General features: G+C 42.1%; 7 protein-coding genes, 2 long non-coding RNA genes and 2 pseudogenes across 16 annotated transcripts; 3 read left to right on the top strand and 8 right to left on the bottom strand.

Annotated features, from left to right (window-relative positions):
* The window catches only part of LOC120800442, a 5,965-nt pseudogene extending 1,021 nt beyond the window's left edge, over positions 1–4,944 (bottom strand).
* Positions 4,945–6,727: 1,783 nt separating this feature from the next.
* Positions 6,728–12,672, top strand: LOC120800436 (annotated as a pseudogene).
* A 10,360-nt stretch (positions 12,673–23,032) lies between these two features.
* On the bottom strand, positions 23,033–47,979 carry LOC120800349 (noelin-2-like). Of its 4 annotated transcripts, none has more exons than XM_040146400.1 (8): positions 47,836–47,979; positions 42,078–42,233; positions 38,691–38,840; positions 33,475–33,694; positions 31,423–31,529; positions 24,678–24,854; positions 24,413–24,586; positions 23,033–23,473 (listed from the first exon to the last, which is right to left on the bottom strand). In XM_040146400.1, the coding sequence occupies exons 1-8, from the start codon at positions 47,977–47,979 to the stop codon at positions 23,153–23,155; spliced, it is 1,449 nt and encodes a 482-aa protein (XP_040002334.1). In that variant the 3' UTR covers positions 23,033–23,152. The 4 variants fall into 4 exon arrangements, with proteins under 4 accessions (XP_040002334.1, XP_040002333.1, XP_040002336.1 ...); XM_040146399.1 differs by having other exon boundaries at positions 38,691–38,846; positions 42,084–42,233; XM_040146402.1 differs by having other exon boundaries at positions 38,691–38,846; positions 42,084–42,214; positions 47,838–47,979.
* Positions 47,980–54,654: 6,675 nt separating this feature from the next.
* LOC120800434 (collagen alpha-1(XI) chain-like) lies at positions 54,655–84,726 on the bottom strand. Its single transcript, XM_040146538.1, has 66 exons — positions 84,705–84,726; positions 81,135–81,302; positions 80,852–80,943; positions 80,177–80,298; positions 79,675–79,837; positions 78,527–78,649; positions 77,147–77,266; positions 76,899–77,027; positions 76,708–76,755; positions 75,761–75,802; positions 75,510–75,572; positions 75,341–75,415; positions 74,539–74,622; positions 74,360–74,416; positions 73,603–73,656; positions 73,431–73,484; positions 73,238–73,291; positions 73,093–73,146; positions 72,953–73,006; positions 72,824–72,868; positions 72,076–72,129; positions 71,069–71,113; positions 70,937–70,990; positions 70,806–70,850; positions 70,670–70,723; positions 70,492–70,536; positions 70,308–70,361; positions 69,644–69,688; positions 69,282–69,443; positions 69,123–69,176; positions 68,958–69,011; positions 68,825–68,869; positions 68,607–68,660; positions 68,447–68,491; positions 68,312–68,365; positions 67,297–67,350; positions 67,129–67,182; positions 66,915–67,022; positions 66,725–66,814; positions 66,589–66,642; positions 66,311–66,418; positions 64,787–64,894; positions 64,621–64,674; positions 64,477–64,530; positions 63,541–63,648; positions 63,375–63,428; positions 63,212–63,265; positions 63,067–63,120; positions 62,915–62,968; positions 62,638–62,745; positions 61,498–61,551; positions 60,628–60,681; positions 60,441–60,494; positions 60,199–60,252; positions 60,013–60,120; positions 59,864–59,917; positions 59,362–59,415; positions 59,169–59,276; positions 58,471–58,524; positions 58,302–58,337; positions 58,123–58,176; positions 57,564–57,885; positions 57,213–57,325; positions 56,877–56,945; positions 55,550–55,783; positions 54,655–55,464 (listed from the first exon to the last, which is right to left on the bottom strand). The coding sequence occupies exons 1-66, from the start codon at positions 84,724–84,726 to the stop codon at positions 55,318–55,320; spliced, it is 5,172 nt and encodes a 1,723-aa protein (XP_040002472.1). The 3' UTR covers positions 54,655–55,317.
* A 12,212-nt stretch (positions 84,727–96,938) lies between these two features.
* LOC120799967 (retinol dehydrogenase 8-like) lies at positions 96,939–103,140 on the top strand. Its single transcript, XM_040145610.1, has 6 exons — positions 96,939–97,247; positions 101,051–101,212; positions 101,326–101,505; positions 101,737–101,830; positions 102,074–102,257; positions 102,385–103,140. Exons 1-6 carry the CDS (start codon positions 97,142–97,144, stop codon positions 102,610–102,612), a joined length of 954 nt encoding a protein of 317 aa, XP_040001544.1. The 5' UTR covers positions 96,939–97,141; the 3' UTR covers positions 102,613–103,140.
* Positions 100,824–105,169, bottom strand: LOC120799968. The gene is made up of 2 exons (XR_005708918.1): positions 104,913–105,169; positions 100,824–101,442 (listed from the first exon to the last, which is right to left on the bottom strand). It is a non-coding gene; the product is annotated as an uncharacterized LOC120799968 (long non-coding RNA).
* On the bottom strand, positions 101,917–104,344 carry LOC120799969. The gene is made up of 2 exons (XR_005708919.1): positions 103,764–104,344; positions 101,917–102,582 (listed from the first exon to the last, which is right to left on the bottom strand). It is a non-coding gene; the product is annotated as an uncharacterized LOC120799969 (long non-coding RNA).
* Positions 104,464–115,022, top strand: palb2 (partner and localizer of BRCA2). Of its 4 annotated transcripts, none has more exons than XM_040145607.1 (13): positions 104,464–104,676; positions 105,363–105,437; positions 106,097–106,156; positions 106,240–106,420; positions 106,860–108,392; positions 109,806–111,328; positions 111,484–111,636; positions 111,962–112,044; positions 112,198–112,347; positions 112,431–112,547; positions 113,675–113,762; positions 113,882–114,099; positions 114,189–115,022. In XM_040145607.1, the coding sequence occupies exons 2-13, from the start codon at positions 105,378–105,380 to the stop codon at positions 114,418–114,420; spliced, it is 4,398 nt and encodes a 1,465-aa protein (XP_040001541.1). In that variant the 5' UTR covers positions 104,464–104,676; positions 105,363–105,377; the 3' UTR covers positions 114,421–115,022. The 4 variants fall into 4 exon arrangements, with proteins under 4 accessions (XP_040001541.1, XP_040001540.1, XP_040001543.1 ...); XM_040145606.1 differs by having other exon boundaries at positions 104,464–105,052; XM_040145609.1 differs by lacking the exon at positions 104,464–104,676 and adding an exon at positions 105,064–105,216.
* A 1,665-nt stretch (positions 115,023–116,687) lies between these two features.
* On the bottom strand, positions 116,688–121,989 carry plk1 (polo-like kinase 1 (Drosophila)). 2 transcript variants are annotated; one of them, XM_040147344.1, is made up of 12 exons: positions 121,861–121,989; positions 121,250–121,637; positions 120,597–120,765; positions 120,097–120,241; positions 119,909–120,002; positions 119,567–119,792; positions 119,326–119,368; positions 118,990–119,087; positions 118,789–118,866; positions 118,148–118,302; positions 117,775–117,957; positions 116,689–117,654 (listed from the first exon to the last, which is right to left on the bottom strand). In XM_040147344.1, exons 2-12 carry the CDS (start codon positions 121,610–121,612, stop codon positions 117,460–117,462), a joined length of 1,749 nt encoding a protein of 582 aa, XP_040003278.1. In that variant the 5' UTR covers positions 121,613–121,637; positions 121,861–121,989; the 3' UTR covers positions 116,689–117,459. The 2 variants fall into 2 exon arrangements, with proteins under 2 accessions (XP_040003279.1, XP_040003278.1); XM_040147345.1 differs by lacking the exon at positions 121,861–121,989 and having other exon boundaries at positions 116,688–117,654; positions 119,326–119,365; positions 121,250–121,631.
* Positions 121,990–126,413: 4,424 nt separating this feature from the next.
* rasd3 (RASD family member 3) lies at positions 126,414–127,430 on the bottom strand. The gene has a single exon (XM_040146503.1). The coding sequence runs from the start codon at positions 127,309–127,311 to the stop codon at positions 126,676–126,678; it is 636 nt and encodes a 211-aa protein (XP_040002437.1). The 5' UTR covers positions 127,312–127,430; the 3' UTR covers positions 126,414–126,675.
* Positions 127,431–132,530: 5,100 nt separating this feature from the next.
* On the bottom strand, positions 132,531–139,625 carry LOC120800815 (fascin-like). Its single transcript, XM_040147179.1, has 5 exons — positions 138,564–139,625; positions 135,856–136,012; positions 135,640–135,761; positions 135,070–135,240; positions 132,531–133,716 (listed from the first exon to the last, which is right to left on the bottom strand). Exons 1-5 carry the CDS (start codon positions 139,393–139,395, stop codon positions 133,511–133,513), a joined length of 1,488 nt encoding a protein of 495 aa, XP_040003113.1. The 5' UTR covers positions 139,396–139,625; the 3' UTR covers positions 132,531–133,510.
* Between the last annotated feature and the right edge of the window lie 3,728 nt (positions 139,626–143,353).

The following is a 143,353-nucleotide window of genomic DNA, read 5'->3' as shown; positions in this document are numbered from 1 at the left end:
CTGTTAGTCCACACCACTACATTCAGCCTTAACCTGGCTCACCCTGTATGTATGACAGAAGACTTTCCCCTTTGCCTTGACATTCAAACCCAAACTTTCCAAATTAAGATCCACACAGTGACCCTCACATGCCCCATCCACCAGTGAAGCTGATATCTGATGTTCTCAGAATCGATTGAGAGAGAGGAGTACTGGGTGGAGGCCCGCCCCCCTTCTCAGTCCTCCCTCACAATCCTCCCTCCCAGTCCTCTGTGTCCACCTGCAGCTCATTTTTCTTCCTCATGACTGCAGGAAGATATTGTCCAGACCTGAAGAGACACACAAAGCTGTTTCATGTCACCTCCTGCACCAGAGCACTATATTATTTCTTGACTTTCAGTTTCACCGCCAAATGCTCCTCTATGTTCACCAGCTTGTTGCTAAATGTGTGTGCCATGAGGTGCTGGGCAGGTAGCGTATACTGAATTTTTAGAGCTTTTGCGCCAAAAACGGCTGCCTGCTGTGACTGGACAGTTCAATGAGAGTATATTCGATCGGGCACTGTAATATATTTTTCCATCAGAACTCACTGAGCCAATATTCTCTAGCTACATTACCAAATCCAGTTTTATATTGCTTCCAGGGCCTGTAGAAGCTTTCAGCCCTGTCCACCCTCCTCTGAAATACCTGAAAGGGAGAATGAGAACATTTTACTAAAATATAATAAAATACATTTCATTAGCAAGACTGCTGATGACAAAAAAAAAAAAAAAAAAATTAAAAACAATTCAGGAATTCTTTTAGACTCAACCAGGTGAGCACTACTTTGATAACTGTCTGTTAACTGGTTACATCTACAAAAAATTAAATAAAGTATTTTCATCAATGGCAGGTCTTAATTACATCCCCTACACACATATATACTGTATTAATTCAATTCAGTAGAGGCAGCAGAGCAAGCTCAAAGTACAACATCTGAAATATTATCTATCGCCTTACAGTATGACGTTTTCAAACAGCTGCTTATTAGCATTCATTCTGAGTCATGTTTCTGATCACCTGAATGGATATTCGCTCCTTTTAGCTCTCTCTTTGGTCTCCACCAGCTCCTGTTGGAAAATATATGGCTCTTTAGCTGCTAAATGCTCCAACATGTTCACCTGGTGGCTGCTAACTTTGTCTGTTGTTTGGTGCTGAACATGTAGCATACATTGGCTTTATTAGAGCTTTTTGGCTGAAACAGGTGCTTGCTGCTGCTGGAGATGAGGTTGGTGAGATTTTGAAAGTCAGAAAACCAAAACAATGAGCTAAAAGGGACTAAAATACTTCCCAGAGCTGAGGGGAACTGAAGAGTCAGGTGATATTTCTCAGTGGGTTGGAGACTTGAATGTTTTTGGCGTCTCAAATCAAACCTTTAAGGAGCCAAGTGTCAAATAAGTCAAGTCTCACAACATCCACATCCAGTTTCAACTCCTCACTTTGTAACTTGACGGTACCCTGTCGAGTTTCTGAACACATGTAGCGGTATGGAACAACATTTTTAGGAATGGGTATCTGTTTTGTTTGTATCAAACATGTTCCAACCGCCAGTTTCAGGCTATTTTGCTGAAAGATGGAGGCAGTAATGCAAAAAGAAACATTTTAATATCCCAAGAAATGCAAAGAAGACTGCAAAGTGGAAAACTTGGATGTAAACAACATGATCGAAAAATAATTATAAAAATGGCTTTTACAATACAAGGCGATCGGTCATTGTTTACATTTTAAAATCTGATAAAATATGAGGTGTTCTGACAGTCCATCTGCCTCCGTCTGTGTCCATGTCACAGTAGACATGCAGGGTTGCGGCGGGACCTCCTGGGTAGATGGTGTGCACCCCACTGGAGCTGGTGTTGTCATGGTGATAAAAGTCATCACAGTCGATGGGCGGGTAAAACTGGGAGTCGGAGTGTGGTGAGAGCAAACCACCAGAGCCAAGGATACTGTTACCTAGATAAAAACCGAAGGAGATTAATCATATCAAATGTATGTTTTGTTGAGGCTTTTCTGGCACTCTGGTGAAATGGAAGTGGCTGAGTCATTAGAGGACAACAGCTCTTCAAGACTGAACAGACCTCTCATCTGCAGCACTCAGATCCTGGTCCTGTGTTTTATATTTTTAGTCCTATTTCTAAGAAATAATTGATGTGTCTTTAATTTCAAAAAAGGGCTTGAATGTACTTTCTTGCTTTCTTTTTCTTTCTGTCTGTTCACTCATAAAGCTGAAAAGTCTTCCTTTCCAACATGGAATTGTGAAATCTGCTCTCATTTTGCTGCCATTTGTGTTTACAATTATGTTTGCTGTAGTTCTGGTTTTCTAAATAATGACTACATAGCTGCATAGACAGCACTGCTTCTAGAACTACTATTACTACTAATAATAAGATCACTAACATTAATACTAATCATTGATATATAATACATTCTTAATTACATCATAAAAATAAATTATTAGATCATACAACTATTCTATTTTTTTTTTTTTTACAGTTGTCACACAGATAACTTCAATTAAAAAATTATGAAGGGCACTCGTATTATTTTGTCTTTGTGAAAAAAATTATTATCCTTATTATAAAAATTATTTAAATGTCAGAGTGTTTTGTGTCAGTGTCAAACCTCCAGGTTGAGCATTGAGTCTGGTTGAGCTCTTACCTGCATCATCATCATCATCATCATCATCATGTAGAGGAGGGCTCACAGCTGAGTTGGCGTCAGTCTGTAAGGTCAGTCTGTTCAAATAAACCGTGGTGGGAAACAGGGCAGTTTTAAACAGCTCGCGCAGGGCGCGTGCAGGCTTTGCTTACACAGACCCACAGTGTCATAAACAGTGGTGGAATGTAACACAGTACATTTACTCAACCACTGTAATTAAGAGCAAATTTGAGGTACTTGTACTTTATTGAGTATTGCCATTGTGTACAAATTTATACTTGTACTACACTACATAAAATCAAGGAGTAAGTGTTACTTTATGGGTTGAGAAAATTCTCCTACTTAAGCTAAATAAACTATTTAAAAAACCCTTTTGGCTGGAAAATGCATTGTCACTAAGCTGGAAACAGGGCTTTTTTTCTGAGCTCATGAAAAGTTGGCTTTTTAGAGATGCGTGGTTCTCCGAGGACAGCGACGCTACAAACATATGATGATCTTACAGAATATGATGCATTGCTGTAGATTAAACTACCCAACAGTATATAAAGTAGTTAAAAATAGCTCAACTTTAAACATGTACAGCAGTAAAATGCAACATGCACAGTAATGCAGCAGTAATATTTATCAAAAACATCATATATAATAGTAAAAGATTGACAGGTACCATTTTACGGTACAATAAGTATTTTTACTTTCATAATTTCAGTACGTTTTGTTGATAATACATACATACTTTTATTTAAGTAAGGTTTTGAATGGAGGACTTTTAACAGTAGTTGAGTATTTTCACAGTGGGTTAGTAGTACTTTTACCCAGGTAGAGGATCTGAATAAGTCTTCCACCGCTGGTCATACAGTTTATTAGCCTATTATTATTCGGGGCTTTAGTGAAGCAGAACTTATATTGTCACTTCATTACAGAATTGCACAATTCTGTAAAACAAATTGTGAAAAAACTTGCAATTACACACAGCGTAGGCATAGCGTGTTTTTATAATGCCGATTGCACTGGTGGAACTGGCGGACCCAAGATCTTTAAATCCTTTGAATTCCTAATCTAGTTATTCAGTACAGCATGTAACTCTTTTTACGGCGCAATTTCAAAGAAAAAAACAAGGATGAAAAATGTTTAGCAAGCATCCAAGTTAAAGTTAAAGTTAAAGTTCCATGCGGCAGATCCCAGCCTGTGTGGGATATAATAAAGATGCCACAACTTCAGTGTCCAGGCAGACAGAGGCACAGAAATATGTCATAACCCTGGTGCACTTGCTTACTTTCCTAAATGCACGTATTAGCTGAAAGCTACCTAGCAAAAGATGCAACATCTGTGTCAACAGTGGGAGACCTCCTGCAAGTTTGTGTTCAGCTCAGCCTCTGACTGAACTCAGAACTAACCAAAAGCTCCAAATCTTTTTGTCATTTTCCTTCAGTGTCTCTCCTTTTTTTTTTTTTTTTTTTTTTTGCTTAAATCCCCGGGATAAATGGAAATATTTTTGCTCGGGCTGAAACATTTTCAGCTCACATGAACACATCGGTTCGCAGTGCTCTGAGGGAATTTACGTATAATCGCATCCTCACATTGACTTTGTACGTAAGGGCCGGAAGGTGGTTATAAGCTGGCTGTAATGAAATGGTTTAAAAACGGAGATAATGACGCACATTTTCAGACTGTCTCGCCAAGGATACATTCTTGATGTTGCAATTGGTTGTTGACTGACTGTTGGATCGTCGGTTTTGGAAATTTACAGAAACAGAATCAGACACAGATCCCCCCTAATCCGATGTTGGAAAGGTGTACGAGGAGGGGGTTTCTGAAGCTATCTGACTATCTGACAAGCAGTTCAGAGGGAGTATAAATGCCACTTAATTATGCCACCAGTAAAATTTGCTTCGTGTTCTGTCCGGACACTCACTCAGTCACTTTCACTGTGGAATGACAGTGGCCACATCCGAGTGACTCAAAGTCAGATAAGTACATTTTAAGCTTCTGAAGGAGATACTGTACATCCTTACAATGAATTCCAAAGTGTTTTGATATGGACTGTTGCTACAAGGCATTCGGTCCTCGTATAACTGGAGTCTGAGAGGTGTGGCCACATTCTTGGTTGAGAAAGTCAAGCAATTTCTCAGAGGCTATTGGGCTCAACCGAGTTTGTACCTCGTCACTGATTCTATTTGTGATTTATTACCTGAAGGCACAGCCGAGATGTAGAGTGTTCGCTGTGGTGGCCTCAGGACTGAATCTCTGCTTTTTGCAGATGATGTTGTTCATGACATCGGGAGCGCATCTTTATGCCTGAGGCCATGGTTCTCTGCTGGAAAACAGTGAAGTGCTCACTCTGGGTTGGAAGTGAGTCACTGCCCTGAGTAAAGGAGTTCATGTATCTTGGGGTCTTTTTAATGAGTTAAGATAAAGTTGAATGCCGGATCGACCAGACTGATGCCACGTCAGCAGTAATGTTGGGACCGAGCTCTCAGTTTAGTGGTTCAATGTTCTTTCCAACCCTCACCTATAATCATGAGCTTTGGGTATTGACCGAAGGAATTAGATTGTGGATACAGTGGCAGAAATTAGTTTCCTTTGCAGAAAGGCAGGGTTTAGAGTTCGAAGAAGAATTGGTGCTCCAAAAGGGGAAAAGTGAGCTGGTTCAGGCAGCTGATAATGATGCCTCCTGGACACCTCCCTTTCCCATAACTTAGGTAAGTCAAACTGGTGGGGACCCTGAGGATAATACTGCACATCCCATCAGGCCTAATGGCTCAGAGAGGATGTGGTTGGAGAGGTGCTTGGGCTACCTTCAGACCTGGACCTGGATAAGCAGCGAAAAATGGATGGATAGATTGGCAGAAAAAAAGCACAGACACCATCACAAGAATGGGATCACCAAAATCATAAGAACGTATGCGCTAGGGACCTTTAATATCTGTAGCAAATTTCACCCAATAACTTTCTAGAAATTTCCCTCAAAACCAAAGGTGTCAGACTCATTGTGGCACAAGAGAAGAAGTTAGAGGATCACCAAAATCATTATTTTTCATCCTTTGAGGACCAAGAACATCTGTACCAAATTTGTTGCGATATTTCAGTTTGGACCAAAGTAGTTGACTCGCCAACAGACTGACCTCGCCGTCCCTTCAGCTACTAGCATGGCTAAAATGTGTCTTCAGTTATAATTGTGGCCTCATCACACGTAGACAGAAAGATAAAGTAGCATCTAGACAGCAGTGTGTGTGTGTGTGTTTCTTTCTGTAGCTCTTCTTCCCATTTGAAACGTTTGTAGAAGGTAAGCAGTAAAGTGAAAAGTCTATTTTCCACACTGACAGGCACAGACAGGTAAATGCTGATACAATTTTAAATCTGTGGACTGAAATTCTGACCATATACACTACAAATATAATCATAATCATACTGGGAATTCAGCAGGATGTATGATAGAGAGTTGATTGTACAATAAAGACCAATCATTTCCTACATTGATTTAAACATATTCGGATATTTGATTTGAAACCATCCATTGGTTCCATAAACTAATATATTTTGACCTTTTGGTCACAGTCACAGTCTTGTCTTCTTTTGCTGGCTTTGGCTACCAGTTGTGTTTTGCAGGGATTTAGACTGCTGTTTTTTGTTTGTGTTTTTGTTTATATGTTGCTCTGTAATTTGGGTTGACCTCTGTTAGATCAACCAGTCCACAGTTACAAACTAGGCGGAACTCTATAGTTTGACTCATTGTCTTCAGGCTGACACCTCAGCCTACGCTCTCTTGATAACAGTCTGCAGTCTGGTGTTTCCGGTGAGTTTCAAAAATTTACATCACAGTCCCTTTCATAATGTATTAACATGATGTCCTGAAGAAAAGATACCAGTCACGGTCCCACTTGTTAAACCAAACTGGTTTTCATACCCTATTTGATATCAATAGTTTACAGTGCATGTAGCCAGACTTCTGCAGAGGATCTCAATAATAACCCAAGACAGCAAAGCCTTTGAAGATTCTGCGGCAGCCATCTCTTTGGCTATGAGTTAGAAGACACTTGCCCCCAGAAATAGTACCATGGTTGTTTTATGGGTTGGTTATATACTGTACATGTTTTAAGTGTAAAACTAACTGTATCTTTGCTTTTTTTCTAACTGTTAAACATCTAAACTATTATACAAAAACAGTTACTTTTTGGAATTTAATTCATAGGAAATAAATTAGGTAGAAAATGATTATATTTTGCCAATCAAGTCAGCTCAGTTTCTGACTGTAAATGTTATAAATTGTTGTCAATCTGCATCTTCACCTTGTTTCTTCTCCTGGTGGGTTTTTTCTCCTCATTGTGGAGTTTCACTGCTGCCGAGCTCAGCAGCAGGTGTCCGGCAGCAATACGGTCTACCTGAAGGACTTGGCAACCGCTGACTTCCTGCTCTGCCTCTGTCTCCCGAAATACTGCAACTCTGGAGCCTCCACCTTCTCCCTCAATATGTATGCCAGCATAGTGTTCATGGGCTACATCAAACACACAAATTCCAAAGTTCCATTTGAGGGCAGCAGTACTTGAACGCTGAACTCCAAACTGTGACTGTTATTAATTAAAGTGATCAACTGACGCCTGCCGCTCCTCCCCCCAGGTATCTGAAGATTGTTCATCCTTTAGGAACTCACATCCTGCAGACGTTGCAGGCCTCCCACATCATCTCAAAGGTGACCTGGGTTTTTTCCCTGGTCATGACGAGCACCTACGTCGACCTGTCCTTCCACACCCAGGGACCTGTCCCTGACACAGCGAGCTGTGAAGTCTTGCACAAAACTGCTCAACCACCACCTTCCTGTTCACCTAGCCTCCCTGGTCTTTTTTCTACTACAGGACCTTCTGCAGGGTTGCAGAGGCAGCCGTCGTCCGCCAGGTCCAAGAAGCTTGGAAAGTCCCGCAGGAACAGGTTGGTGCTGCACAGTGTCCTGTTATTTTGCTTTGTCCCCTATCACCTGCTTTCCCACAGCTTTCCTGTGGAAGAATTACTCATGGAGCAAGGCTTTCTACTACCTGATGTAGCCGACCATCATAGTGTCAGTTGTCAGTTGTCAACATCTGCCTGGACCCTGGTGGTTGCTGGCTTCAAGGCCCAGCTTAGGCTGAGAGTGCTGTGTAGAAACTGATTATAACATTATAACTGCCAATAATATGGGGGGGGAAAATGAATCAATAACTAATAATGTTATAATTGCGTATAAAATAATAACTGCAAATTATGGAATAAGAAATTGAATAGAAATTGATCATGTAAAATATAACTGACCATTACATACTTAACAGATGTAATAACAAAAACGATAATGTATTAACTGTGAAGTAGTGTTATAACTGTGAATAATGTAATAAAAACTAATGTAATAACTACATATTGTTATGAATAATATAATGAAGATTAATAATTTAAAAGAAGCTGATAATGTAAAACAAATTGACGTCTCATTATGTAACGAATATAATAAAAAATTATAATTTAATAATTTCAAATAATGTAATGAAAAATTTCATTAAAAAAATCAATATAAATTGATAATGTAAAAAATGACTGCCCATTATGTAATTAACAGATATTAATATTATTTAATAATATTAATATTTAAAAAAATACAATGTAATAATTATAATAATGTAATAACTGATAAAAAAAAGAACTAAAAACAAAACAAAAAACTAGTGAGGTAGCATTGTAGCTGGTAATAATATAATAATATAATAAAATCAAAGGCGCATATAACATAACTTTGAATAGTGTTACTAAGATTTAATTAAAAATAATGTAAAATAAATTAACGGGTCAGTATGTCATAAACAAATTTAATAATTTATGTGATTAAAAAAGTAATGTAAGATTTACTGCACATATGACCATCAACATCAACAGGAAGACGATGCTCAGAACAACAATGAGGCAAACCAGTGCTTCTCACAATGACAATGTTATGTATGCAGCAGTCAAGTCACATCTATTTAGAGAGCAGATTTAAAAACAAAGCAAGTTGACCAAATTGCTGTACAGAGTAAAATCAATAAACACTCAGGCAATAAAATCAAAATAAAAGACTCACAACAAAACATAACACACCGCACAAATCAACAAACATAGTCAAAGGCATTGAAAAACCAAATCAAGTGGATCCAAACGCTTAACAATAAAAATGCACTTTCAGCCTAGACTTGAAGTAAACAATGGAGGGGGTAGATCTAATAGAGAGGGGGATGCTGTTCCACAGTCTAGGGACTGCAATAGCAAAGACACGGGACAGCCAGGAGCCCCAGGTCAGACGACTTGAGGGTCCTGGAGGTGGAATAAGGGTTTAAAAGGTCAAAGATATAGCAGGGGGGCCTGTCCATTTAGGGCTTCAAAAAACGAACAATAGGACCTTGAAATCAATCCTGAACTGCACTGGAAGACAGAGGAGAGATGCTAGACTGGCACTAATTTGGTCTCTCTTCCGGATACCCCTTAGGAGTCTGGCAGCGGCGTTCTGGGCCAATTGCAGGCGCGATAGGGACAACTGACTAATCCCAGTGTACAGGGAATTGCAATAGTCTAGGAAATTAAGGCATGGATGACTTTGTCAAGGTGTTTGAATGAGAGAAAAGACTTGATTTTGGGAATAGTACAAGGCTGGAAAAAGGTAGTTCTCACTACTGCATTGACCTGCTTGTCTACTATAGGGCAGAGTTAAGTATCACACCTTGGTTTTTAACATATGGTTTAACATGAGTTGACAGTTTGCCTAGGCTGTCGGGAATCGACTTGATAGAGTCGGAGGAGGCAAATAGGGCAACTTCAATCTTGCTTTCAATCAATTGCAGGAAATTTTGTGCCCTCCATCACTTGACTGAATAGTCTGCACTGGTCGTTTGGTTTCAGGGGGAGATACAGCTGTGTGTCATCTGCATAGCAGTGGGAGGAAATGTTGTACTTTTGAAGGGCCTGACCAAGGGGAAGCATGTAAACAGAGAACAGAATTGGTGGCAGGTAGTGGCATCTGATGATTCCACTAGAGAGAAAAATTAAGAGATCACCAAAGATATCGCAATTAATCCTGTAGGGAAAATGAATGTCTGTACTAAATGTCATGACAATCCATCCAATACTTTTTGAGACATTTCACTTAAAACCACAGACGTCAGCCTCATACTGGCACCAGAGGAATACTCTCACAGAGGTCACTGAAGTGCGTCGTATGAGAACCGGGACTGTCTGAGCAAAAATGTTGCGGCAAGAGCTATTTCACCGTGTAAGGGAAAACTCTGACCTGCTGGTGGCACTGCAGGAAAAGCCAAGGGATCACAAGAGTCATAGGATTCATCCTCACGAGTGTGTGTACAAAACTTCACGGCAACCCGTCTAATAGATGATGAGATATTTCAGTCTGGATTAAAAGCGGCGGACCACCTGACCAACAGTGCCATCCCGATAACCATGCCACGAGCATGGCTAATAAAGGAAACAATATTATCTAATTATTTACTTATTACATTTACCTATTACAGTTTTCTGCAAGTGGTTTGTTTTAATTTGGTGTCCTGAGGGACTGGATGTGCGTATTTAATTTTGGGGAAATTGGTTGTCGACAGGGACAGAGTTACACCGTTAACGCAGAGTTACTTATCCTCTCCTTTTCCCCTTCCCAGAGCCAGAGCACAGTCAGTAGCTGCTTGACACTAACGGCACGATTATTGATGGCTCATCTCGAACACAAAGGGGAAATCAAACCCCGGGCTGCTTCTGAATGATAAACAAAGAAAAGGTCAATGAAAAAGTAGATTCTTTTTTCCGTTCTCGTATATCTCTCAGTCTTTCCTCTCTCACCCTGTCTTTCTTTCCTTTTATCTCAATCTCTGTCACGCTTCTGTTGGTGTGATATTTCAGAGGAAGAGAGGGAGAGAGAGAGAGAGACACAGAGAGAGAGAGTTGTAACTGCTGGTTTTCTTCCAGGTTTTGGCCCTGTCGACATTTAATCCATGTCAATAAATGACTCTTAAGGTCATCACCATGTAGCCAGAGGGAAAGAAGGAGAAAAAAGAGAAGGAAGGCAGAAAATGGGCTCCTGTCTGAGTGTGTGAGAGACCTATGAAGAGGGTGTATGCATGGTCAGAAATATGTGGACACAAGAAGAAAGAAAACATTACAAGAAAGAAAACGAGAAAAAACGTTAAATGTGTTGTAAGTGCATGTTTTGCTGATACATTCAGAATATTTAGCAAGAAGTTAATTAAAATTGTAGCTGTTGCGAAATTAGCTGTATATAAATGTAGACAGGGCACTGCTGATGCCGGTCGAAGGCCCAAAACGCTGCCCAACGCATGGAACCTCTTTGTAGTATCTCAGTTCGCTTCAATGCTCACATTGTGATCCTTTATTTTTCTACAATCTTTTTTTTTCCCTACAGTGTTTGTCTGGTAATCAGTATTGGAAATCAAGTTTGATACAGGTGCAGTAGTAAAATGGTGGTTACTGTTTTTCGTTGTAGTTGTCCCTGTTGTGATGCGACGACACATCTGCTTGAGCGACATTAACACCAACTCCTGAAATTACCCGGAACTTGCATTTAGTCTCTCCTCCTGCGCGGTGCTGCAGTGCTTATGTTGTATTTTGTTAAACCTGAGTGAGTGATTTTTTTTTTCTGGCCACTTGGGGGCAGCAGAAACAAGCAGCAAGCAACATTATCATTCATTTGGAGACGTGTTTCTAGTGTCCAATATAAGTCCAATATCTAATCTTCTTTAAGGCGTTTTTGGTCTTTCCCAACTTCTGAAAAAAACCTCTGCCTCTTTAGCTGCTGAATGTTTGAGTGCCCGCAAGTCGCTAGTCGCTAACTTTGTCTCGTCTGCTGTTCGGTGCTGAGCGGGTCGCAAACAGCTGGCTACTGCATCAGAGAACAATGCTAGGAGAGCGGTGACAGTGAACCAGAACAATAACGTTAAACCAAAACAATGAGCTAAAAGACAATAAACAATCCATAAAGCTGAGGGCAACTGTACAGACGGGTGATAATTCTCTATGGGTTCGTTACTACAGGACCTTTCACATACACAGTCCTGCGATCTATTGTTAAGATAAAAATATTGATTATAGCAAGTTCAAATTACAGGGGCTTTTTTTTTTGTGTGAATGTGTATAAATGTGTATTTACATGTGCTACACTCCCAAAACACCACACTCAAGGTCAGACTGTGTCACGGGGACCATATGTCCACTGCTTTTAGCTCTGCTTCTTCTGTGCCAAAGTCCCCGGGCTGAAAGGAGCTGACCTCTTGTGTTTTTTAGTTGTGTGGTTATGAATGAGCAGCTATCTTTGTTAACACATAAACCAACACATAGAGATAAGCCCACGTGAACAGATGCTTATCAATGGAATAATAGGTCGCAGCAATTCTCTGTGCCACTGGATGGCACTGCTCCTCCTCTCTTTGCATCCCATCCTCCACTTCCTCCATCCATGTACTCCTTTTCTCCCTTGCCCTTTCCCCGTGTCTCCTCATCTTGTGTAGGAGGAAGATTAGAATCACCAGAGCGCACAATGAGGATTACCAGATCAATATCGGAGACAATTTCTTTCTTCCGTCTCTTATACATGGTCTGTCCCTCCATTTCCCTCTCCTCTCTGCCTCTGTCACTCGCGTGCTCTCTGTGGTTAATTTGTGTTTTCATCCTCTGCCCTTCAAGCCACTCATTGCTCCTGGGTATAAAAGGAAAAAGGGGACAGAGATGGGTGGGGTAGGGGGACAGATAAACAGATAGACATGCACAAATAATTAAAGGAAATAAACATATATAGCTGTGAGACGGTGGCCGAGATGAGAGATTTTATTTCCTTCCACTCCACAGATACTATTGATTCACCATGACCCGCTTGTACACATCATAATATGCAGTGTTGTTAATTCATTACACAACGCCAAACAGGCTGAGCCAAAGCTCGGGGAGAGACTGCATGACCCATTTCATACACGGGCACGGATTCGTAGCTGAGTGCTGATGATAAAAACACCTAGAGGTATTTTTCGGTCCTCTCAGACACACTGAGGCCTGAGGAGAGGAGAAGAGAGGATGGGCGGAGAGGAGAGGAAGAGGAAAGGAGAAGTGGAAAAGACAGAAATAAACATAGGTGCACAGATCCATACGTTTAAAAAAACAAGTGGAATCGAGGAGCCTTGTTTGTCCAGTTCCTAGGAACACAGAGAGCTGGTAAACGTAATCCTACAAGAAGATGATTTGTCAATAAACTCAGGTAAACACTTATAGATATAGTGGTGTGTGTGTGTTTAGTGTTTTTGTGTGTGTGTGTGGTGGGGGTCGGAGGGGGGGGTGACGACTCATCTTTTATGTATGAGTGTTTGTTTAGCTGCACTTGCAGCTGTGCCTGGGTTACTTCCCATCTCAGTCACATACAACTGACTAATAAACCCTCACAATGTTAAACACATCATTTGACACACTCACTGTGTTGATGCCACTATATTTACTATATAGCATTTTCAAAAAAATACCTTCAGAAACATTAAGAAAAAATTACATTTGGTCATTGTATGTGTGTGTATGTGTCTAAAAACATGAGAAAATCTCATCAGGTTTAGTGTGGCTCAGAATTATTCCACAGGAATGGACTTGCACTTGTTTGTTTGAGCGTGTTTTGGTTTGTGTGTGAACAGTGTGTGGGTTTGTGTGTGTGTGTGTGTGTGTGTGTGTGTGTGCAATGGGCACCTCCTGGTAGAGAGTTCTGCTTGGGACAATGTGCCTCGCAATCATCTGTTCCCAATCAAACACCCATTTCCTGTGTCCAACTGAGATACAAGCTGGCCACAAACACACACACACACACACACACACACACACACATTTACACACACACGCACACACAAGCAAGCAGGCACACACACGAACGCACACACACATCCTTGTTTTGCTATATTCTCAGGGACCCGTCATTGATATAACGCATTTCCTTGCCCCTTATCCTAACCTTAACCATAACAACCAAATGCCTAACCCCAACCCTTACCCTAACCCTAACCTAAACCTGATTCTAACATGTACCCAAAAACCAAGTCTTAACCCTCATACAGCCAAAGAAACTTGCTGGTTCCAGCATTTTGGTCCCCACAAGGCTGTCAGACCCCACACCTATGGTGGGCTCCCTGGTTTTGGACCCCACAAATATAGTTAAACAGCCCCCCCCAACACACACACACACACACACACACACACACACACACACACACACACTCACACACACACGCGCCCACACTTCCTTTCTCTCTTGCATAATCAACCAAAGTAAAGTCTGCCAAAACTCAGGGCCGCATCAGCAAATCCAAATATCAAAAAGACTAATACGAGCAACACACACGCTCGCACACGCATACACACAATTCAAAAATGACTTTACAGATGTGTGTGTGAATCTCATTGATATGCGTGAGCGAAGGCGTGTTATTGGTTCCTACGGGCTCGTTTGGGGCTAATTAGAGAGAGTAATGAGATAAGAGGAGTGGGAGAGGGAGGCGATGCTCTGATGGATGTGGGGAAGGGGACGGCATCTCAATGAAGAGAGACTCCGAGGGAAGGAGAGAGATCAAATTAGAGGATGAAAGGGAACAAGAGGGAAGGTAGCGAGGATGGGGTAACACCGAGAATCGATAATGTGGGCTGAAAGGGAACCTCGCCGTACGGGGGCAAACGCTGACAAAGTAGATCATCTCAACTCCGCTGCGGACATGTTTCTGCCAGCTTGAACTTCTTCATTTTTGGGAACTTTTATGGTACCATGTGAAAATCTATGCACTGCAGTCTGGTGCAGCGTTATATTAATTTTGGTGTCCTTTCAACCGATGCGGGCTGAAGATATTTGCATGCAAGACAAAACAATAAAACCCTGAAAGGATAATACTGTTGTCTACGTTTATGTTTCCCCAGTAGTTCTGCAGTGCAAGCTGTGTGTAGTTTATTTTATGTATGCATACTGTTTACATTGTCATTTGGGTTTTATTGGTTTTAAAAATGTAAGCTTTGCTGATACAACAGTTAATGTTGGAGATAACTTTCATCAAAGCTAACCGATGCCCCAAGTGACGCTTCACATATTCAAGGGAGTGTTTTGTTTTTTTTTGATTGATTGTTTGAGTCGTTGTCATTGTAAAGGTGCAACAAAATCCAACTGAGAAAACTTCGATGCACTCAAACAAAGGGTTTATGTGTTTACTATAATATTTCATGTAACCCAGGCAGCTTTTACATTCATATATGTGCGGTTTTGCTCCCCTGTATACTGAGTATTTTATGTGGAGGATATTGCAATAAATTCTACCTTGACCTTGGTTAACAAGTTTCCTCGCTCAGATGTCTGATCTTAATACAAAATTGGAAGGAGGTCCAGATATTGAACCTGTCTAACAACTATAGAATATGAATAACCTGAATAAATGAGGTGTGAGACATAACAACAAATGCCTCACCATTCAGAGGGGCTTGTTGAAGGGTGAATAATACGCTATTGCTGGGTCCACCTGAGTCCATTCAGACCGTCATCATGAGCCGCGAGTCAGGGAAACTGTTCACGTCAACCTCTGCATCGCAATTCTGACTCCAAGACATCATGAATATCTGACAGTGAGAGAAAAGGGCTACAGAAGTGTCGGCAAAGTGCTGGCAGCAAAGCCTCCTCTGCTTTCTGTTACATATAAATGAAATCCATTATCAGCCGCTTAAACAATCGAGTCAGCTGTGCACTGTTTATTTATTTCAGGTTTCACTTATTATTGAAGCACTCCAAATTCAAAAACTGTTGGCCGCATTTGCCAGCAGTGGGGTTACCATCTTGCAATAAAGTGTGAATGCTCCGGTGCCGGACTAACTGGTTTTTTTTTCTCTTCTGTTGTTAATGCATGAATGCGCCATATGACCTTCACAGACACCATATCTCATTCCAGTTGAACACCTTACGGGAGATTTTGGACTGACGTGTTAGACAGCGCTCTCCAACACCATCATTTAAACATCAAATGAGGGGATATCTTTTGGAAGAATGCTGTTCATACCTCAGGAGAGTTCAGTGACTTGGAAGATCTATAAAAACAGAGCATCTGCACATCTTGAAAAGTCTTAAAAAGCACTGAACTCAGTTCCCTCAAGGTCTAGAATATTTTTTCTTGCCTCCGGTTGTTGTGGGCACCTGGGAGACATAATATATAATACTGGTGGGCATGCAAGAGGCTTTTCCATCCTTTTTTCACACACTCTTACCACTGCTAGCTACAGTAGCAAGGAAGCTCATCGACTCATAACTGACAAGTGTCAATTTTAGCAAACCTTAAATTTTATTATTAATTTTAATTGGTTAATCCATTCATTTCCTTTGCTTATCTTTTATCTGGGTTAGGGTTATGTCACCAGGTGACCTTTACTGATCAATACAGCTGGGAAAGCAACTGTACTTAATTGAAGGCCTTATATCCCCCCACTCATTTGCTGTCATTCTTTTACTGGTAGGACTGTATTGAAATCTGTCCTATTTGGTATTAAAAAGGTCTTAAAAAGTCTTACATTTAATTTGGTGAACACTGCAGAACCCCTTGAAGTTGTACTGGAGGCTCGTGGTGAGGCCTGTGGCCTAACACATTATTAAGACATTTAATTTCGATCTTTACTTTAATAATTCACCATTATGAAGCTCAGTGAATGTTCAGTCAGGAGGACAATCCTCATGCTTACTCTGTTTATTTTGGGATTTTTTATCCTTCCCCACCTTCAACTCGGACAGCTGACTGCGGGCAGTCGCACTTATCCCTTCGACCGATCCAACTTTTCCGCCATCACCACGTTACTGTCACTTTTTAAAAACCGCTCCTTTCTCCGCTGCCGTCCGATGTCATTTCAGCATCAACCCACCTCCATCATCACCTCCATCATCACCTCCAGTTGCATCTCATCGGAAATTCTGCTCAACATCAGATCCATCTAGATCATCAGCTAGCCCTTTCTTTACTCTTTCACCAGCGTCTAGACTCCATTAGGGAGATATTCCTATATGGCTTCTGGTGCTACCCCTGTAATTGCCAAACACTGTTTTGCTTTGTACACACTAAATGGTAAATGGACTGCATTTACATAGTGCTTTTATCCAAAGCGCTTCACAGTTTGCCTCTAATTTACACCCACACTCACACGCCGGTGTAAGTGCAAGTAACCATGCAAGGTGCTGGCCTAACCATCGAGAGCAATTTGGGATCAATGTGCCTTGTGCAAGAACCACTGGTACGGACAGATCCGTTCTTATGGGGCCGGCAAGGTTGACTGTCTTTTTTCAATTTTCTTCAGATCTCTTACGACTTCCGACTTATGACTACTGACATTGCTAAACTAATCTTTTTGTCTGCTGATGTCTGACTTAAAGCTCCACAGCATGAAATGCATCTTTTAAAACAATTTTAAAGAAAATTTTATGCAATAGGCCCAATGTTTTTGCTCAAAGACACAGACAGAAGGAGGCAAGGGATCAAACCATTGATCCTGTGATTAGTGCACAACCTGGTCTTCCTATTTCAAATAAATTAAGGTATTTATTTGCTTTAAGTCCTTCTTTTAACTAGTCTCTCTTTATTGAACTGTATATCACTATAATGTCCCGAACTCATAGGCGAGAAACAAGCGCTATTTGCAACACACTACATCCATCGTTGAGTGTTTTCCTCTGCACTGCAAAAGTGGCTACAAAGGGAGCATTTAAAGCAGATTCAAACCTTGTGTACTAAATTGTTACTTAGCTGCTGCAAGACTGCTGATTTACATCACCCCTGCCGCAAAAAATTCCCAAGTGCATCGCAGCCCCTCGGGCTCAGATGAGTGAATTTCAACTTTCACAGGAACGTTCCTGTACACAACATGGCCTACGAAACATCGGCGAGGGTTGTCGTTAGCGGTCTGGGTTGGATAATTTTCCCCCGGAGGTCCCTGAGGAGAAGATCCAGGTGACAATAAGTGAGAAAGACAACAAGTCTGACAGCTCTGTAAATGTATGTGTGATCAGTGTGTGTATGACTGATGAGGGTTTACCATTGGTAGCGCAGCTTGATTCTAATTGGTTGGTTTCCTGTCCCCGATGTGTTCTGACTTCTATTTATAGAACAGCAGACGAGCCCGGGTGGAATCTGACGCCTCTCTTTTCTCCCTCAGACGCCCACATCCTCTCTGTTCCTCATTTACACCCCCCTTTTCTATTTCTGTGTTCAACGAGGGAGACTATCTGCCACCTCCCTGACCTCCTCCTCCTGCCACCCGCCCAAGCTTCCCTCCCAGGCTAGTCTTTGAGTCTGTGTCCTTGTTTAATAAGCTGATCTCTCCGTCATTAATTAAACATGATCACAGGCCATGTGTCTCAGCTCCGCATCGAGTTTAGGTTGTGCATCCTTCTCCTCCTTTGCCCCTTTCTGCCATAAAAGGATTTTATTTCTCTCTTTTCTTCTTATCTGTCTTTCCTCACTTTACCACGTCACCACTCCTTATTCTGTTTCCTTCTCTCCCTCCTATGTCCCCCTCAGGTGGTCTCTTTTAACATTAGTAAATTATTCATCAGGCTGATACCCACTCAGGAGACAAAAGCCAATGGATAGATGGACAGATAGAGATGAATAAATAAAAAGGCAAGAATGATATATCCGGCGTCTATTCCACGGCAAGCAGCATTTTGTCCAAGGCTGTGTGTTTGCGTGCGTTCGTGACTGTGTATCCCTGTGTGGAATTCCAGCGGGTCTTCCGGAGAACCACCACCACGACGCAGAAAATTGGAGCCAATGATGGTGATAGATGGAGAGAAGGGAATCTTGCAGCGGGAACAATGCCAAACTGACTGGGACCTCGCCAAAGACAGCAGGGAGCTGGGCAAATAAAGAAGACGGAGCGACGGAGAGATGGGGGGAAAAAAGGCAGAGAAGCTCAAAGGGATGGAAGGAAATCAAAGTCAATTCTCAGGGGGTCGATATACAATCTGTCACTGCAATGTGAATCCAACAATATGCTTACTTGTGTCAGAAAGCAGAGTGAAAATGTGTGCCAACTTGTTATATAACATGTCTGTAGGGATAACATCACAGACTGCAATACTAGTCAAGGACTTGTGGTTTGCTGTGTGCAATAGGCTGCAATGAGACAATAATGAAAGAAAAATGAATTGCCATTTTGGGCTAATTTGTTGGACATGACATAAAATGACAAGTAATTTCCTTTTAATTTCGTGGAAAGAGCTATATAATTTGGTAAACATGCAATTCAACATATCTGAAGTTTACAATGATACACAATTAATAAAACATTTACTTGGATTTGAACTGAGCAGTTATTAAAAAGAAATTGCTCTAAGTGTCCTCTGAGGTTAACTACATGGCACACAAATACTATGTTAGATCACATTTTAGGTGTCTACATGTTTCACAATAACCCAAACCCCACAAAAAACTGTGTTAGTTTGATGGAAAAGTGGTAGACTCAAGGACTTAGGGGTTTAATACAACAATGGCGGAACATTGTTGTTTATTATTTTTCCCATTGATGGTTAATTGCAGTTTGGAAACTTGAAAGTTGTTTCAATGGTGCACCAAAAAACGCATTCGCCATGCTTCTCATGACACTGATTTTTCAAGATAACTGAATTCCCGAAAGGTATTAGACTATGCTGAAAATATTACAGTAGCTGGAGCCAATCCCAATGAACATTGGGCAAGAGGCGGAGTACGACCCGGACAGGTGGCCAGCCTTTCACAGGGCTGACATATAGAGACAAACAACCAGTCACGCCTACGGGCAATTGAGAGTTGCCAATAAACCTAACCTGCATGCCTTTGGAGGAAGCCGGAATACCCAGAGGCCAAATCGGAGTTTGAACCCAGAACCTTCTTGCTGTGTGACAGGGCTAACCACTGCACCACCATGCCGGCAGCCACTGTTTTTCAGCAGAAAGCACTAAAAACCCGCTCTACACTACCTGCTCACCACCAAACAGCAGACAGAGACAGTTAACGACTAGCTGGTAACCATAGTGGAGCATTTAGCAGCTAAAGAGCTAGACGTTTCTCTCAGAAGTTGGCGGAGACCAAAACATAGCTAAAAGAAGACTTAATCACGAACATGACTCAAGCATGACTCCAAGTGTTTGGTCAAAAGTGATAATGCATCAGTGTTATGTTTACAGCTTGTTTCTGCAGATGCAAAGTTGCCAAAAAAATCAGTTGGTGCAGGTTTAGGGTACAGTCACATTACACTTCCATCCTGTGAAAAGTCACTCTTTCTCCCATTCACTTCAACTGAAACCCGTACAACTGACAAAAACAAGCATGGGTTTCCAGTTTCTCTACGATCTAACCAGCTGCGGGGGACTAGTCACTAGTCACTAGTCAGCTTTGTTCAACTTTGAACTGCAAATTTACACGGTGGGCCAGGGAAAACAGAGAACGCTATGTTTGAAATTGGTAAGTCCTTCTTGTAGCAGCGTGTCATTACCTTGTTTGTATACAATTGTGCTGCACCAGACCACAAACTGCAGCATTGCTCTCATAAACTTTTATAGCCTGTGACCACTCTGCTCAGTATTGATTTACTGATCACATCTTTTTTGGGGGAGCTGAGCATGGAGCTGGTTTGTTTAATAGCAGGCTAATGTGACTGTACCTTGATGTCAAAGTTCGTTGAATAACTCAGTGCGTCATTTAACCGTTGTAATCATCAGCACATTCCCTTGTTCTGGTTATAATCAATTAATTGTTGTTGGAAAGGAAATGAACAGGTGCATCAAGGTCACATCCCTTCTCTCTGGAGGCTGTTGCTTGAAATTCTTGAAAGTATTAACTGAAAAAGCCAATGATGCAGACTGAGCAAAGCCGGGACTCTAAAAAAATAAAATATTGTGAACTTCACAGTTTATTGATACATGAGATTGGATTTTTCCCTTAGGTATTGGGATTACTAACGTGTCTGTATAAAGACGTTTTGATTTGTTTTCAGGTTTGGTTAAAGTAAGATGTATATAGTCAATTGTTGTGTTAAATGTCTCAAATTAAAAAATTAGGTCAGATCACATAAGTGGAGGAGGTGGAGTCATATTTAGTTTTTGAAACACTGACCCGTACTCGAGGCAGTTAGGCACATAATCACAGTCACCACGGCAACAGAGTGGCCATTTGTGATGTTTCCACAACTGGATCAACATATAGCCGAGCATATTTATTGTTCCCCTTTGCTTTCTATCGATCCAAGGTTTTGCTCATCTGATCATCCATGACATCGCCGTCTCTTAAACCCGACTCCTCTTCTTTGTCTCTCTACTTCTTTCATGTTAATGTACAGCATAGTACTGTATGTTTTGTGTTTATCTGGGACCTTACATGTTAGCAAATGATGAAGTATGCGTGTGTTTTTGTGAGTTTGTTGATCTCAACAAACAGTCGACTAAACCCTAGGGACGTTACTCTGCCTTTTCGGCTCATAGTAGCCACTTGAATAATAATGAGCAGGTTAAACTCTGCAACGACACTCTCCCCTGACCTCACGTCATCTATAACACTGCAATTCAATTCAATTAGAACCAATGAAAAACATCACCACAAAAGGAAAACTCACCATTAACACTGAATATGGCTTCTAAGAGAGCAATAACCAAAGACGTCAAATTTATCTTTTGTGCACTGGTTTGTTTGACAAAATTAGATCCAGTGAACAGTTATTGGAAGGAGCCATTAACTCCGCGTGTGAAAAGGATCTCTGCCTTTGTAAGTCCACTTTTCAGCGTTTGGTCAACAATGTTTTGTACTGTCCACAGTACTTGGATGACATAGTTGTTTATTAAGCTCTTAATGACGCATTAAATTTGGCAAAGCGTGAGTTTGGACACTGTCACCTGTTCAGGCAAGGTTGCTGGTCGGTCCATGGTCGGGGGCAATTGAAGCCTTCAGTCCTCTCACTTCCTGCTCCTACAGCCAGGTGCAAGCTGTAGTGTTGTTTTTTTTTGGAATGGGAGGGTACTACAGAAGTTTCTTTAAAAACGTTTCTGCTATTGCTGCCCAGTGCACCAACTTGTTGAGTTCAAAAGTAAAGTTTCAGTGGTCTCCTGCATGCCGGCGCATGGGTGGAGACACTACTAACTATTGTGTTTGCAACACCCGTGTTTGCCCATCCACTTGAATTGGTTGTTGACAGTAGCGAGGCGGGGGCAGGTCCCGTTCTCCTGCACCCAGTGTCATATCGCTCACAAAATGCCATCAGCGAGTGTATGCCTCGATTGAAAAGGAGGCCCTTCCTTTCGTTTCCATTATTCAAATATGAAACACCTATCTGAGAATAAGATGTACACTATACCTCTAGTGTTGGTGTTTCCTCACTCTTTGTTTTTTTTTTTTTTTTCCCCCCCTTCCTCTGATAACATCTATCTCTCTCCTCTTCAGACTCCGAAAGGCAATGGAGAGCGCCTGAGCTGATTGAGGCTGCATGCCATTAAAGCGCAGAGGCAGAGTGGAGAGAAAGAGACCATCCTCCTGGCAGATGGAAGACATTTTGTTATTTTCTTGTCATATCGCTCAGCTTGGTATGAATATCAGTGGTAGTCCTGTTTCTCGTGTGACAGAAGCTTTGTGTATTCCTCTGGTAGGCCTTATGTATGGCCGGGCCTTGGCATTTACCTTCCTTATTTTGAGTTTGGTTAGGGGTCTCCCAAGTTACTCTGGTTTATATAGATATTTTGTGTATTTATTGTTATTTAAAAGGTTGTAACACAAACCAAAAAGAGAATCAAACCCAAATTCTGTCCATTTTCAAGACGCAAACATGTAGACAGACATGCAGGTTTGTATTAAAAACTCATTTCACCACTTTTCCCGCTCAAAAACAGAGGAAACAACAGTCTTGGCCAACTTTGACAGTAAGGTTTATTGAACAACCATGCTGACTGAATACGTCCACAATCACATCACAAACCCAGAATATCTCCATCAGAGCCATCGTCGTAGGTCGAGGTTTGAAGCAACTTGAAATTGTGTTCACGAGCTGCGTGGTTTTTTTTTTTCGACAAATCGACTTCAACTTCGAAAATCACTTCTTGAGACACGAGTGGAATGAAAAGCAACAGAATATGGATGAGCTCAAACTGTGTGACTTCCCTCTTTCAATCAGCATCCCTGTAGCAGAGGCAGTTAATTTTCGTCTTTGCCATGATGAATACTCTTGTCTGTGACCTTTAGACTGGTGTTCAACCACCGTGTATTGTGTCTAGTTTGTAGCTCAGTGAGCTTTCGCATTGTAGAGGTCATTCAAATTCAAACACAGATAGCATTCATTTTCCTTTTGACATCGATGGTGGTTGTGTGTGTATGCATGTGTATGTATGTGTGTTGGAAGTTGCGGTACCCTCCAGCAAACCATCTCCACATCTCTACTATATTTCTATTTTTTTTACCATCTCCTACATGTCGATCTATCCGTCGCTCCGGATGACGTGAAACAGTGTAACATTGTAGAGGACCTGGTGTCCGTTGTTCCAGGTGTACAGCGCTCTCTCTCTGGGGTTGTAGTCCATCATGCTGATGTGGGAGTACTGGTTATGGAAGGGGATGTCAGTGTACTCATATGTGGAGGAGTTGGTGTGGTAGGCGAAGTGGACCTTGGCCCCGGCCAGGTGGGAATTGGTGACGTACAGGGTGCCGCAGATCATGAAGGCCTCTCCTGCGCTGCGCTTAGGGAACCCCGTGTCCCAGCTCTGGAGCACTTCTAGCGAGCGAGGGTCCAGTCTACTCACCTGGAGACAGAGGGAGAGCCAGTCAGAGACATCACAAGATCGTCTATCAGTTTACACAGTTTTAACAAAATCTATCAAAAACTGATTGCAGGGGTGAGCTGCTGTCACATAAGACAATTACGTTGATATTTTTTTTAAATCCCACGTGTGTTGAATTGAATGAGAAGAAGCCTTTTGTGTGTGTGCAGCTATTTGTTGTCTCCAGTGATGGACAGCAACCAAGCGCACTTAATAACATACTATGCACAAGTACTGTTTTTTTTCAATTAGGCTAATGGTTGGGCTAATTTTACCTTAGTGTAGTTACATCTGTATTGGCATATATGCTTATAAACAACAGGCAACTGCAGAACAGAAATTTCAAAGATATGTTTAAAACAGTTTGTCCACCAGAGTGCAAGAACAAACTGCTAAATGTCCTACGCAGTATATAACTGTCATGATTCTTTAAAAAACAAATTTCAGTATCAAAAATGTTTGTTTATGTCATGTGTTTATGTGTTTAATTATTTTCCTTTAGGGTGTAATTTAATTTTTTGAGATGGAAGAATTGTGTTTTCTATTGAAACCCGTCCATCAATCTTTACATTTATGTTACACACACACACACACACAGCCTTTTTTGTCCCCTAGTTATATACAGGGGCTGTAACGAGAGCACAGTAATGGAGAAAGTGAGCTCTATACCGTATATTATATGCACTACACATGCTGTCCATTATGTTAGATTACATTATTCAGTTCGGCAATGTCTCCATCAGCTTTTTTAATGGATTTTTACAAAACATGGGCATTTATGACTCCTGGAAGGTCAAGCAAACCTGCTGACAGCAGTAACTTCAATTTTAAAAATGCAGTAAGAAAACTTCATGTTCTTTGCCTTTTATTTTGTTTGGTTATCACAAAAAGTGGAGGTAGACACACAGGGGCGGACTGTACCATTATGTTTCCAGCATTTGGGATGGTGGTGTAGATGGCCCAGAGTCCTGTCTCATCAGCCATGAGGTCGATGTCAGAGGATCCTCCCCAGCTGTAGGGGAAGGTGTTGTTGTATCCGGCTCCACTCAGGCTGCGCTGGAGCAACACGCTGCGAGAGCGGAAATGGTACTGAACCTGGAAAGACAGACGCATCCATCCCTCACTCTGGTCATCTGAGTATCAAACTGTTAACGCTCCCGCTCTCATATCGCAGCCACTCCCTTACCAAGATGTTGCTCTGGTGCTTGTTGTAGTAGAGCGACCCGTTGTAGACCACGTGGCCGGTTCCTGCCCAGGGGTGCGGCAACAGATGCTGCACAAAGTTCTGGCCCTTGGTGAAATCCCCCATGGTCCTGTACTCCAACACTCGCCTGCCCTTATAATAGCCGTCCATCGACCACACCTGATGGAGGAAGAAAAGAAACCAGAGGGGTTTAACTCTGATCTTGCCACCCTATTCATGATGCAAAATTAACTCCCACCAGTCATTAAATAACATTAAATTTACAGAGAGATCCATTACCTGCTACGCTCACCAGAAACTTGATTAGATAATGGTGTTTGGCTTTGGGCTGGCACTCAAACTATGTCCCCGTCGGCCAACGCACAAATTAAGCCAATCAAATCAAGACAAATCAGTGACGGTGAACCGAAGATGTTCAACTGACTGCCCACTAAACCCCACACCTGATCAGCAGCTGTCCAATCGCAGCTTTGGAACCATAAGTGGGCACGGCAGGCCTGTCAAGCTTGGGATTTCTCAACAGGCCCAAGTGGTGTAAATGGGGCTGCAGTATGAGAGATACTCGATATCCGAGGAGTTTTGAGAGCCGTGCTTTTTTTAAAATTTCCAAAACCAAAAGCACATGAGCAAATGTGTAAGTAATGGGTTGAACTGCGTGATGTCTGTTCTAACGTAAGCTGCACACGTTGCCTTGTAAGGTAGCGTTACGGCTGTCAGACTAATGTATAGATCGTCATCTTCAAAGATTTTCCTCTTGTAAAAGTGAAACATGCAGTTTGAAAATATTACCACTAAAGCATAAATCTAACCCCTGTGTTGCTTCTCCGAGTATGTTTTTTATATAATAAGCAAATGAACAGGGTTATATCACAGCAATATGACTGATCTTACATTTTTTCCTTATCTTTACTACACTACAAGAGTTAACTAGCTCTACGCTGCAACACAATAACGGTGCTTTTTCTCTTCATTGTCGTGTCTTCTACATGAATCATCAACTGGTGAGGATGTTGGGGTTTTTTTTTGTGTGGGATATGAAGCTTTAGCCTCCGTCTTTTTGCACTACATCATGGACGTGCAGTATGTAGCCATGAAGTGCACACTTAAGACCTTTTACAGGGTTCAGCCAGAGACGTTAACGTTAATTAGCTGACACTGGCTAGCTACAGCTATTAATATTTGCTGGTGACAGTTGTCATTTTAGACATTAAAATTAATGGTTGCCAGATAGAAGCGAGAAGCTGCCTTTAACTTGCCCATGGCTGCAAGCAAGGACTGAAAAAACATGACTGAGAAAGTGGTAAATCTGCCTCCATTATCAGTGTGAACTGCATATGTTGCTGTGTGAGAACAGAAAGCTTGACTTGGCATATATATATATATATATATATTTATATACACACACACACACACACACACACACACACACACACACACACACATATATATATATACACATATATATATATATATATATATATATACACATATACATATATATACATATATACATACATATATATTCCCCCCCAATATGAGAGAACATTCTATCTTAAAAATAACAGTTGTTATCTCTCTTATGATCATAATACTAATGATGGGAACGGTGGAAGAGTTTTTGCTATGTAAATTTCTGCAGTTTATAAAATTCTTACAGATAATTAGAGGTGATAAATTCTAATTTATCCGAGGTGGGAGGATTGATGTCCAACCTCCCCCACCTCCTCAATCAAATGAAAATGAAATGTAAAAACCAGATAATCTGAGAGTAATGAGAAGAGGTGTAAATATAGCACAGAAGAAGGGGGTGGGGTGATCATCCGAGATCACTGGCGAAACAAACGGACGGAGACCGAGAGAAAATGAGGGGGTAGAAGAAAAAGAGATGGGAAGAAAATTGAGCGTCGACAGCATGGAGGATTAATTACCCAAAGAGGGACGAGAGGTGAAATAGATGAAAGAAAAGAGCAGAGAGAGCTGGGAAGAGAGAGCATTGTTGTTGAAATAGATGCTCGTTATTCCCTCTGCAAACAGAGAAAAGCACAGAGGGCAGAAAAGAGAGAGAGCAGATGAAAAGAATCTTTTTTTTCATGGGCCAAAGAAACGAAAATTTCTCCAGCACCACTTCTTAAAAAAACAGTTAATCTGTGGTCACAATATTTAAAATTCACTTTGAAATTAGAGAGTTTCAGACAAAGGTAACTGATTGCAGTGATTTTGAGGGCCTTCAGTGACACAGTGTTTAATTGAGACTCAGCTTCTGGTTTGCAAAGACAATGAAACAGACTGATTGCGCCCTCTCTATCACCACCACTCTCTTCGCTTTCTCTCCTCTCCTCTGAATACCTCCCATCCCTCCCTACTTTTCTCCCTGCTTCACCAGCTCATCTGATGAAAACTTCTGTTTTAATTCCTCATGAAACAGTGATTCAGAGGAACACGAGTCCCTTCATTTTTCCACCAGTAGCGTATCCCTTCAGTATCACTGTGAGATCGCTGTCATTCACTATGTCGTGCTAAAATACCCAGAGTAGGACAGAAGCTCAAGACACATCTGGTTTAAGCCTTTTCCCGCACTAATGCGTTGACGCGTGCGTGTTATTATGGTTACGAGATGATTGTTGCATAATTCATGTTAAAATCATATACTGTATCTACTACCGCAAAAAAGTTGAACCAGGCTAAATTTTTTCTGCAGCACAATGCCACGGCCTCCCAATCCCTTGGCTTATCAAATGCAAATCCAGAATTCTCGTTGATTAATTTGTAAAGCTGAAATTATTTTTCTGTGTAGTCTGCAGAGGCTCACAGAGGAGCCAAAGCACACACAGCATCGAGATCTCAACATTTCAATTCTGCACACCTGTGTGTCAAGCAAGCTGACTGGATGATCCAATTCATGTTAGGAGCCGGGTTTGAAATGGGAGTGACAAAAAATTTTTTAACTAAAGACTCTAATTAAACTAAACTAAACTAAAAATCCATATAAGTATAATTTATAATGCACTTTGCATCCTGCATTGTACATGCAGGTCTTCACTGCGTAGGAATATTTTGATCGTTGTTTATTGTGTAATATGCCTGCCAATACGCTGTGCTGCTGACACTGCGTACCGAACGTTTTTTTTCCCCCCTGCCGTACCAAAAACACATCCCACTGACTCTGGTCGCATGGCCATTAAAGTGAAATGAAATGAAGTATTAAAGAAGCAGCCGCGGGAATGTCCCCAAACGACCTTGTGTACATTCTCCTACGTGCAGCCTGGAGGGGCTTGTTCAAGTATTATGCAAACACAGTGATTACCCTGCTGATTACCTGGTGATCACTGAGATGGACAATAAAGTGATTGTGGTTGTGATAAATTTTCAGATTAGTAAAATCCTTCTTAATAGTATTATAATCCATTCTGCAGTGTTTAGGCATCCGATAAGCCTTCGAACACACAGATCTATTTGCTCAAGCTGGAATTCTGTATCATATTTCCTCATCTCACTGGTAATTAAAACAACAGGTCCCCACCAAACCAGCATTTAACGCAGTGCTGTGGTCTTAACGCCTAGTAACGGCAGATCGTTTAACGATTAATCATAACCTAATCTACGAGATAACTCCAACCACAGTGTGCAATGCTACACTAAACGCTATTTGAGGAACGAACAGAAAAGAGGGGATTTTGTACTGAAAAGACGGACTTGAAACTCAGACAGCTGGAGCCTCATATTATCTGCAGCTGAAATTTGGTAGGCATTTCTACATAGAAGGAGGATTTCGTGGTTTAGTCACACTAAAAAGGGGTCAGTTCACGGCTAGTATGGAGAAGAGGTGTGATTACAGTGACCAATAATCCATTAAATTTCAAACCTGTCTTTAATGTCTACTGCAACCTGTCTTGCCTTCCTTCTTTCCTGTTGTTTTTCCATTTTCATCACCCCCCTTGCTTCTTTCCTGCCACGTGCCACGTCTGTCCTGACTGTTGTACTTTGATCAACCTTCTCCAGCTCTGTATTTCTTCCACTTTCTGTCCACCCCCTCGTTTTCCTGTCTCACTCCCTGCTTCACACCTCTTCACCAACCATCGTCGTTCTCTCTCTCTCTCACTCGGTCTCTCTCCCCCCTTATTTTCTGTTTTTCTCATCCTCGCTCTCCCTCTCACACTATCAGCGGAGACATCTTGACGGATCATGGGAAAACCTCAGCAGCTGTTCTCAAGCACAGCGACAGGTGTGTGCAGGCATGTGTATGTGCTTGAATGTGTAAAATGTAATGCATGCACACACATTCACATACTGATCAGCTAATGAAGAATTCATAAATGCCAAACTGGTCCCCTTAGCAGACACTGTAGTCATGGATACCAAAGGATGTATGAGAATGACTTTTGTCAGTTTGACTCGCTGTGTGTGTATGTGCGTGTGTGTGTGTGTGTGTGTGCGTGCACTTGTATGTATCTACTACAGTCTACTTCTGGGGAAAAATTTTTGACTCAAGACCAGTTAATTGGAAAGGCTTGTCGAATTGGGGACAAAAGTGGTATACGTAACTGGAAAATAGCACATTTTTGGGTCAGTGGTTAAGGTCAGGGTAAGGGTTTGAATGCAAGTCTATGTAATTGTCCCTAAAAGTGATCAAGGTCAACGTGTGTGTGTGTGTGTGTGTGTGTGTGTGTGTGTGTGTGTGTGTGTGTGTGTGTGTGTGTGTGTGTGTGTGTGTGTGTGTGTGTTCAGCAGGTTTGTTCTTGTATGTGTGGCAACCCTTCCATGCAGCTGTAGCTAATAAGATACAGGTCCAGCCTGGAAATTAACGGACGGTTTTATATGACTCAATAATTACAAAATAAAAGAATTAAAAACACGTCATTATGTTTGCCAGCTGGTGGGTGATGTGTCTGATGCTCAGTATCAGCAAACCTTAAAATAAATGGTAAATGGACTGCACTTATATCGCGCTTTTCTAGTCTTATTGACCATTCAAAGCGCTTTTACACTACAGGCCACATTCACCCATTCACATTCATACAGCGCTTTTCTATACATACATACACACTCACACACTCACACACCAATGATACATTGGGGGGGTCAATTTTGGGTTGAGTATCTTGCCCAAGGACTCTTCGACATGCGGACTGGACGACCCGCTCTACCTCCTGAGCCACAGCTGCCCAATAATGACCTTATGAAATATCAAAGGCCGCCCAGGTCGTCTCCACGTAAAGTACATGCCAGGAGTGTTCACATACATCACTAATTGGATTATGAGAGAGTTCAACAAACGCTATTGTGCGCTTTGAAAATTAGTAGCAGTAAAGCAAAGAAATGGTAATTTAGACCATGTTTGTGGCCACAGTGCAGGTAAAATATGGAACAACAGCAGGTAGTTTTTTAGACCTGCAAAAGGTTTTTCATCAGGGGGCTAAAAATATGACTCATGGGCCCAAAAAGGTGTAAGTGTTTGCAAATGGAGGCTTTTTCATTGTATATGCCCGGTAAAAAGCTTTCATAGGACTGAACAGGGCACCATCTTTGAACGCAGTATCTAATTCACCTTCATACGTCCATGCTTTAAACAATGGTAAATGGCCGCATTTATGTAACGGTTTTATCCTGAGTGCTTTACAATTTGCTGCTCATTTTGTCACTAACAAACACACTTACACACAGATGGCAGCAAGCTACCACGCAAGGTGTTGGCTGGACCGCTGGGAGCGATTTTGGGCTCCACGTCTTGCTCACAGACACTTCGACATGTGGACTACAGGAGCTGTATGGGGATCAAACCGCCTACCCTGTGATTAGAGCACGACCCGCTCTGCCTCTCAAGCCACAGTGCTGGCTTGAAAAAAATAAAAAAAATTCAGCTCCGCAAATGTTTTATGAGGAAGGAAATGCATCCAACATGTTTGTCGAGCCTAAAGGATACACACTGCATTTTGGTCAGAAACGTTAAATGTAAACATAACTGCGTTTGTTTACGAGAAAATGGCACAGGATTCCTTTAAGCTTCAAAAAAGCAAGATGAAAGTAACTTTAGTACATATTTTTATAATTCAACTGGCTTGTTTATAATAGAAATCCAGAAGGAGCATACAGTATACTGTATTTGTGTAACCTGAACCTCTTGTGCATTGCTGAATGTCATACAAAGAACCATTAAAAGACAGAGACAGAAAAAGGTTTGTTTTCTTGGGACAGAGATGCAAACAGACGCAAGAACCAGGCATGAGCCCCCACTCGTAACCCTGTAACCGTAACAACAGTCAACCTGGTTACTGGGGAACAAGAGGCATCTGGGATACTTCTGCTGTGTATAGCACCTTCTGATCACCAGGGAGGAGCCCTAATAGGGAACAGGCAAGGGTCACCATGGCGTTATAAATCACACCTGGCAACTGGGAGACAGTCGCCTTGACAACTAGCTTAATATGCGCTCCCTGAACAGAGTATGTGTGTTTGTAGGAAACGGGTGAGGCTTGTAGTAAGTGGAGGGGCTGCACACAGGACTCATGTTAAAAGCAAGGCAGAAAGAGACAGAAAAATAAATTAAGAAAAATATAGCGTTCGGCTACCTTGTGTCTATGTTTACAACACCGGCTTCACTTGTCATGCACACACAGACACAGACACAGACACAGACACAGACACACACACACACACACACACACACACACACACACACACACACACACACGCACACGCACACGCACACACGCGCACACTGTACACCTACCCTGCTGTCGGAGCTGGGAATCATGGCGTCAGTCATCCAGGAGCCAAAGCGAGACCCCGAGGCTCTTACGGTGATGGGGCCGCTAACTGCAGTCAGACGACCACAGCCTGTAACAAATAATGAATGTGCCATATTAAATCGGCAATGAAGATCCAAAAAATAGTGGGTTTTATGTACAGTATACAGCACGCAAATGGAGAAGATGAACAGTGTGTCTTCATATCTTCTGGTTTGGAGTGAGTGGCGTTGCGTGTCAAGGTCACCTGGCCAGCTTGTTTTTCATATTTATGGTATCACCTGCCACCTCAACTCAATTTACCAGCATTTCATAAAATCTATTAATATAAAAATATGTTTGTGCGCCAAGCTTGAGCAGCAAAAGAAATATGTTTCCTCAACAGAAAAAAAAAAAAAAACACAGAAGAGACTATAAAGACGAGGATGTTTGAGATGAAATTGTGTGTCAGAACAGTGGCGTATGTATGTATGTAAGTTTGTTTCACTCTGACTACTTATAACCATCTTCCGCTAAATCAGTTGTGACTATAGGTGAAGTTTTAATTTTGGGTAAAAGCCTCTTTCTTTTGCCTTAGTTGACCCAAGATTTAGTTTACTGAATGCAACTGAGACCTCAAAGTGATACACCGCCCAAAATCTTTTAATCTTTTAAGTATAGAACAACCCAAGAATTTGACTAAAGACTTGGATTCACAGCAGTTCTAATGGATTTTAATAGTGACCATTTTTCACTGCAAAACATCCACAGAAAGATCTCAAACCACTTCGGGGGCATAATTCACTTATACACTTGCTATACGCTCAATATGTCCCAGCTATTCATTTTTCACTAAAATATCCCCAAATATCATTTCTACTGTCTCAATCTTTATTTATGTTCTTATCAAACTCATGTTAGAGCACCTGTCTACTGCTCTTAAAGCAACGGGTTTACATTTCAGGGAAATACACTAATCCGCTGTCTGGTGGAGAGTTGGGTGGAAAAAAAATTCCACTCTCATATCTGCAACTATCAGCACGACTGGAAACAGGGCACAACCGTTTGACAGAGCCAGGCCAGGCAGTTGTTTATCCCTGTGTCTAGTCTTTATGGAAGGCCTAACTAACCGGCTGCAGGCTGTACCATTATATTTACTGTACAGACATGACAATGGTATCAATCTTCCCATCTAACTCTCATTATTTCCCAACATGTTTACTGAAAACTCACTATTTCATAACAGGAGATGAAAGCTCAGATTTCACAAGTTGTAACATACTGCATGCTGAAGTTTTTCAAAATGTCTGATGGAAGTTACTTTTATGTTATTTTAGTAACTACTATTTTCGTTTTCCACCCCTTCCTTGTTCCTAATATGGTACTTAAAGCCAGGGATGACAAAATCATTAACCATTTTTAATGACTGTATAAGTCATTGTCCAGTTTTTATTGTCAGTTATGGAGCATCAGTGTTCTAACAACTTAAGGGGGCACTCCGGCGGTTCAGCATTGCAGTTCCATAAAAGTCGGTGACTTGCAAGAAACCCATTTAAAAGAGAATAGTCAAAATCAGAAAAGCAGATGCTGAGATATCCTGACTTTTAATCTTTAGTATGAGCTTCTATCGCCAAAAAGACTAGATCAGTACCTCGACAGTACCTTCAGTTAGACCCTCCCTGACTGGAAAATTTGCCAATTTCTCTGGTTTTCACGGCCCTAGTTTGTTACGCTGGTTTTTCTGTTCAAAATTTCAAGGCGGAGGAGATAACATCGGTCACGTCATCAGGGTTGTTTTCTCGGATTGGAAAAAGCTCCTCCAGAGCCACAGAGGACATTATACAACTATTTTAAGACTGAATAGTACTTGTGATGAGTGAACTCATCTTCATGAATATAACCATTGGAGGGATGACTTTTAAACCCCTCCAATGTCAGATATTTTATGTACTTGACTTCTGCGTGTTGAAAATACAACGTCAGGGGTTCCATTTGAAAGCATCATGAGTAATACTTCACTGTGTATTACTCAGTATTACTTCCCCTTTGGTACATACCCAGTTTGTTCATGCAGCTGTGTAGCCTGGTTTCCAGCAGTAAAACCCTCTGCTGAAGCTCCTCGTAGTCGTACGCTCCGATCTCTTCCTGAATGGCTGTCAGGATGATTGACAGGTTGAGGAGCTCCAATCGCAGGGTGGCCAGCGTGTGCAGGTCCAATCTGTACTGCTCCACCACTGACAGAAGGGGGCGTAACTGAGACATCTGGCCCTTTAACTCCTGTGGGTGCGCGAAAAAGCCGGGAGAAAAATAAGTTACAGTAGACGGGGTGCACTCTAATGTTGTTAAATCTCATACAGCATCTTTAATTCTCTCTCATTTGGGTGAAGCAGCTTGGAGCACGGCCACTGCTCCTTCACAGCCAACTGAGGTAGTTTATGCATCTGGTCAGTACGTCCTCCGAGTGTGACTACCTCCCTGTCGATGAAGTCTGGGCTCGTCTAACTAAGAGGAGACCCCACAGTACACTCGCGCAGCTTTTCATTGAGCTAATTATGCTTCCTCCAGTCCTCGCTCCTCCATCCCTGCAGCCTGCGACCTGGGAATTGATCGAGCGAGAAAAGAGGAGGCTTCCAAAGGAGCTTTGAGCGAGTGTTCTATAAAGACGTTTTTGCCGGAAAGCAACACCTCTTCAATGTGAATGTGTATTCAAAGTATTCAATGCGCTTATTAATTTGATTGCACGATTGCAATAATGTAGATTAGAATCAAACTAGCCATGGAAACCAGAATAACAGTTCCAACAGTAGATCTAATGTTATACATTATTCATAAAATAAAAAATAGTTAGATGTGTGTATAATATGATTAATTTTATGATGAATGAATCACAAAAATTCTATATAAAAACTTTCTCCTTTTTCTTCTCTTAGTTTCAGTGCATCGTGGCTTAGTGGAAAAAAATATACAGCTGCACGGTCGCTGTTATTAATGTCCTATAGTAAGCCAGAGCCTGAAATGTATCAGAATTATCGTACCTGTCGTTCACAGACAAATACAATAAAAACTATAGAATTAACACTGTACTGGTTTTATTTCTTTCACTCCCATTTTATCATCACCAAGTCAATTAGATCAATCAATCAGTTGTCAATGTCAAAATTTAACACTGGAAGAAATGCAAATGTCTGTATGATTTCTTCGGTGGGCTTCGGTGAGGCAGGTCTGAGAACACCTCTGCAGGTACCCGCATGGTGCACCTGTTGGTAATCAATTGGTGGGCACTCATCGTTGGAGAAAAGTTGAAACGACTCAGTCACGGAACTGAAAGACTATTGCACAGTGGAGGAGGCACAGCCAGAACATCTGTGAATTTCCCCTGTTTCAAGTTTCACTTTAAAAACTGAACATTCCAATTGATTTCGGTGTTAAGACGCGGCGGTGTCATGAGTAGTTGCCATCTCCATCCTCGCGTCTCCTCCCTAACTTCTCTCAAAGGAGCTACGACGCAAGGAAGAGAAGCCTGTGAGGGGAGCAACGAGCCACGTTAGCCCCCCCCCCCGAGGGACTACATATCCCATCTGGCCTGGAAGATGTGGCTGGACGAAAGTATATCTGGGCTACTCTGCACAGTTTGCTCCCACAGCACCCAGATAAGCAGTATCAAATGAATAGATGAATCTTTTTTTTTTTTTTGATTTTTGCCTCCAGCGTTAAAGACAGCTTTTCCAATGACTGAAAACCGATCTTTTTAAAATGCTCTCACACTGGATATATTCGAGCCAGTGTGGATGGAGAAGACAGGACTTTTTCTGCAATCAGCTTAAAGGAAGATCAATATTTAGTGTATCAGTTATACTGTATATGTGACACAGCTTTGTGTTGCAGCAGGGAATAAAGGATTTTCCTTATATATACCTAATGTCTCTGTTTAAGCCTCAACACTTAGATGTCTTTTGACCTTTAAATCCCCCTAAAAACTCTTTGCTGTGTGGAGAGAGGAGTTGGATTTGATATGAAAAAAAAAAGAAGAGGATTTAAAAAGTGTCAAAAGCAAAGACAGAACCCTTATCATCTCCTCAGAACATCTCACACCCCCGCATACAAACACAAAAATACATTCAGGAAAGAGGCTGGTCAGTCTAACACTTTGTGTGTTTAATCCCTACCCTGCCTGAAACCAGGACCTGAATACTTTTCTGACATGACTCCAAAAGCACCAATTTTTAGGTGTCATATGATCATAGCATGACAACTCTGTGACAACTTGGGTTGATCTTAAATTTGGCCACGTCATCCTCACTGATTGCCACCGGCATCATTATTTGCATATAATTGAAAGTTCATTAGATATGTATTAAAATCATTCCTGACAATATGATGAAAATGTCGTTGGCCTGTTAGATAGTAAACACTTTACCTGGCTAATCCCTCCCCTGCCCTGTGTCTCCCCCTTCATCTTCACCCCCCCCCATCACTATTTTCTCTCTCCCCCTCTCTCTGCCTGACCTTTACCTCCCCTCTTACTTGACTTTGCTCATTCCTCTCATCCCTCCCTCCACGAGGAAAAAATGGTAATGTGCATAAAACAATTATTCCTCTCCATTCCCCCTTTTCTCCCTCATCTCTCAAGCCCTCTATCAATCCATCTTTTAGTCTGCCTTAATTTCTCTGTTGGACATCCCCTTCTCCACTCCCTTGTTCCCTTCCTCCAATAGGATAAAAATACTCCTTAGTTATTGATAAACTTACTGTAGTTGCACACAAATATTCACTGCTTCTGCCTCTCAGTGCAAAGGCATAAGCTCATGACTGTGAAAACCCCAAAGGAGCAACAAGCACGCGCGTGCGCACACACACGCACACACGCACACACACACACACACACACACACACACATAATCTAACTGTATAAAAATTTAAAAACAGACCCCAGAGTCCCGTGATGTTGGTATGAAGATGCTCTGCACTAGATGAAAAGCAGAATGGATTTATGGGGAGGCGGTTATGCTGTCTATTTGGGGTAGTAAGGGGTGGTGTGTGTCTGTGTGCATGTGCAAGTGTATGTGTGTGAGCATGTTGCCTCTTGCATGTGTCTATGTTTGTGGACCTCCTACAGAGCCTCTTCTCAGGTTCATATAGCATTTCATGCTTTTAAACGTTAATCTGTGTTATATTTGCTCTTTGCAATTTTAAAGCAATAATTCGACATTTCGGGAAATGCGCTAAATAGGCAATGCGTAAATGTGCAGCTAGTTAGCTTAGCTAGTGAGATTCAGGAGAGTTACCGCGCCTGGCCAAGAAGTAGTCCGGCACATAACAATTCATAGAACAGCGAATTGTTGTTTTTGCACTCCGGTTTTGTCAATGGATTAAACAAACAAAATATATTAGTCTGTGAGCTTTAGAGGTGTTTATAGGTGGATTTTGATACGTTTGAAAAAAGCCAGAATAGTTGTTTTCCTCTTTTCAGTGTTTACGCTGAGCTAAGATAACCAGCTGTTGGCTGCACTGTAGCCTCATATTTACTGTACAGGCTTGAGAGTGGCATCGGTATTCTCACCTGACTCTCTGCAAGAAAGTGAATAGGCGTGTTTCCCAAAATGTTTAACTATTCTGTTAACACTATATCGGCTGTCCTATTTTTTATTGCCAGTGGAGTTTGAAATATTATTTTTTTAAATGCATAATCTGACCTAGACTGAAGCTAGGGTAGCTGCTAATGCTGCTGTCAGACCAGTACTGGTCAGGTGAAATTTGCTTGCAAGCTGTTGCAAAAACGGGCAGGACAATAAATAGCGTGGGTGCTGCAGGAGCTAGCATAGCCACCTAAAAGCACAAACCAAGGTGTGAAGTGTGCAGTGTCTCGTCAAAATTTTTATTTTCATTGCCTTCTATCATTGTCCCTGCACTGAAGGATATGAACAATCGATACGTCCTGAAGGCTCTATCCCGGCCTCTATCTGAAATTGGTTTGATACTGGAGAGCTGTGCGATTTAGCAGGAAAAACTTCAGTTGCACTGAACGCTATGCAAGGTCCTCAGGCAGGATCAATTCAAGTCCGTGACATAATATGTTTGCCTCGTTTCTCACTGAAGGGAATAGGGCGTCCAATTTGGTCTGACTGCATCATAAAGCTATGTACCTTCAAAATAAGGTGCTGTTACTGGTCCTTACTCATTACCAACAATTCTGGTCTGTTATGGGCTGTTTTTCCCTGATGAGAAACAAAAATATTTTCATAAACCAGTAAGCACTGGTTTGGTGATTTGCACATCAAAAGACAGACATCCTGGTTAAAACTGGGCTCATTTTGGTTGAACATGACCAGACTTAAATGTGAGGCATGTCCTAATGACAGACTGGAATATAGCAATTGATGCTGTTGAAACAACCGTTACATGTGACCTAGATATCTACAAAAACTTTCACTTTTCAGAAACTTTTAGCCACGTTTTCATCTATTTTCGCACCAAAACACAAATACCCAGATCAACGTCTACAGGGACAGTCACATGCAGATGCAAACAATGTTTGGGGTTTTACGACCTTTTATTTTAGTGTCCGTTGGAGTCCTGAGCTGCCAGTTGCACACATTAAACCAGCAGTTTCACATCTTATTTAAACTGTTTAGATCATTCACCCTTCGTTCCTCAGATCCATAGCCTCTCATTCTCTACCACTGTTATCTACCACTAACCTGCTGCTTTGTTATTGCTACAGATGCTTGCCAGCAGCATCATGGCAGAAAACTCCAAGCCTGGCGAGATTAATACTCCTAATTTAAGAGATGAAATACATTCAGAAGGCAATATTTATCCAGCAAGGTAATCTTATCTTCTCTCCTGCAAATTTAAAGCACTGACAACTAACTGAAAAGAAAATGGCTGCTGTAGATAATCTCCCTCTGCAATATTATGTAAATTTTGTCATTACTATTAAAATTTCAGACTCAATCCAGACAGATTAGTTGTTGTTTTTTTTTTTTTTTGGACAACTTGAAGTCTTAAAGTGTGCAGTGATGCTGCAATTTTGCTGGTACCTTCTGTATGAGAGTTTTACACAGCAGACTTGGAGCCAGCAAACTGACAGCTTCAAGACAAATTTTGTCCCCTACATGAAAGATGCTCGCGTGTCTGAGTGCAGGCAGGAAACTTCTGTGTGGCATGCGTGAAATCAATGTTTTCACACCAAAGGTTACGTGTTCCCTACAGCGACCGTCTTACGCTATGTGTTTGTGTGTCTGGGTGTCTGACTCTGTGCACGTGCGTGTACCTGCAGGCCCTTGGTCGTCAGAGTGCGGGGGTTGGCCACATAAGTGTGCAAACGTCCGTCCACTCCTCTCAGCAGCGGCTCAGAGTCTCGGACGTACTGCAGGTCTCTGGATGTCCGCAGGTCCACCACCTCCATGGACTGACTCACGTTCTGAACCTGACAAACACACACGCACACACACACAAACACACAGACACGGTTGATATTGTGAGTGATTATTGATAACAACTCCTGTTGCCAGAATTGCTTTATGATTGGTTTTGGCTGTTGTCTGCATGACTGCCACCTGTTATTTGTTTCCAAACACCTGTTGTTTGCCTACCAATATCGCTGTGTGGCGATGTGATGGAGTAATTAAAGGGTTAGTTCTGAATTGACCAAAAAATGAGATTTTTTGCCTCCATCCCATCACAATTACGATATAAATGGAATTCAATTTGTGCTACTTACAATACTTACACCATTGAAAAATGACTTTTTGAAACTTTGTGTGTATCAGCAAGCATTGCCCCGGTTTTTCTTGCTAATCCACCAAATACAAAGGCAGTATTTATTCTTTGTAGTCTAGACATAGATGAATGAAATAGAGATGTAATGAAATGTATCACCTAAGTGAGTTTGATTACTGTGTCACTCTGTCAATACTGACCTAATTATTTGAAGAAACTGTATCAGGCATCCTATAAATCAACAAGTCTTCAGCCGACCAAGCAGCTCTGTGAGGCTGCTCTTTGGCACAGTGGTGCCTTGAGCTCAGTGCTAACATCAGCATGCTAACATGCTCCAAACGGAAATGCTAACATGCTTATGTTTAGCGGGTATAAAGTGCACCATCTTCACCATCTTAGTTTTGCCTGTTAGCCTGCTAACATTTGCTAATCAGCAATAAACGCAAACTATAACTGAGGCTGATTGGAATGTCATCAGCTGTGCAGGTATTAGGTCACGAATTGGACAAACAATAAAATCTGACCTGATGGTGGAGCTAGATTAAAAGTGAAGTGATCACCAAAGTTATTATAATTTATCCCCTGGGGACCTTGAATATCCGTAGCAACGGTTTTCCAGATATTTCACTATGAACTAAAATTGTCAACCATGTGAGGAAAGAGGAAAAGCCACAGCAGAAAGCGGTTCCAGTTTAAACCGTTTATAGTATGGACTGTGGATTATCCAAAATAAGGGAGAAACTGGCTCTGGAAAGACATATTGCTACTGAATTTTTTTTTTAAATGTAATTTTGTAAAGCTCCGAGCACCACGGACAAAATTCGTTTCACCTCAGTTTTAAAGGGGAGGTGGCAGAAATCTAAGGGACAGATGACAAATGCCTTGGCTCAATGACACGATGCAAAGACACACAAATCATATTTCTCTTTGAAGTAGCATCTTATTAGATCCATTTAAACATGAGATTCTCAATTTCAGTATTGGTGTTCTAAAAAAACAAACACTCCCATGCTTCTTCTCATTAACCATCCTGAAATGCTACTAGATACTGCAAATCTCTTTCGATATTGAATGGAAAAACAGGCATGGAAAAAAAAAAACGCTATAAAAATGACATATGAGATATCCAGAAGTGACATGTAAACAGACAAACAAACAAACAAAACAAACGCTCAGGCAAAAACCCAGCCACACATTTCTTGCCGTAACACATGCTGGGGAGGCCAGAGACGAGTGGAAAGAGCAAAAACACATGCAAACACATGCAAACACACGCACACACACACACACACACTAACACTCACAGCAGGATCTACGTGTCACTTCCAGAGACACGCCAAGCTAATTAATATTCAGAAATACTAAACCTCCCAACAGGAACAGAGTGTGGGGAGAGACAGGAAGAAGTTATTTCTGATAGTGCTCATGTGCCTCTCTGAGAGCTCACACTTTCTGTGTGAATAGAGTACAGGATGTAACATCATTAGTGAATGAAAAAAAGAGTTATAATCATCATGTTGTTGATGTTGTGCTGTGGCTGATGTATATATCCTGAAGTGTGGTGCATTTGCTTTGAGAAACGTTTGCTGGCCTGTTGTTGTTCAATAATCAACTTCTGTCGCAAATCGCTCTAACTACTCTCTCGGGACGTACATATACATATATAGAAATGTGCTTACGCAGTCACATCCATGTCCTAACATAAACACGCACATACTGTATATGAACACATAAACGTTCAAGCATGCAAATACTCATACACATAGTTCCACCATGCAATGTAGAACAAAGTGTGTCTTTTGCGACCATCTGTCAGTCTTTCCCTTGACTTTAAACTCTTTTTGGCATGTTGAATGACTGGGAATCTGTAGAGGACACGGCTACTGATGTATCAAGGATACATCTGTCAGTGAAACCTGAGTGTATGTTGGTCTGTTCATGTGTGTTTCTGTGAGTGTCAAAACAAGGAGACAGTCCAGTGAATATTTCATTCCAGTATGCTGCCTTTCCCCTGTGCTGCATCGCAATGCTGACCAGGGATGCGCTCAGTCAGACAAGCGCGCGCACACACGCGCACACACGCACACACACACACACACACACTAACACTCACAGCAGGATCTACGTGTCACTTCCAGAGACACGCCAAGCTAATTAATATTCAGAAATACTAAACCTCCCAACAGGAACAGAGTGTGGGGAGAGACAGGAAGAAGTTATTTCTGATAGTGCTCATGTGCCTCTCTGAGAGCTCACACTTTCTGTGTGAATAGAGTACAGGATGTAACATCAGCAGTGAATGAAAAAAAGAGTTATAATCATCATGTTGTTGATGTTGTGCTGTGGCTGATGTATATATCCTGAAGTGTGGTGCATTTGCTTTGAGAAACGTTTGCTGGCCTGTTGTTGTTCAATAATCAACTCCTGTCGCAAATCGCTCTAACTACTCTCTCGGGACGTACATATACATATATAGAAATGTGCTTACGCAGTCACATCCATGTCCTCACATAAACACGCACATACTGTATATGAACACATAAACGTTCAAGCATGCAAATACTCATACACATAGTTCCACCATGCAATGTAGAACAAAGTGTGTCTTTTGCGACCATCTGTCAGTCTTTCCCTTGACTTTAAACTCTTTTTGGTATGTTGAATGACTGGGAATCTGTAGAGGACACGGCTACTGATGTATCAAGGATACATCTGTCAGTGAAACCTGAGTGTATGTTGGTCTGTTCATGTGTGTTTCTGTGAGTGTCAAAACAAGGAGACAGTCCAGTGAATATTTCATTCCAGTATGCTGCCTTTCCCCTGTGCTGCATCGCAATGCTGACCAGGGATGCGCTCAGTCAGACAAGCGCGCGTGTGCACACACACACACACACACACACACACACACACACACACACACACACACACACACACACACACACACCTGTTCAGTCAACAGGCGCAGTTGTTGACTCCGAGGGTCTCGTTTGCAGAGGTTTCGTGCCGGAGCGACCACCGTGCACACACACCTGCCGTCAGGATCTGAGGCCGTGCTGTACACCTGCCAGCCCTCCTCTAAACCCGGGTACAAACCCTGCAAACAAACAGCCTTTGTTAATGACGACAATGCAGGGAAATCGTGTCAGCTGCGCATTCAGCAGACAAGGTCAACAAAGTGAAACACAAAGTAAATCATGTGTTTTGATTGTTTTATTTTTTAATAGCTCACATTTTTTGAGGATATCAGTGTGATTATTACTCAATTTGAAATAACCCTTCTTAAATGCATTTGAGTGTGAAGACAGTTTTACTGAAACTCCTCCAGTAACCACTTATGGCCTTTAGGTGATAATGGCTCCACACATTGGCCCTTTCACCTCTTTAAAGTCATTTTAAATGAAATATCTTTGGCTGTTTGACTGTCGCCATGGAGTCTAGCAAAGTGTGACGGGAATTTTTCATATTTTATAGACTAAGCTATTATTTGATTAACCGAAGATATATTAAAATCTAAAATGTGTCCCCTTCCATCCAGTCATCGTGACCGAGATGAGACAATGCACTCTGGTATCATCCGTTCATCGTATGTGCCGCTATCACGTGCAGCAACATAGACTCCCATGAACACTGGCAGGTGTGTTATGGAATATTTTAGCCTGAATCACATCGCTCAGGAGCTGCTTCCCTTCAGGCTGCACACAAATGTCTGCCATACAGAGTAAGTGCTCAAGCGAGACGTACAGTATGGTATGGGGTACCGTATGTAAGAAGCATGTGCAGTAATGACTGTAAAAATGTCCATATTTTGATATGGTGTTACTATAAAAAGACATAACAATTTAATAATTCTAAGGCAGTATAGCATGCTGTGCTTCTTTGATACAAAAATGAAGCCACACCTAAAACTCAATTTTATAGCCTTTTAAAGTGTTTGTTGTAGTTTTTATTTTTCTTATGTTAGCTGTATTTTTGTCATTGTGTGTTTATCCGTTTTTCTGTAAAAACATGTTTCAAAAGGACCCAATGAGTCATGCCACTGAAGCACTTTCTTTTGGGCATTTTCTAACACAACACACATTTGCTCAGCATGTGATTCAGGCCAGGCTGTAATCAAAAGGGATTCACAAATATTTTCCTTCAAAACTGTTTCTGTCTAATTTTATCTTGCTGGTAAGTCACAGCAGGGTTTCAGGAGCGCTTGACTAGGCACGTATTGTTATTGAAATGTCCATTTATGTTGGCTAAAAGGAGAGTGCATACTCTTTGCACTTTACTGCATTTGACTGCGCCCTAGACATGCGTGTGTAAATTGGATATTTCTCATTTGCAACTATAATCAGCTGTGACATCTTCTACATGCACATGTCCAGGAAAGCTAGCAACATAACTGGAGCGTTTCCACCGTCTGCCTCCAAAGCCAGAGCTGCTGTTCTCTCTGGCAAAAAGTCACAGGCTCCCCAGAGCTCCCAGAAATCTGCACAAAAAAGTATTTCTAACCTAATCACACTCCATACTGATGCACATCTTTGCTTATACCTTCGCTGCTACTATTTCATTCACGTATTAAATACATATTTCATCCACAAATGTTTTATGTGACAACTTTTTTACCCATATGATTCAACTAAATTGTGTAATTTTGTTACCTGATTATACTTTTAGTTCAGTTTCATTTCTCTCCTGTTTTTCAGACAGAAAAGATCCTGAATGATACGGAAGCAAATTACAGAGGTACTCATTTAAGTAGCAACTGAATAACTTATTGTTTTGTTACATTATTATTATAATGTTGAAATTCAAATACACCTGAATTTATAGCATTGACATCGTTTACTTTTAGAAGCATTTATCTGAACTTATGTGGTGTGATTTATGCAGCAAGTAATGACATTTGAAAAACTTGACTCCAATTAGTTTTTTGAGGATTCACAAATTCAGACAGAAAACTGAAGTGTTCAATATTTAAAAAAAAAAAAATGTTTTCAAGTTGCTGAAATTCATGAGGAACTGAATATCACAGCTACCAAGGATACTTCTTCTTCTTGAATTTTTAGGTAAATTAGACCATTAGATCCCATGACTGGTAGCGCGTATAATAAAGTTTTAATTTTGGTGTCTTAATGTAACTAATCCAGTTTAAGCAACTTGTGTTTTTTGGACTTGATATGAATTACTAGATCAGAAATTGACGGAGTTTGAGCAACTTAAGAAAATAAATATATACTGGAAACTTTACTCTGAATTTATGAACCTAAAAAAATACAAACAAAAAAAGTGGCTATAATTAATATATTTGTTTAAACTTTCGATCATGTGACTACTACAGTTCATCTCAGTTCTATGAAGCTTTATAACATTTCAGGGCAACTGTTTTGGTTTTACGGCCCGAAACCTTACTACTGTTGAGGTTCACTCTGACCACTGTCACAGCTTTGTTTTCGGCCACAGCAGATACAAAAAGGCACTGAAAACCAACAGTACGCTACAGCGGCTCTAAACGGCTAGTGACTGGTCGACAAAGTGGAGCAATTAGCAGATATCTCCCTCAGGAGTTGGTGGAGACCAAAAAAAGAGCTAAAAGGAGAGCGAATGTTTGCCTTACATTCATCCAGTGGCAACTGATGACTCCAAATGAATGTTACAGTTGCTGTATCTCTGGATGTGTTAACAGACAACTCTTTGCTAAAGGGTTCGCTTTATCAATACCACATGAATTGAGATATTTCACTGATATAAATTCACAGATATTTTTATGTCAACACAGATATAAAAATACTAGTGAGTCTCAGCAGGCTGCAGTACACAGCAAGACACGTACCTTTATTAATAGTACTAAAATATTACCTCAGTTGTTATATAATGATACGTTTCTTTCTTTTTTTATTATTTGGGACCTCATTAGGTAGTTCTGAGGTGACAGCAATTGTTCCCTGGGGTCTCGACGATTGGACCCAAGTCACCACTCATTAAATTAGATAACACGTGAAAGAATTAGCTCATTTTGATGAGATTTAACCAGGTCTTCAGTTTGACCAACTTAGTGTTAACATTTTTAGAAAAATGTAAAGGCACAGCTGAGCTCGATCTGACACAAACCTGCCTATCACAGTAATCTGGCTGAGAAGCTGCCCTACAAACCCTGAAAAAGAATAACGACAGATGAGGAACCTGGGAGGATGGATGAGAGGAGGTACGGGGAGAGGAGGTGGAGGCCTGGGGGGGAACATCTGATAAATCAATCAGCAGGGTTTGGTGCGGTAACCTTGGAGTCCAGTTTACAACAAAGCTGACGGGGGCAGGGGGGGTTTAAAAGACGAGGACGTGGATGGGATGAGAATATATCGGTTGTGCCTACTGCTCGATGTAATTAAGCAGAGGAGGACATACGGCACCTAAGGGTTCATTTCACACAGGGGAAAAATGATAAAAATCTACTCAGGCAGCTCAACTGATTGTGATCAGTACAAATAGAGAGAGAGTACGGAGCTAATAGAGCTGAATTCCTGCAAGAAGTCAACAGAGGCGGTGGAAGTAGGCAGGAAGGTAACATACAGTAGTCAAAGAAATGTATATAACATCTTATTTTACAGACACAGATTTAAATGTCTAATTTTATTATGTAGCTCAGTGATTCCAAACCAGAAGTACTTGTACCCCAGGGGTACTTCCGCAGTTGCCAGGGGTTATGTGGAAAGATTGTCGCTCAGCTCTTTTGAAAAACAATTTGATTTAAAATACTGTATATACTGTAGCTACATGCTGAGACAGCTGTAACACCTGAGCACGATGTGTTGCGACTGCGAATGCATGAAAACTATTTAGCAATCGAGCAGAGAAATTGCAGGAGTAAGCTGCAAGTAATGAATAATAAGTTCAAACAGTTACCTTAAAGTAATACATAAAACAGTTGAAACAGTTGGCTAAAAGCAATGGATAATGGTTAAAAAGATTGCCTAAAATAATGGATAAATGGTTGAAACGGTCAGCTAAAATAATGGATAAATGGTTGAAACGGTCAGCTAAAATAATGGATAAATGGTTTGAATAGTTACCTAAACTTATTGGATATACTGTTGAAATGGTTAGCTAAAAGTAACTGATAAATGGTTGAAATATTTAGCTAAAAGTAAAGGGTAAGCAGTTAGTGTACATGGCTAAAATTAATGGATAAAAATAGTTAGCTAAAACTAAAACTAATGGATAAACGGTTGAATTATTTTGCTAAAAGTAATGGATAATGGTTAAAATGGATGGCTAAAAGCATTGGATAAATTGTTAAAATAGATAAAAGCTATGGATATACAGTTGAAATGGTTAGCTAAAAGTAATGGATATGTGGCTAAAGCTAATCACTAAAAGTAATGAATAAACGTTTTACATTTTCCAGCTTCTGCCACTGCAAATGGACGGTTGACAGCTCCACTGTGTGAAAGAAATATTTTACAATATCCATTTTTACACAACCAATCATTTTGAATGACGTCCAGTTCAAAATCAAATCAAACGAACCCGTTTGGAAAATGACGGGTTGGTGTGTGTGAAGGGGAACTTGGGCTCATTGGACAGGGCTGTGGGGGCACATCGGAAACATAACGTTTTGGAAATCCCTGATCTTGTTACACATCATCGAACGGATTTAGAGCCAGAGAACAGCTTAAGATTTCGGGGGCTTTCTCTCTATTGTCTCCCGGAGTGGCACTGAAGTAGCAACACTGCACCCCCTAACACCGGCCATCTGTTCTCGGGCTTGTCTGTAGCTGCGTGTAGGCGTCTGCTTGCGTGAGACCGCGTGCACTTTTGCTGAACTTGCAGAGTCGCGCCGCACAGCAGCTGCGAGGTGCCCTCTCGAGCCGGAGAGCTAAATCGCACAAACGCGCACACGTCCTCGGTGTATCTAGAGAGTTACGAGACTTGCACATGCAGTGGTTCAGCACCTCCATGTCCGGGGTTTGCCAGGGTGTTGCTAGGGGCAACAAATTGGTGGCTGTCCCACGGGTGAGTCAGCCTTCCCCAGGAGTAATAGTCAGGGAAGGAGCACACCTATTACCCCGCTGTGTGTGTGTGTGTGTGTGTGTGTGTGTGTGTGTGTGTCTAGCAGTGGCTGCATACTGTATATGTGTTCTTTATGACTCACATTAAAAGGGAAAGGTAATGCATTTATCAGTGCTATTTATTCTTCACTTTTAAAACTAGCTGCCTTTTTTTTTTTTTTTTTCCACATTTTGTTCTAAATCTGTGCTTCTGAACATCCTCTCTTCTCTGTGTCCTCTTCATTTTCTGCACCAATTAACAGATCAAATACGGGCTTGCGTGCAGGCTGAATGTCCCCTAATGGTGCTGATCACTAAATTTGACTCCCCCCCCCCCTTATTTTAGATGCACTTGATATTTATGCTGCAGTTAAAAACGCAGCAGTTTATCTCATCGAATACAAAGCATGTCACGTTTATAGGATGGTAATATGTACGGAACAGTTGTCACTGAAGCACGCGAGGGCACGTTTAGTGAACGCAGGACAACTTTAGTTGCAGATTGACTAAAAAAAAATCTTCAGTGCTGTTTATCCACAGATTTTAAAGAGCGTGAAATATTCATTTCTGGTGACAAAAAAAAGGGCATTTTTGTTGTGATTAAAATAACTTCATACAGTGTGTTTATGTGTGTGCATAAAGTGTGTATATATGCAGTATACATACACTGACGATCCGCTCGTGCGTGCCCTCAGAGGAGATGATGGTTCCATTGAGTCCAACCAGCGACGGCAGCGTCTGGGACATCCAGTTGGTTACCATGGCCATGGTGCTGAGCACGGCACCAATCTTCAACATGGGAACGCTCATCCTGACGAACGCACATCCACGCACCACCGCACGCGCGCGAACGAACGGGAGCTCTGGCCGGCTCTCACACGCTGTCCAAACTGTTGACCGCAGTCATGCTAAAAGCGGCGGGTGCACAGCACGATGCCACAGGTAAAACGACGGGTACACGCTCAACAGTTCTCAGCCAAAGAATCCGAATTCAGCGTTTTTGTTTTCCTTTTTTCTGGTAAAACCGCAGCCGGGATTGTCCCACTGCCGGGGTCCCCGCTTCTACGCTGCCACAGGTTAGAGAACAAGTCCTGGAGCACAAGCCGCTCCAGACGCCTCCGCGTGAGGACGCATCAAGTCTGGACATCCGAGCATCCAGCTCAAGCTGCAGGAGATGGCCCCCTGGGAACGGCTGGTTTGTCCTACTAAGCAGTGTTTGTGTTTCCTGGACCCCGTCCTTCGCCTGGCAGTCAGATGCTGTGGCTGAGCCAGCGCCGCGTCTCTCATTTATCCACCAACTCTCTGCGTCTCCCCTCCTTACACCCTCCCTCTCTCCCTCCCTCCCTCTCGCTCTCAGACACACTCCTCCATATCTCACACATACTCACACCCATTCTCTCAACTTCTTCATCAAACGAGCACATTCTCCTCTTGAACAATATCTGCTTAAATGAACAAGCAGATTAACATATAATATGAAGTAAAGTAACAAAAGGCCATTCAACATTTATCCTCTTTTCTTGCTTTTTTTCTTTCTTTTCCTACCCACGCTCCTTTTTATTTCCCTCCCCTAATTTTCCATTTTCATCTCCACTGCAGTCAAAACATCACTTTTCTCTTCCTCTCCAATCATTGCCCCCCCCCTCCCTCTTTTCCATCTTACTGACTGAATGCAAACACCTCCATGAAAGCTCAGTGTTCTGGATGGACACGTCCCTGGTCTGTGTGCGTTCGAGAGGGTGTGTTCGTGCCTCCTGTGCAATGCAAACCCATGCAAACACTGCCACCGCGTGGCCCGCGGTGCCTCCCAGCATCGAACTCGCTACGCGAGCTGCTTCACACCAGACCGGATCAGAATTTGAGAGGAAGTACAACATGTTTAGAGGAGGCTTAATTTGATCTGTGTCTGCCGCGTTGCCATGGAAGCAACAAGCTCCCCAAAACAAAAACCAGCCAGTGAGACACTTTCTTTATTTTGCGTCGCTTGTGTCTACCTGCACAGGGAGTGCAGATCAAATGGGGCTACTTAGTACATTTGGTACAGAGCAGAAGATTGCCCCAGTTCCAAACTACATACTAATTATATACAGTGTTGTTTTACACTTAACAGGAAATTCTACAATTTTATTTTTTCCAGCTGGGAGTAACTCCTCTTTTTCCTTTGTGCATGACATTGTCGGTGAATAATTTTCATCTACATTTAAACACCAAAAATCAAGCATTTTTTTAGACCGCAGACTGACTGTTATAGTAGCATGTAGTATACTTTAATTTGTCACTTTTCGAGTGTAAGCAAACTATATACTTAAAGCTGCTCTGAGCTGGTATATAGTATGGAATCGGGACACTGTCACTGTCCTGTCCTTTTTCGCAAGAAATGTTTCTTCGTACATGGTCTAGGGCTGAAACAATTATTCCATTCATCGATTAGTTGATCGACTGAAAAATAATCAGCAACTATTTTGAATAGTAACCATTCTCCGGTTGCAGCTACTCAATTGTGACAATTTTTCTGTTTTTCTTTGTGTTATGTGATAATAAATATATTAAACTTTGAGTTTTGGATTGGTTGGACAAAACAAAACATTTGAAGATCACCTTGGGCTTTTTTATGATGGGAATTTTTCGCATTTCTATAAACAAAATGATTAACTGATTAACTGATGAAATAACTCGTAAATTAATTTATAATGAAAATAAATACTAGTTGGAGCCCTAAAAAAAAAAAATTAAGCAAAGAAAAAGACCATTTGTAAAACTAAAAGGTATCTGGTGTCTTCAGTGAAATGTTAGATTTACCCTTGCGTTTTATGGACACTGGGTACATCTCACTTCCCTTAACTGCATCCACATTTTCCTCACGTCCTAGTCCCTCCCACGGAAGACGTGTGGAGAGATGCAGGGAAAAGATGCGAATAATTGTAAAATCAATCTTTCTCTTCTCCTCTTTGAACGCCTTTGAATATATTTTTTCTTTTGTTCTGACCTCCTTAAAACCCGGCATGTATAGAATTGTAAAATGGTAACCCTTCCCTTTGCAACAAACCGAGCTTGTGCATTTGATGAAGGCGACAAACAAAGAACTGTTATTACACCAATAAAGAAAATATTTCATGTTTTATATGTGATATAGGCTGTGTATACATATTCATTTTCTTTACAGTCTTTACTCCTACATAGTGGCCTCACTTTTTAGGGGGCAAAGTAGAGACCTATCGTATGAACAAATGTGTTATAAAACTCAATAATAACAATAAAGGAAATCCAAAAAGACTTATTTAGGATTTGGGAGCGTAGTACTGTGTAAAAGTATTGTCAACACCAATCACCCACATTTTATATCTATATATATCTATTGTATTTAACCTTGTTTTACAGCTGGGGCCTCTGAGTCCACAAAGTCATGTGTCATTTTCTGTTGTGACCCTTTGCAACATGTCATCAGTTCAATAAATAAGCAATTCTCATAAAACTGGGCGATGTCATGAAGTGTGAAGCTGACGAAATACTGTTTTTTGAGCTGCTGAAGAGGACCTGGGTTGTCCAAGACCCCCTGCAGAGCATTGGCGTTAATCACTGATGTGCGAGAGAGGTTATCGCGGTGCTCTAGCGATACACAACTACAAAAGAACATGGCCGCTCCGTGGGTCACGCCTGCAGCGATTTCGTGTCGACAGTTTAACTATCCAACACTAAGTATTTTATCATGCCTTTGTTCTCGTCAGCGGCTACATGATCATCCCTTCCGATCTGTGTAAAGAGCCCCAGGACACACATGGATTATACATGAAACACCCCTGAGCGAATACGCTGGACCAAACATGAATATTTCAGTAAGCAGCACTTAGGGGTAACACATTTGTCGGGAGATGGAGGAGCACAATAGAGCTGAAATGACAACTGCGTGGTGTGAAACACCCTCGGGGTATTCATGGTCACTGGCTCAGGTGGCTCCCTCCATGCACTTCTAGGAAATATAATAATGATATGTTTTATCATATAACGAGAGCAAAGCGAAGTTGCAAAATACACAGAACAACAGATAAGGAAGAGACTAAACACCTAAATGATCAGCCAAAGCGACGAGCCAGAAGAAGGCTCAAGTCAAATTCAGCCGTCTTCAGATAGAGATTTCTGATGCTGGCCTAAGTCCCCTGCCAGCAAATATTATATTTATCTACTCCTTTTTATGCCGTGGTTCCATGAAGCATTGCATTTCTTTGGACACGGCGTAAAAAAGACTCAGGTTGAAAGCAAATGGAAATTTTCAACATGACATGTTTTTTGGGAGATATAAATACATTTCCTGTGCATGTTTCAGGTTTGAGAATTGAAAAAGCAAAAAGGGGGAGGCGCTGCACACTATTTGCCCAAGTGTGCAATACTACCCAAAAGTTCACTTTTCCTCCGCTTTGAAGTCAAGCACGAATAATTCAGTTAAAAATTGTCATCTGACAAAAAAAAAAAGGACAGAACTTTATCTGTCCATACGAAAAAAGTATAAATTAGACGCCATCAACTTTCTGCCTTAACATCTGACGCGAAGCTGGACAACTGGAATAATTTTGGCTTGTCTGAAAAACTTCATGTTCAAACACAGAGACAGAGAGTCACAGGAGGGGGCACGGTGTCTTCTTACCTTACATGAGTACACCGTTAACAGCAGCCGCAGCACCCAAAGGACCTCAGGCTGACCGATCACCATCCTTTTCGCTCTTTCAGGTCTCCCTCGTCCTGACCCAGGTTTGGCTCGCACCAGGCATGGAAAAAAATAAATAAATGAATAAAAACAGAGCACTTAGGAAACTCTGACATACACTTCAGGTACCACTGGGGACTGTACACCTCCCTCGCTTAGCCTCGGGTTTATGGACTACTGTGGTGGCTGGGCTGGAGGGACAGGCTCCCCTCTGGCCGCGGGGGAAGAACCCGGTCCTGGTGTCGGCTGCATGCTTTGGGGAGCCACGCAGCCAGCAAGCGGAGAGGACAACTGTCTTGGAGAAGGTGAAAGAGGGGGCGTAGGGCAGGAGGAGCCGGAGACAAGGATCCTTTATCAAATATGCACAGGCAGTAGACACACAGTTAGTACATGCGTTTGTGGGTGTACTTGTGAGTGACAGACTGGAGGTGAGACAGCACTGCTAGTTTTTGGCCTCGTTATGCTATGCTGTAGAACTAGTGAAGCAGTAACGCGTTTGAAAAGCTCCAGTTTTTCAGTTTTGTTTAGAGTTCAATGTTGAACCCTGAAGTTGTGGCTGGGAAGCTAACTTCCGTATATTACATTCTTCTATTCTTTAGCATGCGGCTAATGTTCAACACCTTAGCATGGAAATTTGACCTACCGTTGGACAGTGGCCAAAGTTATTCCTTCATTCTCTAAGAACCATAAATGTCTTCACCATGGTTTTTTTTTATTTTTTTAATCTACTAGTGGTTGAGATATTTCACCGAAATTTTGGACCAACGGCTGGGACAGACTGACCTACATTGCTTTCACAAAAGTCACATCTCAAGTGACTTGAGGTTAGACAAATGAAGAGATTTAACTTCTCTCTTTTACCTTTTTCCTTTTCTCTGTGTACACTGACATCTATTTTCAGCACACAAACTGAAAAGGAATTAAATATTTAAAGCGTTGGACTTGTACTTTCCTCGTGAAAAGGCTGGGTTGCACTTTAAGAGTACAAATAAGTTTCTTCCCCGAGCTAGGTCCCACTCTGAGTGTAGTTAAACACGGCGTGACTGACTCTCATGTCATGTCATCCACATTTCATCACTGGAAATTAGCGGCTAAACACTGCTGGATGAGCTGTGTTCCTCTGCCTCCTCTCATTAAAGTTTCAGGATCGTTGCAAATGTCCCTGTTTGATGTACAGCAGATGTCAGTGCACAGAAGAGTAGATGAGGGTCAGCATGAAGGATGAATGAAGGAAGACTGAGGCAGGGAGAGAGAAATATGAATGATATATGCTCAGGCTGCAGCGCACAGCGAATGCGAAAATACTAGCACACTGTGCACACACAAGCAATATTTTACTTGACAGTGGAAATGAATGAAAAACCCGGCTTCATGTCAACCAAAAGTGGGGCAGCTGCCAGAAATGTAGGGATGGTCTCCAACTTAATTTGATGCTAAAAGCAAGTACAAGGAGTTTTTAATTTTAAAACCAAATTAGTACTGTTGACCTAAAGAAAGTTATTCATGCCTTTATTTCAACTCAACCTGACAATTTATACTCACTATATTCTAAGCTTACAAAAGCCCTTTTGAGTTGGTTTAAAATGTAGTTATGGGCAAATTAACTGGAATTCAGAGCACATTATACACATTTTATCATCCCTCCACTGGCCTAAAGGCGCTTTAAGAATGCAATTTAAGATTTTACCGATCAGTTAACAAGGCATTAAATGGATTGGCCCCAGCCTATTTTTCTAGGCTTTCTAAGTGGCCATTTGGTGGGTTGTCATATCACTATTTGAATGTACTTCTTGTAAATGCATTATACTGCATGTAAGTCATCAAGCATCCCATAACCATCTTTAAAATGTTATATGAATAGTAGGAACAATCTCAAGATCAAATGCAGATCTACTAGGTCAAGTCTAAAGCCATGCTAGTGGCTCTGTGACTTCGTACTTGGGCAAAGCTGTGCTTTGACCTAAGTGCTAACATGCTCATAATATTAAAATAAAAAAAATTAAGGGATCTTCAAAATTATTACAATTCATTCTGAGAGGGACATGAATGTCTGCACCAAAGGTCATGTCAATCCACTCAATAGTTGTCGAGACATTTTTCTTAAAACCATAAAAATCAGCCTGTTGGAGGTGCTTGATGAAAAGTCATTGGATCACCAAAGTCAATAGGATTAATTGTCTGGGAACCATGAATGTCTGTGCTGAATTTAGTGCCAATCTGGTATATGCTGAGGTTTTTCACTGGGTAGGTGAAAACTTTGACCTGCGGGTGGCGCTAGAGGAAAAGTCAGGGTATCACCAATACCAGTCGGTTTCATCATCGGGGACCATGAACGTCTCTGTACAAAATTTCATGGTAAAATCTGAAGAATAGTTGTTGAAATATTTCAGTCTGGACCAAAGTGGGGGATCGGCTGACCAGCTGACCAACCAACACTGGCATGCATTGTGTGTGTGTTCATCAAGCAACCTGGATTAGCACCTCAAAGTGCAGACCTAAACCGCATACCTATGAGGGGCTTTCCAAGTTGGAAAGCAGCAGCAGCAGGTCCGGCTTTGCTCAACACATTCAATCAATAAAACTACATCCCATCATATTAACTTAAATTTACATTATGTACTTTAATTAAAATATGTTACTCAGTCTCTTCCCCACACAACTATGCATAAAGACCTTGAGGCAATCATCTACCACAGTTTGGTTTGTTATGTTGCAAAAATATAAAACATGGCTTCACAACATCATTAAAAAAAAAAAAAAAAAAAAAAAAAAATGCACTGCCCCAGTTCCCTTTTACAAAGAAATGTACTCCGCAGGGAGCCACATAATAGCACCGTGATGACTTACACTCCAATATACATCACATAACAGATCATTATAACAACAAAATTACAACAACAAACAAAAACAACACAAAAAAAATTGAGGTCTGATGATGACATAGAACAACATGGTGGGTGAATGTGGGTAAAATATGATATTTTGGTATTTTTGAAGATGATTCACTGATCATAATTTTTGGAGACTTGTGTATAATTATGTACAGGCGGGAATTGAATGCATAGATCAATAATTGTATGAGCAGACATGGATCAATCTGTGAGAGTATCACGCACTCTTAGGAAGAGGAAAGAAGAAAAAAAAAATCCGTGTAACAGGATATTTAGGGGTTGTGAGTCAATAAATGTAAGCACTGCTCTTGAAAACACAGTATGTGAGTCAGCTGTGAGACTGTATGTGATGAATATATGAATTAAAATGAGTCTGAGTGAATGACTGCATGTATGAAAGCATTAATGTTAAGATGAAGGAATACTGTTGAAGGTAAATCAACTTATAAATATGTGGCACCGGTTAAGTCTTGAATATAGATTTCTCCCTGCATGTAAAAAGTGTCCATGGCTCTTTTTCCTATTAAATTACTCTTGCTGTAAGCTCCCCCGGCTCACTTAACCGTTGTAGCAGACCGGGCCAACTTGGAAACCAAATTTCTGGTTCCCATTTCCAAAATCGGACACAGCCACGTCAATGATGGGTAGCGTGTTGGACAGTGGAGCGTCAAATTCCAACACAGTCCTCTCCTGCCCCGAGCGCGTCTGCAGGAGAGAAACGTAATCACACCGTCAGAAACCATGTGTAGGTGTACGGGTTCACGCTCAAATGTCTGTCTGCATTACTCACCTGACACCCGTCGTACAGTGCGCTGATGTAATGCGTGTTCTCATGCGTCAGCTCCTCCCCGTTGCTGCCTCTGAAGCGCAGTGCGTGTTCGTGGCCGTAGGTGGCGGTGTGCAGCCACGCGGCGGAGTTGAGGCAGTGGTATGTGAAGGTCTGCTTGGCTGTCGCACTCAGCAGCTTCAGGAAGTTCAACTGGACAATGTGAACTGGAACACCGTCCGACGCAGAGTAGGAAAACTGGGGGAGAACACCAGAATCACACACACATCGGTATAATGTCAAGGGCAAATAAAGTAGAAAAAATGGAAGTTCACAAAAAGGTTGTGCGTGCATTCAGTCTTATGTTGAGGACTTAGCACTGGCAAATTTCATTTCACTAAACAGGCAATGTTTTGATTCTACCAGGACTTCATCAAATCAAGATGAAAAAAGGGAAAGGCATATATGGGCACAAAACTGATAACATCGGTTAACCAAGAAAGCAACACAATTTTAGATAAACGCCCGTCCAATATTTGTTGAGATAATTCAGTCTGGACCAAAGTGGTGGACCGACTGACAATTGATGGGCAGAAATATGAATATATATTTAAACATCATTTTAAAAAGGGAGTTGCAGCATAAAAGCAAACTGCACAAGATTCAAATCAACCTCACTCATTAGAAAACAACTGTAAAGAGGAAAAGTCCTGAACAATTGGAGGAATTGGAACTATAACAGTCACAAGATGATCAGATAAAATGTTACCTGCTTAATGTAGTAAAGACTGGGAGCTATAATCCTGTTCCAAAATAGTCCAACACTGCTACAAAAGGTTACTCATAAAAGACTCTTTGCCAAACAGCAGTTTTGTCAACCCTTTATTACAACAATACTGAACATGTTCATCATGTCATTGTTGGTTAGAGTTTACTGATGACATTTACTGCTCCTGCTGCATCTCACCAAAGTACCAGAACACTTGAAATTCTGTTTATTTGGCAGTGGACCAACAAGCTTGTTAGTAAATCAGAAAACTAAAGTCTGTGTAGGACCTTCAAATGTCTAACCTTCAGTTGTTGCGATGGTTTTGTCTTAATCATAAAAACTGAGTAGCTTTTTTAGACACTGGATAACAGTGTCTGCCACATGCTGCTTTGAAATCTCCCTTAATAAAATGAAGTGACTTTTAAGAGCTGACAAATGTTTCTGTCTGGCATTCAGCCAAATATGTCACGCATCTGCAGAGTTTATAATTATGATTTAACTTTTGAAGTTCTTTTCATTTAAGTGTTGTATGGAAACACACACTAGCATACATTGATAGCATGCAAAATGATCACACTATACCTGTTTTCCTTTTCTGAATTTGCTGTACCATGTACCATGCTTTTCCCCTTTCCAGGCAGCTAACTTCACCTGATGGCAGACAAACAAAAACATCGGTTTCGAGTTCACTGAATCAACACACACATGTCGACTAAATAATGTTTAATGTCTCTCTAAGTCATTCAGCTTTTGGCAGAGGCCCCTGTTGTCTTTGAACAGTTTATCAAAAGGTCAAACACAAACAAACAAACACAATTTCGTGTGTGTGTGTGTGTGTGTGTGTGTGTGTGTGTGTGTGTGTGTGTGTGTGTGTGTGTGTGCGTGCGTGCGTGTCTGTGTTTCTGCCTGTGAACTAACCGACTGGAACTTCTTGTCAGGGTACAGACATGTCTCTCCCAGCGCAGTGAAGTTACAAAACACTTTGAAGGAGTCTCTATGGCAACCCTGGTTGGGATCTATCCAATACTCACCTGGAGCGAGAGACAGAGGAAGGGAGGGCAGAGGGTTCAGAAAAGTCAAGACTCATACCACTGTCAACAACAGCAACAGCAAAGAGTGACAAATCCTGCAGATAGATGTGACATTAGATGGAGAAGAAAACAGACAGAGAGCTAGATAGAGAAAGATGAGGGGAGAGAATGAGTCTAGACATTCAGGCAGACTAAGGTCTGATAAACAGATGGTCAGAAACAAAAACTGATAAAGTACCATTGGGGAGCTCTGGGTGGAGGAGCCAGAGCTCCTTGCAGGTGCGAGCTGGGCTGTGGTATGTCCCTTGTGGGTTACGCAGACCCTCCACCTCCACTTTCATAGAAGACAGAGACGCAAACACTTCCTCCATGCCTTGGCCCTCCTGCTCCTTCATCCAACCGTCCTGGTCCCCTGCCTGATCCCCCTGCATCCATTCCTCCTCTCCTCCATCTATTGCCTCCTCCTCCTCCTGTTCAAGTGCAGCTCCGTCCACCAAGGTGTGGGTTCTCCTTCTCCTTCCTCGCTCTGGGAAAGGGGCCATTCCAGCTGCTGGCCGTCCCTGAGGAGGGGAGAGGAGAGGAGAGGAAAGAGGAGATGAGAGGTAACAGAAGGGCAAAGAATGGGAAAAAAAGTGAAGGGAAAGAAACAGTTGGGGAGGAGAATTTATTGACGCAGATGGATACAAGTGAAAAAGGTGAGAAAAGGAGAGTAGGGGTGAAGTCACACGTACATAATTATAAGTAAATTAGATTTGTAAAGTTGCCGAATGTACTAAATTTCTGTAAGCAGAACTCACTGGTGGTCCAGGTGGTCCTGCAGGCCCAGTGTCTCCTCTGGGGCCAATCGGACCCTAAGTGTACACACATACACACACACACAGACAGAGCAAAATGATCAGCTTTGAGTAGTAGTGTAGTGTAATAGTACGTAATAGTAATAGTTCAATCCAATAAAAACAATGAGCATCACAGTTACCTGGTTTCCTTTAGAGCCCTTTAGACCAATAGCACCCTGTGGGAGAGAAAAGGAGTTTGGAGAGGAGAGAGACAGAGGTAGGATTAATGATATTCCAGCAAACTCTATGGTACCAATGGAATTGTATATTTGTAGGTCATGTACTGTCAAGATAATCCTGTGTACTCACAGACAGGCCCGTGGGGCCAGGGGGACCGGAGGAACCTGGTGGGCCGATTGGACCCTGATATTAAACACGAGAAACAAAACCGTCAGATGAAGAGAACAAGTAAATACGCTCGCGGTAACTACTACAAGGCAGTACTTCCTAGAATGAGATTGTGAAAATAAGGTTGGCATTTTGCTTCATTTTTCTTATTGTTGACAAAGCCCTTGAAAAGACCAAAACCAACAGTGCATTAATCTCTCTCAAAGCTTTCTGACTTTCCTACCCTGTCTGTTGCACTCAGGCCCAAGATCTAAGAAAATATTTGTTAGAAAAATGTGGTGTTTGATCTTTTCAAGTGATTTGATGTCAATTTGATTGATAACAAGGGTTGCCCCAGACAACATTCAGTAGCCTTATGGTGAACAGTATAGTGGATGTAATTATTTAAGTATTTAAGTAATCATTTATATTTTATGTTTCTGCCTATACCAAAAGCGGAACCATGAGTAAAAAACTGTGGTATGTAGTGAACTGAATTTTGCATACAGTTACACACCTAACATGATGTCAGGGCTGTCTTAGAGGCATGAACTCAAACGACCCAAAAACCAACTAACACGAGGCAAACCTGCAGACAGGTTGCCTACATTGCCTGTTTGGTAATCCAGGCTTGTGTGTGTGTGTGTGTGTGTGTGTGTGTGTGTATATGTTTGCAGCACCTCATCTCCTTTTGGACCAGGTAGTCCTTGGTTTCCTTGCAGTCCTCGGTCGCCCTTCTCTCCAATGTCTCCTGGTGGCCCTATCAGACCTATTAGACCACCATGACCCTGCACAGATATCAAAAATGAGACCAAGGTCAAAGTCACAGCTATGGGCAGAGAAAAAATTTTGGTGTGTACAGTACGCACGAACCTTGTCTCCCTTCCTGCCAGGGTCGCCCTTTAGTCCTGGTAATCCTGGTGGACCCTGTGAAGATGAAGTTATGACGAGGTCAAACACTACTTGTGCATATAAAAACCCATAGATTTACTACTCTGCCAGAGATAAAACTGATGGTAAAGGGTTGTTCATCCTCTATTTTTACTGCAAAGGAAATCAGCTGAGGATTTTTGTCATACTGTCAATGAACTCCTTCTTTTTCTTTTCTCTTAAAGGAGTAATTCAACATTTTGAGAAAAATGCTTATTTGCTTTCTTGCTAAGATAACTGGATGCTGGCTGTAGCTTTACATGCACATTTACCGTACAGACACGAGAGTTGTATTGATCTTCTAATCAAACTCAACAAAAAAGCAACTAAGTATATTTCCCAAAATTTCAAACTGTTCTTTTAATGTAATTTGGAATTGTGATTATTCTCTCCATTACGTCATTGAAATAACATTCAAACATTGATATTTGACGTGCCATCTTACCATGGGACCTGGTAGTCCTGCCTGGCCAGGTGGTCCATTTAAACCCTGCTCACCCTGAGAGAAAGACATTAACACAGAAATGATTTCTTAACCTTCATCTTTTTTTGTGCTTCCCAGATTCATTCTGTGCTTTCATGAAACCAACTTACTGCAGGGCCGGGAATCCCTCTTAGACCCTGGGGGCCAGGCTTGCCATGATTCCCCTGGGCACCTACAGGCCCTGTTTTCCCCAGGGGACCCTCCAAACCGGGAGCACCCTGAAACAAAGAACATGGTGAGCTTCAGGAACTGTTGGGATTCAGAAGTTATTATTCAAAGAGTTGTCTCTAACTTACCTTTACTCCTTTCTGGCCTGCCTTTCCTTCCTTCCCTGGTTTCCCTAAGTGGCCCTGAAGAATAACAAAACATTTGAAACATTTTAACCTGAATCTGGCATAAAGAATGGATTGAGAAAAATACCCGCAACCTCATCCAACCAGGGTTTAATTTTTTACTTAATCTAACAGGAAATAGAAACTGCAGATACTCAGTGCATCAGAGGTGCATGCAGACACCGACACAAACACAAAAAACACACCCTTCGCCCAGGAGGTCCAGGTGGTCCAGGTTCCCCTGATGCTCCTGGTGGTCCCTGAGAAATTTAAAGAAACCGGTTATTTGGCCAGTCATTATGTTGTTTGCTGACAGCATATTTAATGCTTATGAATTAAAAATATAATGGATGTCATAGTGTATGGTGTATGATGTAGAGGAGAGGAGCTCACAGATTTTCCAGGATCTCCTGTGTCTCCTTTAGACCCGGGCAGACCGTCCACACCCTAATGAGAAAAGAAATGGTGGACAGAGGAAAGCAACACGAGCTGCTTGATTGATTGATGAATTTTCAGTGTCCACCACAACATGATGCTCAGCCTGTATGGGCTTCAATACACTAGGAAACACCAACAACCAGGATATGTAAGTCAAGATGTACAGCTCACTACACGGTACTGTGTCTAAGCCACCGTGATTTTTGTAGAAATCTTGCCAAATCAAAAATCTAATTTTTAAAAAGTCGACTCAACAAATTATCACATTCAGAGACAGATCAAACCAAATCGTGATTCTTTAACTTAACACTTACAAATACTGACTCTTTAGGCTGCTGTATATGTGCCAATGAAATGCAAAATTGAATTTCTACCTCAGTTGCCAGAGGTAAATGTACCAGGTCTTAAATGAGCAGACAAGGTGTGCACATGACTATCTTCTCTCCAAATCATGTTAAATATATGGTAGTTCTTTGTATCAATCTTTGATTTTTGTCATTTCAAAGTCTGGCTTATTCCTCATTTTCTCCTACCGGTGTTCCTTATAAATCTTTAGTAATTGTATATTACACAGCAAACTTCCTACAAATACAACGCAAATCGGAAAGATAAAATAATGCCGTGACATCCTTAGATGAAGGAAAATCTGGTGTTCTAGTCCAGTAAAAGATCTTTTGGTCGGCCTTTGCTCTGGCAATTGGACAAGACAGTTCCATAACTTCTAAAGAAATTTTAATCAGAAGAAAAGGATGTTGATGAAGAAGAAGAAGAAGAAGAAGAAGAAGAAAGGAAAAAGGAGGACGAACAGAAAGAGCAGGCACTCACATTCGGTCCAGCCTCTCCCTGCTGTCCGAGGTCCCCAGTGAGGCCTATAGGACCCTGAGGGAGAGAGAGAGCTTGAGTTAGTAATGTTGTATATGATAGAATAGGCTATAAATGTGTTTTGAATCATGTACTACAGAGAGCAGTAACTACAAAAGGAGTAAAGTGGAGACAGTTTGTTTGACAAACTGTAACAAATATAAAGGTTGTAATTTCCTCATTTTATCCCTTTTTTGCTGATTATTTTCTCAGGATAATCATCGTGGATTGCAAGAGGAAAAGCATCTACTAAGAACATGTGCTCTTTCAACTTAAATAAAAATAAATATAATTTTGATTACTTACTCTACAGTCCTTAGCTTATAGAGATTAAATGTGTATCTGTTTTGCTCTGCGTCTGTATGACTGTCGACTAGTAATATTTATACTGAAATCAGTATTTAAAAAAAGCAATGTACAATTGAATATGTTTAAATAATATTTGATTTAAAGGTAACTTTACCTCACTACATCGTGAATTTCACAGGAATCGAACACTGAGATGTCAGTTACTGATATCTGCTAAGTGAGTAAGCTTTAGCAGGACTTTAGTTTTTTTGTTTTTTTTTTTTAAAAAGGATTTTTCTTCTCTGTCGTTGTTGGATTGTCATTGTTATCTACTGCCTCATTTTGTCAAATTATGTGCCAAGAAGTCAGTTCTACAAAACTGATATTTTTAATTTACAGATAACAGCTAGGAAATAAAAATCGACAAGTACAATTAGTTTTAGCGTTAGCTAAGACTAGCCATATTCATCTCACCAGCTAGCTTTCACTTGATATAGCGCTCTTGCTTTAGCTGATTACAGTGTAGTTGGTTGTTCACCATTCGTCTCCGGCAGTGAAGTTGCTGTGTTTTGACTTATTTTTTTGGCTCAGATTTCAGTCTTCACTCAGTTTTGATCAAATATTTATTTACTGCGCTTTACTTTTCTAGGGCAGTGCACAGTAAAGAATGTTATGGTACCAAAAACTATTGAAGTTCACTGAACAATATTATATAGGTTCATACTACATATTGCAGTGCTGTGTGTTGCACTGTATTTTAATACACATGACAGAGTATTTAAGACTGTCATGGTTTCTGATGTGAATGTTTCTCACAGCATTGCCCTTGGCTCCATCCTCCCCTGTGGGGCCCCTGGCTCCTGGAGGACCTGCTGCTCCGGGAGGGCCCGTATCTCCCTTCTCCCCCTGGTCTCCTTTTTCTCCCTTAAGTAATAAAGGAGCAGAGTGAGCCATTATAAGAAAAGAAAAGAAAAAAAAAAAAAGAGCATGGGGCGGAGGAGAACAATGAAAGAACTCCTGAAGCAGGAGGGAGCAAGGTTGAGGATGTCTTTGGTCAATAAGTGGCCCAAAACAAAAAAGCAATCAAACTCACTAGCCTTCCTGGAACACCAACTGCTCCTGGGTCACCTGCCTCACCATCCTCCCCCTATTATAAAAACAAATTTAGTGCAAGAAATGCAGAAATTAATAATTTGGGAAGGATAATGTAATATGCATCTTAAAGGTGTTATCAGTTTTATTTACCTTCTCTCCAATAACGCCCGGCTGTCCTACCATTCCTAGTCGACCGCTGGGACCCTGCGCGGCACAGAGATCGGAGTATTTTATTCTACATTCAAAACAAGTGCTTGACTAAATAATGATGCATAAATATGTCTCTGAGACTTACCTGCCCACCAACAGGGCCTTGAGGGCCAGTGGGGCCTTGTTGCCCAGGTGGACCCTAAAACCAGGTATGTGATGTAGAAGAAATTATTATTCATTCATTTTTATAAATAAAGGAAAATATTATGTAAATAATGGATTGATTTTTAAATAGGATATGAACCCACCATTAGTCCCACATGTCCACTCTCACCCTTTTCTCCTGGTAAGCCTGGCATGCCCTTGGAAAACACACACAGGATTAGAGGATTAGTGTAGCGCTCTGAGGTCACTCCATCTTTTCAGAAGACATCACTTCAGTGGTCTGCAGCCTGACTTGTGAACAAATCTCACCTGTAATCCTATTGGTCCCTTAGAGCCCTTAAAGCCGCGGAGCCCCTCATCTCCTTTCGGACCGTACATGCCCTGCTGGCCCCGGGGGCCTGCCATTCCATCCAATCCCTACGACACAGAGGGGGAGAAAATTATTGTAACTTTGAAGTGATTAAAGGTTACATGAAATGGTATCTTTACTGATATAGTAATAATAGTTGCTGGAATGCGTGGTCAAAGACCAACAGGCTATCAGTTATTGAGTGAAAAACATGACTGGATGTCTGTTTCTACAGAAGTGGAGATGTAAAACAAAACCTTGACTTAATCATATAATGTAATTCTGTGGTTTATCAGTGAAGTCTTGTGAACTATACTGCAAACTGGAGTCTCTGCAAACAGTGACCACTCTCACAGTTGTCACTTATAAGTGGACAAGATGTAGGTCAAAAGCCAATCTATGTCAAACGGAAACTAACACAAAGCAGCCTCTACAAGTCTACTAAATAGGCTGGTTACTGCCGCTGAACATCTGACATTTGAACATTTGATAAATTCAGACACAAAGAAAGCAGTGCCATTCTATAACTGATACAGCTAAAATAAGAAAGCCGTGGTTCCAAAATAAGTTTGGGGGATAGGGAAGAAGTGTGCTTACTGATCTGCTGCATGTAGACACAGATCTACAGTAAACAGCTTACTACACTGCATGTAAACATGTTCTCAAATAACCTGTGTGACCTGGTTTTTCTGAGTAACCTGGTGATTTTAGTCAATGTAAATGTACTGATTGAGTGAAAATCAGCATTAAATAAAAAGTTTTTCGATAAAGGAAATTTTAACTTTTGGGATTCAGGTGTTTCTTATTAGGTTTGTGATACAGCAGGATTTGAGGCATTGTAGTTTTCAAGACACTGAGCAAAAATACACAGAATGCAAACAGAACAGCAGACTCACTGGGAGTCCTGGCTGACCGAGGGGTCCTTGAGTGCCAGTGGGGCCTGGAGGACCCTGTGGGGGGGAGACATTCAGACATGAGGAGAGCTACTCTGATTATGGAGTACAATTCAGATTGATATACCTCTCCAGCTTTACACTCACTGATTCCCCTTTGTCTCCTTTGCTGCCTTTCTGCCCAGGGCCTCCCTGCTCTCCCTGTGGACACACACACACACACACACACACACACACACACACTTACTTTATTATCACAGTCAAACACACATTGTCACTTTGCCTCTCAGACTCACAGAGACGCACAGGTTACCTTATCCCCATCATCTCCTGGAGGTCCTGCAGACCCTGTAGCTCCAGGCATCCCTATGGTGCCCTGATCTCCATCCTGACCTGCCGGTCCAATAGGACCCTTCTCTCCCTGAGAAACAGATGCACACATTTAACACGTTATTCTGCATACAAACTATAAAGACAAACACAGACAAAAACAATTGATCCAACCAAACATGGATAACCTTAATGTGGTTTTCTTTCAATCCAAACTGATATACACTCACCAAGCACTTTATTAGAACCTGTACCTGTACACCTGCTTATTCATGCAATTATCCAATCAGCCAATCATGTGGCAGCAGGTCAGTCAATGTTCACATCAAACAGAATGGGAGAAATGTGATCTCGGTGACTTTCACTGTGGTGTGATAGTCGGTGTCAGATGGGCTGGTCTGAGTATCTCTGAAACTGCTCATGTCCTGGGATTTTCACACACAACAGTCTTTTGAGTTTACTCATAATGTTGCCAAACACACAAAACATCCAGTGAGCAGTAGTTCTGTGGATAGAAACGCCTTGTTGATGAGAGGTCAGAGGAGAATGGCCAGACTGGTTGGAGCTTGCTATGGTAACTCAGATAAACCCCTCTTTACAACTGTGGTGAGCAGTTAAGCCTCTCAGAATGCTCAACACGTCAAACCTAGAGGCGCATGGACCACAACAGCAGAAGACCATGTCCGGTTCCTCCACTCCTGTCACCCAAGATCATAAATCTGAGGCTGCAGTGGGGACAGGCTCACCAGAACTGGACAGCTGAAGACCGGAAAAATGTAGCCTGGTCTGATGAATCTGGATTTCTGCTGAGGCATGCAGATGGTAGGGTCATCATGAATCTATGGACCCCACCTGCCTTGTGTCAACACTCCAGGCTGCTGGTGGTGGTGTAATGGTGTGAGGAGTGTTTTATTGGCAAACTCTGGGCCCATAATACCAATCACTCATGGTTTGAATGCCGCAGCCTGTCTGAGTATCGTTGCTGACCATGTGAATCCCTTTAAGGCCACAGTTTACCATCTTCTAATGGCTACTTCCAGCAGGATGATGCACCATGTCACGAGCAAAGGTCTCGAACTGGTTTCATGAACCTGATATTGAGTTCATTGTACTTCATTGGTCTCCTCGGTCACCAGATCTGAATCCAGTAGACCGCCTTTGGGATGTGGTAGAACAGGAGATTGGCAGCATGAATGTGCAGCTGACAAATCTGCAGAAATGATGTGATGCAATCACGTCAACATGGACCAGAATCTCAAAGGAAACTTTTCCAACATCTTGTGGAATCAATGGGAAAAAGAACTGACTGTTTTGAAAGCAAAAGGAGGCCCTACCCAGTATTAGTATGGTGTTCCTAATGAAAAGCTCGGTGAGTGTGCATCATGTGCTGAAAGCATAAAAGAGTGTCAATGAAAGATAATTTTACTGAAAACAAATGAACTCTAATGGGAAGACATAAAAAAAGCATGAAATACAGTAAGACAGAAAAAAAGTCGGATGTAATTACAGGCTCCCCCTTCTCTCCCATTGGTCCAGGTCCTCCGATTGCTCCGGTCCGTCCAGGCTGTCCGATGGCACCAGCTGGTCCCGGAGGGCCCCTCTCACCTGTTGAACCCTATGGACAGAATGTACAACATGTTGGTCCTTGTACCACTTAACAAGTGAAAGTAATGAGGCAATAAAGGCAAAATTTCAATGCATAAAGATGTTTTTGACACTGGTTTCAATTTTAAGACATACAAAATATAAAAAAGCCAAAAACAAAAGAGATGTACTCTAACTCACTATGGCTCCTGGAGCTCCTGTAGGTCCTGATCCTCCTTTCAGACCAGGAGGCCCCTGGAAAGATCACTTACAATATTTAGAATATTGAGAAATCAAGCAATTCCTTTGGAGTGTGATCTGTGTTTCTATGTGTTACCATAATTCCAGGCGCTCCTCGGCTCCCCCTGAACCCTTTCAGTCCTGCGGGACCATTCTTCCCAGGTGTCCCAGGTACACCTGGGTCACCCTGAGAAAAAACAAACAAATATTATTGAATCAAAACTCAAATAATGACTCTACTGTATGAGATTATGATGATCAGTGTGACAAAAACTATGCGAACTCACCTTTCCACCTTCCTTCCCAGCAGCCCCAGGTAAACCATGCTCTCCTGGTACCCCTGGTGCCCCTGGGTGACCTCGGTCCCCTGTCGGGCCAGACTCTCCTGATTTTCCCTGAAACAAACACACACACGATTGGCTCAATTACAGCAATACAGGCATGAACCACAAGGCAGGAGAAATATTATTTAACAGAAGTGATTCATATTGTTGAGCTCACCTGTGGCCCCACAACACCTGAGGGTCCAGGAGGTCCTGTCTTCCCTTGGAATCCCTGCAGTCAGAGGAAATATGTGTATAAAACATATTCTGGTGTGTGTGTGTGTGGTGAACACTATTTCCCTAAGAAAAAGTGAAGTAACTGATGACCTCTTAAGACCTCACTCACCGGCTCTCCTCTTTGACCTGGGTGACCTGGAAGTCCATCCTTCCCAGCTGGACCCTACACACACACACACACACACACACACACACACACACACACACACACACACACACACACACACACACACACACACACACACACACACACGTGTGTGCACACAAACCCACACAGACACACATACGCCAAGAACAAGGGAAGAAATTAATGGGGTCCCAGGACAAAAAATGGCTTCCACAGTTAATGGAATGCCCCTGAAATTAAAGATGAATAATGAGTAGTACCTTTGTTACATTTCACTCTGCTTGCTTTTTATTCATTGAGCTGTCAAATATTCAAATATAAATGCAAAAACTGTCCCCTGCAGGCCACTGTAGGTGATTCATAGCACATGACTAGCATTTCTTTCCAGTTCATTCTCTGACAGAAAAACTGAACAATTCTGATCACAAAATGACCAAGATCCTCACTTGAAACAGTATGAAATGTTGGTACCATGCAGCCTGTACCACGACAAAATACCACTACCCTCCAAGCCACAATATTAAAAAACAAAACAAAAACAAAACATTTTTTTTTTTTTTAAAATAATGGCAATACCTACCAATCCAACTTTTAAACACTGGGTCAGGGACCTAGTAACTAACATTTTTGAGACTGGAGAAAATCAGAAACTTGCTTAGAGGTCAAACTCATCTGCTGAGGTTTGGGACTTTTGCAAAATGTATTTATTAAAGATTGTGTTTTGACTGTGAAGGCTTGTAAATGAATATTTTTTCTTTTTTATGTATATAACATTAGGATTTTCGATTGATTTATGGACTTGGTTTGTTCTTGTTTTGGTCCTATCTTAAATAAAACTAATAAAAAAAAAGTTTATTTTGTTCAAAAACACAAAAAAACTAAACATGGCATAAGTGTTTTAAATAAGTAAATTTATTCTGATAGATAATAACTAATGAATCAAGACTAAATTTGTGTATGTGTATAATTTTGTGAATGTGTATGTTTTGTCACTCACGCTTGATCCTTTAGGTCCTGGCTCTCCATTCCTTCCTTGCGGCCCTTGAGGTCCCTGAAAAAAAACATAATGCCGCCAATATAACAGACAATCAGTCAGTCAATCAATTTTATATATTAACAGTGTTTTTCTTACCCTCTCTCCAGGAGATCCCGGGGGCCCATCATGTCCTGAGGCGCCCTATGAAAATGTATGTGAGAATTAGAACATGGAAGGAGAAAATAGTATAAGTATATTAATCCATCAGTAATGACTGAGGAGATGTTACTATTGGCTGCAAGAAGAATCCGCTGACCTTTTCTCCTGATTTCCCAGTAGGTCCTCTCGCCCCTCTGGCACCTCGTGCACCCTGTCAAAGAAGACCAAAGCTTGGATGACCCTGAACTTTTGCTAAGTATGTACCAATTAAAGGAGGGGGGGCGCTAGCAGTTCCTAGCCACCTTTCTAACCTGGTTTTAAAAGTGCAATTCATTACCGACTTAACTGGGGAATGTTTTGAAACACAGCACTCACATTTGGACCCCTCTGGCCTGCACTTCCTGGTTGTCCTGAAGGACCCTGGGTAATAACACAAAATACAGGACATTAATGGAAAGAGTCTGATTTAATGACATAACATCATCATGATTTTAAACCCTCTACTCACTTTTTTCCCTTTCTCCCCTGCAGCTCCCAGTGCACCGGGGAAACCATCAGAACCCTAGGGAGGAGTAATCCACAAAAATTTACTTTGTATGAATAATAACCACTACATCTGTAACTTGTCTACATTAATTCAATGAAGCATTGGTTTTTAAAAAATTTATTTTACCTTTGGCCCCTGTCTCCCTGGATACCCTGGCAGCCCAGGAACTCCCAGTTTCCCCTAAAAAAGAGAGACAGTGTGACTTATCTTGTACAAATTTTGTAAAAGGGGAGTTGAGAATATTGTAATTAATTATGATTAGCATTATACATGCTAACTTTATACCTTCTCTCCAGCAGTACCAGAAGGGCCAGGTTCTCCTTGAGGACCCATCTGTCCTTTGGGCCCCTCAGGCCCATCTTCTCCTCGGCCACCTGGAGTTCCATTGTCTCCTGTGTCCCCCTTTGCTCCCATCTCCCCCTTGGCCCCTGGGAAACCGTCCTCTCCCTGCAGACAGAGCGAAGTAGAGGAGACAGCAGGACAGACAGAAAAAAAAAGTTTAACGAGAGAACAAAAAATCCAAGACGGAAGTTAAAAAAAAAAAGAAGAAAAAAAAGGCATGCATTCTGTAGTTAAACTGTGGAGGTAACATGATGACAAAACATCCTGAACGTGCACGGACCGTACCACTTTTCCGTCTCTCTCACCTTCTCGCCTTTGCTTCCCTTTAATCCTCTGATTCCATCTGCCCCCTGTCAAACAGGAAGAGACACAACAAAAGTGGATTCAACAATAAAACAGAAAACATGATATAATATTTCTTGCTGTTCATGATATTAGCATGACGTTGCAAGAATATCAAAGTGCTAGTATGCTGTGGTATCTTCATATTCAGTTTATCTCCATCAAGAACATCCTTCTATTCTCTAATGAAATGCTAATGAAAAGTTAAACACCTGAGTAAGGGCACAACAATTCTGGGCTCAATGTTATCATCCTGTCCTACCTCCAAAAGGCTCAGATTACCAATTTAAATCCTAAAATTTCATCTACTCACAGCTTGTAATACTTCCCTCCATATAGTTTTAAAATTGGGTACATTTGTTCTTTTCTAAAGCTACCGTCTTTTTCATATTTAAATAATAGTATTTTTTCTTGCCATTGTTATAGTGTTGGAGTGTACTTGGATGTCCAGTGCTTAAGTATGTTTCTGAAACACAATTGACTAAAAACAAGCAATCCTACTCCTTGGATACTTCACTGTGTTCTGTAATATATACAAATTAAAGGATTAAAATTAAGTTTTACCCCCGGTATCCCTGATAACCAGTGTTCAAATTCAAACCAAATCTTCTGATTTTCATTGTCTACCTTAACTCCTCGTTGTCCAGGGTATCCAACAGGCCCCTGCACTCCTGGAGGACCCTGCAAATGAAAACACATACACGTTAAGATGACTGACACCTACTCGTCAACTGTAATAACAGCAGCACAGCATGCATGTGTTGTACACAAACACAGACAAAGATACATGTATACTGTACAAAAGACTTACCGGTAGTCCCTTTTCACCTGGAGTACCTTCCCTTCCAGGGTGACCCTGTTGATTATGAGGGCAATACTTCTGTTAGGTATGTAGTTGTGATTTTAAGGTTAGGATTAGGGCCTAAGGAATGCATCATGTCAATAAGAGTCCTCTGAAATATAAAAGCACAAAAAATACTTGTACTTACAGGGGGCCCATCGTTTCCAGGTAAACCCTGCATCCCTTTCTTCCCTTGAGGCCCCTACCAGACAAAAAAGACCAGTCAATTAATCACGACTGTAAAACCCAACGACGAGAGTAAAATCCAACTAAAAGTGTCTTACTTTCTCTCCTGGCAGCCCTACTGACCCCTGAGCACCAGGAAAGCCCTGTAGGGAAGGTGTAACATTAGGGTTTCTGTGTTTGCATTTATGCAAACAGTTTATTTTTGTGAGTATTTGTGCTCTGCTCGTACCAGGATTCCAGGGTTGCCTTGCTGTCCAGGTGCTCCGATGTCTCCTGGTGTTCCCTGTTACAAACAGGAAATTATGTCATATGGACAGATTTGTCAACAGCCTCTGCTGTCTACGACCTTCATTATACTCACTAGGTTTCCCTTTGAGCCTTGAACCCCATCAATTCCTCTAATGCCCTGTAAGGAGAGAAAGGGAGACAGTTAATTGAAGGGACTAATTTTTTCTTTTGCATCCTTGACTGCACTTGTGTTGCCTCCATAATAAAAACACTGAAAAAAAAAAACACAAGAGTTTTTTTTATTATAAAATAATAGGAAACTGGAGGCGGATGTAAAAGCAGAGTGTAAAGCTGCCAACTCTATACTACAAGTATTAATTTCCCTATATGGGGTTTATTTTCTGGCTGTGGCTTTTTCTGTCACATGAACCCTCCTTTCATAAAACATTTTTTTCCTATCTGACTAAAAAGAGAAGACATATGGAGGGCCCACTGCCTTCTATCTTTAAAAGAAATTTCCCTGAGGCTTATTACACGAGCCTCCTGCGTCTATAACTAAATGAAACCAAAAATTCTCAGACATTCCACTTATTGGCTATACCACCTCCTTGCTTGAGGTGTTTAATGCTTAATTAACCAACAGCGGGTATAAATATGTCATTTAAACAGATTAAAAAGTGCTTCCTTAATGTGTTATTAGATGCTAACAAGTGCAAACTTGTGTTGCTACAAGTGCAAACGTAAATTATGCAAACCATAAAGAATCTGCTTTGGTGTTTTCAAATGTGATGTTGCATTTGGCAGAGAGACCATCATTTTCTCAGTGGAGATAAAAAAAATTACATGACATAATATTTAACAAATGGAGAACTACTTGAACATTTTGGTTAAGCATTATCACATGGAATTATTTCATCACGTAGACACAGTTAGATATATGTTGATGGTGAGAGGAGCCTTATTTTTGCTGCACAGATAAGCACAAAGGCGAAGTAGCAGGATAATCTTATTTTATGTCTTTTACTGTTGTCAAGGGTAGAGATTAACCTGTGTGACTGTGAATGCTGCCTGTGTGTGCAGAGGTTGTATATATATTATATATATATATATATATATATAAAAGCATAAATTCACACTCACAGGCTGGCCTGGGGGACCAGGACGACCTCTGGGACCATTCAGACCTCTGGAGCCCTGTAATACACATCACAGTTCCAAACAATAAAATATAATAGCATGTTTTTCTGTGTGTGCTCTTCTATATCTATTAGGACCAATACGAGTTTTAGATCCTACAGTTAAAGCTTCTTCATTGGTTTGTATGAGTTTGTGTTGAGTGTTTCGGAGTCATGGTATATTAGAAGACAAGGGAGCTACTTGTTTCTTACCATAATATTATAATATATTATAAAAATATAAATTTAAAGTGGTACTTTAGTGATTTAGTATTGCATTTCCATAAAGTTGGGGGATTCACAGGAGACTTCTGCAGGTGCAGAGATATCCTGACATTGAGTCTCTAGTATGGATCACACTCCAAAAACATTGGACCCCACATTTCCCATTATAAAACTTGATAGCCTTTTCATTAGATTTAGATGAGTGGTAAATGCCAACGTCTCTCAAACTCCACGGCCAAAGTTTATAATGCAGGCTCTCTGTTATAAATGTGAAGTCTCAATCTAAGATGACCCTGACAACCTCATCAGGGATATTATCTCAGATATTAAAAAGCTCCTCCAAAGCTACAACAGACATAATACAGCTGTTTTCATAGGCTGAGTAGTACTAACCATGAAAAGCAAACTGATCTCCATATTTAAAATTGGTCGAGTGCCTATTTAAATAAGTCATTTTAATACATGTGTCTTTGGGTGTAAACACTCACAGCATCACCTGGCTGTCCTCTTGGCCCAGGTGGCCCCTCAGAGCCCTATGAAAAACTCAAGCATTAATATCTACATAAGAACACAAACCTGCATAAAGATGAAGACATACAACCGCTATGACTGCTCACCTTTTCTCCTAGCTCTCCTGGAGGACCTGAAGGGCCTGGTTTCCCCCTGTCCCCCTGGGAAAATGCACACACAGAAGTTGTCAATTGGTTGCTTGAATTATCAGATTAACACCACTCACTAATTCAGTCAGCTAACTTACTTTATGCCCTTTGTCTCCAGGGAGACCAGGCAAGCCCTCAAACCCTCGATCCCCCTGAAATTTGAATAAATAGACAGATGGGTTCATATTTTGAAAAGAAAAGAGCAGTCACTAAGCGAACAGTGTGAGATCAGTTCTTCTTCACCTTTGATCCAGTCTCTCCTATTGCACCACGGCCCCCATCTGTACCTGATCGACCCTAAATTAACACAGACAAACACACACACTTACAAAATAGTTAGACATGGCATATTATATATTATCTGTGAAACGAGAACATAATAAAAGATTTCAGAAGATGCTATTTATTGAGAAAAGACTGCGGCAAACAGTCTCACCCTTTTCCCGGGTCGTCCGTTCTGACCTGTGATGCCTGGCTGTCCTGGAGGACCCTAGGGAGAAAAGGTGGAAAGAGAGCAGGTGACAGTCAAGCTGGTTCTTAAATGAGTTCCAGTGTTATACAAGACAGTGAGGTGCTGAGCGTGTTGCTATGACAACCAGCTAACTCACCGATGGCCCAGTCTCTCCGCTGGTCCCCTTCAGCCCAGAAGGACCTGGTGCACCCTGGGAAAAATGTTAACAACTTTCATTTTCATAAGTTTGCTTTGGGATCCATTGTCTGCACGTGTGTGTGTGTGTGCGTGTATGTGTGTGTGCAACTTTTCCACTACAGGAGCTTAAGTCCTGTAACTTTTGTAATGAGTCCTGCTTTTGTTTCCACCGCACTTCACTTGCTTTGGGGCTGAGCTCCTGAACCAAAATTTTCGGACTGTTCAGGATGTGCATGCTGCAGGTTGTTTGCAACACTACAAATGATAAAGAAGGATGTTTGTTGGCTAACCCCTGCAAAGAAGTGTGTTTAGCCAGGTGATATTCTGATTCAAAACATCCGATGTGTGTTTTGCTGCTTTGTCATGCACTTGTCGGTCTGAGCTGTAGATTGTATTCACAGAGTTAGAGAGTACACTACCAGTTTAATTATATTCCCCAGTAACATTCAGGTGGCGTGGGTATTTTCTAAAATCTCATTACGTTTCTTGTACTAATGTATTTTTTCCCACTAAGTATTAGAGTAGCACGACCAAACACTACATCACTTTATTGTACTTAATCTTAAAGAAGAAGAAGAAGCTGTTTGCTGTTCTCCAGCAGATTCACCACCCCCCACCCCCTCCACATTCTGATTCAGGAAAAAAAAATTATAATTAAGCAACAGGTATATAAACACCAAACACCAAAATGACAACATGATGTGACCTCAACTCACTAGTGGTCCAGGTCTTCCCCTGAGGCCAAGCGGTCCTTGAGGTCCCTTCATAGCCAGCTAGAAGAGGAGGAAGAGGGAGGAGAAAGGAGTCAGACAGCAACACACAAGCTGCAGTAGTTTTATGTAAGCTGTTTATGTGTGTTTAAGATGTAATTGTAATATTTCAGATGTTTGGGTACCTTGGTCTGCTGCAGGATGGCCTGAGCCTGCGCCTCCTGTGCAGAAACCACTATCCCTGTCTTTGGATCACCACCTGACTGGAACTGCAAACATATTCACACACATTCACACACACACACACACACACACACACACACACACAAAGACACACACACACACACACACACACACACACACACACACACACACACACACACACACACACACACACACACACACACACAAAGACACAAGATGCTTTTAAGTCAAACTCAGTACCCCACCCAGTGGCCGATATGAGGCACTGCTATTCAAGTATTGCATAAGAAGGTATAGATGGCTGAAATTAAAAGAAAAATCCAAATAGATAAGTGGAGAAACATAACATATGCGGATACTTGAGCATGACGGGTCACTGAATGGTTTGTTTGGTATGAAAATTACGTGATTCAGAAGTGGGGGCCTTCACATTCACTAGATCTCAACCCAAGTCAACACGCCATAAAGGCTATTAGTAAACAAAGGATCGAGGTGAGATATGAATTGGACCGAAGACACTGAAAAATGAAATTTGATTGACAACCATATAGAAAACATGCATTATATGGTTTCTGGAGGGTTAAGGAAAGAGCAGGAGATATTTGCAAAGACAAACAAATGGTTAATCTGTGTAAAAATCCTGAGCCAGCCCATTTCTCTGTTACAACAGTCAAACATTCCCATTCGCCTCGAGGCTCTGTAAAGGGTTAACAGGACCAAATAACTGCCACAGCAACTGCAAGTTCTAAGGCCTTGGGCAACACAGAAGTATCTTCACGTTACCGGTATGAGCATGATGTTGCCTGGGGGACCTGGTATCCCATCAGCTCCATTAAGGCCTGGCCGCCCTGGTGGGCCCTGAGCAGAGACAGAGAAGGACAGTTTTATAGAGACTACTACATGTGGTGGACTCACTCACTCACTCACACATTAACCAGAGGACAGTCCTCACCATCTCCCCGGGGTCTCCTCGAGGTCCCACTGGTCCTGTGACTCCAGGATACCCTGCCTCTCCCTGCAAACACACAGACAAAAACACAGTCAGTCAGTTGAGGGTGATGCAAACTATTTCCATTTCCGTATTAAAAGTCATTGCAGCTGCACGTATGTCCGCCTTTCCCACATGCAAAAACAGGTCTTTTTACCTGAAGATTAAGGTAAACAGTGTTTCAAGGTAGATGTCGTTCAGTAAAACTCACTAACCTCAGGTCCTGGAAGCCCATGTGGTCCTGTAATCTGCGTTCCCTGCAGAAATTCCACAAAAATCAACCTTTTCTCTGAGGTTTAGGTTTGACCAGACAAATACTGATTATTTTTTTTTGGTCAGTGTCTATATTTTTAGTTTAAAAGAACAAGATATCAATTTATTAGTCAATGCTCATTTTTTCACATTGACATAACATAAACAAACTTTTTGATAAGGATATCTTTAATTTGGTCACTGAAGAATTTGGAATAACATATACAGAGTGGGACATGTAACAGTTGAGCAATAAACTAGTCAGTAGGTGTGGGCAATATGGATACAATTCTTTATACCACAATATCAACATATATTAAGATTTTTTTATGGTATAGTGTAGTTTTTTTCATCATATGCACTGGTGGCATGTTAATGCATATGACAAAATATTTCCTTCAATTTTCTTGAAAATCAATGGAGAACTTGTGTATGGATTAAATAACCTCATTTCCCACTACATTTTCATACACACAGAGATATTAAAAGGACCGTTACCACAGTTTCTACAGTCTAACAAAGATTTATATTTTTTCATAGTGTATGTATGTGCGTGTTTTTTTTTATACATCTCTGCTACAGTTTATTGTTTTCTTATCAGCTGACATGATATCCCAATATTTATATATCTGCAATATCTCTTACAAGCTAAGCTATTATCAGTATTTATTTTACTTCACTTTACTTACACCTTTTTCAGCACTTTATGTTAAGGAATGCAAAACGTCTTGACACAAGCACATATGCAGGAACTTTACCTAAGCAATTATGGTGCTATACTGTTTTCCTGATCTCCTGGTTTAGATCAGGAAATATATGTACAGTACTCAAAACATTTTGAGGTCCAAAAACAAGCCCTCGTGTGGTTGTGTTTGTATGTGTTTTTTAAACCTGCGTGTATTTTTCTCACCACTCCCAAATAGCCGGGTTCTCCTTTCTGTCCTTTCTCTGGTATATCCTAATGAGAGGGGATGGATAGATAAAAATGTAGCATTAATGTAGATGAATAAGAGGCACAGAAGACTGGTTTCTATTCTCCACACAGGATTCCTTTCATGTAAAACTGAATAAACTCTAGGTATGTGATGGTTTGGATGGTACCTGTGTGTTAAGAGCGTACTCCCGTTCTCTCACGGCCGGCCCATAACGCTCATCGTATTCTTCCTCATATTCATACTCTTTCAGATGGTAGTAATCTGTAGTGTTGTCATAGTCCTCATACTCTACAATCTGTCCAACAATCATACACAGTGACAAATGATGAGGGACAGAGATAGACAGAGGAAACATGAACACACAGAGACACAAAGCTAAAGTCGCACTGCCATACTTCCTGCTGAGTCTCACACCTCATACTCCGTGACATTAGGACCTGCGTTCACCGTGGAGACAGGGATATCATCATAGAGGTCGCTGTAGTCAAACTCCACAAACTCTTCGACCACATGTTTCTTAGGTGCCCTCTCCACCTGAAAACCATAAAATCAAAAAGAGATAAAGAGCCCAGCAACAGAGGATCCATGATGTCAGCAAATGCAATTTCTTGTTTATATACACACACACACACACACACACACACACACACACACACACACACACAGAACACTGAAATGGAAATGAGAGGATAACTTTTAGGGCATAAAGGATGCCTATTGGGATATCAGTAACACTTCCTCTGCCAGGCTGTCTGGCTGAGACATACATGAGGAATATGATGAAAAAATCCAAGAAAAGTGTGGCATAGCCCCTTCATGGCACAGCTACAGCTGGTCAAGGCTCAATATTTTTACTTTGGTTTCTTCATCCATGACATCTTCATCATTGCCTCAATCCCATGTTTTCCTTTGACTTCTTTAAGCTGATTGCACTTCTGGTGTTACAATAAAATACACACCAAACCAGGATCCCTGGCCTGTTTTGAGCTGTAAGCCAGACGATAAATCAAACAGCAGCAGTGGAAGAGGATTTGAAACTTTTCCCAGGAGTGTGGGATACTTGCACACAGAACCTGGCATGGTATGCTGGATCACAAAACTATGTAGTGTATTTTACTATGAAGAGAGGGGGCGAGAGCTCAGTGGGCACTAGTAGCTTTTAATGTTTTATAACTTCATTTTAAGATGGAAGTTTCAAATCAAATGCAAGGAAATAAACATCTGAAGGTGTTGGAGCGATGCTTTTTTAAATGCAACCAGTGATAAGATATTTATGTGTGTGTTTGTTTGTATTTGTGAGAAAAATACAGATAAAGATACAATCTGCACATGCACATACTGTATTTACAGTATACTGGAAGCCAAATAGTGTTAAGCTAAATATCTGGCTAACTCTCCATGCAGTGGATTTTTCTTCACAGCCCACTGTAATCTTTGAATTTATGTTACCCAGAGGCATCCTTAGTGTAAATATATGACTGAAAATAATTAAACCAGTCATCTTTTTGTCATATCTGCCCTCTAAACTGTCCATAAATACCTGTAATAGTTTTCCTCTTACAAATGAAACCTTGGGGGCTCCTTTACTTTTTAAGCATCAGTCTGGATTTACAACATACATCACCTGAATTGCCTCCCAGTGTGTGTTATGTTAGGAATGGGCCAGGTAGAGTGAAAGAATGTATCCCACGTGGCTGATTTGATTTCTGACCAATTCCTGTTCATTTCTTCAAGCTGACCTGTGGTTCAAGTCTCTCTCTGCCTTCTCCGATTAGCTGCCGGAAGGGAACTTACCTCCTCAGCCTCTATTAATATGCTGTCATAGGGCAAAGGTGCGTCACAGTCTGGGATGTAGTCCCGACAGTACGTCTTGGCTGCTCTGGGGTCATCGACGATCAGCAGCTGTTGGATGTCTCCCTGCGACACAACGACACAATATCACACACAAACACATTGGTATTGGTATTAGTGCAACCGTATGAGCATCAGTAATGCACATGAAGAGTCACATCACATAATGCATGTCATCACTGGTCCTCGCTGTGCAATACATGTCAGATACATGTCATATCCATGTATCTGCCATTTGTTAATCTTTGACTGAATGTGTTCATTCAATCAGATCAAAGTTACATTACAGGCTGTTTTTATTGTTGCTGTGCAGTTAATCATCTCCCGAGCTTCACTCTCAAGTGGCGCCAGGACATTAAGTCGACAGACAGATCCAAACTCTTTCTCTCTGTCGCTCTGCTTCACACATGCACACACACATCCACAGGCATAGAAGGGATTCCGAGCCAAACACGGGCTGGGAGTTGTTCAGTTAACCAGGTGGACCACCTGACATTGCACTGAAAACAAAGGTCAGAGTTCACACTTGAAAATTGTCAAAATGACCTCACTCTGCTGAGGGGAAGTCTACAATGATTTTACACAGTTGCAGATTTGGGGAGGATTTTTCCAGTGTTTATTGTGAATAATTTGCAGGATTTTGTGATTTTGAGCAGGGTTTTGTTAAGTTTTGCAAAACTACTGATGAGCTTAAAAAATAAACATTTATATTAAAAGGGACCTACTTAATTGTTTTTTTTATCTGAGCTTACCTTTTAAAACTTTGCAATTCTGTTGCAGAGTTCTGGCACTCAACGTTTAGATAAAAGTGCAGTACACTGATACAACCACTGGAGGGCAGTGTAGAAAGAAAAGCCTTTTATGTTTATCCATTTGTCACAATTTGATGGATCAATCAAAAAAGCAGCAACAATTCTTCACCACACACAAGGAACTTATTGTGTGTGAAGTGATGAACCTGGTTCTTCCCTTTAATATGTGCAACTGTGAAACAGTTTCAACTCCATTCACTTTACTCTTTACCTGCATGTCATATTACATTAACATCCTGAGAAACACACAGATACAAAAGCACACCCTCATATTCCTACTTCAAACACGTAGTCGTCTAGCAGGCGAGTTCCAAACACGGTAACTCCCTCCGTGCTGACGTGGGGGTCTTGACCTCTGAGCAGGTCCAGGGTGTCCAGCTTGACACAGTCCAGGTAGAGAGTCACAGACTGGCCCTCCACGCTGTAGGCTACTCTGTGCCACCTGACAGGAAAGAAGAGAGAAGAAGAATTCTTTTTTTTTTTTTTTTTAAATACAACTGTTCCTTTTTGAGAAAGTGTGTTATGTCTGTTTTTAGAATCCTGCAGCAGCCATATAAGGGAAATTTTGTAGCATGTGCTGCATGATTTCAATAGCAGCTGATGACGTAGTATTATAGTGTCCGTGCATGTTGTTTTTGTACTAACATTAATATTCTTTTCTCTTTTTATTATGGCTCTGCATGCTTTTAGATGATCTCAATAACTGTTATGCAAGGAAAAAACAAGAGTGTGTGTATGTGTGTATGTGTGTATGGGTGCCTGTGTGCGTGTAGCTACCCACTTGCCATCAGCCAGGTTGATCTTCCTAAATGTGGGGTAAAGTTCAGGAGGTGGCTGACCTTCATGGTCCTCATACAGGAAGACAGGAGAACGGCCGACCTCTACACCCAGTTGCTGTGTGCCCTGACAGACGCAGAAAACACAGAGGATGGAAGGAAAGAGGGATGATGGGAAAAGGAATCAACAGTTTTAGTTACTGTACTCAGGTTCTTTATATTTGGCCATATCCCATTTAGATTAACCATCTTGGTTACTGTTATTTACATAGTTTTTGTATGAAGGTTCACCAAAATTATATTTTTTAACCAGTTTCTGGCAAATCAAATCAAATTTAGCAAAATTGGCAAAACATATTCTTATTCTGTGGACAACCTGTGATGCTGATCCCAGTAGGAATGCCTCCTGCAGAGTGCCTGGCTGGCAGAGATTCAATTTCTTTTGCTCAAGGTCAGTTTAGCCAGTTATAATGGTGGATACTTTTGCAGAATTATGTGATTTGAAGACGAGGTTCCCTTTTCCATAACAAAATTTATGGAGGACGCAGTCAAACGAGAGAACGTGCCGAGTGGTAGAAAGCAGTGGTTAGTTGTTGAAGTTGTTAAATAAACATTCAGCATGATGTAAGCTAAGCGAAAGTTTGGTCTCAGCATCCTGATGTAGTGTGTATGATACGTACCTGCGAGTCATACAGGGAAAGGAGAAAGACCTGTGAGCCTTTCACAGCTCTAACTGTTGTCATCACTGAGAAATTTGTAGGGAATGGTGAATCTGGTGGCGCACACACACACACACACACACACACACACACACACACACACACACACACACACACACACACACACACACACACGCACACACAAACGCATTAGGACACATACTCTCAATGACCAAATACTGTACATCCATACCCACACTTAGTTAACTTCTGTATCAAACAAACCCTCTACATTAAAACTTACCAGGGAAGAGTTGCTTGGTGGGTGCACTCAGTTGAATCTTCTTGTCAATTTTAAAGGAGAGGTCTGTCTCTTCTCTGCCCCTCCTGCTGGAGCACAGACCTGCCTCCAACGACACACCCTCCATGTCCTCTGACAGCTCCAGCACCTTCAGGACATCAATGGGATTGGCTGCAAAAAGACAAGAAACACCATGACTGAGACGATGGGTGGGTTTGATGATGAGCGAATTTGAGGCTGTTCATCAAGGCGTTCACCTAGCCAGCACCTTTATTTGTGAGGGTATCGACACAGCATTTCATTCAAGGTTTAAGCTGCTGAAAGAAAAAAAGGAAAGTTTTTTGCCCTTTTTATCGCCCAAAATTAACCTGCACAGGTCTCTCCACAATCACACATTGGCAAGTGCAGTGATTTATTCTGCCTCCAGTGGCAAGTGGCAGATTTTCAACATGGTCAAACCTAAGCTGCAGCAACAAAAATAAATAAAATAGTCAAAAATAAATAAATAAATATTAAAGGGAGTATCTGTGCTTGTTCCCAACCATCTGAGTATGTGACAACTACATCCTCCTTCATTTCCTGCTGCTGTCACTCAGCTGCCACTTTAGTCTGAAAGAGAGTTTGCAATGCACTGCCTCAGTAGAGCACCAGACGCAGTGACCCTTTGTCATGAACCAAAACAAAGAAAGATGCACTCACTCAACACATTCCCTGTCCCACCGCAAACAGCAGTTAAAAGCCAACGAGTAAAAGTATGTTTTAAGTTGCTCTTTAGAGACATCGTTGGACTGAGACAATTGATAAAAAGTAGGGAAGGATCTGGAGGGATTCATAATTTTGGGCTTGGCTGCTGGAAAAGCTTTTTATGACTTTTTTTAAAATGTCTTTTTCTTTAACTAAGGGATACCACACAGGGAAGACGCCTGGGTGAGAGTATGGAGAAAATATAAAGGCTTGGATAGGATCATAGGCCCTGTAACCTTTCTATTAACAACTGTCAATGAGTATCACATTTTGTTTGAATGTAGGTGTAAAGATTCTAGTAATAGGGAAAAGCACTAGCCAAGTATTATTTAAACCATCCGTCCGTCCATGTGGTAAATTAATTTTGTTATTACATTTGGATAAGGCAGATGTTAGGTGCCTTTGTGAAGACGGTTCTATCTTTGTTGTACTGTATTCCTGCCACATGTCATTGTTCTGGTATAGCTGCATTGTATATTTTGCTTGTACTTCATCTGATAAAATCTGAATATGGCTGCACTAGCCAAGACATGAGACCATGAGTGACTCCCTCCAGATGAGAGAGAGATTCATGGAAATCATTTTGATTAGTTGATTAAACCTGATTTGGCACATTATCTGTATATCAGGTCACCTCACAGTGTATTGTAGCCACTTGTTACCACAGGATAAGGTCCATGTCCCCATTGAGAGTTAATTGGTGAGCTGTGCCAAAACTGTTGACCAAAACTATGTTTTTGGTGTCTTGTTTTTAAAAGATGCACGAATCACTATTGTTAATATTAACATTCCACATAGATTTTTTAGCCACTTTTAGCTTGTTTTCTGACTCAAAACCTTCTCATGTTTTCTCACCTTCTCTGTTTTCAGCAAACAAGCTCGGATAAACCCACTTTGCATTCCTGCTGAGCACTACAAGGCAAACAAAGTAATTGCCCAGCTGTTGAACATCAAAAAAGGATTTTCCTTAGAAATGGTTTAAATGCACAAACTGACAACCTTCTGTAAATGTCCACAACTGGTTGTCGTTGTGCGATTTTACATCTGACGCATGTGGGTGATGTTGGCCCTATACACTTTGTGTAAACAAACTAATGAAATACTTTATCAGTAAGACCATGCGCTGTGTGTGTCTTTCTCTCTCTCTTTCTAGGACACATACTTTACGCAGAAGCTTGGTGTAATCACATGATGATGCCATTCTTGGCACTGACACAAGCAACAGTTTTCATCACACAACGAGGAATAATACCAGAGGACAATAAAGGATGAATGTGCTGACAATGATTCAGCCCAACAAAACACACACAGACACACACACAAGGTTACACAAAAAGTAAAAAGGACATTTAGAATTCTACAGATGAAGCCACGGTTGTAGTTCAGGCAGAAATTCTTAACATATGCACCATGCACGAAGATTTCTTCCACATACACACTTTTTCTGAGGACTGTGGACGCAATGGTCACAGAGCTCTGTGAGATGGACTAAGCAAAAAAACATGGGATGTAAGAGATAAAACTGGGGGGAAGAGACAGGAGAGAAATGTGCAACATATTGAAAGTGAGAAGGGGGTAAAGAGGGAAAATAGAAAAAATAATAGATGGTAGAGGAGAGGAGGGCATGCCTCTACTGGTGTGGCTCCTTTTCACACGTATTTCTGAGGCTTACATAAATCCTCCATCTGCCTCGCACCTTTCAGCGCGCACACACACACACACACACACACACACACACACACACACACACACACACACACACACACACACACACACACGCAGTCTCTCTCTCTCTCTCTCTCGCTCACACACGAGGTTGGTGTAAGGTCTGAGTCTGAGCAACAGATGTATCTGTTCCCCATTTTCTCAGTTTGTTAAATTGTTTGTGCATCTGTCTGCCTGCTGGTAATGTTGGCTTGTAATTCTGTCTTTCATGAGCTTGCCATCATGTTATTGACTGATACAGCTAATATTGTGCTATTAAAATGTCCAAATCTAAAAAATCTCCTGAGTACTAGTTTTTGATGGCTTTTTGGACTGAGAAAACATCTGTAAAAAGTTGACATTCAGGTAATTACTTGTTGTCAGTGATTTGTGCAGTGATTGCTCTGTGCAGCTTCAAAGCTGATGATGTCTTGCACTACACGAAACATACTCTGAGTGACCAGAAAAATAGAAACACCCGTACAATGTAATGCAATGCAACACAACAGTCCTACAATACGACGATCTTGTTCACAGGTAAAAGTTTGTTTTTATGTGAGCTCACCAAATTGTATCAACCAAGATCAGATGGTAATAAAGTATTGAATTCTCTTTAGGGAAAATTTTGGAGCAACACCAGAATAAGCATCTGGCCTTCAGAATAAAAGTGGGGAATTATAATTCAGTCAAAACAAGTTTTTAAGTCATGTAGTTCAGTATTACCTGCTCAAAAGAATTGTTTGACATTTTGGGGTTACGCTTATTTCTCTCTTACCGAGAGTTATATGAGGAGACTGACGCAACTCTTGTATCTGTTCCTTAAAATTTGAAGCTACACCCAGCAGATACTTGGCTTCGCTTACCACAAAGACTAGAAAGAGGGAGAAACAGATAACCTGGCTCTGTCCAAATGTAACAAAATATGACTAATATAATATGACTAATATGACTACTTGCGTCTCTAAAGCTCAATAATTAACATGTTATATATCTTGTTTGTTTCAGTCCTGGAGTTTGCCCCTGTTGGCAGGCAGTCACTGCACCTGACCAAGAAAAATAGTCCCTCAAATGTAAGCCCCCCAGGAAAACCACAAATAGTTCTTTTTACACTTATGCTTATCTTACCCTCTCCTGGTTGTAGCGCCATGTTTAGCATATGGATATCAGAGTGGTATCAATCTTCTCATCCAACTCTTTATTAATTTAGCGATTTATTTATCTGTGCATTCAGTTTAGTAATCTGTGTGCAAAGATTTCCACGATATATTTTTTTTCTACTATAATGACCATCAGGGGGGCTCTGTATAGTGGTTTAATTTCTCTGGTCAAATGTTAACATAAGAAGCTGCTAACGTGCTTTACATAAAGCCATAAATAGGCTGCAAGGTAGCTCCTCTTGTTCACATGTTAGAGACATGGTTAGACTTAAGGGAACATTGCTCCTGACACAGAAGTGTGTACAAGAAGAGGGGTTCCATTACATACATACCAAGAGATGTTCAGCGGCACTGACACCTGAATGCAGCAGAGGACAAGACGAGACATGGAAAATCTATATGCACTATATATACGCACACACACAGACAGTACATATTCTGTGTTGTACATACACACATGGGTGTTTTGGTCTCCATCAGTTCCTGCTGTTATCCTGAGGCTCTAAACTTCGGTGTGAGGGGCACCGCGATCAACATGCACACACATGCAGAGTATGTCAAATGTAAGCCTCAGCATAAAGCAGAACGACTGTAGTTTGAACAAAAAGATCCACGACATGAGTGAACTCCTCAACTATAACACTAGCACACATAGGTGGACAGATTTTTTTTTATCTTTGCTGAGATACGGGAATGCAGTGACATTTAACAGACAGGTTCTTAACGGATCTGGAATATGTGACCCAAACTGTCCATTGTAAACATCCATCACAGTTTACTTCCAGGCTTCCTGGTTCACCTTTCACATTGAGGATTATTACGGATATTTCAGGAGCACTCACTTTCAGTTTTACCTTCAAATAAAGCAGATAAGATAATCAGGCTAGACTATTGGCTTGTCATAACTTGTCTGATTGTGTTTCTTTCCCCATCGGACTTTGCTGGTGCGATGCCACCATGTTTTGAAATTTCAGCAATTACTTTGGTAATCCAATGTTATCATAACTGATAGAAACGATGGGCAAAGCTGTAAAAATAAACCCAACTTGTGATAAATCTAAAGCTTTAAGGACCTATGAAGGTGTTTACATTCATACTGGATAAACAGTTTAGACTTTTTTTTTTTTTTAAAAACAGTCCCCAAATTTTAGATCAGCAGGTCAGTGAACCTAATCGTACTGGCAAGGCAACCAGTTTTTATAATCCAACTGATGACAAAAAAATCCCTTAAAACAATAAAGAAATGAAAAAAACTTTTATGCAAGGTATGCAACTGATACCAAAAACACTAAATTCTATAATGACCTGATCCAGTAAATAATGTCTGGATCCCTAACTATGGATGACTGGACAGTGCAAGTGCTGAACTAAACAGATCTATAACCAAATGAAGCAGTGAAGTCTATTTGGAGGCCACTGTCTTTCATCAGGGATCCATCTTTTGTTAAGGTTCCACATATATATATATATATATATACAGGACACAAAAGTGTGTGGAGCACTGATGCAGATTCACAGACACAAACACCACACTGACACACAGAGACAGACAACTTAACCAACGCCATATTGAAAAGATCATGGATCTTCTGGAAAACAGATGTGTGTCTGTTTGTGTGTGTGTGTGTGTGTGTGTGTGTGTGTGTGTGTGTGTGTGTGTGTGTGTGTGTGTGTGTGTGTGTGTGTGTGTGTGTGTGTGTGTGTGTATATATGCGTATGACTGAAGACTGGATGAGGGCTTTTTTGTGTACATGTGTGTTTGTATGTCTGTTTGTGATTAGTCTGTCATTATCTCAGTAATGGCAAAGAATGCAACAACATGCCATTTTTGCAAACAAGAAGTAATGTTTAGTTCAGCATCCTACACCACTGCACCAAAATACACATACATGCACTCAATCACACACACACACACACACACACACACACACACACACACACACAAAACAAAACAAAAAAACGACACCACACAGGGGTTCAAATCCCCCACAGGTGATTTGCCCCAGGAAGCCTGTCATTACAATCCTCTACCTCTTTTGCTCTTTCTCCTGCTCACTCTCTCTTTCTGTTGCTCTTCTCAAACGTCCCTCTCAAACATCTGAAATGGCTCTCCTCAGAAACTAAACCAGATGAATGGTAAAAAGAGGGAGATGAAAACCAGAGAAGAGAAGAGACTAGAGGGACATAGAAAGACAAGAAGAACAGGATGGAGGGACCATATGTTTTCTTTCCTCCTAGTTCAGCTGGTTGCGATCAAAGAACCACACTGGATAGTCTCTCCTGCTGTCTGACACACACACGCACGCACGCACGCACGCACGCACGCACGCACGCGCACACACGCGCACGCACGCACGCACACACACACACACACACACACACACACACACACACACACACACACACACACACACACACACACACACACACACACACACACACACACACACACACAAATCTGTGCATACAGCACACACACATGCATTTACTTAAATGAATCCTTAATGTCAGCTACAGAAAAGTGGGAATAAGAAGCCTGCAGACAGACAGACATATGCTTCTTATCTCCTTCTAGGAATCTGTGGCACTCGTGTTGAAATCACAGCTCATCTCTAGTCCCAACATCTCAGTCGTAATCTTCTCTCCTTTCGATCCAAATGAACAACGAAGGGTTTCACATACATTCTTCCCACCAAAGTCCCTCTTCCTCTCAAACACAGATCAAAGACTGCATCAATATTTGTCAGTCACAGGGCTCCAGCACATCTCGGACAGCTACACATTGCTTTATGTGGCTCTGTGCTCTGTTATTGTTGGATATTGCATCATAAAGAGACTTTGATTTTGGAGAACAAAGAGTGAGCCTATTTTTGAACCTAAGAAAAATTTATGGCGCACAGACCTACTATGCCAGAGTGCAAAGCGTATGATAAAATGCTATGAATGATGACCATCGACATTGCATTTATGTGCTTTTTTGAGCATTTTTGTGGTGTGCATGACATACTACAAGCAACATTTTTACACCAAGATATGATTGATAAAACAAGACAACAATATATATAAGAGGATTGATAGATATACAGTACTGGAAGTTACTGCGTGCAAATTGTGCCTTTACTTGATCAGAGAAATTAGAGAGCAACACTTGACTCCCTGTGTAAAGTCAAAGTTATCACATACAGTGCAGTGCTTGTTCTGCAAATAAAAGTCGTGCTTTATATAGATTGCAAACTCAGATAGCTAAATCACATACTGGAAAAATGCTGCTCTTATGAATTTTCATTCTTGTAGTCCCAATTACAACAGTTACCGTGTGTGTGTGTGTGTGTGTGTGTGTGTATGTAAGATCTGGTGTGTTTTGCGGCTGGTTAAGAAAAGTTAATGTCCTGTTTGTTATGTCCACCACCAGCAATAAAACACTTGTTTCTGACCATGTCAAATGGTTCTTTGGTTTCCTTGTAGAAACAACCAAAGATATAACCAAAGACCTAATTACACACCAGTTCATACTAAAGAGCAGTCCAATGAAATGACTTGCTTCATACATCAAATTACTACTGCTGCTCCTCTACCTGATTTTTTTTTTTTGCTGCCAATTGCTGGTCAGTTGCTGTCATTGCATTGTAAGTTGAAAAAACACCCAGGTATTGGTCAAGTTGAACTATTTCATGGACAACTAGCTAACTGATCATCTTTGATTTAACAGCTTTTGTACATCTTCAAGTCAGTTCAGTCTCTTATTTACACAGACAGTGTTAAACCTGGCTCCAATCATTCTCACTGGTGGGTCTTGTTTTCTGCCCTAAAAAAATTGAGACAGCTTTCTGACTGGGACAGGGGAAGGCTGAAAAAAGACATTACACACCAGAGTCAACTGTATTTGCTGAAGACTAGGACAAATCTGACTAATTTTAGCAGGGCACAATATAGAAAAAATGGTTTGATAAATGGCACTAACTCTAGAGTCTCTAATGTGTTAAAACAAGTCTAAGAGTCTATATCCATGCTAGCAGCTCTGTGAGGCTGAACTTAGACACAGCAGTGCATTGAGCTGAATGCTATTGTCAGTATGCGAACATGCTGATGTTTAGCAGGTATAATGTTTACCCTGTTCACCATCTTAGTTTAGCATCTTAGCATGCCAACATTTGCTAATTAGCACTAAGCACAGTGCAGCTGAGGCTGATGGGAATGTCTTTAGTTTGCAGCAATTTGGTCATAAACCAAAGTATTGGACAAATTGAATTTTTTTGAACTGATGGTGCCACTAGATGAAAAGTTAAGGCATCACAAAGTTATTACAAATCAACCTACAGGGGGCATGGACATGTATACCAAATTTCATGGCAATCCATGTGGTTGCTGATACATTTCATTCAAAACCATAAACTATGATTGTGGTGGCACTAAAAGAAAAGTTGGACGATCACTAAAATCCCTTACAGATAGAACCTCTGGGGAAAATGAATGTTGGTACAAAATTTCATGGCTATCTATCCAATAGTTGCTGATATATTTCAGTCTGGACCAAAGTGGTGGACTGAGGGACCAACAGACTGCCATTGCTTTTCCCTGCACCGTGCATGTAGTAAAAAAAAACAAAAAACAACATCTTACCAGCATGCTCTTTCTAGGGCGCTCCGGTAGCCTAATGGTTAAGGCACAAACCATATAACCGCAATATCCGGTGGGAGGAGCTTTGTTGTATGTCATACCTCTCTCTCTCTCTCTCTCGACAATTCCTGTCTGTATCTCTCCTACAGCTCTACTACAGCTATCATACAAAAGGCAAAAATGTCAAATAAATAAATACATAAAAATAAACAACAAAAAAACATGCCCTTTCTGCACAACTTTCGCAGCAAATTCCCATTCAAAAAAAATTGCTATTGAATTCTATGTAGACTTGAAGAGAGTTATGTCAATTATAAAGACATTATTTTCATGTTAAAGAAGTATTAACGTTTAACAAAATTTACTCCACAACTTACTTCCCATATGAATTCATTTAAACACAGCAGGGTTGTGTCTAGAGTTCCAGTTATTAGTCAATTAAATGATTAGCTGAGCAATAGAAAATTAATTGGTAACTATTTTGATGATTAATTAATCTTTTTAATCGGAGAGAAACTGGCAAAATTCTCTGGTTCCAGCTTCACAAATGTGAATATTTTCTGTTTTTTTTAGTCTTCTATGATTGTAAATTGAATATCTTGGGATTTCTGGCTGCTGGTTGGACAAAAACAAGACGAGAAATTGGGACGGACAATTTTCAATATTTTGTGACATATTATAATCCAAACGATTCATTTTTCAATTAAGATAATCACAGATTAATAGATAAAGAAAATAACTGTTTGCTGTAGCTCTAATCTTATCATAACTACATTAAGACTAATTAGGAGGTTGTTTGTGCTCATAGGTCATAAACTGTTACACAGCACAGCAAAGCACACACACAGTCTCTCTCCATCCAAACAGTTTTAGTAACCTAAAATTTGAACACATTCTCAACTAATACATTGTTGCCACTCAATCGTGACAGTACACTGACAAGAGCATCCAACTGCACCAATAGGAAAATACTATTGGAGCTCAAATCTCTTGTCTTAATTTCATTAGTTTGTTGCTTCTCTTATACTGCTCTGACTGACCTAAAAAAAACCTAATTTAAACAATTCTGTTCAAACTGTCAATTGCAAGAACAACTCATCAAATAGCCCCACAAAAAGCTTTTCCAAATCTATCATTTGAACAGGCAACTCCACACAGGAGTTTAGGAGGCTGAGGGAAGCATTGTCCCCCTCTGCTACAGGACAACCAAACAAGAAATCAAACATAAACAGCCGATTTTGTGTGTTCTTTCCTAATCACACAGACAAAAACAGACACCATTTCTTTGTCTAACACAGTCTAGACCGACATGTATGCATTTACTATCACACTGATACGTGAATTGATAACTGCAAGAAAAAGGATCCATTCAGTGATTTAGTAATATTCAACTTTGAAGTTTTCATGTCTTTGTTTCACCTTAATCTCTCTCAAGAGAATCTCCATTTCAGATTCTTCCCCCACTGTGCCCTTGTAGTTGTTCAAAGAATCCAACACATCTTGGAGAGGATTAACAGGGACTTCAGACGGCTGTGGCTTGTCTTTTGCGTTGGTAAATACAGCTTGTTGGAAAACAGTAAAAAGGACCAACATGTGCACCATAAACACTGTATTTCACTCATAAACAAGGTATTTCACAAATCTTCCTAAAAAGGAAGCAGATGCTAAGCACTTGACAACGATCCTCACCACAAGGACCGGGGTTATATTCCTGGTAGTGGTACCTCCACCTTGGTTGTGCAATTCAACAGGACTGTCACTGTGCCTCAACTCAAGACTCCCATTTTCATAAATTTTTTCCACTATCTCCATAAACATAAAATAGTAGCCGAGTCAGACACTAGTAACACTGATAGTTTTTGGGTTAGAGGGATCGTGTACATTCCATTGCACAAGCAACTCCTACTGGTTTGTTCGGGTTATGTCTATGGAAACTCATGAACCTCTACACATATTAGGCCCTTGTGGTGAAGCTCTTTTATAGCAGGTGAAAATGGTTGAGATACATGACTTTCTGCACACTCCCCAGGTTGACAGTGGAGTTATCAGTGACAAAAAGGGACAGCAAAGGGGAAAGCGCCTTAACAAAGTGGGAGGAAAAAGGCTATAAATATTGAAACAAGCATTCGTGGTTTAGCATGTTAGCATGCTAACATTTGCTAGCTAGCACTAAACACAAAACAACTAAAGCACCGCTGAAGCTGATGTGAATATCATTCGCTTGTACCTGATGGTAGCACAGGATGAAAAGTTAAGGGAACAGTTTGGGTTTAACTACATTACATTGGCAACCAGGTGATTTTAGAATCTTTTTTGAGCACTGAATACTCTGAATACTTCAAAAGCAATAAATAGCTCAGGTCAGCTTATAGGTACCTGAAAACACAAGTTACATACAGACAGTGAGTCAGGTAGGTGACAGAAACACCTAAGGCCAGACCACGACATGCTTGACCGTAACTTGACCACATTGCTCAGGTGTCTATGATCATAATTCACACCCAACTACTGACAACTCGCTGACAGCCAGGTGTGTGACCGCATTTGACAGTAAGCATAAAATCAAGAGTGACATGTAACTGACGACAGTTTAATAACAAGTGTTATGAGTTTATCCAGGAGCTGAAGATGAACAGTATTCATGAGGGTTTATGTGTTTGTGTATGTGTGTATGTGGGTTTTTCTTGTTTTCACTCTTTGTGAACCTGTGTTTCTCTGTACCAGGAGGGTTATTTACGAATAAAATTCTTATTTACAAGAATGTGTTCTCTGAGCACCAGGTGTGGGATGCTACAGGGTTCACACCCTGACTTGGGTTGACCCCAGATGACCTTAAAGGTCCAGAGGTCACATTAGTCACTTCAGTAATGAACTTCACAGACAGAGTGAGGTTTGACCCAGAATGTGTAGGTTACTACTTTATATATGTTGGGATAACAACACTGAGAAAGAGTCTAAAAACCTTTGAAACACTTTTTAAAAATCAAAATTTTCAATACATCATTGATTCGTGATAACGAACTATAATTGAGGCAAGTTTTCTTCTTAATCCTCAATACAAAGGCAGATAGTTACAGCTTAAAAGGTTATTGGGACATAAAATAAATACTTAGTGGCTTTCTAGGCATCTTCTCAGACAGAGCAGGTGGAGGCAACATGGTGAAGTCTCTGCCAAGTTACCGGCTCGCCTACTCTTCCACAGTGAATGGCGGATGTAGTCTGGCCTAAAGCCAGTTGATGTTAAGTTGCAAATAAAACAGCCATTAAATGAGGAAAACAACGGATGGAATGAAGTTAAGATGAAGGATGTGTGACTCAGCAATGAGTTTCTTTAATGAGTTTTTTTCATGCCTTTTGTTTGTTAGTTTGGGTTTTTATAAGTGCTTATATGGGACTGACAAAATAACCACATTTTCTAGTTCTTCTGAGGCTTTATTTCATAGCTTCCTATGGATATTTCACATTGAATTGACATTGTTTTGTCAACTGTTCTTTCAACTTTAAAGTTCAATTTTAAAATTTTTCATAATTTTGGGAAATACACTTATTCGGCAAGACTCCAGGAATTTACTCCCAGAATGTTGAACTATTCCTTCTAGCTAACATGGACAAGAAGTCCTCCAAGTGCCCAGAGAAAATGAAAATTTAAACATCTATAATTCCATGACAACTGGCAAACCAGATCTGCCCATGAAGATCTTGTGATGTGACTGAAAGCTCAAGAAGAGCTACTAAATGGTTCCTGTTTTGTCAATGGCTGTTTCTGAGGTCAGTACTGATGTTTGAAACTCAACAGTATGTTTGATATTAAGCAAAAACTTTTTTTGAAACTTGTCTTGAAAAACCAAAGTATCACAAATTCATAAGAGTGTATTTGAAAGTTCATTTAATATCAAAGAATAACCTGACTCATCTCATCTGTCTTGATGCTTATGGTCTGGCCCATCTTGTGCAAGCAGGTTTCAAGCAGACCAATACTTCTAGCTCCTAGTATTTCACCATGATTGTTCAGTGGAGCTGAATTAAGTTAGTGACCCTACAATGAACTACTGTAAGGTATTCTGTAGTTTTATAATTCCCTAAAGAAGACAAGACATCAACGTCCTTTATAGAACTTACCCACTGAAATACATTGATGCACACATGCACTTATCTTGACAAACATCAATGACACCGGGCTCTGAAACCCCAGAAGCATTAAGTCTCCTCATATGGTTTCCTGCGCAGCTTCGGGGGCTGCTGTATGGAACCAAGAGTCCCCAGTACAGTTCAGGACAGCTCATTTTAATTCGCCTCAGTCTGTTCCCCATTACCCGGCTTTTAAATATTCTGCATGCTGCAGTATGAGAGCACAGGCTGATGCAGCAGGTATGGCAGAACAAGTCTAGACATATAGGCCTATGCCTTTCCACTGTCTAGCAAATGTGCAGTGGGCTCAGGGAGCCCAGAACGAGGCAGCACAGTTCAATAAGCTTTAGGCCTGCATGACCTGGCATGACAAAATCATCTGTCAAAATGAAGACCAAAGCCCATTTTTCTGCAAGTGAAAATTGACAATGAGACATTTTGTGTGTGTGTGTGTGCACGTGTGCATGTGTGTGTGTGTGTGTGGGGGGGTTTCTTTAGGAACTGACAGATGAAGTTTATATCGACAAACCAAAATTTGGGTAGATGCACTAATGAGTGTGTTTGCTGTAAAGGATTAAAATGATGTTAAGGATGGGTTATGGATGACATTTAAACTTGGCTTTCATCAGCTCAAGAGGTCCTGGAGGGCAGGTGTTGACAGCTGATGTGACACAGGTAGAGGAGAAGAGAAAGAGGGGGGGGGGGGGACCATGGACTAATTAAACTTCAACTTTTTACACTAACAAAAATATAATAAGTCAACTCTATTTAGAGTCAATAATTTTCACAAAGATAAACCAAAAAAACAGTCCTGGATATGTCAGCCTACCTGCCCTCGAGGTGTGAAACACGGCGACAAGCAGCAACAGCAGCCATCTCTCGCGAACTGGGCTCCATCGATCCATCATATGGCATTTGAAGCTATCGCTGCCACAGCCAATAATTCCCTCGTGGCTCCTCTGCGCTGCGCGGTACACCTGCAGTCACGGGAACTTCTGCTCCGCAAGCGAGAACGTCTGGGAGAGTCTGGGAACTGTCTCGAGCCCGTGCGTCCTAACGCGCACTCCAGCAGCTGGCAAATAGGAGCGCGCATATGCTGATTTAATTGATGATAGGCTGGATGATCTTCAGCGGCCCATTTACTGTCTTTACTGTTTTTCTTCTGGGTGGACAGATGAAGAGGGGAGACTAGCAAAAATAAAATCCCTTAATCTCGGATGGTCTTTCCTCCTTCACCCACTGAGAACTTTCTCTCCCTTCCTCCCTCCCCTTTCCTCCTCCCCTGGGTGACCCCTCCCTCCCCGGACACTCCTGAGGCTCGTGGGGCCGTGCAGAAACATAATTACTGCGCCTGTGATTATTTGCATCATTACTGTCGGAATGATTTAAGGGACTATGTGGTCTCTCTCTCTCTCTCTCTCTCTCCTCCGCTCTCTGGTGCACGCACGGGCACGTATTCGCGCTCACGCACCGCGACGTACACAATATAACGTTGGTACGCACATATGCAGTAAGTTTCAATGCCTGGATATAAACCTGTGAGGAAAGTTTCTCTCTATGGGCCCTAATACAAAACATCCAACATTAACAAAGAACGCTTGGCCCATTGTGTGTCCATGTGCGAGTGTCTCACAGACACACGTGCGCGCGCGCGCGCGCACACACACACACACACACACACACGCACACGCACACGCACACACACACAGACTGTCTGAGGTAGACACACACACAAAGCATGCTAGGACAGGACAACGGTGCTGCCCAACTAATAAAAATATGCTTCTGCAGATTCCAAATTCCAGTGCCTGTCTGTCTTTGCCCACCCCACAGTCTCTTCAAACACGCTCCATATTCGTCTTTTAGGCACCAAAAAAACAAAAAACAAACCCAAATGTACTCCAAGCCATCTCTTTCATGGCTTTATCATTCTTTCTCTCTCATGTGGAAAAGTCAGATGAGGCCAGCAGCTCACTGGGAGGTATCAGAAACCTTTTATGAGTTTTTAGGAGAAGTTTTTGGCTGAAGAAGGCAGAGAGAGTCTGAGCTCAGTGCAAGCACACACATGCATACGTGCACATGAACACCCATTTGAGCCTCAGACCTCCCCTGTTGTGCTTCAGCTTCGAGTCTACACTAGTCAGTATTGTCTAAGAAGACGTTTAGATCACTTGCAGGCTAAAATATGACCCACACTTAAAAGGATAGTGTGAGCAGGTGACCAAAAGAACAAAATAAAATTGTAAAATCTAATCAAATCTAAATATATTTATATGGCACTGCAGCATATTTTATACATTAAAGTGCAACAAAATGCACTTGTTAATCATGCACAACAGAGCAAATTAGGCTGTAATTAAATCTTTTTTTATCTAAATAAATTACAGAAAATAGATTTAAGACAGCTAAAGAATGTCTAAAATTACAAAATAAATAAAGATAAAACAAAATGTGCCTAAAACTCTATTATACAGCACATTTTACTGTGTACTGATAACTGAGAAAATATGGAATGTGCACATAAAAGAGGGCTCAATTAAGGGTGCAGGTTTCTAGTACACTTAACATTGTTGTTTCATGCATTAGGAAGGAATAACTTTTCTTGGTGCAATTTGGTGCCATCTTGCCGCAGTATTTTGTAAAAATTATCATTAACATGCATTGTCTTTATGTGAAGGTGAGAGGAAAAAGCATAAGTGCTTTCCAACCTGTAACTAATGAACAGATACGCAAACTACTGTATTTTTGTGAATATACTGGAGAGAACTAGTCTAACGTTTGGTAAAATGTTGAAATTTTTTAAGATAAATGTAAATGTAGTGCGCAGTAATTATTAGAAGTTTATATTTTGGTAACAGTGGTAACGGAAGTAAACTGCATCCAGCCACACATACATACTGACTATTTTGAAGAATAAGAAGAAAATGGATTCCTGGCATATTTCCAATGGCCCCTACCTCCAGCTTCAGGTGTGTGGGGATGAGAGAGAGAAAAGAGAGAGAGAGACTTGTGTTTATTTGTTCTTGTTCCTATGGTTAGGTGTAGCTTTTGTTTTATCATTTTACTGGTCATAAATATGAGTTTTTTTTTCTCTCACACTGATAAAAATGAAAAAAAAAAAAAAAAAATCCTGAACCATCATCGTGTGTAATGTAGCCAGGTTTTGCGTTGCCCTGGAAGACCAGGCAAATGCAACCCATTCATAGTCACAGTGGGCTCATTTGAAGAAATAATCACATTGACCACTGGGCGGCGCCAAACCTCTTCGCGGAGGCTTACAGACGCTGACTTTGACGTACCGACATTCAACTTCAAACAGCTTCTTATTCAATTGTTCTGTACGCTTTGAAGTTCGCTGTTGATCAGAAAACAAACGTCACTAAGAGTCAGAAGGTTTATCTAATTTTGCAGTAATGCCTGATGGGTAATTTTTGGTTATTGAATAACATAACGAAGTTGTAAATGACTACCGCAGGACCGACCCGACCGAGCCCTTAGATAATCTCATCTGCGTTGTGGCTGTGCGCCCCGTCCATGTGACGCTCTCCTTCTCCCTTATCCTCTTACAGCGGCTCCCACCTCAGATCGCCGCTCATCCCGCAGAGCTGCTTGGCTGCCGGTGTCTTCAGTTTGCCAACGGAGCGGAGAGGCGGCGGCGCCATGGTGAGTCCCGGGCAGAAAGTGGTGCTGATCACCGGCTGCTCCTCCGGTATCGGCCTGAGGATGGCCGTGATGCTGGCAAAGGATGAACAGAAGCGTTATCACGGTAGGTGCACCGTGTTTGTGTGTGTGTGTGTGAGTGAGAGAGAGAGAGAGAGAGAGAGAGATCATATTTAATTGCAATTTCAATTTACTTGGCACAGCATGTAAACAGGTTACACTAGTGTTGCCCAAGCATAAAGAGAAGGAAAACAGTTTAATAATAGACAGTAAATTGCTTAATAAAATAATGCAATTTCTTCTAATAAAAATAATAACTTTATTTGCATGGAATTCCATATAATTTGTTTAACTTTAAAAAAAAAAAAAAAAAGGATACCTTCACTGTTACTCCTACCACAGCCTTGCTGGTTACACATAAGATGCTTACATCAGGACTGGAGGGTAATGACATAAGAGTATTACATAGTCCACATGATTATGCACATCAAAGCCACTGTTTCCATCAGTTGATGACTGAATTTAACTGAGACACTGGAGAAAATTCGAGGTTGTGTTCTCTGCTGAACCCTGGAGAGGAAGCTCCATACAGCATTTCCTCTCCCCACGGGGAGGTCAGAGGTCACCGTTAACTTTCTTAAAGACTCCTCAGAGGGGCCTACGTGCAAAAAAGGGGACCTCACAGAAAAAGGTCAGATATCTGTAAAATAATTAGGCTGCCAAGACGCTTTGCATCAGGATATGAGTGATAACGTTTACTAATCTTTTTGTTGCTTTATTGTTGTTCAGCTTCAAATACCTTCAAGAGAAATATAAAACCTGGACATCAGATCAACATGCAACCAGGGACTTTCAACATGTTAGGAAAAGTTTGCCATATCATTTTAGGAATTTTGTGGTCTCTTGAGGACGTGGAATTTTTCTAGTTTAGGAGAATTTGCCCAGATCCTAATAGAGTCACAAAAGTCGTAGACTACTGCAATCGATTAATCTGGTTTTGCCACTAGCACAAAAATATCTACGGTCTGGAAAACAAATATCCAATACTAGACCCTTTATGAAAGACATGCCAGGAAGGGAGAAAGCAGCTTACACCAGTCCCAAATGGAGTTGATATAAAAAAAAACAGTTTGCAAAGTTTTACCAGAGAAATTAAGTCATAACAGCATCAGACAATGACTAATCCAAAATGAGACTGTGTGTAAATTTCCAACGGCTTCCTCCCACAACCCATCTGTAACCAACTGTAAATCCTCCTCCAAAGCAGATTTAAGGTACACGCAGTCTATCTTTAATATAAAAAGAGGACACCATTCTTTATAAATTTTATCCCTTCACCATAACAAAGTTTGCATGTGTTTGTGTTTCCCAACATGAAATAAATAATGACGATGGTGACAAAATGCTGGAGCCCTATCATTTAAATATGGGCTTATTGACTTTCATACTGAGATATTTTAGTTTTACCTCCTTTCACATTCTTTACCCTTTTTTCCCAATTGCAGGTGGTCCACTTAAGTCATCAATTTTACACTTTACATCACAACTAACCATTAAGCACAACATGCTACTGTGTTTGGGAAATTTGAATGTATATCTTCTACTGCTGCAGGTTTCCATTAGTTTCCCTTTGTTTTCATATTGTATTAAAGTCTCATAGTCAGTTACATTACTGTTTGAGGTAAAGCAGGGCAGATTTTTCAAATCAATCTGCATTACTGCGCTATCATACAATGATAATGTAACGCTGACAAAAATTAAAGCAGGCATACAAACTCAAGCTAGTTTGAGTCCCCTAAATGACTTTCAGACCATATGGAAACTGATAGGAAACAATGGAAGGATTCCCATGTGCAGCAGTAGGTGGAGAATATGTTGGTTATGCCCAAAATACTGGGTGTGTTGGTATCATTGAGGTCTGCACTGAACTCTTCCAGCTTAAGGAAACACTCCAACCTCACTATACCTCCCTACACATAGTTATGTCTCTGATCCCAACTTAACCTTATGTCACTCTTAAGACACCAGACAATAACTAAAGCCAAAGCACAGTCTTGGTTAGGCTTAACCCCCCCCCCCAGCTCATAGAGCTCCACTATGAATGACAGGCTGGCAAGGGCTATTCCTGGAGCAGGCCGGTGACGTGAGCACCACGGCAAGACGTTAATGCTGATGTGTAAACTGGTTGCTGTAACAGGCCTGTCTATGACCACAGAGTATGTGTTAAGGCTACTTAAGGTTATCGTTACCAGAATGACCACCGTTATTTTTAGCACTACCTTTTCCACTGTTTGTGTTCTTTCAGAAATGTATTCAGAAAGAGCATTCAGGAAAAACAGCCCATAGATTCAGTCATGAAAACGAACACAGTTTCCTTAGAGTTTGTCTGTGTACTTCACCCTCCGTTTAACCTACCATTCTGCCTTGTTGACAATATTTTTGTCGCACCTCCCTCCCAGTTCTCCATGACCTTTATTCCTTTCTTTACGTTATTCCTGTGACAAGAATTGAAAACAAAAGACAGAATCACTCAGGATGGAAAATTACACCTAAAAACTCCACAAACATACAGGAGTGCACACAGACAGAACATGTATTGATGCTGCAGTAGAATTCAAAAGAACATTTTACACTTGACAAAAAACTTTTTAAAAATCATTCAATACACACGTATCATGAAACAGGAATGTACAGGATATTTTTTTCGTGCATGCGTTATGTTATGTGAGCCTCCATGCAGCCTGAGCCAGTACACTGATTTTGATAGTGCAGTTATCTCTTGTAACCACATTTACCTGGGCAGGATGCCTAATCACATGCCTATTTACAGCAGCAGCCTGAGGGAGCGTTATATCCATTAACAAACTCACAGCACTGCTTTTAGCTAACACAATGACATTGCTGATGTTTTGCATGCATAATGTTTACCATGGTCACCGTCTTAGTGTAGCGTGTTAGCATGCTAAAATGTACTAATTGACACAAAGTGCAGCTGAGGCGGATGTGAATGTCAATGGGTTTGCAGGTATTTGGTCAAAACCATAAGCACCGGACAAATTAAATTGACCTTCTAATAAAGATTTGATGAAAAGGCAGGTATCACCAAAGTGATTACAATTCATGATGAGGGCAACGAGGATTATCTGTACCAGACTTAATGGAAATCCATCCAATAGTTATTGAAATGTCAACCTCCTGCAGTGCTAAAATAAAAGTCAGGGGATCACCAGTCATCAGAATACGTCGCCTGGGCACCATTAACATCTGTACAAAATTTCATGGCAACCCATTTGTTGAGATATTTCAGTCTGGACCAAAGTGGTGGACTGATCCAAAAAGATAGAGACAGAAAACCTACTTTGCTGAACACATGTTAAACAACTATTGATAAGCTAAATAGGTATCCATCTACTAATTCACTGGATAGTAAAATATGAACACAATAGCATCCTAAAACAACTGTTGTGACTCCTGCTATTAGCTAAACATCATTATCTTATTTTATATTACATGACAAGGTCTTCTAATATTACCAGCCAATACAGTAGATACCCATTTAGGTTACAATGTGGACATAAAAACACAGATTTTTTTTGCAGCTTTTCCGAAAGAGTAATTACATGTCCTCTTTGAGAAAACTCTGGAGTTAAAATGTTAGTGGAAAAGACTGTGGGACTACGCCTTCCTATAAAGCTTTATTCAGCTCCAATTACATGGCTTATTAGTATAATTTCTTCCCATTTTTCTGTCTGCTCAAATTAACATGTTTCTACAGGCCTGACAGAAAGAGAAACAAGTGTTACCAAAGAAAATCACAACATGTCAAGTCAGTGTAATACATAGGTATTGAATGATCTCTTTCAAACTCAGTTCGTTATTTATTTTCCCTTGTCATCCAACTGTCCACAGTCATAGCCACAATGCGTGATCTGAAACGTAAAGATAAGCTGGTAGAGGCAGCGGGGGATGCATATGGGAAGACTCTCTCTCTGGCTGTCCTCGACGTCTGCAGCGATGAGTCCGTCAAACAGTGTATTAATGGCATCAAAGATCGACATGTGGATGTTCTTAGTAAGTAAAACTGAATGCATCCTCAACACGCTGCACCTTTGATTGTTGCAATGACTAAAACTGACACTGATTACACCCCGTCTCCCTTGTTTCTTTCTTCTTCTCCTAACCAGTCAATAATGCAGGTATCGGCCTGGTGGGTCCTGTGGAGAGCATCCCCATTGAAGAGATGAAGAAAGTGTTCGAGACAAATGTCTTTGGGGTCATCCGCATGATAAAGGAGGTGATGCCTGATATGAAGAAAAGAAGAGGAGGACACATCATTGTGGTCAGCAGCGTAATGGGACTGCAAGGTGAACAGAGACAGAGGTGTGACGGGATGAGTGAGGGAAGAGGAGGGGTGGGATGATAGATGGTACAGCTAAAAATAACAGGTTTGTCTGCTTCGGTTTGATGGATGGAGGGGTAGACGATGGCCAGATTGGAGAGTGGGTGGAGGTGAGGGAAGACTAATGGAGTACTACGGCATGTCTTTATTCATGTTGTCTGGAAGTAGAATTTAAACATGTATTTTCTCTCTGCAGGTGTGGTGTTTAATGACGTGTATGCAGCTTCCAAGTTTGCCATGGAGGGCTTCTGTGAGAGTTTGGCTGTGCAACTCTTAAAGTTTAACGTCACGTGAGTGTCAATAACACTATTTGCATTGTCAGCAAAGCAGTTACGTTACATAAACATTGTCTGACGTTTAACAGCAACGACATGAGCAGTATGCAGAATTTTTAATGGATTAATGAAGTATTTAAACTGTTGTGGAGCCATACGCTGTCACGTAATCGATCAATTAATGATTTCATATGCCCATAGGGCTCTTCTTCCATCTGACCATGCTCTGTTGTTGAGCTCCAGTGTCTCTTTCCTCAGACTGTCAATGATTGAGCCGGGTCCAGTGCACACGGAATTTGAGGCAAAGATGATCCAGGAGGTGAAGCAGAGGGAGTGTCCTGGAGCTGATCCTGACACAGTGCATTACTTCAAAAATGTCTACCTTCCTTCTTCTATCGACATCTTTGAAACACTGGGACAAACACCTGATGACATCGCCAGAGTAAGTTCTCAAGTAGTCTGTGACTCAGCCTCACTCTGCCTTATTGGTTTGTCTGCACCGGTGATTAATCCTTTAAGTCTGACTGCAAATCTTGAGTCTTTTCTATCCATCCTCCCACTTTCTGCAGTGCACCAAGAAAGTGATTGAAGCAAGCAGCCCACGTTTCCGTAATCTGACCAACGCTATGTACACGCCCATCGTAGCACTGAAATATGCTGATGAAACCGGAGGCCTGTCTGTCCATGCCTTCTACCACATGCTCTTCAACCTGGGCCCTCTCATGCACATCAGCATGACCGCCATGAAGTACCTCACCTGTGGATGTCTGAGGAGCAGGACAGTTTCACCAAATTAAAAACTCCTGTTTTGTACACCAGTGTGAATAACACAAACACACTCTGTAGACCGGAATAAAAACTACACACTACCATGGCTTAGGTTGTCAGGGTATCTCGAAAAACAATTCAAAAATACAGTACCTGCCCAAGGTCATGTAGCAAAAGTCACTTTAGTGCAAATAAAGAAAAAAAAGAAAACATTAACAAATCCATCCAACAGTTTCAAAGAGTTTATCTTTTGTGACCTGCCATATTTCCTTCTATATTCTTATTTCTGTATAAAACTGTAGCTTATGAATGTATAGATACCACACCTGAGTTCAGTTGTGCTGAAATACTATAACGGTTTTAGAATTTATTTTAGCCTACCCAGAGTGCCATATAAGTACGGTTTGCACTTATGATACAACATACTGTAGCCCGATTTTATCCAAATCAATCTCATAACTTCACATTTCAGACAGTTTGAAACTGTAATTGGTTCAGATAGGCCTACATCTTGTTTGATTTGTAGCCTATGCATTTATTTACATGTTTTTTGGCATTAAAACTTTATACCCTCCAGGAGTTGTGTTAGTGCTTTTCATTGTTTTCAGCAAATTTGGTTGCATACACATTATTAGCTGCATGCACAAAAGTGTCCTCCCTTTTTCTCCCTCTTTCTGTAGAAAAACACTCCTACTTGACAATATCATTTCAGGTTAAAGTTATAGCCCGACCAATACAAGATTTTTGCAGCACGTCAATATTTGCAGAATTATTTTACATGAACAAACCTTTTACAGTTCTGGAAAATTTAAAGAATTTTGACCAAGTATGTGAGTGGGACTTTTTACAGTAGAAAAATAAACTTGTTAGTGCTATCTGGTGAACAAACTGAGTAATGAAATCATGCTTTAGTTGACCTGTCAACATATCAGTCTCTGTAGTTACTGTTGAAATGATGGAGAACTACCATTCTGCCAAAAGAAAAAAAAAAAAAAAAAAAGGCACTGGGATATTCTGGTCCTATAACAAAACAAGTAATGCAATAAGTTATGCAATAAACTGCCTAATTATAAATACCCACAGTATATTTTGATTATAACAGAATTCAAATGAAGAAACAACAGTTACAATCAATCAATCAATCAATAAATGGCAATAAGGCACAAAACATTCCCCACACCATTACCAGCCTGGACTGTTGACACAAGGCAGGTTGGGTCCATGGATTCATGCTGTTGACGCCCAATTCTGACCATACCATCTGTGGGATTCATGAGGCCAGGCTATGCTTTTCCACTCTGTCCACAAACTGTCCAGTTTTGGTGAGCCCGTGCCCCCTGCAGCCTCAAATTTATGTTCTTCGCTGACAGGATTGCAAAACCCGATGTGGTCTTCTGCTGTTGTAGTCCATTCGCCTCAAGGTTCAGCCTGTTGTTTATCTTGAGATGCTTTTCTGCTCTCCACAGTTTAAAGGAGCGGTTATCCGAGTTACCGAAGCCTTTCTGTCAGCTCGAACCACTCTGGCCATTCTCCTCTGACCTCTCTCATCAGCAAAGCATTTCCATCCACAGAGCAGTAGATTGGCACCATTCTGAATAAACCCTACAGACTGTTGTGTTTGAAAATCCCAGGAGATCAACAGTTTCAGAAATACTCAAACCAGCCTGACTGGCACCAACAATGATACCACAGTCAAAGTCACTCAGACCCCCCCCCCAGTCTGATGTTTGATGTGAAGCTTAACTGAAGCTCCTGACCTTTATCTGCATTTTATACATTGCACTGCTGCCACGATTGGCTGATTGGCTAATTGCACAAATAAACAGGTGTCCAGGTGTTCCTAATTAAGTCCTCTGTTGTGGGGGCAGTTTTTAAAATTATTGATTAAAAGAAACATTTCTTGGGTTTGTCAGTCCCCAAAAGAAACACACAGCATAAATCAAACTATCCATATAATATTTCTACATAGTTTGAGCATAGTACTTCAGATTTGTTTAATATATTTATGATACCCTCATGGTGGCCATGGGTAACCTCATGTGGTAGTGCTTTGGAAAATGGTCGGTAATGATGTGATATTAGCAGTCATTTAGGTAAACATTTTAAGCTAACGTTAGCTTGTTTGGGTTCGACAGATTTAACGTTTATTATCAGCTTGAAACGAAAAAGGTCAAATATCGTCCATTATAAATGGCAATTTCCACATTTTTAGCATTCTAAATCAAATACGTTGTATACGTGGAAGTAATATAAGATTAATTTAAGATTTTGTAGTGAATACGAAATTAAACTTTGAGGTATTTCAGTGAGTAGAAGTGACTTAACTTACCTCCTTTCTCCGGCTTATCGAGCCCTCGGAGCTCGACTGCTGAAGTCTGTTTTGGGAGTCGCGGGAAATTAGAACTAAATCGATACCCGTTTGATCGAACATCAAAATAAACTTATCAGGGGGAAACCAGCGAAGTCGGTGTAAGTCTGAATTAAACGTTAACATTAACTACATTATTGTCATAATTATCATTTGGACAGAGTCGCGGAACTTGTGTGCAACCTTTGATGTTGATCTTTAACGTTAACGTATCATTCGGTTACTAACTTTTAGCTAATCTCACTACTTACTTTCGAACCACACCGTTAGCCCTCTGGTTTTGGTAAACTAGCCTGTTTTAAAGACATACACCATGAATTAGATATAACAATAATTATTATTATTAAATATACATAAACTAATGCCAAATTAGCTGTGTTATATTTATATATGACTTTATTCTTGTGTTAGGGCCGAGTGAAAAGGATGGAGAGCAATGTGGAGGAGCACCTGAGGACTACACTGCACTACGATGACAAGGAGAAGGTAATTTACATTCACTGGTGGACGACGTACACACATCTTCTACTTAAGTAAAAGTACCATTATCACAGTGTAGAAACACTCTATTACAAGTAAATGTACTGCATTCAAAATTTAACTTAAAAGCACTAAAGTATTAGCATCTAAATATAATTTAAGTAGCTAAGTGAAGGAATTTATGATGCAGAATGGCCCATTTCAGAATAATATATTACGTTGTTGGATTATAAATATGGATGTGTTCACACTAATGTTGCAGCTGGATTTTAATGACTTTATATACTGCTGGGTAGTTTGTAAAATTCCCCCGTGGATCAATAAAGTTTTATCCTAATCTATAATAATACATCATTATTTATGTCTGGGTTATATTTTTATATTGTGTATATTCAGTCTCTAGTGTAATTAAATTTATCACACAAATGTAGTGGAGTAGAAAGTACAATATTTCCCTCTAAATTGTGGTGGGGTACAAGTATAAAGTGGCAGAAAATTGAGATATTCTTGTAAAGTACAAGTACCCTTAAAAAGTGCAGAATTGAGTAAATGTACTTAGCTACTTACAGCCACTATTTAGAATTGTCTACACAGTTTAGCCACACGAAGTGCTACCATGAACCTAGCACTATCTCTTCTGACATATTAACATTTTCCCCACTCAGCTTCGTAGGAAGTTGGCACAGTTACAAAGGGAATATCTCAGAACAGCCCAGAGATTGCAGGTAAGACATATTCTCTTTTAATTTGCTTTTTAAAGTCAAATCTAGAAAATCTTTGTCCCGCACACACGTTGATCTGTTCACAGCGTGCTGAGCATTTGGAAACAGTGCGTAGACATGTGAGGAGCAGGATCACGCAGCAGAACCAGCTGGACCAAAGAGACCCAGAGGTGACATTTAACACATGTCCCAACCCATCTTCGTTGGCACTGAACACCGCCAATGCAACAGCCCAAGGTGTACTTCAGCGCCAGGGACACGTTGAAAGTGAGTCTATCCAAATCAGCTGCAAAGTACAGGTAGTTAATCTTCTCATCAGTATACAGGGGCAATGGCTGTGAGATAGACATACATGCTGTAAAAGTATTCATTTTAAATCATTTAACCCTATGTGCAATACAAATATGATTAGTTGTTTAGTTATACTATAAACTCACCCATTGTTGATGCAAAGGCTCTGATCATTAAAGGAAGAATGTATTTGTTACTGGACTTGATGTGTAGATATGCATGTATATACATGTTTTTTGTGTGTGTACATGTGTTTATGTCAGCTTTTCTTTCTCTATCCTATGCAGTTTTGACACATACATTGCTTCCATGCCTGTCCATCCCAAAACAGAAAATATCTTGTCATGGTTGAGGTTACACAGTCATGCAATAACAGTGCAAATAGAAATTCACGGATTTCCTGATGTTTTACCAGGTCCAGCACATTCTGATAACCTCAGGAGGAGCCAGGTGATCAGGTTCCTGCTCCCCTCTGATGCCGCTTGCCCACAAACCCCAGATCCCAGCCATGATGCAGCAAGAGATCACAGACCCAGTCCTGCACTGCGCCTCAGGTCTCGGCGCAGCCGATTGCGCTGGGAAAGGAGGAGTGCTGAGGCTGGCACAATCACGGACAACAGTCAGGATGGACATGAGCAGAGGGAAAGGATGGAGGGTGCTATAACGGAAGGAGAGGAGGAGAAAATCAAGTCTGAAGGAACAGAGGTTGTGAATGAAAGTGAAGAGCTTTTTTCTGCTTCAGAGTCCGAGTCTCCCTCTCTGCTGCTTCCACACTGGAATGCACATGGGCACACTGAAACAGGAGATATGGAGGGAAAGAAGATGCAAGGATATCAAGAACAAAGGGAAAAAGAGAGTCAGTCGAGAGCTGAAGGGAAAAAAGAATCAGAGTTGACCTCTTTGCTGGTCAAATGTTGGAACTCTGCTATACACACTGAGGAAAGTGGACAAGATTGCACACCGATTGGCAGAGAGGAGATAGAGGGAGGAAACGATGGTGAGAATAGTAGAGGACAGAGCGAAATAACGCTTTTTAAAGAGAACAGTAATAAAGACATGGAACAAAATGCAGAAGAGAAAATAGAAAATGAAAAAGGGCATGATAATACCATGGAAATAAAAGAAGAAAAGAGTGGGATTGAAGGAGATGGAAAGAGTGTGGGCCTCCTGGACTCCTGTACCCTAGTGGAGGGACTGCTTTTCCCAGCGGAGTACTACGTTCGAACCACAAGGCGTATGACATTTTCTCAGAGTCAGCCTGACATGCAGGCCGTCATACTCTCCCAGCTGAGCACAGGACGACATCGCCGGAGCCGGGGCCGTGGCCGTGGCAGAGGATCGAACAGGCACACATACGCCAATGAATGTTCAGATCAACACACTCAGGCAGATTTCTCCTCTCTGACAACTGCATCTGTAGATCCTCATGAAACATCTCATGTGCAGACTGTTGATACATCTGCGGAGCTTACTGGCCACAGTCAGAGCTCAAGCGAGATTTCAGATAAAATGTCTGCCAGTCAGACCAATACGGACGCTTTTTTATCCCCTGCAGTTAGCACTTCTCGTCCGGGAAGAGGCAGGAAGAGAAAAAGAGGCAGAGGCAGGGGCAGAGGAAGAACTCAGACCCCACGATCCACTCTTAGTTCAGACACCCATCAAACAGTCTTTGAACAAACCTCACAGGATCCCCAGCCCACCAGCACCTCGGTCTCTTCCTCCCCATCTCTCCATGAAGTTGATGGACCGAATCTTTGTCTCACTCCTGGGGAACCTGTTCTTGTGCCAGATGACCCCCAGCCTGTGTCCACCCACAGCAAAGCTACCCAGCCTTCCTCTGGGGTTAATGGATCTCAGTACAGCCCTGCCTCCGGACATCCGGAGATGGTTTATCCCATCTTTCTGAAGAACAGTGGCAGGACAAACAGATCCAAACAGATGAGCAAAAGTAAGTCCTGTATCGTGGCTCTGTATATGTGGGTTAATGTTCCAGACAGAATGAAAAGAAGGTTTGCAGTTTTGTCCTGCTCATATTAAAATATTAATTTACCTTATATCCAGTTTTGGATACAGCAATATGTTATTATATAAAGTCGATCAAAGCCTGGTGTTATCGTGGCATGATTAACAACAATTTCCCAGTTTAGTCCAATTCATCTAATACAAGGCACTGTCCACAGCATGATATACAGTCCTTGTCAAAATTATTGGCACCCATGCATTTCAATTATATAATTCAGAATATCTTTAGAAATAAATACAAATGAACCAATTTTGTATAACTAATAAAATGTCCAAAGTTACTGAGCAAAAGAAAAAAAACTTGCATAATAGTGAAATAATACAAACACAAATTGTTAAAAAAAAGACTGGAGTTCTACTGCACAAAAGCATTAAAAAAAAGCATAATGTCAGGCTGTGGCACAGATACTACTGAATAAATTAATTGTTGGTTTTAGTTCCTTAAGTGGAATAGTTGACAATAGTTAAAAAAAATAGTAGGATAAAACCAAATAATGGCTGGACAGCCCTTTGTCTGTTTGCTTCTCTGCTAATCTCTGTGCTCACATATACAGTAATTTAATGCAGCTAAATTCCCAATTAAGCTGTTTTCATTCACATGTTTTTCTGTTTCTGTTGTCAGACAACGGAACAAGTATGAAATACAGACTGAAATGCGCCCAATAAGACTACATGTTAACCAGCAGTCACTTCCAGGCCATTTCAGAGCTGCTGCTCTGCGCTGCTAAAATCCTGATTTTATAACCGCAACGTCATCTGACAAAATCACCATTCAGCTGTGCTGTGACTTCGACTATAATTATTCGTAAAAATTATCACTCAGAAAGAAAGTTAGAAGCTCCTCCACGTCCGTGTCAGCTGCCGTGCGGTCAGTCGAACGAGACGCATAGAAAGGTGTGCCTGCAGAAGGAAAGCTCGACCTCGCGCTCATGGGGCAACACTGGTGACTCTCTTGTACAGAAAGTAGCTAAGGTTTGTCCGAAATGTCGCTAGAGTTGTTAGGAAAAGTCATTAAAGCGGTGTGAAAAGTCCGTAAATCTAGCGACCAAGGCTCTAAGTTGGGAACACTGCCTTTAAACACCCTCCTGATGACGTTATAGAAACTGTTTGTGCCTTTTCATTTTGAAGGAGCAAGGACCAATTGTGTAACTTTATCACTCAGTCATTCAGCCACAGACATTCGCGTTTACAGGGAGGGTCCCGTCATTGCAGTCCAGCCAAAAAACTCAGGCCTTATACTTTAAGTTGGGTCACCCCTGATTTAGGTTATATACACAGTAAGGAGCATGTTATGTGCCTCACCTGTCTGCATCATCTTACATTATCATTTTTTTTACAGGTACATCGAGCTGGCGATCTCTCCTCTTGCCGTCCTCTCCAACTGCCCAAACTTCTCTTCTTCCTCTCCTGTCTCTGTCCCCTGGCTCGCTGGTCAACAACCTGATGAATTTTGACCTCCACCAAGATTTTCATCTCCCCGATGACCAGTTTGCCTCCCTGAAGCTACACAAGCTTCACCAAGTCGCTGTGGAATCAGGAGTTGAACATTTCGCATCTCCCTCTTATAATACTCGTAGTAGCATCCGCCACTCTCACCCTCGTTACAGCACCAGTGACCCAGTGATGCCCCTTCCTCTCCCACTCAGCCTCACGCCTACGATAGCAAATTCACAGCAGCCAACGGCAGAAAAGCAGGCCGCTACACAGTCTGTAGAAGTCCAAAACTTATCGGCAGACCACGAGCTTGCAAGCCAGTCCTTAGCTGAAGAGCCATCCAACCGAGATATTACGGAAACCCCTGAGGAGCAGCAGACTGAAAACCTCCATGCAGAGACTCTCACCAGCTCAACCGAATCTGTGTCAGTGGTTCGAGAGCCGCCTGCTGACTGTGTGGCTCAAAATAAAGAGCAAGATACTTTGATTCTGAATACTCATAGCCAGGGTAGCATCTCAGCCAACAACACGCACAGATCTATAGACCACTGTGTCAAACCTCAGCCTCACATGAATTTTGCCGACAGACCTTCAGGTGAAGTGAATGACTATGTCGTTGGGCGGTCGAATGAACTTAAAAAGCAGCCTGCATCAGAGAAACACACAGATTGTGCTGGTGAATTCTATCCTTTGGAGGATCAGAGGCCTGGAAACCACCAAAGGGAGGACAAAGCTGTCATTAAGACTCTTTCCTTTGATTGCTCTGTACAGGAAACACCTGAGGAGCCTTCTAACAGCTGCACTGCTGTACAGACATGGACTGACTGTGACGCTCCAGGAGAGTCTCATGTGAAGCATGTGAATGTGAAATCTCCTACCAAAGATTCGAAGGAATCCTCTGAACCCACCACACGTCCTCCCAGGGACAGATTAGTGGAACAGAAAGATCAGAACAAGTGTTCGCCGCACCACAGTGTCCACTCTCAGCTCCTATCAAGCCCTCCTCCGGCCTCAGCACCCTGCCCCTTCATAACCCCACACCTGCCCTCCTCAGTTCTACCCTCCAGCCCCATGCTACCCACCCTAGGACTCACCCCCCACCCTGTTGCCACCGGCTTCCCCCAGACCTGTTCTCCCTCTGCCCCAGCTCTCACCCTGCCTCCTCCTCACAGCCCAACAACCCAGGCCCTCTCTCCTCCGGCTCTCTCCCCCTGTCTGTCCATCACTTCCCTCCCTCCCAGCCAGCCTCTAGTCTCCCCCTCCAATCAGGACCAGGCTTCATCAGAACCGTCAGATAGAGCTGATCAGTGTCACAGGGTTGAACCGGCCACCTGTCCAACTGCATCCAGCATCCACTCGCAGGGCACAGGTGGCCAGGGGGTACCGAGAACAGAGCAACACGTGATGAGATGCACACACACATTGAAGGTAAAAAACAACTAAGCAACTTACAACAAAAAATTATTGCTTGGCTTCAGTGTGCAATTTTGGATTCAAGCAAGCAATTATTTTCCAAGGAAATGTGTGTGTCTGTAGCAATTATAATATTTTTTGAGCAAATTATTGTGTGTCTGTGTATTCAGGCCCCAGCAGGAGGCTGTCTGGTGGACACGTGCTGTTTGCCTGGACCCTCAGGCGGTTTGTGTGTAGCAGCGGCGGGAAAATGGGCAGTGTGTCTGTGGAGTCAGACTCCAGCATCCGATTGGAGCTTAATACACACCTGGACCTTCAATGACGTGAGTGTTTTGTGTGTGTCTTAAAGGTACCCTCTGGAGTTTCTTGACCACCAGTAGTGCTATGGAGCATTTCCTTTACAAGTTGTCCCTGTTTTGTTTGCATCTCCCATGCTTGTAAGGAAACACATGGTAGATGTGTTATATAGTCCTGCTGATGGCGGTAATGTGCCAGAAAATGTAGCAATATGTTTTTTGGTGAGAAACAGTGATTGGAAACATACACTTTTGTTTTTTTTTATTATTACAACAACGTGACACGGGGTAGCTTTAAAGCGGCTATAATGCACGCTTAATTGATATGATTTATTTTTGTGTTTGTTTACAGCCGGTGATCAATGTGTTTCCTGTCCCGGATGCTGCTGGGCTGGTGTTTGTGACTCTGGGTCAGCTGGAAATCAGAGAAGTGAGGTGAAGGAATTGAGCCTCGTGCTAGACTAAGGATATTTTTCGGTGGACATGGGCTTGATCGTGCCTGTGAAAACCAGCTGTTGTAGTTCGCAGAGCCTCAGTGTTTCGGAAATTCGGCTTAACTGTGTGTATGCGTGTTGTCCTTGTGCACAGGATGCTGTCGTGCTCCAGCCTCATGCAAGTGCTGCTATGTGAGGGGGTTGTCCAGGCTGTTGTAGGCGTGTCCAGGTCCAGAGTGGTTACCTCCTCCCACTCAGCCACAGGTTCAAACCTGCAGGTGTTTAAAATGTCAGACAACAGCAGGTAACACCGAGTTGTTGTATTTATTCTCTCTCACTTACTTTCCCATTCCAGGGGTATCTCAGTGTCCCATTTCTCTCCCTCAGCAAGCCGAGCTCTCAGCCCCTTGCGTCTCCTGGTGTTTGTGTCGGGGCCCTCGCTCCAGTGGACGGACTTTCTGATGCTCTGATTGGCACAGATGAGGGTGGACGTGTCTTTGTCTGGTAAGCAAGATCAGGACAGATCCAAGTCATTGCCATGTTGATGGTCTCCCCACAGCAAAAGGTCCTCGGTTCAACTGTCCGCCCTGGTCAACTGTATTTGTGTTTTCGCAAAGACTGAAGTCATTTAGAGAGTTAACGTCAGTAACCGACTGGTGCTTCCTTGTGGCCATTGGACCCGGCATATCAACAGAGGACAGTTGTCTTCTTAGCATTTCTGCTTTTGCTGGAAAGTTCAGAGTGAAGATACAGGCAGGGAAAGTAGGGAGGGAGAGAGGAATAGGACAAGCAACTAAGTAGCCTGGCTGATATCGAACTGGAGATGCTGCGATTGAATGGGATGCATCTTAAACCACTAGGCTGCCAGGGCACAAGCCAGGAAGAACGTTCATACGAAAGATTACCGCATAATTCAGACAAAGGCAAAAGAATTTTCATAGTGAAAAGTTTAATATTGGTTCATACTGACAGTGTGTGATTTTTTTGAATTTTTTTATAATCCCATAAATTCTAGCAATCTATGATCATATAAATACCAATCTGGCTTCACACAATTTTGGGGACTTTTTGGGGCACATATTTAGGGTCTAATTTAGCCCACAACTTTGTTGGGGTGAATGTGTTTGTCTGTGCATGTGTGATCACCTGTCCAACGTGTTTCTGTGTCTTTTGCCGATGCATGCTGTGTTAGGGTCCAGGGCTCTGTGATCCCGTATCGGTCACTTAAATAACAAATCTGATCGATTTTAGCCCTGCTCTGATCAGGGGTTAGTGATGAATATCTGCTTTAACTGACCATAGAACTCAAACATTAAATAATGTCCTAGACTTTAAATGTTGAATATATGAACATAAGCAATCTGAGACACTTTGAGAGAAATGACAAGTGATTTCAGTCTTTTTTAAGACTTTGAATAGAACTTTTTCACAGCAGACATTATGCGTTTCTTTGGAACTGGTAAAACTAAATAGTATGCAGTCATTGTTAATGTTATCAATAACGCGTGCTTTTCCCACTGTGACATGCCAAAGGTGGTCCGCTGTGAAAAGGGCCTTTAATATCTCAGTATGGTGCTCACATGCACTGCTGCTGTTTACAGTTAAACTTATTTTTTGTTTGTTTGTTACAGGAATTTGAAGACTGGGCAGCTGCTGCGTAGAATCGTCCTCGGAGATGGTTTATCAAACACGGCCTGTCTCAGAGGATACTCCTACCGTGTAAGTCTGTTTGCTTTGCGTGTAAGATTTGCTGCCTGTGCCACTGTAGCTGCCTCGCTCCTCCGATTGTCTTACTCCCGTGTGTTTTTTTTTTTGTGAATGTGTATGTTTGTGCACAGGGAGTGTTATTTGTCCTGCTGCAGCATCAGTTGCTCAGCTCCCTGGAGGAGGAAGAAGAAGAAAAAGAGGCCAAAGCGAAAGATGAAATATTTTCAGAGGAGGAGAAGGAAGAGGAAAGGAAGAAGACCGCCTTGTTTTCCTTGGTCGCCGTTAACCCTCTAAGTAGCAAATCTGTCCTGGCTACTCGACTGTATCCTCCCAAAGCCTGGTCTGGCAGGTGAGATGAGGTCTGATGAAGGACAAAGGTGTGTGTTTCTGTACATGTACATTCATGTACCCTAACACTCCCATCTCTGTGCTCTGCAGACTGTGTGAAGCCGATGTCAACAGCTCCAGCGTGGTCGGCCTGAGTCAGAGCGGCTGTGTGTGTGTCTGGGAGCTCGGGCGTTGGGGGGCCTCGAGGATGGTGTGGGCTCCTGAGAGCGAGGGCTGGCAGCTGGCTCGCTGGGGGGGACGAGACATGCTGGTGACTGGCCACCACAACGGAGATGTTACTTTACACTGCTACAGTACGAGTCTGACTTCGCTCTGCCGCTAAAATATAGACTCAGATTACTTTTATCAAACATAAAGGTTTTTCTGTCACTGTATGAATGTTTACATAAAGATTTTAACATGGCTTCAGTTTAGAGACACCTTTTTAAAATTTTAACATCTGTTCATTCTGCCTGATCCTGAATACATTGTGAAGAGGTTCCGCGGCTTCCCTTGCTGACATTTCAGTGTGACGAAATTCAACTTTCAGTTACAGGATTGTCCCTAGGCCACAGACTCGCTAAAATGTTGGGATTAATAAAACGTAGACTAAATATATCCCATAATTCAGTGGCCCACTGGTAAAGCCTCATTCAGGAAACAATACCTTAGCAAGACTCAACTGTTAAAGGTGGAGTGTTGCGACATCTGCTTGTTTTCCTCCAACCTTTGGATATGTTGTTTTTAGAACACCGGTATCACACACTTAATATCTCTTCACTGAACCTCGTTGTGTGACCATGTCTACTTGATGGGGAATTTTCACTTTTTAAGACCACTGTAACCCCATTCTGAAAACCAGCTGTGTGTTTTATTACCTTTGCTGTTTTGACTGTTCTTTGCTTACTTGACGACATGTTGTTATATTTGTTATATTTAAAGAAAAATAAGTGTTACCAAAGTTGTTTTTTTTATAGATATATATATATATATATATATATATAATTGACATTAAACTTCTGTGAATTCAGTGATTTTTAAATTCATACACTGCTGTGGTTGACCAAAACCATTATGTCAGTAATATTCCATTTAAGAGGGCTGAGAGTTTGGAAGTGCCTTTTATTTTTCAAAAGCACAAACAGTTACTGTATCTGGGAGGAAATATACTCATTTAGGCTTCCTTTACTGGATTATCTCCCACTCTACAGGCTGCACACCTTGTGTAGGTTTACACAAGTGTGGTGTGTGTGTGTGTGTGTGTGTGTGTTTGTGTGTGTGTGTGTCTCCAATCATCACTTAATGGCAAAGTTTACAAGTGCCCTAAGTGAGGAAGCAAACTTGTCTCTCACTGGTTTTAAGCCAAACACATAACAGCATCACCTAAATACAGAGGTACAACATTAATTCTGCAGTATTTTTACAGTTGGTTTTTACAGCACGGCAGGGCAGGAGAAATAAAATGTGTTAAAGATGGCTCAGTTCCATCAAGTTTTCCGGTAGGCCATGGCAGTGAGCCAGCGTTGCACAATACCAGGTTGGCTCACCTAAGTGCAGTGCTTTTTTTTTTTTTAAGGTTATCAATTACGCCTGGGGTTTTCCTGCTATGACAAGCCAAAATGTCTGCCGTGAAAAAGGTCCGTCAGCACATCAACGTCGCAGTCGCTGCGGACTGAACTAGATGACTCATGGACTTGACATGAGGTTGCATTCGGTGACCACGTCTTGGAAAATTCATGAGATATTTTCTCATTCGAACTCGACCACTAGAAAAACTACTTGCAGTCGATTTTGAACATATTGAGATACTGTTTTTAAACCTGTTAAATTTAAGTTCAAACGCTTACGCGCCAAAAATAAATTAGCAACATTTTGGAATATTTACATTTGAATAATTTAAAAGACCAACCAACCTACCTGATACCCATATGAGAAAGTCCTACCTGAATCATGCTGTTTCCAGTGTCAACAAAATTAAGCATATTGAAGAAAATATGGCTCATTTCTATAAAAACCCTATAAAAGGCACAAATTCCATACAGTAGCGGTGACATTCTTCTGTTTATGTGGGAAAAAAAAAAAAAAAAAAATATATATATATATAAAAATTGACAATGATTAAACCTAATATTTGTTTTTTTAGCTCATTCACATGACAGAATTATTATCCTGAGACATGCATGTAGTGTTTTGGTCGCTTTGGTGCACTCTGGGGTGTTTAGAGTTAACTGTTGTACTGAGCCACATGTTGGTGAAAACTGTTTGAACAGAGAACTGAGAAGTGTTGTGAAACACTAAATGAAGATGTAATGGCTCTGCCTGCCAGCCAGGAGGCACTAAAACATTGTGATTTACCCTACAGGAGTCAGAGCTTTGGCAGACTGAAAGGTTTTTTTTGGAGCAGCTACACTCACTTTAAATTTTCACCTTTTGGAACGCTGCAGGGACAAGGGGTCAAGCGCCGTTTCCGAGGGTCAGGGAACCTTCTGTCTCAAATGTAGGTCTTGTTTTCAAATACCTTCTGAGCATTAAATGTGACAGACACATCAAACCATAGTAATTTGTCCTTTTTCAAGTGAATCTTTATTTAAACTTGGGTAAAATTAAACCATTTTATGCATATATTCAGCAGTATGTACAAGTTTGTACATCTTGTTGAAAAAAGACAAGACATCTAAAATAGGACTTAAAAAAAAAAAAAAAAAAGCATAACGAGTAAAACTACAGGCAGAATGTACATGATGAAGACTTATTGACATGGTCCAATTCTCTACAAACACAGATAAACAGACAAAAGCAGACCAGAGAAGCTTCTTCCGTCCACACAGCCCAGTCCCCACCACGCGTTTGTCCGCTCTGCTCTGGGTTTTAAAGCGTGACAGGTACATGAACAAAATGCAAACAAACCATGAGCAGAGGGAGTCGCGGAGGGACGCGTCAACCTCTGGGTGACGAATTTGAACACAGGGAACACCAAAACGTTCATCTTTTCAACGGGGTCAAATTGTGCGCTGTGCTGTCAGCGATCCAGATTACGACAGCAGGAACGTTTTTGTCGAGAGTAAACTTCATCAAGACAGTTAAGACAAGAGCTGGAGTGATTTTTCTATTAATAAGGAAAGAGGATTTAAAAAAAAAAAAAAAAATCACTGGCTGAGGGACTGAAATTCAACTTTCATGTACAACACATAGAAGTTTAATTTACATGGTACATCTCAAAGATGACATTAAAAATCATTAAACTGCGACCCTTCAATAAAAAAAAAAAAACTGGAGAATTGAATGGTCTGTCCTGTCCCCTGAAAGGCGGGCACACAGGGAAGAAGTGGCCGGTGGCTAAATACAGAGACGGTGATTGAATACTTCGGAGGGGGGGGGCGGTCTAATGTGCGGCGGTGGAGGGTTTGCTGTCCAGCAGTTTCTCCACCATGAGCTTGGCGTAGCGGACGCGGCTGGCCAGCTCCTTGCTGCAGCCGAACTCCTCCAGCAGGGACAGCTTGTAGGTGCGGAAGTCCCGCTTCTCGTCGATGTAGGTCACTGCGGCCATCAGCGGACACAGGATCAGCTTGGTGTGGTCCTGGCAAGAGTAAGGGGGGGGGGGCAATGGAAAAACGCAGGTTCAGGATTTGCGAGGCGAGGAGCAAAACGCACTCGTGTCGCCGCCCATGGGCGCGAGGGGGTGTGGCGCGTGTCTCACCTGGAAGAAGTTGATCTGAACGGTGCCGTTGCTGAGGTGCAGGACGATGGCGCTCTTCGTCCGGAACCAGAGGGAGAGATAAGGCAGCCTCGCCAGCTCATCTCCTTCCCGCCGTGCCATGTTCGCACCGGCCTTCAGCAGGTGCTCGCTCATGTAGTTGCGGAAGTATTTCAGCAACGTTATCTACAAAGAGAGAAGAGCGAGTGCGTGAGAATCAGGACCGTGATAGTGGACAGAGTAAAAAAGTAAGCAGGTTTTCAAGTGATCTGCAGCATCATCCTTGTAATGTCACACACACATGAGGGATTAAAACATAGGGGCTGGGAGAATGTTTGATAAAGGGTCTTTGCGGAAATGAGCGGAGGCTCCCGACCTTCTTGTTGAGGGCGGAGGGATAGGAGCGCACGCTGAGGTAGGACTCCGCCGCCGCCTTGTCGATGTACTGCAGACTGTCTCCGTCCGCGTACATGATCAGACGCGTGTAGTCGTTGAACAGCACGCCCACGCTGTTGTCACAGAGCTGGTAGCCTGAAACACACCGGGGACATTATGGGCATTTGGGGGCCACGTGACGACAGAGGCGAGGCGCGAGCTAACGTTAACGCAGCCTTCGCCTTGTTGCAGACGGCAACCATAGCCCCGCCTTTTGTGGCCGGTGGCAAAAGATATTCGAGATTTGGAAAAAAAAAAAAAAACCCATTTGTTAGTGTCTCTGGTGGACAAACGATGTAATGGCACCACTGTTTCTTAGCCCTACAAATACTGAAACTTTGGCATTAATACGCTGTCATTTCTTTTTACGTACTTGTTTGCATAGATTTACTGGCTTGGCCAACTCATCAATGATATCAATTTTTCAAATTAGTGTTCACTGACGTCCGTAAGAACCAAAGTGACAAATAAATAAGTTAATTAATTAAAAAAAAAAAAAACTATCAATCTGACTTCATGCATGAGAGAAGGGTTGAGAAAAGTATCAGTCTCTCTGGTAGATGGATGGAGCCCAATTCTTACCTAATCCATATTTGTCAGAGTAATCTACCCATTTGCTGATCCAGAAGATGGGGATACATGCAGGATCCTCGGCCTCCTCTGTAAACACACCAATAGAAAAGAGGCTTGGTATTCATTGCTGGCACGGGCAAAAAGATTAAAACAAACCACTAAAATGTGCAACATTGAAATTTTCAGCTAAACTGAAGAGTCGGCGCTCACCTTGGCGTATGACTGCCTTCTCAGAGGGCTTGGCAGCAATGATACTGTTGAGCTGCTGCAGCATGTCTTTCAGGTGGCATTCTGATGGGTCAGCCTCCCTACACGCAAATGACAACATTCATGATTGACACAGCAAACTCTCCCCGTATTCATGGTAGAAAAAACGTCCATTTAATCCAATATAACCGGTCACTAAAATAAAAGCAAAAGTTTCCAGAGTGAATACTAGCCCAACAAATCGAAAAAGGGAAAGGGGAGAGAACACTTTTTGGGCTCAAGTTTAACAAAATCAGAGTGAATACTTCCATCTAAAAACATTTTACAAACATCTCTCACCTTTGCACAAGCTCGTCCTTAGCGTCCATCTTCTCTGTCCCTGCTGGAAAGAGAAAGAAGAAAAAAAAAAAAAAGTCATTACACACCCATACTCCTAAACTGCGATACTGATACATTAAACCACTGATTGGGAGATCTAACGGCCTTTACCCTGCAGAGCATATTTTAATCTGTTGATTATCTGTACCCTGAAGGCTACTTTGCTCATTTCTAGTCAGTCATGTACTGCTGGGACCATTACCCTTGTTGTTAATAGCAGTCAGGGGGCGTCTCTGGCTGAGCTCCATGGCGGTGGAGGGGGCAATGGAGAACCGCGGGGGCACAGTGAGGCATGTAGTGGGCAGGCGTAAGGGGATGTAGCCAGTTGTGAAGAACTCGTCCACTTGCAGCTCGGCGATGGTAGGCCTCTGGGCCGGATCGGCATGCAGCATCCGCTTGATCAGAGAGGACGCGGCCGGGTTGATGTGCTGCAGAGAGAGTGGTGAATTCAGGTCATAAATAAAACGTGTAAAAAGCAAAATATATACACATTATTTAGAAGGGATTGTGAAAAGAAATTGTGTGCTTCATTAGTCCAGCTTACCCAGGGGATGGTGTAGTTGTTTTTCTTGATGCGGTTGTAGGTCTCCTTCAGACAGGAGGTCTCGAAGGGGGGCTTACCCACCAGCAAAGTGTACCTGAGAGAATACGGACAGAGAGGAGAATGAACTGACTGGGCTGAAACAGGTGGAATAGAGCTGTTCCCAGGTCTGCTTGTGCCTTCAAACTCACAATATACACCCAAGCGACCAGACGTCCACTTCATAGCTGTGGCCTTTCTTGCAAAGCACTTCGGGTGCGATGTAGTTGGGCGTACCACACAAGGTCTTCTTCCGCTCGCCATCAAACTCGATCTTAGTGGCCAGGCCAAAGTCCCCTAGAGAAGAAAAAGGCAGACAGGCTTTTGTAAATCAGCAGCCTAAACAGTATTAGTTTGTGTGTAAAGTTCCAGGATACACTCATCTCCTTAAAAGTGCTGCTGCGCCCTGCGCCCCCCCTCATTGCAGGTTTATTTGTGTGTTTTGTCCTCACGAGAAATTTCTCCACCACTCATACAAGAAGTATGACAAATGTCTAACGTGAGGGCTGGAGCGTGTCCTATCTTTCTTACTTGTCTGACAGGTTTTTTTTTTTTTTTTGGGAGGGGGGGGGTTGATAAATGACACTGTTCAAAAAAAAATAAAAAATTAGAGTTTAGTTACATCATTTACACTCTTAACAGTGAAAATTACCTATCTTGACCTCCATGTCATCATTGAGGAAGATGTTGCCCAGTTTCAGGTCTCTGTGGATGACTCTGTTGTTGTGCAGGTACTGGACGCCCTTGAGCAGCTGCGACATGTAATAGCGAGCCTCTGGCTCAGTCACGGCCTTGCGGCGCTTATGCAGCTCCAACAAGGACTGAAATAGAAGAGAAATTGATTGGATTACTGACCGTATATAATCGAGGCAAAGAAAACTACAATGAGGCACTTAAGACCAAGTCTGTAACTCTCACTTTTTTGCTGTAAAACTTGGCAATCACAAAAAAGGGATGTGTTTTGAAATAGTTTAAATCTAAATCTAAATGTTAGAGAACTGACTGGACAATGAATCCAAAGCAGATATTTGGGAGGTGACCAAGTCAGCACTAAAAAGGGGGTAAAACTCGGCAACAATTAACGATTTTTGGCTATAATGGTCGATTTAAGGGCAAATACATTATTTTCATTAAATGTACCACGTCGTTCAAAATTCCTTTGGCTTTTCCTATAATTTAAGCTACCTCCACTGGGACTGAGAGGACAACGGAAGACACAGCCGTGACAACCGTTGACCCTGAGACTGTGTGTCCACTGGAGAGAAAGCACGCATTTTCCAGACACACACACACACACACACTTACCCTTCTCCTGCAGATTTCCAGGACAACAAAGACAAAGTCGTCGTCTTCGAAAAACCCGTGGAACCCCACGATGTTGGCGTGGTTGAGGCTCTTGTGGATGGCGATTTCCGAGGTCATCTTCTCCCTCTGGTGCTGCTTCAGGATGAGGGACTTGGGCACGATTTTTCCGGCGAAAACCTGCTTCGTCTCCACGTCTGTGATTTCATAGCATTTGGCGAAACCACCCTTCCCGAGGAATCGTCCCCTCGTGTATCTTTTCATGGTGCGTGGGTCCACCAGAACATCTGGGATTTCTTTGAGAGGAGCCGATTTCGGGTCGACGTGTGCCGACGGATTCGCCGGCTTCGGAATACCCGCACTCATTTTGGACCAAGGTGCTCTTCGGCGTCTTTAAAAGAAACGATTAAAACTCTTCAGCGGTCGAAGAGTCGATAGTAGCTCAACCGATGTTAGTTCAGTCCTGGAAGCTAGCTTCCGCTCGTACACATCTGAATTCAAATCAAAACTAACGTTAAGCAGCTTTGAAAGCAAACGTTATTCAAACATTTGATTCAACATTAAAATGTAGTATACGTGAATCTCAAGATTTCCCCCCCCCGAAAAAAAAAAACCTGAGGTGGACGTGAAATTAGTCGCCAGACTGCTCCCTCGGTGGCTGCAGCGTTACCCTGTCCTGTCTTTTGACAACAGTCTCCGGTACAAGTTTAAAATGCTGCTTCGGTCGTTACGGCGCTCTCTGATTGGTCCGCCCGATTTGAATTCCGAGCGGGGCAGCAAAGCATCGTGGGAAGATCCGTGCAAAAACAGCCAATCACGGAACGAAAAAGTGGGATTCTGCGGTGTGATTGGCCGAACGTCCAGCCCTTGGTTGTTCTGTGGGTTCTTAAAGCCACAGCAGCGACGGGAAATGTAGTCCTAGTGGGATTTAATCAAAGTCGTTGAGCAAAATTTGATATTGTGTATTTACTGGTCATTTAACGTCTGACGAGGAAAGGTTTTTAGATTCTTTACTTGAGTAAATGTCGCAGCAGCCCCGCGTAAAATCCTCAGAGTAACAATGACGGAAACACCCGCGTTTGACATTTCGGTCAAGAAGAAATTTGAATTACAAAAGGTCAGAAGTTGAAAGTATGCTACTCTTAATGAGGAGTGGTGCGGATCCATCAGTTTCTAGACCACTGGTTATCAGTGGTGGACAGAAAACGAGCGGAAATGATTAGCTGATCAGCTGATTAGTTGACTGACAGAAAGTGAATTGGCAACAGCTTCACCAGGCAACCCCATTTTTGTGCACACGCCTGCAAATGATGTGCCCCAAATATAAAGGTTGCTGTTCTTCAACGCTGGTCTCGCTTGAAAGATAACTCTGCAAATTCTCACAACCAAGACGTCAAAATAAGAAGAGATACGGAACCAAAGATACAGAGGCACAAACATGGTAGAAATGTGTTTTTTGCCTCGCCCTTTTTTTTTTAATGCCGTGAAAAAGGGGATATAAGGCCCGCAGTAGGACCTTTTGATGAACCCTGACATAAAGATCTATGAAAACGATAAGATTATATGGATATGGAAGACTGCGTCCGGTACAGAGTAGCTAAAGTAGCACCGCCAAGGCCAAAGTGTCCCACGGATGGGGTGGTGCACTTTAGAGGGGTTGATAAATGATTAAAAATAAATGAAAAACTGGTACCAGCTTCTCAAGTGTGAATATTTTTTTAGTTTTCATTTTTTCTATGACAGTAAACTTAATATTTTGGGGTTTTTTATTGTCGGTCAGACAAAATTAGTCAATTTGAGTATGTTAACTTGGGCTTCAGGGACTAATGATGGGCCTTTTTAACTATCTTCTAAAACGTAATACACTGAAAAATCAATCGATTGTTAAAGCAAAATATTTTTTTAGATGTAATGATACCGACGCTAGGTTTTGGTTGCAGCCTTACAGTCCTCCTATGATAGATTAATTCTCCCTCCCTAATTCCTCATTAATCAAGTTATATCCACAGAAATTATATGTAGTCAACCCGGGGCTTTGGGGGCCCCTGGGCACAGTCGATAATCCAGCCTTGGTTATAAACCAATAATAAGAACAAATTTTGGGTTGCCAGGCTGTGTATATTGTCTTACTGTGTTATTGTACATAATATGCAATATATCATTTCCTTCTTTAAATGACAGAGAAAACCATGCAAGAGTCCCATTGCTTTTGTACTTTGAATACGAACATGATGTCACTTGACCTCTTCTCTGCAGCACTTGTACTAAAGCAAATTCCTTCTTTTCATTTAGCTCGCTGCATTTGGTGGAGGATAACACAGGTTGCACTCCAACAATGTGACATTCTTAATGTGCAATCCTGCGGCAAAATCAATGCCATGTCGCAAGAGAAAAAAAAAAAATCTATTTCATTTTTTAAAAATAAACTGACATATTATGGTGTATCCTGTTTCATCTTTTCTTGCCCCCGGAAGCACTACTCCTCTTCCTTTTTGATGTTTTTGTGCCCACTTGAGTGTTATACCCTTTCTGTTTTTAGTAGCAGATAATAGAACTGACATGGGGATGAGTAGAGGAGGATGAAATGAGAATAAGTGGATGAGGAGAGGATAGATGAATGAAAAGACCGTGTTTATTTATCCTCTTTGTTCCACTGGACAATGTGTGTGTGTGTGTGTGTGTGTGTGTGTGTGTGTGTGTGTGTCTGTTTGTGTGTGTTCACGATCTAAAACAGCCCAATGTGTCTTTATGAAGAGAGAGGAGCTATTTTTATTGAAGCACTGACTGATCTAAATATTCCCTCCACGCAGCCGCTGAAGCTAACAATGGCAGCTGACGTTCGAGATGAAAAAAGCTTTGTAGGCTGGTCTGGATTTATTCACTGACCCACGGTAACAAGTTTAAAGATGGGGATTCTAGTATCGAAATCTTTGTATGTTATAGGAAACCCCAAAATCCTACACCTAATAGAGCCGTCAGGGATAAGTTAGCGTGAGATTAACTCAGGCCCCTAGAACTTTCACACCAAATACAACTTTGAAATTAGGACAACTATTTTTTTCTAATGCGGACTTTGGTTAAGAGCTTCTTCAGGCCTACTGAGCAGGAGCGAGGTTGGGGTTTATTTAATTAAAAAAGGGGCAAAAAGCATTAGGTTGCTGACTTGGAAGAAAGTCAGTGTTGAGGCAGCCTACTTGTACCCAACTGGAGTATTTCTATTTTACGTTGCTTCCTATTTCTACTCCACTTCATTACAGATCAAGTTATTGTAATTATCCTCTTACATTTGACAGCTACAGTTACCGGTTACTTTGAAGATCAAGTTTTTTACATATCATCAGTGTATAAAATGTGATGTATATGATGTAATGTGGATTTGGAGCGAAGCCATCAATGTGTGATGGAAGTGTAGACTTTCAGCTTTAATTCAAGGGGTTTCACAAAGATATCACATTTAGGAATTACAGCCATTTTTACATAGTCCCTCATTTCAGAGTCTCAAAAGCTATTGGACATTTGACCGATAATCGGTTCAATGTCCAGGTTTGGCCTGTTCCCTCATTATTTCATGAAAAATTAGGGAGAATAAAAGGTCTGGAGCTGATGCAAAGTGTTGAATTTTCATTTGTTAGCTTTTCATGGGAACTCTCAATATACGGTCCAAAGAGGTGTTGATGCAAAAGAAGGAGGCCATTGTTAGGCTGAAAAAAACAAAACAAACCTATCAGATAGATGGCAGAAACTTTAGGAGTGGCTAAGTCAACAATTTGGTACATTATTTAAAAGAAGGAATACACTGGTGAGCTCAGCAACACCAAAACGCCTGGAAGAGCAGGGAAGACAATTAAAGTCGATGACCGAAGAATTCTTTCCTTGGTGAAGAAAAACCATCCACAACATCTAGCCAGGTCAAGAAAGCTCTCGAGGAGGCAGGTGTATCATCGTCAAAGTCTACAATCACGAGGCGCCTTCATGAACGTAAATGCAGAGGGTTTACCAGGAAGTGCAAACCACTGGTAACACTCAAGAACAGAAAGGCCGGATTAGACTTTGCCAGATAACATCTAAAAAAGCCTGCTCAGTTCTGGAACAAGATTCTTTGTACGGATGAAACCAAGATTAACTTGTACCAGAATGATAGGAACAGAAAAGTTTGGAGAAGGAAAGGAAGAGTTCATGATCCAAAGCGTACCACATCACCTGTCAAACATGGAGGAGGCAGTGTTATGGCATGGGAATGCATGGCTGCCAGTGGAACTGGGTCACTGGTGTTTATTGATGATGTGACTGCTGATAGAAGTAGCAGGATGAACTCTGAAGTGTGTAGGGCTACACTATCTGCTCAGATTCACCCAGATGCTGCAAAGCTGATAGGACGGTGCTTCACAGTACAGATGGATAATGACCCAAAACATACTGTGAAAGCAACACAGCTTCTCCAGGCAAAGACATGGAGTATTCTTCAATGGCCAAGTCAGTCGCACGACCTCAACCCACTTGAGCCTGCTTTTCACTTCCTGAAGACACAACTGAGGACAGAAAGACCCACAAACAAGCAGCAACTGAAGGCGGCTGCAGTAAAAGCCTGGCAAAGCATCTCAAAGGAGGAAACTCTGCATTTGGTGATGTCCATGGGTTCCAGACTTCAGGCAACCATTGACTGACTGATCATTAAAAATAATCCTTATATTAATAATTATGTTGGTTTGTCCAATTACTTTTGGGGCACTGAAAATTAGGGACTATGTATAAAAATGGCCGTAATTCCTAAACAGTTAATGTGATATTTTTGTTGAGCCACTTGAATTAAGGCTGAAACTTCAGTCACATCTTGATGGCTTCGTTTCAAGTCCACGGTGGTTGTGTACAGAGGCAAGATTAGGAAAACTGTGTCACTGTCCGCAGACTCATGGAGCTAACTGTATACAGCACCCTGATGGGGTTCATTTTGCATAAGGAGCACTTGATCCTCGGAGTGTATTGTAACACTTTTATCATTTTTCTTTATGAAAATTGCGAATGCATAACTTTTACTTATAATGCAGTACTTTTGTACCGTGGTATTTTTGGCTACTTATAGTCAAATAAAACGCTCGCACTCTTCCATTGGACAAAGTAAACTCTGTTGAAGTGTGGTTATTCAGACTGAGGTGTAGTGAACTGAAAATGTATGAAACAGCAGATAAAATCTGTTTATTGATATAACATATAAAATGTAGACAAATCACATATAAAGTCCGTGGCATGTAAGGGGTCCCACTAAACCATCACGACTGCCATTACCGTCCGGACTCAGGACAGTGAAGTTTCGTACCTATAGTTCATAGGGGGCATTTCCACGTGTGCACAAAACTGTTTGAGTTCTGTGACGAACACCTGGACGCGAGCAGTCCAGCTGCAGAGTCCATCGTCGAACGGAGCAGATGTTCCTATGACAGGGTACAGCTGTTGTTCTTCTTCAGCGGCGGTCTCCTCTTGAACGCAGGTCTGGGCACCGTGTCTCTGCGCCTGCGCACCGCAGGGCTCAGCCGGTGCGGCAGGTCCACCTGCTGCAGCATTGCGCGGAAAACTCCCACCGTGTTTCCACCTGTGCGCGCGGACGCCTCCACGAAGTTGGCGTCCCACTCGCCCTCCACCGTTACCATGGCATCGCCCGCCTGCAGCACGCGACCTTCGGCCTCGGTGAGGTCCGCTTTGCCGCCGACCACGGTGATGGGCGCGCTCTTACCGTCCCGCAGCTCCAGAATCTCGTCGCGAAGCCGCCGGACCTCCTCGAAGGACCCCGGGTCGTCCACCGCGTACACCAGGGCGAAAGCGTCACTGTGCCGGATGCAGAGCTCCCGCATGGCCGGGAAGGAGTAGCTGCCGCTAGTGTCCAGGATCTCCAGACGCGTCTTCCCGGACCCCTCCGCGTCGTACTCCAGCACGTGCAGCTCCTCCACTGTGCGCGTGTACTTGTGCTCGAAGCGGTCGTGGAGGAAACGGCGGATGAGCGCGCTCTTCCCGACCCCGGCAGCTCCGAGGAACACCAGCCGCACCTTGCTGGGACGCCCCGACGGCGACATGCTGATCCGATGTGTGTGTCCCGGAGCGAACAGCTGTCCCTTCCGAAAATACGCGACTACCCGCGGCGAACTGTATCCTGCGCCCTCCGCTGATGCCACAGGTCCTGGGCTCCTCTGCGAGCAATTTATAGGCTGGCCGCCGCTGCTCTCCACCAATGAGATCCTCCTCTCTGTGCCTCTCTCTTGCACGAGGTTACGCGCGATTGATAATGTACTGTACAGCAGGTCAGGTTGGAAGAAAGACCAGCAGCGCGCTGACCTTTGGCAGCATGGAAACCTAAATTCATTTAACGTCTTTTTACTGGTATGTCCTTTAGTCTTATTAAGGGGGAGTCACACCGGCCACTCTACAGCACGCGGGGAACCTCAGCCACTCCTTGCTTTCCTGTAAACTTGGGAATTGTATCAATGAATAAGCAAACATTGACACATTTCCACATAATATCGTTTATAATCATTAGACATTCATTCTTGAGGCCATGTTATTTGCCGAACAAACAATCTAAGCTATTCAGTGGTGAGACACGGGGCTATTCAGGTTTTGTACTAATTGAAAGTACAGAAGTATTGCCAGCAAAAATTATAGCTTAAAACAAAGCAACAGTTCTCACTGGATAGAAGAATGGCCTCTGTCAGTGAAACACAGAACTCTATATTATTCCATTTTGGATTTCCTGTCCAGGGAGAGAGCATTACATCTGTGCAACATGAAGACGAAATGTCAAATCGCGAAATGCAATGGATTAAGACTGACACTATTTGCCTTACAATTGTACTTAAGTGCAGTACTTGAGTAAACGTACTTAGTTACGGTCCAGCGCCACCGAAATTATTAGTGACCCACTGTGTGTACAAGTCATTTTCAGCCATGGTGAGCTATCAGGCCTCAACATGTGTCACCAGTCAAAATCCCCATCACAAGTCAGCTGATCCTTTGTCTTGCATTTTTTTTTTTTTTGCTTGGTTTCGTCCACCGGTTTTGCTCTCGGTCCATTATCCTCACGTGGTTTTGTTATTGTGCTCCGGGCAACTCGAAGCCGGAAGGCCTCCGGCCATAAAGCACTGGTCATTCATGCACACGCAACCGAGATACAGACACGTGCAGTCATGAGTCATGGAAGGTTTCTCTTTAATCCCACAAAGATCCACCGCTTGACATAAACGCACATATTTGATAGCCAATATAAACGTGTCCTGCACGCTTCCTGTTATGAAAAACACTGGAGTTATGTTTGAGTATCGTGCGGTTTTGGTATTGAAATTTTTTTTTAATCATGAGTAGATATAACCTTTTGGATATTTTCAACAGCCTGATGGTTACCGGCAGAGCGGATCACACCTACACGGATTTCTTGGGTAGCACTTACTGGTGTGGTAAAGACAAACAGATTGATAGCACCACACAATGGTAGAAGGAGTGGGATTTACCAGTACCAGTCAGATTTGTATGAGTCTACTGGATATTAGACAACTTCCTAATTTTTCTCCTGAAGCGTGTCATTATTGTCACAAGACACAGAGCCAAAACTCCCCCTCTCTGTCCCTCGCCGAATCACACTGTCTGGCTGGATATGGCTATCGGTGGGTAAACAGATACTGTGATAATTTGTCAACGCGTGCGTGCATTTCGGTGCGTGCATTCGTTTTTTGCTACCTCTTATCTCTACCCTTGAAGAAGGTCAGTGTTTCCTGTTTAATATAAGGCAGGAGCAAATTAAATTAAAAAAAAAAAAAAGAAGGAAAGAACGAAACCTGTCGACACACTCACCCGAGCCACCGCTTGCAACAGCACTTTCATTGGATGCAGCTGTTGGCCTATAATTTGGCAACATTTGGCAACATCAGGAGTGGTAATAAACTAGTACATGTGCACTACAGGGCCAAATGCATGTAGACACCTGAACATCACACACAGACGCAATTGTTGAATATCTCGCCATTCAAAAAACTATAGGCACTGATGCCGCTATAAGTGCCTCCACTAACCACTGGGAAGGCTTTCAACAAGATTTTGGCACCTGGCCGCGGGGCTCTGCGCCCGTTCAGAGCATTAGTGGGGTCGGCCACAGATGTCGGGTGACGAGGCCCGACTCGCAGCTGCCGTTCCAGTTCATGGAGGAGATGTCGGATGGAGTTGAGGGTAAAGGGCCCTGTGCGGAACAGTCAGGTTATTCCTCACCAAACTGGGGAAACACATTTCTTTATCGACCATGTTTTGTCATATTGTAATAGAAGAGGGCCTTCCCCAGACAGGGTTGCTAGTTCTGTAAAAGTCGGAAGCACGCTGCTGTCTGAAACATAATTATATGCTTTTGTATGAACTTAACCGGAGCTAGCCTACACCACCGACAACAGAGGTGTCCACACACTTTTATCCTTGTAGTGTAGATAGTGAAACCAAATCAAAATCATCTTCACATTATCTACACTAGATGGCAGCAGTAGAAACATTAAAACTAAAAAACAAAACAAAAAAACAATGCATAGCAATAGGGTTGAGACACTTAAGTAGTTCAAGTCGCCACTGGAAAATTACTGCCGTTAGAAACATGTATATATAGGAGAAGCAGTGCTACAGTTCACAAAACAAGATCCAATCCTGTCACTCAGATGAATAAAACGACACGGAGGACATTTTGACATGTCAGTGCAGGAAAGCAAAGGTGAATAATAATGAAGTCGATTATGGCTTAATGTTATGGCTTTCCAGGACCCTTGAAAGGAACGTCATTAGTAAACGCCTGTGCTTTCCCTACTATGACAAGTCGAAACGTCTGCTGTGGAAAAGGCCCATTAAAAAACACTGAAGTGTCCTTCATATGCGATGTGTGTGAGTTACTGCCTCATGAGGCTTCGTGCACGTGCAGCCTTGTGGCCCTTATGTCCTGTGGAAGATGAATAAATATAAATGTAAATATCGTGTCAGTGTCCGCATGTTAGCGCTATTTTATTGTGAACATGTGAGCATGCCGGTGTTAGCATTTAACTCGGAGGGCCGCTGTGTCTAAGCACAGCCTCACAGGGCTGCTACCGTGGCTGCAGACTCTTGATCTTGTTACATGGTTAATTTAGCCTAAGAAGAAGGAGACGTTTCTCCTTCTTCTCCAATTCGCCGGATCGTTTAGTCCTTTGGTTTATCTGAAAAATACAGAACCACCCAAATTGTAGAGTCATACCTGGTTTTCACTGAACACTGACAATATATTTCACTGCAAGGAGAGTTGGACTAATCTCTTCTCTCCCTGTGGAAGCTCTCTCACAGACTCATTACCCTGACTGACTCAGGCCTCTCCTCTCTCATGCATAAATGCAGAAGAAAATCTGCCCTACTTCTCCGGGTCAGCAAAAAAAACCCCCTTTTTGCTGCACATCTTTTCATCTTCATCTCTTTTCTTTTCATCATCCACTTCATTCTTTTCCAGCTTTGTCTTTCCCCTGCTTGTTCTTCTCTCGTTCCCTCTATTCAAGTGCCATATTAGTTTTTTCTGGCAGGCAGATTTGGCAAGAGCCTGCCATGTGTTTTCTCTTACAGATGATTTTCCACACACAGCGCACAAACACAGACCGACTGAAAAGACGTGGGAATGGGAGCATTATTGTATTAGTGTGAGCACAGTACAGGCTCCAATTCGTTTAGGGGCAATCACATGTCTGTGTTATCTTGAGGTTTTTATTTACTAACCCTTCTTTCACTCGCTCGGTGTCTTAAGTATCATGGAAAATGTATTTTTAGTTATGTGATTATTGATCCATGTCTGTCTGTAACATCTCCAAACGTTCATCCTCCTCGAGCCCCATGCCTGCCATTACCTGTTACCATGGCAACGCGCAGAGATCCTGTGGTGGAGGATGAGGGGGGTTTGTTGGTCTGTTCCTGTCTGTGTAAAGTTTAGCGCACATTAGACTGACTGAGTGATTTTCTGAAGAGGGGGAGAGCTGAGTTTGCTCTGCAGAAGGACAGAAGAAGTAGAGTAGGTTACCTCCCTCTCCCCTCGCCTTCCTTTCTCTTGTACGGTTTTGGCTCAGTGAAATCCCAAGTGGAGATGATTCAGCCGCTTTCTTCCTTCTCCCACACACGACAGCATTTGCAAAAAAAAAAAATCATAACGATGGATTTTTTTTTCTTATCGGAACAAGCAGGCCGCCGCATTTGACTAAAGCTGACAAGTCACTAAACTGAAGCCGGGATATGGCCCCAGCCATTACCTATTCAAGTTTAAAGTGAAGAAAACTGATACTCAATGCAACTGTGTGGCTCCTTTGTGTGTTTTTAACAGTTTCCGGCGCAACAAAGGCGCTCTATGGCACAGAGGAATAAGCTGCTGTATATCAGGCTTTGGCTATACAGACAAAATCTTGTAAAAATTGGTGATTATAGGAGTTATTGGCAATAAGAACAATATAGTTTTATATTTATGTAACATTTTAGATTTTAAGCAGTTGTAATTATTTATCACATCTGAGGCTGATGTGAATGTCATTAGTTTTGCAGGTATTTGGTCACATACCAAAGTTTTGTGTCAATCCATCTTTTAGTTGTTGAGATACTATAGTCTTGAATTAAGTTTGGAGATATTAAGTCTCTCTGATTTTTGCCACCACCCCAGTACATAGACGTGAACGGGATTTTGTCTTCGCTGCCCACAGCTGTGAAAAATTACATTTCTAGACAGTGCCGCCCCCCCGTTACTGTGGCTAATCCACAGAAAAATGTCAACAGTTTGCTTAGAAACTATTTCTTTGGTAGAAATCAAAACTGTTGACGGCGAAGTCTCTGGCGTTGTCTGCTGTGTTAATAACCGTAATGTCAAAATGTAGATAGAATAAAAATCACAGTTATCTGCTCAGTGGTAGGAGAGGAAATCTGTTAATCTTTTATTTGAAAAAAAAAAAAAGGAAGATTAAAGGAGAAAGTTCACTGTTAAGAGGGAAAACTTTATTGGGTTTTTTTTTTTTTTTACTCAGTTCAGTTCAAATGTAAGAACATGAAAAAGAAAAGACTGAAATGCTCTGTGGAAGGCACACCAGCAGCAGCACCCAGTCTAAGGCAGACAGCTCATCACAACAGATATGTGCTTTTACTTTCTTTCAAATGGACACTACATTATTGTGCAGATGTTGAGTCACTGACTTTTCACAGTTATAATTATTGTATCTATGACTGCATATTTGTCTGTATTTATGTGCATTTGAGTGTGTAGTGTGCGGTAACTCGGCCCTTTCCACCATCCCCCTTCTCCTCTCTCTTTTTTTTTTTTTTTTTAAACAGAAATGGTCACTATAGCTAAGAAGGCTCCTTCAGTCGATCAGTATGTTTCATGGCTCCTTTAACTCGTCCTCGTCTTTCATTTATTTCCTCCTGACATATAATTATAAACCATAGACTCATCTGGGAAAGAACTGAGTGGATCAAGTCTTTAAGGAAAAACCTTTGACCAACAACTACTTTCTGAGCTGAAGCTGAAGACTGAGGAAGGAAAACTGGAACGTGCACAGGATCTGCCAGCCGTGTCCCATTTCTCTTTTTACGGCCTCAACACACTTTTGCACTTAAAGTTTCCATGGTTGCTCTGTTTTTCAAGCATTCCGTGATAGAGAAAGCATTATTTACAGCAGATACTTGTTAATCGGTTGCACCTTTTTATCTGATGTGCGTTATGCTTTATAGTTTAAAAGAGAACAGGAGATGGAAGCAGCGCAATAGAGCCAGCAGGACATTTACCAGGAGAAGGTTAGATATGAGTTATAGCATTCTACATGTTCGTTATACCAGTAGTTTTCACAGATAGGCATGACTAATAACAGTGATCGTCCTGACATTTATCAGGTATAGGTTGTGTAAATTGGACTGGAATTGAAACGATTAATGTGCAACCACAATATGATTCATTCATTAAACACGTGAGAACAGCAAGTCATTTTAAATTCAAATCTCCAGTAAAAAGCCCAGTAAGAAGAGAAACTGATTAAGAAAGAAAAAATAATACAAAATAAAACACCTGTAGTGCTTTGGTGCCATGACTTCCAGTCTATCAGCTTCAGTTTCAACCACACATCCATCCAGACAAATTCACAATTATACGCACACATATGCAACAAAACAAAAACAGAAAGCAACAAACAAAAAACGGTTACCTACAGTATCTATCAATAGTTTGAAGCACTGTGTCAGATATTGGTGAAGTCCGGCTGTGCTTTCTCAGTACTCCCAGAGGGTGGCGCTGTCCAGGGAGTCGACGCTGGCCTTTAGCCCCCCAGCGTGGTCTCCTTTAAGGTACTTCCCGCCCAGAGCACGAATGGCCATCTTGTTGAGGTCACAGAACTCAAACAGGAACTGGACAGGTGTGGAGCTGCTGCACACCACCGCCGTGTCGTCTCCAACACACCAATACTTCCCCTGGGAGTCTGGACATACCACACACACTTAGTGAAGCCTGGCTCAACACACAGCACCTATAGCGCTGGGTGATGTATGTTTATGTACGCAGAACCACTTGTTAAAGCTCAGTTAATTTAATGCCAAGGTTGCTGTCCTAAATCTGAGGGTGATATGAAAATACCGTGATAAAATTTGCTTATCAACACAATATCACCATTTCATCGTGGAGACAAAAGTCAACAGATAATATCGATTCATTGTTCCGGCCTAGTGCTGTATGAAATTTTAAAAAGGTTTCAGATGAATGACAATAGTTGACCCATATAGCAACGGTATATGTTTAAAATATTGACTTTATCTGAGGCAGAGTGGAGTATAACAGAGCTGTGGGGAGCACTATTTTAAAAGGCTCCCAACAAACATCACTACATTCATCAGCTGTACTGTCATAGAATCGAAATCGATCCCACAGGATGTGTGTGCGAAGGATAATGTTATCCGATGCAGTTTCTTGCATTAAAAAGGGTTTCAGTCGACTCTCAAGTCTCAGATGTCTGAGCTTCCTACCGGCCAGTCGAAATGCGCTTTAAACTGCAGTATCATGCGATTAAAATGTATGTTGACTGAATACTAAAGATAACAACATGATCATTGTGATGGAAAGCTCCCAAGAAAATCTTTGAACTGTGCTGACATTAGATGAAACTTTTGGCTGCCTGGAAAGTATGGAAATGCATTAATTTAAGCCACCATGTGTAGGATTTGAAAATTTCAGACATAAGCTACAAAGTGGAGCATTTAGCAGCTAAAGAGCCAGATATTTCCCTCGGGAGTTGGTGGAGACCAAAACCAGAACTAAAAGGAGATTGGATATTGAACTTACACTTGCCAGGGGGTCAGAACCACGACTCTAAAGGAATGCTAATGCTGTATTTGCTGGACATGTAACAGCATCACTTGGCTAACAAGTTCGCCACATCGACTTTTATTAGGCAAAAATAGGTCAATGATGTGTTTACAGCTTGTTTCTGTTGCCCCCAAGGTGGCCAAAAAAAAAAAAAAAAATCAATTAATGTTGGGTAAAAGTCTCTATATATAGTATTAGAACATTCCTGAATTTGGCACACCCAAGTGCTTGTATCAAAGAGGACACTGTTGCTCTGTGACTTACTTTTCTACAGTCAAAAACAGCCAAAAGCCATTACAATGCTAAAACATATTTTATACTCATTGGGCTTTACTTAAAGCTTTTAGGGCCAGCAGTCATGTTATCAATTAATGTACTCTTTGACTTGTAGTAAAACATGCAAGGACACCACATCAGCTCAGTAAACTTGTTTGTTTTTTTTGTGTGTGTTTTAAAATGATTACCCCCCCACCTTTAAGGGAGTAAGCTCCGTTGTGGAACTCCAGCTGGAAAACATCGTAGGACGCTCGGTTAGAGTCCAGGGTCACTATTCCGGCTTTACGAGCCCCGATGAAACCATGCTCCCCACGGAGGACGATGATTGGACGGTTGATCAGCTTCATGAGGAACTGTTCAGCCTCCCCTGAAGACAGAGACTGATTAGGGTCGTGTCAAACTGATCGGGGCCTTGTTTCCCAAAAGCATCTTAAAGGTAAGATCATTGTAGCCTATAGACATACTAGGGTGCTGAGATTACCCCCACTTGAAGATGCTTCTGGGAAACAGGGTCCCTGGTTTGCTATTTCTCCTCTTTAGTGAGGGAAAGAGTACTGAGATATTCTAGCCAAGAAGAAGTACTAATACTTGACTTAAAAACAATCCTGATTTTGCTGCGACACCAGGTAAAATGAACAATTTCACTCAAAAAGGCACACGTACATCAAAAGCTCCGTGGTTACATTATCGAGAGAACTCGTAATTAGTTACTTTCCACTCCTGCTCCTTTTTCGTGACTCCCCATCAGTTCAGAAATGTCACTGACCTGCGTTGTCAACAGTGGCAGCCAGCTGCCCGTTCTTCTTGGCGGTCACATACTTGCCGTTAGCTGCACGCACACACACGCGACCGTCGCGCCACTCCAGTTCAAAGTAGCTGTTGGTTGATCTGTGACACACACATGAACAAATTCCATGAACAGACTGTGGGGGGTGCTTACGTGTGAACCAAAGTGCGGGACATACAACGTGTGTGTGTTTACTTGGTGGAGGCAGTGCACTGCAGTCCTCCGGTTGCTGTCAGGGTCCAGTATTTTCCAGAAGCGGTTCTGAAGGCACACTTCCTGTCCTCACGGCTCATCTCCAACTGGAAGACTTCCTGGTCCCCCTCCTCGTCCTGATTGGCTGACAGGTCCATGCCTAGAAAAGTGGGGCGATCTGCTGTCAGCTTTCATTTGTCTTTGGAGGTTTTCCTCCTCGTCCAAATCTCTCCTACCCTCTAATTCATGAAGTCCCCCAGATGGACTCTTAAAGGGACAAGACATCTGAACTGTCTGTACCCAGCTGTCAAAGGTGTGGCCACACTGATTTGCTGTATTGTGGCACCCACACAGGGGATGTGTCGACCCTGAACGGGCGAGAGGTGAGAGGAGCAAAAGAGCATGGTGATGATAGCAGAGTAAGCAGCAAGGAAGCAAGTCCACGCCAATGAGAAGATAACGAGAGTTGCATTAATACATCAAAAAGGCTGTGGCTGCATTGCATTCTGGTCTAATAAGGATACCGTGGAGAAATGAATATGTCTGCTTCTTCTGTGATGAATTTCCAAAGCTGCATTACTTCAGACGTGCACTCAAAATGAGTCTTAGCCTCGTAAAGGCGCAGAACATAAGACACAGACAACAGGAAACCTTTTCTTAGCCACACACTTTAAAAGCCTAATTATTAAGCCTAAGCTATAAGCGACTAGGTCTCAGTTATGTAAACAGTTTTCAATATCTGGCCACGTGGGGGCAGCATAATCAGCCCTAAACACAACACCGACAAAGTATCGCCTAAAGTTGATATAAAGGTGGTACTGCAAAAGTGTTGGCAAATAGTTGCCTATTTACACATCCAGCAGACACGGAGCAACATTAGCATTCACTTGGAGTCCTGTCTCTGGCCACCTGAGGAGTCCAAGTGCAATATTCACAATCCTCACCAGGTAGTTGCCACCTTTGTCTGTCCGTACGAAGGCGGTATAGAGCATTTTTTGCTGAGAGCAGCTGCGGCTGATGCTGCAAATTAAGTTGATGAGAGCGGTGGGACTTAATCAAAACAGTGAAGTCGTGGGTCATAAAACCAGAACAGTGAGCTTAAAGACACTACAACTCTCTGTAGAGCTGAGGGGCGCTGAGGGGAAACTGCCGAGCCGGGGTTCGTCGTGGGTTCGTCGCTGTGAGCGACGAACTCACATCACAGGTAGTCGTTTGAATTCTCCGTGGGTTCGTCGCTGTGAGTGACAAACTCACATTACAGGTAGTCGTTTGAAGAATCGCAATAGAAATATACAAATTAGTGCAGCACAGCTTTAAAAGGAAAACGTTCAAATCAGAAAACCCGAAAGACTTTTATCTGGACCTGAAATGAGTTTATAAAGACTTGCTTTTAAATGCATCAGACTTGAGGCTTGGGGCTTTACTTGGACTCATCTTGAATTACTTAAAACAGCTGCGAATTCCTTCACCATAGAGTTCAGGAAAAAAACATCATGCTCCTCAATAGAGGATTGACACCAAAATCTAACTGTTCCCATTGAGCTCCTGGCTGACAAAACGCCTGCGCCTGCCAAGACTGGGCCTACTGTCCCATTCGGATTTACTGGAGGAAAGAGTCAAAAGCACAGGTGGTCCTTTAGAAAGAAAGAAAAACTGTGAAGGTTGGACACTATCTACTCGCCCCTACAATGGATGTGTTACCCCTCGGTCTACCATTAAGGCCATAACTTGACGGGGTCACAAGTCACTGCCCTACACCGCCCTCGTCCAAACAAAGATTATCTTGCTTCTTCCATAGTCCATCTCTCCTGGAATGCGCACGCACACGCACACACGCACACACACACACACACACACACACACACACACACAGACACACACATAGACTCGTTCCACTATCCCTGTGGGGACACTCAATGACATAATGCATTCCCTGCCCCCTTTCTCTAACCTTAACCATAACAAATAAATGCCTAAGCCTAACCTTCACCCTTACCCTTACCCTAACCTCAACCTAAACCTAAACCCAATTCTAGCTTGAACCCTAAAACCAAGTCTTAACCCGCAAACAGACCTTTGAAGTTGTGAGGCTAAAATGTCCTCTCAACGATGGTTTCAAACCAAAATTTGAGTGGCGACAGGACAAAGGGGGTTGCATGTGGCACAAAGATCCACATTCAGCAGGACTAGCTGAACCAACCCTCCCTCTTTGTAGCCTGTTTTCTCTGCTTCCCCTCCATTTTATCCCTTTTGTCTCCATCGCAAATCCCTCCTCGTTTTCTGTCTATTCTCAGTCTATTCTGAGGTAGAGAATGATGGATAACTGTAGACCGAAGCTGACCCTGAACCAGCAGCCACAATGCAGGGGTAGAATTACTGCAGAAAAATGTTAAGCTAGGCAGAGGCTGGCCAGAAGGAGGGAGGCAATTGGGGGGAGGGAATCGGGAGGGGAGGGGGGGGGCATGATAATGAAAAACACATGGTGTGAGGAAAATGAATAAGTCTCTAATTCTGTTCTGCTCTCTCGCTCTCTTTCTCTCTCTCTCTCACACACACACACACACACAGGCCAACATCATGCAACAGCTGCTCTTGGTGTGTGCCCAGTTATGCAGTGACTCCATCAGTACGGTGAAATGTGAATTTTTTTTTCCTCTCTCTCTCTCTCTCTCTCTGTCTGTCTCTGGCTCCGTGTGGCCGCAGAGCCTCACCTTGCCTCGTGGAGACGTTTCTCTCGTTGCCGGCAGTCAGCACGACCTGCGCGTGGCTGCGCTCCAGGCCAAACAGTTCATCCTTCCCAGCCCGGGTGCTCTTCCCAGACTTCATCGTGCCGGTGGGGCCCGCGGGTGCCAGGTAGCGCCCGTTGCAATCGCGGAATGCCACTTTTCCGGAGCGGAACTCCAGCATATAGCCGGTATCCTTGTCCGTCTTGGTGGAAAGGCTGCCATCGTTGCGGAGGAAGCGGTTGTCGGAGGTCTCCAGGTGGTAGCGTTGATCGCGGTAGACCAGTGTCACCAGCGAGTCGACCCCCCATGGGACATCCCGGTCTATGGACACCTCCTGCCGCTCCCCCTGAGCACTCAGGTGGGCGAAGCGCTTGCGCGCGAAGCTGTACAGGTTGACCTGCGGGTGCACGGCCAGGTGAACGCTCCATCTCTCCCCCGGCGAGGCCGCCTGCGCAAAGCAGGTGATCCGGTCCTCACTGCCCCCGAGGAACCGGCCGTGAGGCTCGGACTGCAGCGACCACCGCCCGTCCTCGTGCGCGGTGATAACGAAGCGGCAGTCCCGGCCGCGCGTCTCGCTGTCCGCGGTAACGTTGCCGTCTTTGTCCGTGGCGAGGTAGCGGCCCAGGTGGGAGAGGAGGAACACGGCGCTGCCGTCCTCCCCGGTCTGCTCCAGGGTCCAGGTCTGCTTCTTCTTCAGGCTGCCGGCCGAGGCGTTGATTTTGAAGCCGAAGGTCTCCGCCGTCAGATACTTCCCGTTGCTATTGATGAGCCCCAGAGGGATCTGCAGCAGGTCCCCGTCGGCGCCGTTTGCGGACATGATTGCCGTGTGTCAAGAGGAGGAGAGACAAACCGATTCTGTGCTTGAGGCGGACGGAGCGAGAAAGGAGCGAGTGAATGTGGGGGTGTCCGAGGGAGGGACGGAGAGAGAGCTGCTCTGCGCTGGCTGATGATGAGTGTCCCCTGACTGAAAATTCAGACTGCCTCTCAGGAGCTGCAGGAGTTGCAGGACTGGGAGTTTTTTCTTTTTTCTAACGTCAGCACACGCCCCTTGGTGCAGGCAGAGGAGCTGGAGGGAGAGTGCTGCGATTTTGGCAAAGCACCCCCACCCCCTGCGACCCCGCTGTGTACCGTACCAACACACACACACACATATATCCCACTGAGTACCATCCGAACCATTAGCCAACTAATGACTAATTTCCTCCGCATCCATATTTCCCCCTGCTTTCCCTCCTTCTAATTGAGATCCGCTCACCCGCAGTTCACACATGGATAGAGCCATTCACCAACCGACAGACCACTGTTTGTCTTCAGGGCCCTGTGTGTGTCTGTGCTGGGTTGGCTATGAAACAAACAGATCATCAGTGGGCAACTATTGGAGAACATCTATCTATCTATCCATCTATCTGTCTATCTATCTGTCTGTCTATCTATCTATCTATCTGTCTATCTATCTGTCCATCTATCTATCTATCTATCTATCTATCTATCTATCTGTCTATCTATCTATCTGTCCATCTATCTATCTATCTATCTATCTATCTATCTATCTATCTATCTATCTGTCTATCTATCTGTCCATCTATCTGTCCATCTATCTGTCCATCTATCTATCTCTCTGACCAAAGTCTGTTATGTCTGTTCATACTTTCCTGCACTTAGTCCGGGGCTGTGCTCGCGGTCTGGGATAGGCCCCTCGTTTCAGCCAGGGGAAATCTTAATGCTGTAGCATACGGTGATATTTTAGACCACAGTGTGCTTCAAACTTTGTATGAACGGTTTGGGGAAGGTCCGCTTCTGTTTCTACATGACACCGCCGGCGGCCACAAGGCCGGGTCCATAAAGAAACGGTTTCCCCAGCTTGACTGGCCTTTACAGAGCCCTGGCCACCACCCCATCCAACACTTTTTGGGTGAATCAGAAGAGACAGAAATACACCTGTAGCTGGCTGTATTTCTGTCTCAGCTCTGCTGCAGGCAGCGGGCCTCTTGTCCTTTTTCTCTCTCTACCTTTAATTGCCCCTGGTGACATCTTGTCACGGTAACCTGTATGTCCTGTAGGGTTGGAGGTTACGTCTGTTTTAACTTTACACTCTACCTGGCCCCGTCTTTCTCTCTTGGTCCCACACACAAACTCCACACTGTATGATACAACATAATGCGTAACATTAGGAACTGTGAAATGCTCTGCTTGGAGGGGCTGCGTTGAGTAGGGCTGTCTGCAGCTGTGCACGCAGGTAAGGAAAAAAAGTTTTTTGGAATAATAGTTGTTTCCTGACCTTGTTCTTTTCCCTGTGATTCCACCCGTTTCCATCTGCTGGTCCGGTCAGCCCTTGCCTGCCTCTTCCGTCCTCCTCCCCTGGGCTCTGTCATGACTCCTGCCTGCACATTCCCCTTTATTTATACAGGAGAGACTGTTGACGGGCATCTGTGCTTATCTTTTCCGCACGCCTATAATACAGTAATAATAGCATGGCAAAACATAAGCCCCATGGGAAGCCAGTGTATCCAGTTAAGCCTTTTGAGCTGCTTTGCTTGTATCTCCTCCTGTGGCACTCTTTAACCATGAATCTGATCATGTTAATGGTGCTGTGTTGCCTGTGTGTTGAAATGTCTGATCGGAGTGTTTGGTCCAGAAAACTTTTACAGAGTTAACTGTTTCAGCCACAGTGTTGAGTCCTGCAGTGTCCATCCTCCACGCCTTCCACATAAGACTAGTTACTTGGTGTCTTCTCCTTTAATTTGCTAATTTGTACAAGTTTGCATGTAGACGTTTTCATCACCATTGTGTCAATATTTATGCAAAATACTGACCTGCACAGCCTGTGGAATAGGTGGGGTTTATGTGTGTGTGTGTGTGTGTGTGTGTGTGTGTGTATGTGCACGCCTCTGTGTTTTTATGTGCAGTCTCCATCAAATGAAAATGAGTCAAGGACAACTGCCATCATTTGTTAAGTGTTTGAGTCAGGTATGGAGTCAAAACGATATTTTGAGGGTTTTGCTGAAGGTGGTGCATTTGTAAAAAGCATGGCCTGGGCCTGGGCTGCTTGATGCTGGATACAGCTCAGCTCAAACCACGTCGCCCCCATCTGGACATTCAGAGAACGACAGCAAGGACATTGCTCTACATGATATATGACTAAAGCAGCAACAAATCCAACAACCTCTTTCTAACTACAATCAAGCCTGAATACAGATAGAAAGGGAGTAATTCCTGAGGTTTTCTTCCATTTCCAGTTAAAGAGACTTCAGGTGTTTTTCCTCAGCAGCCTGTCGCACTGCTCCCTGTCATTGCCCTTGAGCAAAGCACCATCATCAGGATTGGGATTGGTCACTGGGTGCTGCCTCCTGCCTGCCCGCCTATATTTTTGGTTCTGCTCAAACGAAGAAAGTCAGTTTCCCCACCGGGATTATTAAAATATAACCGAACTTCCTCGGGTTGCAGTCAATCTTAAAACATTTATTAATCAAAAAGACATCAATAACTGTTTGGAAGCTGCAGAGCAGATCTCTGTTGTAGTTTGATCACATATTTCACTTGTGTGAAGTCTTCAACATGACAAAGTCCTTTATCTCAGCAGACATTTCCACCTTTCATAGTAGGAAAAGCAAAGGTGTTACTGATAACATCAACAATGACTCCGGTATATTCAGGCGTCCCAGTAAACCACAAGAGTGTGTCAGTGAACCAACACCGGGACCCTGAAACTGAGCCGGCTAATATAATATTAATATTTACACTGTGAATGTACAGTGTGGTGAATACACAGACATCTGTATCATGTTCATTGTTAACATTAATAACGTTAATTCGTTTAATCGGTGGTTGATCGAGAGAAAGGTGTAGAGAAACCAGCAATAAAGCTGACAACAGTAAAAAAAGAGGCTTGAAGTTCACTGTGATGCTTACGGTAAATGGTCAGGAGTCCTGTCAGGCCTACATGCAATTTGTACTAAATGGGCTAAAACATTACAAATTCAGGAATTTCAAAATATTTAAATTTGCTCGATATGTGATTCCAAATCAAAATTCCACCAAATTAAAAAAAAATGACCAAAATCATTAATCTGTCTATTATTTAAGTAATGGTGTGTTTGCAGATCAAAATCCCCACTGGTTCGGCTTCCAGGTTCTCCGGCCTCCAGGTAACATGCAGAGCAGTTTGACATTTACTAGGTGGCAGACATGCTACCTCTGCCATGAAACTTTCTTACACACACCAACACCAACACATGCACACACGCACACATAACGTAGATGTCTCTATCGTTCATCCAGCAACAACGAAAATAAAACCGAATAAAAGGAAACATGAAATATTTAGCGGAAGAGCACCTGAAGGAAGATTTTGTCTGTTTAGTGATTAGGGTTGTTTGAGGGGATCGCTTCATGCTTGTTTCTTTATTTTTTCAAAATTATATTAGTCACACAGAAATACAGAACTCGCATCCACAGTAACAACTGAAACTCACACTGCACAGCAGATTTTCCACAATATTAGGTTGATTGGGTTATCAGCTGGAGACACAGGTGTTGATTGGACTGTTGTTTGCGTGCTCACACCACTGATAATGTCCTCCAGTAGGTGTGGGCCTGTATAAAACACTTGTTGACTTTTAGACTGTCAGACAAAAGCTACGGTGCGCATCATAACAAGTTCATTCTGTTTTAAATGCTGTGGGATGAAATCCTGGTTGTTCAGTGCTATGTACCCATCATCTCTGCGGATACAGCGAAAATAGGGGATGGGCTTTGTTCTAAAGACCAGGATTTGG

Source organism: Xiphias gladius, chromosome 15 (assembly GCF_016859285.1).
Source record: "Xiphias gladius isolate SHS-SW01 ecotype Sanya breed wild chromosome 15, ASM1685928v1, whole genome shotgun sequence".
NCBI lineage: Eukaryota > Metazoa > Chordata > Actinopteri > Istiophoriformes > Xiphiidae > Xiphias > Xiphias gladius.
This window is presented reverse-complemented; position numbering and strand designations above follow the sequence as displayed.

Coding starts and splice junctions, on each gene's coding strand:
- LOC120800349 (XM_040146400.1), bottom strand. CDS start 47,979: ATGAGCGTTCCCATGTTGAAGATTGGTGCCGTGCTCAGCACCATGGCC. Junction 33,695..38,690: donor TGACGACCAAGGGCCTGCAG/GTACACGCACGT, acceptor GCGCACCCACAG/GAGTTAAAGGGCCAGATGTC. Junction 24,587..24,677: donor AGCACCAGAGCAACATCTTG/GTAAGGGAGTGG, acceptor CTGTCTTTCCAG/GTTCAGTACCATTTCCGCTC.
- LOC120800434 (XM_040146538.1), bottom strand. CDS start 84,726: ATGGCGCTACAACCAGGAGAGG. Junction 70,537..70,669: donor CTGGAAACGATGGGCCCCCT/GTAAGTACAAGT, acceptor CATAATCAACAG/GGTCACCCTGGAAGGGAAGG. Junction 59,277..59,361: donor CTGGCAGGAAGGGAGACAAG/GTTCGTGCGTAC, acceptor ATATCTGTGCAG/GGTCATGGTGGTCTAATAGG.
- LOC120799967 (XM_040145610.1), top strand. CDS start 97,142: ATGGTGAGTCCCGGGCAGAAAGTGGTGCTGATCACCGGCTGCTCCTCC. Junction 101,213..101,325: donor TCGACATGTGGATGTTCTTA/GTAAGTAAAACT, acceptor TCTCCTAACCAG/TCAATAATGCAGGTATCGGC. Junction 101,831..102,073: donor CTCTTAAAGTTTAACGTCAC/GTGAGTGTCAAT, acceptor CTCTTTCCTCAG/ACTGTCAATGATTGAGCCGG.
- palb2 (XM_040145607.1), top strand. CDS start 105,378: ATGGAGAGCAATGTGGAGGAGCACCTGAGGACTACACTGCACTACGAT. Junction 108,393..109,805: donor ATCCAAACAGATGAGCAAAA/GTAAGTCCTGTA, acceptor TTTTTTTTACAG/GTACATCGAGCTGGCGATCT. Junction 111,329..111,483: donor GATGCACACACACATTGAAG/GTAAAAAACAAC, acceptor CTGTGTATTCAG/GCCCCAGCAGGAGGCTGTCT.
- plk1 (XM_040147344.1), bottom strand. CDS start 121,612: ATGAGTGCGGGTATTCCGAAGCCGGCGAATCCGTCGGCACACGTCGAC. Junction 119,088..119,325: donor AAGGACGAGCTTGTGCAAAG/GTGAGAGATGTT, acceptor ATTTGCGTGTAG/GGAGGCTGACCCATCAGAAT. Junction 117,958..118,147: donor CCTCCGCCCTCAACAAGAAG/GTCGGGAGCCTC, acceptor CTCTCTTTGTAG/ATAACGTTGCTGAAATACTT.
- rasd3 (XM_040146503.1), bottom strand. CDS start 127,311: ATGTCGCCGTCGGGGCGTCCCAGCAAGGTGCGGCTGGTGTTCCTCGGA.
- LOC120800815 (XM_040147179.1), bottom strand. CDS start 139,395: ATGTCCGCAAACGGCGCCGACGGGGACCTGCTGCAGATCCCTCTGGGG. Junction 135,762..135,855: donor CAGTGCACTGCCTCCACCAA/GTAAACACACAC, acceptor TGTGTGTCACAG/ATCAACCAACAGCTACTTTG. Junction 135,241..135,639: donor TGCCACTGTTGACAACGCAG/GTCAGTGACATT, acceptor CTCTGTCTTCAG/GGGAGGCTGAACAGTTCCTC.